Raw genomic sequence first — 144179 nt, forward strand, 5'->3', positions numbered from 1 at the left:
TATGACTAAAGTTTATATTTGAAGCACTTACTTTGTGATTTTCCATTTAATAATTAAAATGTAACTTTGTTTTAAAATAACTTTAAATATTTTATTATAACATAATTATAATGTCTACCGGATTCGAAGCTAACCGCTTTTTTATCAAGACTGATTAATACTAAAAAACTGATTACCGCCATAACCAGCCTATGACGGTCGTAAACACTGTAAAAAAAATTTAAAAAATGCCCAGACTTCCATATTCTTCTTCATCTATTATACTGCCATCATATGCTAGTTTAAATAATCACCTTAACCAGCCTATGACGGTCGCAAACCCTGTAAATACCCAGACATTCGTATTCTTCTTCATCTATGTTGAGATATCAAAAATTAATGTAAAAATAACTCTTAATTGGAGATAATCCTGATTTGTGAAAAACGTATTTGGACACACCCAAAATATTGTAATTTAGTTCAACACTTATAAAATAAAGCAACTGTATTTAACCACTTTTTAAAAAGTGGTTAAAACAAAGTTGTTTTATTTTATAAAGTTTATAAAATGTGCCACAAAGTATCTGCGAAAAACATTCAAGAAATAATTCAATCTTTAATAATTTAATTTATTGTTGGGTTATATATCCAAAATAAAACAAGTTTTTGTTGGATTGAATTCTACATTTATTTATGTATATATTAATACGTGACGCGTTTCGTCTTCTTAGGACATTATCAAACACATGTGATGGTGATGTCCTAAGAAGACAAAACGCGTCACGTATTAAGATATACATAAATAAATATAGAATTCAATCCATCAAAAACTTGTTTTATTTTGGATATATTACCCAACAATTTAATATGAAATTCTACCAATTGTCTGCAGTAACAATAAATGATTTAATTTATTTTAAGTACTGTAAATGTATGGGGGTGTGAATTCAAAATAAAAGCTTAAATAAGCTCATGACTGGAAGTAAACTTAAACATAACGCAAAACAAAGCTCGCGGTTAACTGTTTAAGCACAAATACTTACCGAACACCTGCAAGCATTCTAGTTATTAAAATATATAAACGTGTATTTGTATTCCTCCTTCCTTATTTATGGCTCATAACAAGATATCCGTCTATTGTTTTAGTGCGCTGATAACTCTGTTAATATAAACCATACACAGGTATTTGTAAATTGCAAGTCTTTGATTGCTGCGGGCCGAGGCCAGATTTGGCCTTCTTTGGACGTCCCAATCGTTATGCAAATTGGTTATAACGGAATCGAAGCGGATTGGGTATAGACAATCACTGAGCTACGGTGACCAAAATTTCCTAGAAATGGGTAAGTTCTAAATTAATAGAACTTAAATAAATTTTTGACATCTCAACATAAATGAAGAAAAATATAGGAAATTTCTTGAATGGTACTCGTATAACTTCCAAAATTTTCTGTAGCGTGGTCGTCAATCATGAGTAGAATGGTGAATGTTACACGTGTGTAAAGTGATGACTTAACCAGCCTATGACAGGTAAGCCCTGTAAATTCCCAGACTTCTATATTTTTTCTTGAATTTTTTTCACAGATACTTTGTGGCACATTTTATAAACTTTACAAAATAAAACAACTTGGTTTTAACCACTTTTTATTGGTACACATTATTTTTTATTTAATTTTTCGTCAGGGTTTATGTTTTAGAATTTAATACGTAAACCCTGATGATGACAAGGTTTTTGTCGAAACCGGTTGGATAAAGTGTACCAATAAAAAGTGGTTAAAACAAAGTATAGGAAACATTATAAACTAAAACTACTTTGTTGTTAACCACTTTATTATTAAGTACATTTTTTCTCCAACCGGTTTTGACAATAACCTTGTCATCATCAGGGTTTAACGTGTACTGATGATGACAAGGTTTTTGTCGAAACCAGTTGGAGAAAAAATGTTTCAGTAAAAAAGTGGTTAAAAACAAAGTGGTTTTATTTCATAAATTTATAAAATGTGGTACAAAGTATCTGCGAAAAAATTCAAGAAAAAATATAGAAGTGTAAGAATTTACAGGGCTTACCTGTCAAAGGCTGGTTAAGTCATCACTTTACATTCACCATTCTACTCATGATTGCCAACCACGCTACACAAATTTTGGAAGTTATACCTGTATAGTCCATCTCATGACGTTCCGTGATTGTGTTTACATTAGCTATCTATGATCTTATTAAGAAAGCTTTTATTTAACAGATACCCTTTTATTTGTATGCAAGAACATCTTGTTATGTCAAAAATGTAAATTAGCTCCTAAATGGGGAAACCCAGGTTAGTGAACAAGTATTTGGACACACTCAAAAATGTTATGAACTTCTATCAAAATGAGAAAAAATGTCATAGGTGACACCTATATATGACATAATACTGACCGATAATATCTATAATCAGTACTGATAAAATAAATAATATTAATATTGGGAAAAAAAATAGTACTGATAAAAGATTGCTTAACAAATCATTTAAAAAAAAGGATATTGCGTAATGTATATAGACAAGGAAAATCCAGTGGGGACACTTTGAATTTGTGAAAAATAATATGTACAAGAATACATATAAAAATTGTATTTAATATTAAATGTTTTTTAGGATAGAATTCAAGGCAATTGCGTGATAAATTTTTGTTTGGACGAGTTAATGCATGGCGCAAAATATTTACGTTTTTACATCGACAAAAATCATGGTCACCCCGTTAACCACCATCTCAAAAGAAATTGACCTAAAAGTATATTAGATTCATATTGTAAACATCTGGTTCAAGGACCAATCGAACGCATAAAAAGTAGTAGAATCTTGATTTTACTATCTAGATCAATGAACCGCAAGTTTAGTACTACTTTACACATCCTTTCGGTACTAGGTGCAAATTGTATTTCGATTACCACCAATCTAGGTGACGCGGAACACCCCGATAGAGGCGCATATGACAACGCAGTGCCGACAAAACGTGGCAAGACATTACCGTGCCGACAGCACTGGGTAGATATTACCGCGTTAATAAAACCGGGCAAGATATTACCGCGCCGACAAAACCAAGCAAGATATTACCGCGCTGAAAAAACAAAGCAAGATATTACTGCGCCGACAAAACCGTGCTAGACATTACCGAACCGACAGAACCGGGCAAGACATTACCTCGCCGACTGAACCGGGTAATATGTACATTACCTGACGGATAAAACCGGGCAAGATATTACCGCGCCTACAAAACCGTGCAAGATATTACCACGATGGAATTAAAAAAAAAAACCCTTTTAGAAGAAATATACAAATAAAACAATTTTATTTTCATTCTGCCCACTTGTTCACAATATTTTGTGTCTATCTAAATCTTTGTCCACAACCCCGGTTTGTCCATTTAGTAATTATTTTTATTGACATCTCAACAAAGATGAATAATAACATGTCTGGGTAATTACATGGCTTATGACCTATCATAGGCTGGTTTAAGTGATCACATTATACACGTGTTACAGTCATCATACTACCCATGATAACCACACTACTGAAATTTCTGATGTTGTGTTTACCCTTTGAATGACCTTCTTTAACGTGTGAGTTTTCAGCACCATGTAAGGTTGATTTGAGGTTCTTTTTATTTAGCAGAGACCTTTATGAAATGCATGCTCGGTTGTAAGATTCTTCCCGTATTTTTTACAAACTTAAAGATGCCCGAAAACGTATTGATTTTTAATCAACTATATTTTGGGTTTTCCGAAGCTAGTTTGTTGTAATATAAATCCATTTTTTTATTATAAATTTTCTTGGTTAGTACTACTGCATAAAAATATCATAAATATCAAACAAAAACTAAAAAATTAAAACATAATTTAGTCACTTCAATTATGAGATGATTAAAAACGATATAAATAAATACTCGAAAAAGAAATCAATTTATTGTAGTAAAGATGACGTTTGTGAAGAAGGTCAAAGGGTGAAGGACAAAACTGCAATCTGGGAAAACAAATGAAGAACAATACTATTATAAATGGCACTTGGAATTGCATCCCCGTATTCTTATTAGCTTGCTTAAGTTTTACTCTGATACTGTCCACCAGTCCTGTAAGAAAAATAAGATCTAGAATAGTATAAATAAGATCTGGATGAGAAAAATAAGATCTAAGATAGAAAAATGAGATCTAGGATATAAGACGTATCGTGTACCTATTTCACTGCATTCTTTATTCATTAACGCCATCTCTCGTACATCGGATTTAAACATCTTAGTAGTGTTCTGAATAACCTATGCATAAAATAAGTTGGCTAGCTCTATAATCCATCCTATGATGTATATATATATATATATATATATATATATATATATATATATATATATATATATATATATATATATATATATATATATATATATATATATATATATATATATATATATATATATGTCTGTGAGTGTGTATGTATTATCATAGTAAAATAAACTTACTTAGTTGTGAATAATATAACTGCATGTTTTAGAATCCCAATTTAATTTATTAAGCCTTCAAAATATAATACTTAACACGCATTTACTTAAAGGAAAACTATTTGTTCTGTACAATATACAGTATTTTAAAACTGTTATTGTAAAAAAATGAATATGTGAAATGTAACACTTACGGGACCAATTATAATAAAAAATATACAGTCACAAGGTTTTCATTAATCAAAAAATCAAAATCTAGTAAACCACTGTTTTATACTTATTTACTTTATTTGTTAATTTATTCTTTGTCATAATTCACCGAAAAAAAAATAAACGCCCTTAAGACAGAGATTCAGAACTCAATTGTCTGCGCTTGGGGCTAAACGTCTTTCCCCCACTTTAAAAAATATAAATATATTAGAAAATAATTTTAATATTTTTTCATTCCTTACCTTTCAAAAGCTCTAATTTTTTTCGAAATCATATATTTATTTCGAAGAATTTTTTTGTTGGTATTAAATCAGTGTTTTAAATAAAATCATGTAACTCAAATATTACCTGGGTTAGAAAAAGCTGCAAACCAATCTAAGAAAAGTTTACGTTTATCAGGATGTTTCGCTTTGGATGACGTGACTACTTTTTAACTCAAGTAGCCCTTCTTATTCTTAAAAGTTTCATAAATACTTTGCTCTTAGGTTCGCATCAATTACTCTTCAACAAGGAAAACATTTTATGTACATACATATACTATTGTAAAGGTAGGTCAATGAGGCTGAAATATATATTATAGAGAATTTTCGGATCGAATTTCTCAAGGATAAGCGATACGTTTAATATTAATGAAAGATTACATATTTCTATTCTGGTAAAATATCTGACCATTTACCGAATGACGTCATTACTCCGAGGAGGGAGAAGTTTGAGTTTAGCTTCATAAAATATTTTCTTGAATGTTTTTCTCAGATACTTTGTGGCACATTTTATAAACTTTATAAAATAAAACAACTTTGTTTTAAATAACTTTTTTTATTGGTACGCACATTTTTTTATCCAAACGGTTTTGACAAGAACCTTGTCATCATCAGGGTTTTAGTACATGTTAAACCCTGATAATTACAAGGTTCTTGTCGAAACCGGTTGGAGAAAAATGTACTTCTAAAAAAGTGGTCAAAAACAAAGTTGTTTAATTTTATATAGTTTATAAAATATTTTTGCTTAAATGCTCTTTATTACTAAGCAGTATAATCACCATATGTACGTATTTACCTAGGGCATAAGTTGAACCGTATTATCAATTTAGTTTCATTAAATTTTGCTTTCGAGTTTCATATTTCTTGTATCATTCCCTAGTACTTTGTATGTGTCTAAAATTTGAACTTAATCACTGTACGTAAGTCATATCATTTCTCTGGGCCAAAGATGAAGTCACGTAAGAACATCTACAGATGTATGTACATTTTTTTTGTTAATCAGACTTTCTCGTATGTTACTCAAAAAAGTTTGCTGGTCACCCTGTAGCGCGAATTCTCAATATGATTTGATGAACAGAGGGTTAAAAATGTATTATGAGATACAAAAATATTAAAAATGCAATTTTTTGAAGATAATGTTTGTAAAATTAAAATATAAGTGTAGGAAGAAAATGTGAGTTATTGTAATAAATGATAAATTGTGGTTTTAACACGTATAATATTATAGAACATAGATAGATGCAACTTATTTTTTCGTAGATACAGTCTTTACCTTAAGAATTACGAAAATAAATAAAAAAAACATATAAATTGTTTCATATTTTTATTTCTGACTTCAAATACATACATATAACATTATAATATAGTATTCCATACATACATATTAATAAAATTACCAATATACATAAATATATATTTAATATGTAGTATAATATAAACATACAAATTTATAAATAGGTAATTACTGATTATACGTATAAAAATACCAATTCACTCACTTCTTTATAAATAATAAGCACACAAAGGTTTTTTTTGCTTAAATATAATAAATCAAACAATATTCATTTTATTAAAACATGCTTAATTAATTACATATAAATATTTTAAATAAAGTCCTATTTTTTTAATCTTAATAAATATGGACAATATATATGTATATACATATATTTATATATATATATATATATATATATATATATATATATATATATATATATATATATATATATATATATATATATATATATATATATATATATATAAATATATATATAAATATATATATTTATATAAATATATATATATATATATATATATATATATATACATATATATATATATATATATATATATATATATATATATATATATATACATATATATATATATATATATATATATATATATATATACTGTATATATATATATATATATATATATATATATATATATATATATATATATATATATATATATATATATATATATATATATATATATTATATTATATATATATATATATATATATATATATATATATATATATATATATATATATATATATATATATATATACATATATATATATATATATATATATATATATATATATATATATATATATATATATATATATATATATATATATTATATATATATATATATATTTATATATATATATATATATATAAATATATAAGTTTCCACATAAAAAATATTTTTTATTAGTGAATTACTGTAATCAAATATTACGATTGACTTATAAAAATTAAAATTGAAAATGGGATAATGTTTTTGAGAAAAAGTGGCAATTTCTTCATTAAACCACTAGTATACTTTTTTTAAATGAAAACTTCAAAAACCTTAACAAAGAAACCATTAACAAACACATAAATTAAATCAAACCTCTTGTAAAAAGAATAACTGTCATAAAGTTTGTTTTATTTTTTTTTAAATATATTGCTTTGAGTTTGTTTCTATTAATTTCAAAGCTTTCACAAGGTTCAATCAATTTTTACTGTTTATTTTAAAATTAAATATTATTTTATACAATAATCCAATAAATTAATAAAATATTAAAGCACCATTTTATTCAGCAACGTAATAATTTTGTTTTATATCTGATTTGATTCTTAACAAAACATATTTGAGCAAAAACACAGGTGTTATCAGAATAGAATCATATCAATATTATGCTAAATACATCATTGAAAAAAAATAACACTAAACTTTTTTCGAATAAATAAAGCTTAAAATAAAATTGAAAAAATGGCCAAAGCAATTGGGCAAGTTTAGCAATTAAAGTTTATTTTTTGGAAGTTATTGAAAATCATCCGAGACAAAGAAAAAATACCACAACCATTTAACCTCGCAAAAAGGAATTTACTTTATATTTTATAAACTAAATAATCTAATTTTATATTATGCAAGCGTTTGCTATAAACATAATTAACTCAATATTATATTTAAACATGGATGTGATCCAAATATTTATAACTGCTTATTTTGGCTTTCTGCTATGCGAAATATAATATTACAGCTTAGAAAAATTATATTTAATACTTTTAGTAGTAATTACATAAATATAATTATTAAATAAAACATTTGATTTTTACCACTTGAGTTTATTTACGACTACTAGTTTCAAATCTCATAATAGATACAAATCAATGATAGACTAAAATGATTACACCTTGTACCATACAAAGGCCATATTATGAATTATTTAGAAAATTTGAAAATCCAAACAAACCAAACAAATCTAATAATGATTTATTGTTTTAAAATTCTTCACCTTCGCTTTCCATTTTTCCTTTATTTTCAAACTCCGCCCCCTTGACTTACCCCCCCCCCTCCCCCTAACTTACCCCTCTCCATATTTTTATAATAGTTTTTTCAATTAATTATGTTTAAGTTATTATTTAGACCTGAAGATGGAAGCTTAGTTTCCGAAACTAAAAGTAATAAATAAACTCAAGCGGTAAAAAAACAAATGTTGCATATAACAATTTTAACATGTTTTACCACAAAGTATATGCCGAAACAATAAATAAAATATTACACTTATACATTTAAAAAACTAAAAACAACATTTGTGTGTTTGTTTATTTTGTATTTCTACGTTATATCATAACAGAACAGCAAAATACACATCGTGTGAACCTAACCTATAGCAAAAAAATATTTTGATTGAAATCAAAATATACAACAACGTTGAATGGTCGTTTTATTTTTTATTTTTCAAATTCGAATGTTTTAAATAATTTCCCTAAATTATACCATTCACGTACAATATATATTATAAATATTATCAATAATAAATAAATTTCGGGAATCGGGTCAACTTGCCTTCATTACTTGACATACATTTCGGTTTTTCGACAAAAGATTAAATATTATACTGATTTAAAATGTGAGAAATAAACTTTTTTATATTTTAAGCCTAAAAGATTTAAAAAAATATTTCAATATACAGTTTGAAACAAACAACGTTATGACAGGCACCGTGGTGTAGTTGGGTAGACGCGTGACTGCGAAACTGGCGTCACGGGTTCGATTCCCACCGACCGCAAAATAATTTTTCAATACAGATTTTTTGGATATTTCTGATGATTTTTACATTTACCTTCCCTATTCTTACTATCCTACCTGCAGGCAAGCTTTTAAAAGCTCAGGTTTTGCGGGTTATTCCTTTAAAAAATCAAAAATTATAGCAATAAGCCCGCCAATGTATTGTACAAAAAGTTCAAATAAAAATTAAAAGAAAAGAAAAAGGAAATAATTTTACTTAAGATATATATATTTATTTTATTGGCCAAAAAATATTAGTCATTCGTATTTTAAAAAGAATTGTTAAAGCTCACATTGCATATAATTTTATTAAAAAGCATATGTACCATAACTTATGTTGGTCATATTTAAATTGATATAAAATTAAAATTAAAATTTACAACATTTTTCGTTTAATTATTTAAGATAAAAAAGAGTATTTTCAATGTAAAGGATGGTTTAATGAAAAGCTTAGTAACGCATATAAAAGTATTTTTTTGTAATTGCAAAAAAGATTTGTCTAATAATAAACTCTCACCGAAAAACCGAGCCATTGAACATTTTGAAATATCAGGTACAAGCGCAAAATCTATATTTTAATGTTACATAAGTACTTATTTTCGTAACTTATTTCATACTGCATACTAATTTATATTAAGCATCATCTTAATACCATTATTGATTAAACGCTATAAGTTAAGAATATAAATAATATGTTATTTTTAATCATTTCGCTTACTTAAGTAAAAAAAATATATATAATGTATTCGTTTATAAAGAAAATTATTTTACAAGTTTCTCCAAAATCTTGATATTTGATTAGCATGTCAAATATCCTAATACAAAATGGCTTGTAACATCAGATTCCCGCTTGCTTTAATTAAAATACTTAAATACTTAACTACATAAATATCATAAATAAACTGAACGTTTTATTAATATCTAGCGCACCTATTAAGCTATGATAATTATTGCAAATTTTCCCAGATTCACTTTTCCTCTAAAATTCCGGATTTCATTTCACAAAAGTATTTCACAATCGAAGATCACAACACTTTGATGTTTGTGACACCATTTTTCAGTATTCAATCCACTGTCTCTACTAGTATAACGTGTTGTCTCATATTACTGACACACTCGCATGTCCAAATTATTCCGTCACTTTAATAGAAAAACTAATGTTGTTTTGTTAGAACACAAATTTATTACACGTCTTCCAGAGCAGGAATAAAAAATTTTAAAAAATCAAATCAACTCCTATAACAAATCTTGAAAGATTCACTCCATCCCTATTTTTTTATAAATATTTTTAATATATCCATTGAATTTGAAAAAATAGTTGAATTTCTTTTGGATTTTTATGCGAAAAATCTTAAATAGTATACAAATTTGACCACGGAGAATCGCTGGAAGAAAAAACCAATTTCAATGGTACAACTAGCAACTGCTCATCTTTGGGCTAGTTCTCTGTGTGGGCCACTGGTGGCGTTGGCGGTTCCTGTCTACTTCCCAGCAATCTGAGGGCCATCCACGAGGCCAACGATTGAGCCGCAATAGCTGGCACTTGCCTTGCTGCCCTTTCCCTTTGTACCTGATACCTGTACAGCAATGCTCCGGCAACTAAGGCAGATACCACAGCGGATACGGCGACGAGAACAAACAGGGCACTGAACCCTGGAACTGGAAGGCAGATACCATAAACCACTTCTTCTCTAATCCTCCCTTGGAAGACGGTGACAGCTTCTGCCTTGTTGTCGGGACTAAAGGCTAAGTCTGCTTCCGAGATGACCTCGTATAATCCGCTGACTCCAACATCAGCGCTTCTTACTTTTCTGTCTGATACGACGATTGACCTGCGTCTTCTATGCGGTGTTTCTGAAGATTTGTTTTCAGAGCCGTGCGCCTTATATTCAGTTCTCTTGGTGTCATCTTCCATAGGAGGCATGGCATCTAAGTCGAGATTTCTCGGACCAGCTACTGCAGGAAGTGGAGCTGGCAGCGGTGATGGATTATTTTCATCGTCTTCTAAATCGACCTCACCGTCCAGCAATTCTGTTTGTTCCTCCAAGTTCCTTGGACCATGAGGAAATCTTTCTTGGCTCTCGTGCAAACTTGGTTCCTAAAAATAATATTATTAAATTAGTACGCGTATATTTGAAAAATAAACTAAAGTATGCGCAACAAAGGCTGATTATTTGTTTAGAGAAAAAGTATTGCACCTCAAATGGCTTTTGAAGCATTTCAGCAATGGCCAAATCTCCGTCTTCAAACTCATCGTATCTGTAGTCGTGATGATCGAAGGGCGCATGTGGTGATCCTTTGTTTTTGGGTGGTGGTGGTCTCTGCATGGGGCCTGGTGGGGGGTGCACCGGGCCCGGGGGCGGAGGAGGGCGCTGCGCCCCTCCGGGGGCTCTCTGCGGAGGAGACTGTTGGGGCGGGGGCGCGTGAGGTGGCACCTGTCGCTGGGTGTTACCAGGCGAACCGCTGATCAGAGCAGAATCGTCCCCATCAGACACGATATCGTCATACAGAGTATCTGTATTCAGATTCGAGTTCTCGATACTCTCGGATATGGATTGCCTGAAAAATTGATAAAATAATTTAATATACCTAACTGAGTTGATAAGCGTGTAGATAGTAAGGAACACAATCGGAATTCTTTAATGATTTTTATATCGTTCATTTCTTACAATTTGCTCTCACATTCTTTATTATTTTATTTTTTAATTGAAACATTTATTTGTCAACTATGTATATACATATAAATACATATACTATATATGTACATTCATTTAAAAATTTATAAACTTTAAAAATTCATAAACATAATTAACTTTTTTTTGCAGATACCCAACAAGCCATTATATGTGTCTTGTCGGTGGTGGCTTTAAACGCAAACCTCATCAAAAAGACAATATCATAATTTGAAAGCAAAACCATCATATATGAATTTAAAGAAATTATACAGAGGAGTTAATGTCACATTCAAAAGTGAATTCTCTGAATCATCAAGCAGAATTTTGTTTTAAATATTTAAATCCATGATGTATGAATAACTATTAATTTAAGTTAAAAACTTCCTACACAACAACATCGGTTGCAAAAAGCTCACAATACATGAGTATAAATGAAATTGACTTTTATGCAACTTAGGATATTTGTGCATACAAGTGATATGGTGTTAAATGTAAGTAATTGACAAAACTAACTTCCAGACACGGCAAGTCTTTTTTAAATACTTAAATTTACATTTACAAATATGTGAAAGACCCTCTTTGGCGGTTTTGACTCGTGAATCAATTAAAAAGAAACGTAAAACGGAATCTACTAGAACTAACGTTGGTCCATTAACCCTTCATACTATACAACAAAGCAATTTTGTAGCACAATGAAGCGTTTGCTGCCTGTAGGCGATTTCCACGCTATAAGTCACTTCTGGAATCAAAATTTATGTACAAAATGTACGCCCAAACAAAAGCTTTAATACACCTTAGCGGGAACAGGTTGTAAGATGGACACCGTATCAACAATCGATGCTTAACAGAAACTTATCTTCGTGGAAAATAATCTCCAAAGACAAAGAGCAATTCTAAGGAGGTTGTAAGTTTCTTTCGAATGCTGAATTGATAAATGCTGACGGGTGTGTAAATATTTTCTGACTACGTCATGAATTCTGTAACCTATCGTTATTCAATTTCATAGTTTTGCCTTTTATTTTCTTAACACTTTGCATTCTGTATTGAAATGAGAGAGTGAAATGAGATTTTACGTAGAATTTTGAAGTGTCTCAACTTGGGATAAAACATCTATCGTTTTTACGTTAAAGAAGATGGAAGTCTGAGCAACTCAGGGCTTGCGATCTCGAATTCGGATCACTTTATATACTTGTGTACCGATCACCATTCCGCCATTGAAAAAATATCTGATATTTTAATGATTCACGAATTCTTTATGCACACCAAGGTACCAAGGATAATGAGGAAAAAATATTTGATGTGAAATAAAAAAAAATGTGAGAAAAACAATAAATATGTTAAAATTTATGTGAGAAAAAAAAATATTTAAAATAAATTTACACTAAATTTTCCTTCTCCAAACCAATAACTGTGAGCACGTTTTTAAGCACAAATAAATGTTTTCCCCTAAAAAATAAAACTTCACTAAGACCGTTTTAGTCTACGGTCATATGGGAAGACTGTAGGTACAGCACAGATCTATATCGATTATACTGCGTAACTATCAGATAGCTGTGAAGTTAATTAATTTATAAGAATCGGAATATTATTTGATTTAGACCGAGAACCCAGTTTTGTATTTAATAAAATTAATGACATAAAATGAATCCCCTTCTTTCTCCCTTAGGAAGGAATTGATCATTGTAACCAAATTTCCTAAATGAAATTCACGTATCTCAATATGTTGGTCTACGTGTGAATAGCAAGCCTCTTCACTTGTCAAAAGAAATTGATTACTGTGACCAAGTTTCGTAAACGAAATTCACGTTTCTCAATATTTTGGCCTATATGGGAATAGCTAGCCTCTTCACTTGTCACAAGAAATTGATCATTGCGATGAAGTATCCAAAATTAAATTCGTGTATCTTAATATTTAGCGTACGTGGAACCGACCTACCCTCTTCACTCCACACAAGAAATAAATCATTGTGACCTAGTTTCTAAATAAAATTCACGTTTCTCAAAATTCTGACCTACATAGAAATAGCTAGCCTTTTTACTTTTTTTTGGATAGGAATTTCATTTATTATTTACCTTGCTGATTATGTACAAGGTTTATAGATCTTTAAGTGGATTTTTGTTTCTTCTAGCTAATTAAATATGTTTTTATTTGAATCTGTGTTGGGAACAGGAGGGATAATCTAGTGTGGGCCAATCAGGAACTTCACAGCATTTGCTCATTGCTGGGAGGAAACCACGTAGCCTCTTCACTTGTCATCAGTTGGTAGTAGTACCTATGGTGATGAGTGTCTGCATGATCCGAATCGTCCTTTCTCTCCAGCAATGATCCTTGGCCAGGAAGTTGACAGTGTTCCAGGCAGCCGTGTCTGCAGATCTCTACTTTGCACTTGATGTGGACCGAGAGGGCGTCAGGGAACTTGAATGCGTGGAAGAACGCGTACGTTATAACGGACGCTCGATCGTCAGCAGCTTTAGCCTTCAAAAACCTTAGGGGAAAGAAAAAAAAAAGATTTTTGTTAAATAATTCAAATGCCTTTATAAAATTATAAAACTTTGTTTAAACCACTCTTTTATTAATACAATATAACCTACCGGTTTCGACAAGAACCTTGTCATCATCAGGGTCTATTTTAATTAAAAAACATTGAAATACTGTCACCAAAAACTTCTACACACTCCGCATAAATCCAAAATGTTGTTATTTAAAAAATATAAAATAACATTTAGGATTTTTACGGAGTGTGTGGAAGTTTTTAGTGAGGGTATTTTAATGTTTTTTTAATTAAAGTAAACCCTGATGATTGTAAATTTGAGGTAAAATTGTTTTAATAAAAAAGTGGTTTAAACAAAGTAATATAATTTTATAAAGTTTATAATTATCTGCGGAAAACATTCAAGAAATTCAAATGCCACTTATTTATTTGAATCTATTGTGACGTGTTTCGATGCTTTCAGCATTATTATCAAACACCGTATGTAAAGCTTAGCCGAATTTTGTGAGTTATGCCCTTGGGACGTTGAAGGTAAAGAAGGAACGTAAGCTAATTCTTATTTCATGTAAATCATGGAAATAAGGGGGAAGTCATTTACCAAATAAATTGAATTTTGATTAAAAAAAATAGCATAGATTAAATCTAGATTTGACGGACTATTTTTTTCGTGAATTTATTAGCAGTTACGTTATGGTATTATTTAACTCTTTTATTTAAATTTTACTGTGTAAATACCACTATTTTTATAAATTATTAGTGACAAGTCATTCGATACATTCAATTTATACGGTAATTTGATTATGATGCTAAATTATGATTTTAAGAAACAGTTGTATTTACCAGGTAGAATTTAATTGTTTTTTTTTTTTAAACATATTACATACATGAGTCATATGTACATATAATATTCCCGATGAGTAATTTCTACTTCTCATTTTGGGACATGGATTTAGGTTAACAAAAGTGGAACACAAATAATAAAGTAACAAAAAAGATTTTTTTAAATATCCAAAACTAATACATGGCAAAATATAAAAATAATAAACAGGTATAATAAATAGGCATCAGAAGCATATGTAAAATAAATAAATGAGAAAAACGTAAGGTAAGAAGCATTTTAAAATTTCTATTTGGCTTATTTTACACTTTTTTACCTAGATATCATTTTTGGTCTAAGGACACAACCAGCTTCATCAGATAAGTCTATTATATGTCCTGCCCCGTCTGAAGCAGCACAGGACTTCACCCTCATGTCAAATTCTCCTGAAAACAAGAAAACATACAAATGTTAAATATCAACATCAGATTTTGTTGTCTGTAATAACATTTTGTTTGGTATATTTCTTATTTTTCCCTGTAAAATCCTATTTTTGTAAAAAAAAAATTAACGCAATGGCAGCGCCATCGCTTGAACTTAAAATCAATACATTTCAAAGAAATCAATGATCATGGTGGATAGTGTGCTTCTCGACAACAACTAAAATGTTGTTTACCTAAGGGCAAAGTGGAATTAAACATAAAAGAAATGTGAATGTTCTCTTTTCTTTTTTTATCTTACTTTGTGGTAAGACATGTTACAATGATTAAAGAAAACATTTGTTTTATACCACTTGAGTTTTATTGAAGACTACATGTTTCGAAAGTTAGACTTCCATCATTCAGGTCTGTAAAATAACTAAAATATAAAATATAATTTTTTTCATTAAATAAGGAACGTGGAAAGTTAGGGGGAGGGGGTTAGTCAAGGGCGGAGTTTGAAAACAAAGGAAAAATGGAAAGCAAAGGTGAAGAATTTTGAAACAATATATTTTGAAACAATATATTATTCTCCTTTCTTTCTTTTCCAATTAACTAGACTGAGGCACAGCAACGCTATGCTCTGTAATCTAGTTATAAATACAATATATGCAGCCAGCAATAACAAATAAATGATAGTTATTAATTTAAATTTAAGTATTTAATACCAGGAGGACATGATAAAACAAAGCATAATGGAATTATCGATAGAATGGTTTTATGTTCAATTCATTTATAATATATTTTATGTCCCAGTATTCTGATTTAGTTGCCGCTTGCAGCCATCAAGCAAACAAAGCTCGGGACTCTAATTGCATTTATTTCAGTTGATTGCATGGCCATCGGCTAACATATGTGCCCATCAAAAATTAATTCAATGTAACATATAAACGTATATTAACGTAGTGGACATTTAAACCCGATTGTGCTCAGATTGTATTTTTTTCAATAATTTTATACATCGATTCTGCAGTTACTTTGTGTTAAATCTATTTAACTTCAATAAAAAAAAAATATTTGGTGGGATACGGTGTTAAAAAGTAATGCGGAATGCATCGAAACACGTGTCACACTACATTTTAAGAAATAGTGGTATTTACCAAGTAAAAATTCAATTAAAAAAGGACCATGCTTCATTTTGAGAAATGAAATGGAATAATGATATGTTTGTACGAATATTTAGGAAAGTTGAAAACAATTAAATTAGAAATATCATTTATTAGTTTATTATGTCAGCATTCACTTTGTGGTAAGACTTTATGAAATTGTAAAAGATAAACACTTGTTTTTTACCACTTGAGTTCATTTTATTATAAGGACTAGTTTCGCAAGCTATCTTTACATCATCAGTTTATATTATTTTTTGACATCTCATCAAAGATGAAGAAGAATATGGAAGTCTGGGCATTTACGGGGCTGACGACCGTCATAGGCTGGTTTAAGTGATCACTTTACACACGTATAACATTCACCAATTCTACCCATTATTGACAACCACACTACTCAAATTCATCTCATCAAATTTTGTCCGTTCTCATCAGTTTATATTTAAACTTAAAGATGGAAACAAGGAAGGAAGTAGTAAAAAACATTTAACTGGTTATTATTATTAGGTTTTGTACTGACATTTCTTAGTGGAACTATATTCAATAAGATAAAACTACAGCTCTTAAGTTTTTCCCGCTTTTATTTTATTTTACTAGTGATTGGGTTTCGTCATTACCGACTTAACTAATTTTACGAAACTAAGAATTTTTAAATTATATTACTAATTGATAAAAAATATTTTATTATTATAAATTATTATACCTCTGTAATCGTTGATAGCAACCACAAGTGTTAGAGTTGATCCTAGCGGGACGATTCCACTAACAGGAGGCGCCCATGGCCCTTTCCCATGCTGAATTTCCATCCAGCAATCCACATTATCTCCTGAAACAGCCCATCAATAACATGTTATTACTATGACTTATAAAACACATTTGAAAAAATCATGAAATAGTTTGTACATTGAAGCATCGTTAACATTGTGGTATGGTAATATAACACTCTTTTTATCATTCATCGTTCACTTTGTGTAATTTAAAGTAGTATTACACAAAGTGAACGATGGATGACAAGGAGAGAATGACATTAATTAATTATTTATACACCTACATATAAATAACGTAATTTAATAATAATAAAAAAAAACCTTATCCGCACCCCAATGGTGCATAGGGCACTGTGTCATATAAACGCAGAGTTATCTTGATCGTTTACACATGAAGGAAAGGTGATCAGCCCTCCGCTTCAGGTACCAGTCCATGGTCATATTGAATAAATATTACAGTGAAAAAAAATCACTTATATTTATTTTACTGCCCCTGGGAATCGAACCCGAGACCTCCAGAACGGTAGACACCTCCGTGCTAACCATTACATTACGCAGGCGGACAATATAACCATATGAATATATATGGGTCTTCTTGTAAATTATGTAAGTTTGTTCTCAAGTCTTATTATTACAAATGCTTCTTTGTGTTAGTTGGTAGTCAGGCCAGATTTACATTGAGTCAGTAACTGATTTCATACATAAGGCAAGTCATTGCTGACTCGGTACTCTTCCACATTCATGCATCTACTCATACCATACCCGCTGATTATTCCGTCTTCCTCTGCTTCTAGTACCAACTATATTCGACTCATAAATTTGTTTTACTATTTTTTCTTCACTCATTCGATTCGCATAACCGAACCATCTCAACAAACCTTTCTTAATTTCATCAGTTATGCTTATCTCAGCCGCGCATTCTTACCTCTTATCACCATTCAAACATATTGTTTTCACACTAATATTTGTTTATTACCTGGACTGGCACCTGAAGCGTAGGACTGTTTACATTGCCTTTATAAAATAAACGATCAATTTAAGATTGCATTTTATTTGAAACGGTGTCCAACGCACCATTGAGTGTAAATAAGGGTCAGTAGTAAACGTTTAACTTAATTGAAAAGGGGTTAAACCCATTTTAGTTTTTAATTTATTTCATTATTCAATCGCTCGAAGCAAAACAAATAAAAGTTTGTGATAGACCCCCGATACAAAAAAATATTCAGCTCACAAGAAATATTACTTAAAGAACTAATCAGTAGAGCCATTTCTATCATTTTAATGATTATCGTAACTATTACAAATAAACTATAAAGTCGACCGCTCTTGCTCAATCTATCCGTTTATTGCTAAGTCCATAGTCACACGGTATCGATGGCATGCATCTTAATAGTTCAGATATAATAAATTGAGCTTAAAATTGAAAATTAAAATGCAATAAGGAGAAATTATGGTATCACGAATACCATTTCGACAATCAACCATCAACTCATATTTTTTCATTATGTCATTCTTTTTAATGGGGTATTTTCCCACATTTGAGACTTAAAACGTCTATTTTAATTTATTGTATCTTTAAAAAGGGTAAAGGTTCAATCGATTTTTTCCAAAGGCACTTTTATTTAGTGAACATTGTTCAATCATGATATCGAATTTATCTCCATATTTCTCTTTTGCAAACAGCATAATCTTGATTATGAATGAAATATATCTAACCTACCATCTCGCTGCCTCTTGCAGAGGTAAACAGAGAGAAAGAATGCCACAATTTGTTATATAAAAAAAAAACTTTTTATATACTATGATATTCATATAAAAATACTCTCATTTATCACCTACATTACTCAAAAGTAAAACATGTTTTAAATAAATACATGGAATATATTTACGTGCAGGGGGGGCTGCCAATTTTAACAAGGGGCTTGCGGGGGGGGATGTATAATTTTGTTTTAACTATCCAAAATACATAAAAATTAAAAATAAGAAAAATCTTAATATACGCATTAAATGACAAAATATAGATATGGCTTATTTTTTACCGTAGAAAATTCTTTAATTCAATAAAACAAATATTTAATATTAGTTAGAAATTTCAAAAGATAACAAAGTTTAACGTTTCATAATACATTTAGACCAACCACTGAAATTGTATTTATGTTCTGATTAAATCAGAGAATATTAATTTCTCTTAATTTAACAAGGGGCTCGCCGGCCCAAGTCAAATTTAACAAGGGGTTCGCGCGAGCCACTTCGAGCCCCCTGCAGTCCCCATTGAATAAAAATTCGACCACACATATATTCAGTAAATGCATGTATTCGTACAATGTTCATGCATCTCCTCACATTAATATTTCCAATTGAAGTATTAGTAATTGGGAGGTAAGATAAGACGCTCTAAAAATCTTATACTTATGCCTGTAAATACCATAAATCTCAGGGAAACACTTCATTTTCTTATGGAAAAAATTACCTCTGAAGTCGAGTTGTATGACGTCTAGATCTGCGATGACCATCGGCGGCTTGGAGGCAGTTTTCTCGTAATCATTAAACCACTCACACCTCAGCCTCTTGGCTTCGTCCCAAACTTCTAGCAGATCCTTATCGTACTGCACAACCACCGTGTTCTCATAGAACTGCCCGTGGAGGTCTGAAACAGATAGCGGAAGATTATAGGAGGATAAAGTGTGAGGAAGTATATTTCGGAAGATAAAATCGTAACGTTAGCCGGGTGATCATTACAGTTATGGACCACCCATTAGTAGCTGGATAGCCATCGGTAGTGAGACATCTAATTTTATCTTAATTTTTTTGACATTCCACATAGATGAGAAGAATATAAGTCTAGACAAATACTAGTACAAAAATCTGGATCATCTCCATTTGGACACACTCGAAACGTGATAAATAAATTAACTGGTCAAATTATAAGCTAAAATATTGAAATGAAAATGATATTTTCAGGTGTTTCTCATGTATGTGATTATAATCCAGGATTCGGACCTCACATACAAATTAAAAAGTTTCTGCTTAGTAAAAAGCTTCTTTACTTACGGGGCTGACGACCGTCATAGGCTGGTTTAAGTGATCACTTTACACACGTGTAACATTCACCAATTCTACCCATGACTGACAACCACACTACTCAAATTCTTAAAAGTTCTATACATATGAACCAATTTTGAAACATTGTACTTGAATTCAGAACAATGTTTCAAAATTGGCTCATAAATAATATTTAGAACTTCACTAGAGACATCAATTGGTGAGATGAAAATATGCTTTTTATTGAGCAGAAACTCTTTTATTAGTAAGTGAGGTCCGAATCCTAGATTATAATCACTTGATTATAATCATTTGATGAGATATCAAAAAATAATATGAAAAATACTTCTATAATTAAAGATAATCCAGATTTGTGAACAAGTATTTGGACACACTCAAAAGGTTGTGATATATTATGGTATATCAAATATAAATAAAGAATGTATGTAATAATCAAAACCCTGATTCGAAATGCTTCAATAATCCGAAATAGGACCGAAAAGTAAGTGGAACAATTTAACCAAATAGAAACACAGTTCAATCTGTATTCTGCCAGCGTTGTTAGTGAATTCCGAAACAGATGGACCAATGGGTGATCTTCGCGGACAAATGTCAATAAACCCATTCCGATGACCACTAGATGAAAAATGGCATCTGATTGCTCAAAATACGTGTGTAGTTACCGCTGAATCATCGACACACCTTTGTTAACGGGATTCTCATGGGATTGACACAAAATCCACTTGAAACTTTTTTTATTTTCCATTTTTTCCGGTTGGATTAATATAATATCGTCAAAGCGAATTGTACATTCCTATGACGAGATCGATAACTCTCATATTCATCAGAATTCCTTTCAATTTCTTCAAAAATGTACAACGCCAACTATGAATTTAATTTAAAATAGAAATTTGACATAGTTTAATACAATATTTACCAACACGCTGGTATTTTTTGTTAATATTAACACGTGTTCTTTAAAAAGCAACACATTCTTTCTGAGATTTTTTTGTCCGTATATGCCTATTTCAATTTCACATTTTGAATAATAAAAGTTGAAATGTGTAGCAATATACCTGGTTTAATTTCACACTTTGAATATTATGAGTTAATTGTTCTAGAAACACACCTACCTGGTTTTATCTCACAGTAGGAGTTAAGAAAACCGATAAATGAAACAATATACCCGGTTAAGTTTCTTACTCTGAATATCAGAAGTTGATATGTGTGACAATGTGCTAGATTTAATTTCTCATTTCGTATTTCAGAAGTTGATATGTGGTACAAAATACCTGATGTAATTTCAAACTTTGAATATTAGGAGTTTATTGGTGTGACAACATACCTGGTTTAATTTTGCATTTCAAATATTAGAATTTAATATGTTTGACAAAATACCTGGTATGATTACACGTTGAGTAAAAGGAGTTAGTTGGTGTAGCGACATACCTGGTTTAATTTCACACTTTGAATATTAGGAGTTAACTGGTGCAGCAACATACCTGGTTTAATTTCACAGTTTGCATATAAGGAGTTGATTGGTGTGAAAACATACCTGGTTTAATTTTACACTATGAATATTAGGAGTTAATTGGTGCAGCAACATACCTGGTTTGGTTCCACAGCGAGCATACGCTATTCTGAATGAGAAGAAGGTCTGTCCAGTAGAAGGGGGCACGTACACGCACCTCGGGTCACCGTGCTGACCTGAAGATCAACACCGAATATTTTATTAACCATCTCAACACTCTAAAATTTATGTCCATCGATAAAATTAATGTAACTTCTTCAACATTTGAGCTGGTGAAGACTTTTCGTGGAATCTCACTGTAGCTTACTTCAAATAAACGGTATTTTTTATTCACACATTTCATTTGAGACTTTACTTTATATTCATTTTATTTTTCATGGATTTTTTTATTCAAACACACATTAAAAAAATATTTTTACTCCTCACTGTTCCACTTACTTTATGTCCCCTACTTACTACTCGTTTCATCGGATATTTTTTCAAGAGGACATATTGAGATTTGAAAATTTTACAGTAACTTCTTTGTGTTCAGTCCTGAACATAATATTTTTCTCTTAACACTTACCCGCACCCAAAGGTGAATAGGGCACTGCATCGTTACTTACACGAAGGCAATGTGATAACTCTTGCGCTTCAGGGACCAGTCCAGGGTAAAATATTAATTAACGAAAATATAAAGTAAAATCACTAATATTTATTTTCAACCCCGCCCCCCTGGGAATCGAACCCGGGACCTCCAGTACGGCAGCTAAATTTGCAAACCATCACACCACGGAGGCAGACAAAACTCATGTCACTGTAAATATATACAATAAATATTTATAAAATATTTATGTTACATGTAAAATGATCTCTTCTTTTTTACAATTTTTTTGACAGACTTAACACAAGACAAATTTAAGTCTTATGCATTAAGCTTTGCAATTGCAATTTTTAAGTACATTTTTTAAGTAATTAAAAAGCAAAAGGGCTTAGTGCTAGTGAAATATAGAAACATCTGGCTAATATACCTTTTTACAGCTATAAAAATATATTATTGCGTTTTATCTTAACCGATATTGGGGTCATTAGCATAGAAAAATAGGTTTATCTGGCTATAAAGATTACATTTTACAACCTTTGCCTTTGGCTTCAGTAATTGTCAATCCATTTGACGTGTTTTGAAATCGATAATGTTAAATGCATGTCACTAAAACGCAGTAAAGGGATGTGATAAGTATCAGGAAAAAGTAATTAAAAACCTCTAGAGACATTTAACATCCATACATATATCGCTCACTCCTTTCAAGAACGTCATAAATCAAAAATCATCAATTTTCAGTTGTGCGTGTTTTCGGAATGCCCAGAAAATGTACTATATCCCAGCAAAAGCGGCATATTTTTTAACTTAATATTTACCCGCTACAGGTCAGAAAGTGCTGTTTTTGCATTTTGAAGAAAAGGTATTGTTTAGTCATTTTTTTTAAATATACTAAATATTTTTCAAATGGAGAAAAAACCTTCAGGTTTACCCTAAAAAGATCTGTTGCACAGTAAAAAGTTCAATAAGCGGCTTGATATTTATTTTTAATACATTGTATTATATTTTTAAACTTTAAAAACGTTCTTCTGAAAAATCAAGTTTTTTGATTTATGACGTTCTTGAAAGGAGTGAACGATATGGTATGCAAAATAATGAAATTACATTTTGTATTCTATGGTTATAAAATATGTTTACAATTCATTGTATTTACACAAATACCCTTAAAATCAACACAAAATATCTATGTGTTTAAACAAAAATTCCAATTTTTTTTTTTTGTTGATTATTCATTTAAGTAATAAATCAATGTGAAGATTTTTTATTGAGTTACGTGTATAAAGTGATCTCTTAAACTAGCCTATAGAAGGTCGTAATTCCTTTAAATGCTCAGGCCTCTATTTTCTTATTCGTCTACTAGTATGTTGAAATATTAATAAATATTAATTATATTAATAAATATTCATTATATTAAATCTCTTAAATAGAGCAAAATCCAGAATTTGTAATAAAAAAGTAGAACACACCGAAAATACTTTGAACATATCGTTAACATATTTACGCAAAATTTTAAACGTTTCATTAAAAACGAATAAAATTCAATGATCGTTCTTAATTAGTTATCTTATTTAAACAAGTTAATCGCATCGAATTAATATTAAGTCATAATTTTTAATGTGAACAATGAGATGATCTCATTAGTTAATGTAAAATAATTCAATGAGCTATCAAGCATTGTTTGTTTTATGACTGCACTTGAATACTCGTGTATAAATATATTAAGAAATATATAAATCATGCTTAATTAATTACTCACACAATGAAAAATGTATTGTACTCGGCTAATTAATTCACTCCAGTTTACGATTTTGATAAAACGGTTCGCACTGTCAGTTTAATGAAAAATTAAATTTATAATATTTTTGCTGGAAACAAGAGAATTGGGTAACATTATTTGGAAATAGACTAACAGCTGGAAACAGTGAGGGTCAATATCTTCAAATCGTTAGAGTCAGTTTTCTTAACTTAACGACCAATATTTGTTTCAAATAGATGGTTGTTAAGATAAAGGAAATGCAATTAAGACGGTAAAGGCACATAGGATGCAGAATACTACATATTGTGAACCAGGCAATCGCCATGAATCTCCTTTTTTAATTTTAAACACATTTTTTTAAAATTAGATTTGGGCATAAATAAACGAAAAAATGAATTGAGGAAGAAAATATAAAGAAAGGTTTAATACATTTGATTAATGAAGGTGAAATTGTACTAAATAATTGGTTTTACTATATCAGTATATAATCATACATTATTGTGATGATTGCAAAATGCAAAGTTATTTTCTACATTTACTAGTGTATGGTGTAACTTTCTTGTAAAGAGTTTATTCAGTTAAAATAAAAATGATAGGTTTTTTTGTGTTTCATCGTATGTTGCTGTGTAAAACGATACAAATATAATATTTGATATTAAAAAATCAAACTCATGTATAATACCACTTCTTGACTTTTATTTCATTACACACGACTAGATTCGAAAACCAGAGTTGTATTTATCGACAAGTGATTTCTAAAACTGACATTAATTTTTGTTTTAGTAATCAACTGTCGATGAAAACAGCCGTAGTCTTCGAAACAAGTCGTGTGTAATGAAATAAAATTCTTAAGTGGTACGATAACAAGGGTTTGATTTTTACAATAATCAATATATCACTCCACAAAGTTAATGCCGAATCAACGACAGGCGCCAATCAAAGACAGGCACCGTGGCGTAGTTGGGTAGACGCTTGACTGCGAACCTGGCGTCGCGGATTTGATTCCCACCAATTGCTAAATAAATTCAAGAAAGATTTATTTTCAATATGTCTGGGTATTTGTGATGTATTTTTTACATTTATCTTCCCTACCATTGCTATCCTAGGTGCGGGCAAGCCTCTAAAATAATAATAAAAATAATATTCAGTTAGTTACCCTTTGATGAGACGATTCCTTCGAAAGGGTGTGAAAAAGAAAGATGCACATCCATGTGATCCTTTCCGCACATGACCTCCAGGGACTGGATGACAGGCATCCCTTCTGGCCTCTCCAGAGGCCATAACTCTCCTCCGCAGGATGATATCTGGAACAACGATCATACAATAACTCAACAAGTCCTTTGAAGAAAGTTACCTCACCAAAGATGGCCGCTTTTGTCACGAGTCGATAAGGAAACTCTTAAATTTTAATGGCATATGAGACAAAGCGTACTCATAAATGAATTAAAAAGATACTTTGTTGTTATACAAATAACTGCACTTAAAGCTTTATGTGTGTATGTACATATACTTATACATATATATTTATATTAATAAACTTTCGTCTACAAATTATCTACAGATTAATTTTTGACATCTCATCAAAGATGAAGAAAAATGTGGAAGTCTGGGCATTTACGGGGCTGACGACCGTCATAAGCTGATTTGAGTGATCACTTTACACAGGTGTAACATTCACCAATTCTACCCATTATTGACAACCACACTACTCAAATTCTTGGAAGTTCTATATATACATATGTGAACCAATTTCAAAACGTTGTCCTTGAATCACTAGACTAGAGATGCCTGAATGTATGAAGAATGAAAAGAGTCTCAAAGAATTTTAAAATAAATGTTTAGTGTACTGTTAAAAGATGTAAACATATATCGCTCACTCCTTTCAAGAACGTCATAAATCAAAAATCGTCAATTTTCATGTTTTCAGAATGCCCAGAAAATGTACTATATCCCACCAAAAGAGGCATATTTTTAACTTAATATTTACCCGCTACAGGGCAGAAAATGTTGTTTTTGTTCTTTGAAGAAAATGTATTGTTTAATTGTTTTTATAAATATATTAAATATTTTTCAAATGTAGAAAAAACCTTCAGGTTTTACCTAAAAAGATCTGATGCACAGTAAAAAGTTCAATAAGTGGCTTGATATTTATTTTTAACACATTGTGTTGTATTTTTAAACTTTAAAATCGTTCTCCTGAGAAATCAAGTATTTTGATTTATGACGTTCTTGAAAGGAGTGAGCGATATATGATGTAAATTAAGTATAAATAATAGTTTATATTAGTGAAATATAAGCTTATTAAAGAAATAAATATAAAAATTATGTTAAAAATTATATTAAAAATTATAAATTATACATCTTCTCATACATACACGCCGATTAGTCCGACGCTTGACCTGACTACATTTAAGTATTTGAAATACTCATAAAGATAGTAATGATTGTGTAAAAATAATTATCATTGGTTGAACAAGAGGATGCACATGTTCCAAAACCTTCATAAATCTGTCAATGTTTATGGGTTGTTCTGCCACCCACATAATATCATAGTTAAGATACTGCTTAGAGTATGCATGTATCCTATGGTTAGAATCGATTGAAACATTGTCGACCTAACGATGTTTAACAGCATGAGGGACAAGTTAAACACAGGCATTAATGAAAGCGTTACGGGTTTAAATTGCATATTTTATTACCCCTTTCAATAAATACATGGTAAACATCAAACATATAACAAGTAAAAAAAAAATTGCATCAATAATTATGTAAAAATATAATTTCTTACATTATTTTATACTTAAATATAATATTTTCAATTTCATTTTTTTAATTCATTAAACTAATTATGAATTTGAAAAAATTATGGTTAGAGATTCAATAGTCTGCAACTTAATGTTTTTAAAACTCAGGTTACATTTAAAGTAATTATATTTTTGTTTAAAATACCGTTTTTTGTAATAAAAAAAATGTTTTCTATCGAAATAAATAAATGCTTTAAAAAAAATTAGTTATTGAAAGGTAAGGAGTTAAAAAAAGTTTTTATTAAATACATATTTTGAAAAAATCTAATTACAATAAACGAGTATATTCTTAAAAAAATCTGCATAAAAACACGGGTGGCTTCAAGCACAGCAGATCGCGGAATGAATTTTGGGATCGCGAGTACCCTTAGTACCCAAAAATACGCTTTTATATTTTTTTCAAACTTAAATAACTTTTTAGTTTTTTTTCTTTAACTTTAAACTAATAATACCATCCACTCGATTAAGTACCTATATCACACTCCTTACTTAAGTATATCACACTTGTTTCTACTCTTATATCCGCGATTTTGGCATACTAGACTGATCACCTTCATTTAATTAATGATCAAATTATTTATTGATTCGCCATTCACTTTGTGGAGTTACAAAATTTAGAAATACATAAAAATTTAAATTCAGATAAAACAATAATTAATAATATACTGTTTCAAACTACGTCACCATTATTATCAATGTTTCCTTTTACAAAAAATGTTGTTCCTAAACCCCCCTACCTATATTTATTAACCTATATATACACGTAAATATATTTTTATTCGTTAGTTTTACTTTGTACCAGAAGATGAAAACTATGGTTGTTTTCGAAACTAGTAAATAAAAATAAAACTTAATTCAGTGGATTATTTAAGTGTTTAATTTAATTTAAAAAATTAATACCACGACAATTTGATTTATATGCCAAGCTTTCCTCGGTTTGTCTTTCTTCGTTTTTATAGTTTATTCTAATTAATTTATAGTTTTTTGTAAATTTTATATTTTACTATAAATCCAAGGATTCTAATAAAAGTATTATTTGATTTAATACTTTGTAACTTTAATGAAACCTTTTATCTAGAGCTAACTTGAATATTGTGTGTTTGATTATAATATGGTTGAATAACTGTGCTTTTTATCAATCTCTAATAAGTGAAATTTTATAAAACTTATTTAAAATATCTTAAAAAATTATTTAAAATTCTGATTAGCTATTGTCAATGACCCGTAATATTTTTTACATGTCAATAAATAAATTGCAAAATATGCATTTTTTTAAAGAAAAAAATGCAATTAGATTCGTTAAGACGGCATCCAAAACAATTTTCCAATGGAGTTGTCTGAACAGCACAATAAGACAACCTCGAAATTGAAATCATCGATCGATTACGCACCATATAAATACACTCAAATACCTCCCGCCATAAATACCAACATTTTATGATTGACGCAAACTGGTGAGTCAGCCAAGAGAATATAGCTAGCTAATATATCAATATGTATTTCTTTAACACTTTTAGCACATTGGCTGAACACTGGTCGTAAAAAGATAAAAACAAAACAATATTGTGACTGAAATTTCGTAGACGTTCATTCATCGGCAAAGAATTAAACCAGTTTCCATTTTGTGTTAAGAGTTAATAAAACCTAGTGCTTGAGATATTATATTAGGTGTTACGTCATGCGAGCTGCGACCAATATGAACGATCGGACTATGCCAGGCCTGTGCAAACTGTGGCCCGTATCTTTTGAAGGATTTATGTATTTTCCTATCTTTTCTGGATATTTTTAATGTTAAAGAGAATATTTTAAAATATGAAGTGGAGATGAAGGAGATGTTTGTTTAATTATCAAAGTAAAATAAATTATTATTAAAGTAAAATAAATTTGAAATATATTTTTTTAAGAAATTCTTATTACGAAGATGTTATCGAAATGAAAGATAGAGAAGAATAAAAGAAAAAAATAGGATCAGGTCGAATCAGACGTTTGTCAATATCGTCACTTCCTTAGAGTTTCACGACCAAAGTGAAGAAGAAGACAACAACTTCTATGAACGCTTTCACAAAAAATGTTTATTTTAATTACTGTCGATATTTATTTTTTAGGACGACAAAGAATAAATAAACTCTAACACTAAGTGGGTAAAAATGTGCTCCTAAGAACAAGAGCAGGAGATAGTTGCTGACTGATATCAAGGTTCGGAAGGTGTCATATTTGAGGTATATGCTTAAAAGAGAGAAGTACAAGCTATTGCACGTAAAATCATAAAAGGCAAAATAGAAGATCGACAAGGTGTGGGCAGAAGGCAGATCTTCTGGCTCCGGAATATACGAGGGTTCAGGACCGTCGAGACGCTGTTTAGAGCTGCCCACGACAAGGACAATTACTCTCCTAGGACAAGTGATATTTGAAGTCAGGGAAACGTGATATGACACGCACAAAAAAAGAAGAACCAAGTTAACAACATAAAATTAAAACAAACATAAAAAATCATTAAATAATGTTTGACTGTTACAACATTTTGAGTGTGTCCAAATACTTCACAAAATCTGGATTATCTCCAATTACAGGAGTTATTTTCATATTATTTTTTTAAATCTCATCAATTTGACACTAACAAAAGAGTTTCTGCTTAATAATAAGCTTCTTTTCCTCTCACCAATAGATGTCTCTTATGAAGTTCTAGTGATTTAAGAATAATGTTTCAAAATTTGTTCATATACAAGTATAGAATTTCCAACAATTAGAGTAGCGTGGTTGTCAATAGAGTTGTCAATTGAATTGGTAGAATTGGTGAATGTTACACGTATGTAAAGTGATCACTTAAACCATTCTATGACGGTCGTCAGCCCCGTAAATGCCCAGACTTCCATATTCTTTGACTGTTAAATGTTTACAATACAATTTAAGGTATTGCTTTTTGGTGTTAATCAAGTATTTTAGATTATATTAATTATTTTCAGGCATAAATAATTTTAAAAGCATCCCTCCAGTCAAAAATTGATCACCCCTGGATAACGTTATCTCCTTTGTACTCGAATTTGATATGGGAGCAAATGAGAAAACGTGAATTAGATCTTCATTAGAAATAGGAGGTAGAGCAAATGGCCATATAACAAGTTGATCGAAATTGATTTTTAATTAAGTTTTTTTTGTTGCCATAAATCAAACACCGACTGGCACTTATTACTGATTATGAATGGTTATTTTTAGACGTGTACGCCATTTTACATTTGATTAAAACAATCTAGTTCTGTGCGTAATTTTATGGTGTCTGAACGTGCTATAAACAAACAAAAAGCTGCAAATATTCATATTAGCCACATGGAAACTTACATATTAAAATTATACATAAGTATGTAAATAATGTTTTCATTTTAATATTTGTGTTACATATTTTTTGTGTGGTATGAAGTTTGTGATTATAAAATATTTAATAGTTTTCCCTCTAGATCACAAAAAATACAATTTTAAGTGATTTATATGAAATAAATCACATATCATCTGACACTGGATTTAACTTGAAAAAATGCACTTAAACTAATTCAGAATAAATCTCAACCTTTTCCCATTGAAAAAAGCCATCTACATATTTCACAAATTCTCAACTCTTGGCACCACCGTCAACCAGAATTCCACATCTATCAAAATTACAACTAACATACGAAAGTAATCCATTAACAGCAATAATTTGAATAATGCAACACGGATGTTCTACAACATACATAATGGTAATCACAAATAAATAAAGTGGCCACTTAAAGCCAGCCAAATAATACGTCAAATATTAGTCGTAGATTCTCTCTTTCGTATAAAAATGATGGACGTTTCGATATAGGTTATTATTACGTTCCTATTTACTTGAAATTCACCATTCTCAAATATTTTTTTATCTACATTTTAGTTACTTATTATTATTTTCTGCCATATAGCCTTTTCAATCGAAAGAAATGAGACGGATCATCTGTTTCACCCTATCCGTAACAGTTGTTTTGACTGCTTTATTTTTTAGAAATTCAAGAGAAAACATATTTTTTAGACAAAGGCATTGATTGATTCTGAAATTTACGTTGTCGCATTACTGTACGAGTTTAGCCTTATTTAGGCGTTAACTGTGTCTCCATAATAGAATGGTACAAGTACCAGCCTGTTTGTAATGGTCTTCCTTTTCCAGCATCTACTCAGACTAATTATCAAATAGATCTTAAGATAAATCGAGCATAGCGCATAGCACACCCCGAGATGGCACTTGTCACCAGGTAGGTACCTACTGGCTACCAAATAGGTACTTATTTGCCACCTATTCAACGAATGAGTAAGTACTTGTTATATGGTAGGTTAATCAGATATTTTCAAGGCCTATGAAAGATAAATGGATAAAGGTTAAAAAAATAACCATTACGAAAATGATTCCAAACGTTCTTATTTTCCAATTTTAACTAAGGGAGTTTTAGGCTTACATGTATTGACGGAACACTGTTTAAAACCATAGGAAGATAGGGTTTCCCAGCATTGTGAGACTTTAGACATAACTACCCTAACATACAAACCAAACTGTATCATTATCAAAGCTGATGATGCTTTGTAAAGTTTGCAATGATAATGATACTAATATCGATCAAATAAAATGATAGTGATTGGACATAATATATAAATGTCTTTGAAATGTTTGAGATGTCAAATTACTCGTATACAAAAATTTAAAACAGTTATTCAGTAATTTTTGCAAGGGAGGAAAGTTTTTATCAGTCTTTAGAACTGGGTTAGAATTGCAGTGAATAGATAACTTCGTAGTTAAGATAACTTCAACATTACTTCCGGATTTCATATTTTTTAAACTAACAATAAATCAGCATTATCAGGAAAATATTGATTTGAAAATAAATAAATTTTTAGATGTTATTTATTTTATAGTTATACTACGTAGTTAACGTAATATCTTTACTGTTATTCGACTTTGATCAATTGTATACGGTGAAAATTATCAGTGATCAATTCTTATATTTTGACTTATTTAAATTGTACTTTAGAGTCAATGAAAATACAAACGAACGTTCGAAATAAAATTCACATCTGGTGAGGTTACGTTTCTATGGATGACACTAAATTAGCACTGAGACTATGTTAACATAAAATAATTGCAAGTTTTCTGTGTGTTTCTTCGCCGTCGTAGTGTAATGGTCAGCACGCTCGGCTACCGTTCTGGAGGTCCTGGGTTCGATTCCCAGGGGAGGGTCAAATAAATATAAGTGATTTTTTCACTCTCATATTTATTCAATATCACCCTGGTACTTGAAGCTGAGGGGTGATCAACTTTCCTTCGTGTGTTAACGATCAAGATAACACTGCGTTTATATAATGCAGTGCCCTATGCACCATTGGGGTGCGGATAAGGGTTTGAATGAATTTGAATGAGTTGAAAAAAGTTGCCTCGCTACCGGGTAGGTACTCGCTACCGCGCTTTGGCGTGTCCGCGTTATGGCAGCCCTGGACAGTTATCCGGCTGGCATCTGCGCGCGCAGGTTCCGCCGCTCTTTCCCGCGTCTCTGCCCGCGCTAGGAATGTCCGCGGCGTCGGTCGTAAATCGCGACGACAATTCCACGAAAAGGCGGGTGACATAGCGAGGAATCCTTAATGATAGGACGCGGAGATTAATTACTCTCCATCGCTCTAATCGAATTCTTTCCGAACGAGGGATACTTGCAGTCGCATACGTGCAGACATTGCAATATGGGGCCCCCTAGCTCTCCGGTACCGTTCCAAGAACCAAAGTCGTCAAAAAGACATAAAACGTAAGGGAAAAAATACAAAATATTGCGAGAAAACAAGTGAACATCAGCACTCCACTTCCCCCGGGAACAGATCTCGATTTGAAATAAGATTACAACCATTTTATAACCGCCTCAGATGCCTTTCTCAGCACATTCTAAAGACGCCCGTATATCATAAGAAGAAAATTTTTAAGTGTTTGTGTGGCTTTCCAACAGATGGCACGCGAAACTCGTAATATTAAATATAAAACATATATTTAATATTTTGAGATATTTAACTTCATGTTACATTGTAGAATATATTCATGTTGCTATATTTCGTTTACAAAATTAACAATTTACATTTTATAAAATTCAATGTTAAAGAAAATAAATAAATTTTTAAGAAATCGTCATATATCTGTAAATTTATCATAAACATCATATCTCTGTAGGTACATATCGCTCACTCCTTTCAAGAACGTCATAAATCAAAAATCTTGATTTTTCAGGAGAACGTTTTTAAAGTTTAAAAATATAACACAACGTATTAAAAATAAATGTCAAGCCACTTATTGAACTTTTTATAGTCTAACATATCTTTTTAGGTAAAACCTGAAGATTTTTTCTCCATTTAAAAAATATTTAGTTTATTTACTTTATGTACAATAGATAATGAACACATTGTAAACAAGGCGATTATCATAGATTTTTTTCGAAAGACATCTAAAATAAGAGTAAAAAATTCATGGATGCTACAGAAAAATAATATGATTTAAAGGCATGGCCTAGGTGACATTGTTGATGATAGAAGGACCTACAATCTGAGGACATGGAGAGCTGACCCCAATTGTCTACAGAGACGATAAGTTACGATGGAGCCAGGAAGGATATTTATAAACAAAAGATAAGTAATTCTAAGATATAGAGGAAATAAAAAAAAATACAGATTTTTTGTAATAAATAAAATTCTAAGATTTGTAGTTTTCTCACGCGGGTTCGATAATATTTTAGTAGGAGATTAATTATTGTCGAGGTATCAATTTCAGTCAGTCATAAATTTATGAAGGAAGGTACATTTCCGGTTTAACGGATTATTAACAAATGGGCTGCAGAAATCATGACTTCAGCATTATTTATCTATTTCCTTGTATAAATGATGAACACATTCCTTAACGCTCTGGAATGTAAGCAAAAGGAACAATTAATCAAAATCAAACATTGTATTAAAATTCAAACACGCTGTACTGCTTTATACTTTATACAAAAAACAAAAAAATTTATGCATAAAAACGAATATATGATATTAGAGGCATATTTTTTAATGAAAAAAAAAACATTTTTACAGACGTAAAATTCTTACTCCTCGTCTTCCTCGCTTTCATTAATTTACGTTGCCATTTACATGTTACAAATATGCTTACGAGTATATACTATATACTGATGCAAGAACTTACTATGTATGATTCAAGAAAGAACAGTAAAACGAAGTTATGAGGTTAATATAGTTTATAATAGAAGCAGAGGAAGACCAAGGAAACTTGGCATGATCAAGTAATTGATATTCTTGAAAGTGGTCTGGTCAGGAGTCGGCATAATCGTCGGAAATGTATGAAAAGATGTATGAATGTGAGAAAGGGGAGGATTGATTTGCAAAGTTAGATTAGTGTGGCGCTCTATACTCTCCGCCTACCTTTGCGGGGAACCGACTTTATGGTAAGTTAGTTATTTAGTTAGAATTTACTAACTTTAATCAGCTGTATAAGGTACAAACCTTGAACGTACATTTATAACGTTTATTTTTGGTTGTTTCATTATTTTATTCTCTAGTCACTTTGTAGTAATATATATACATCCATTTTTATTGAAGTTTTACTTGGCAAATACCACTATTTACCAAGTAAAACAAGTGGAATTAGTGGTATTTACCAAGTCATACATAAATAAAAAAAATCCCTCAAAACAATAAGTTTAACAATTTACATACATTCATATTATTTTTTGACATCTCATCAAAGATGAAGAAGAATATGGAAGTCTAGGCATTTAGGGGGCTGACGACCGTCATAGGCTGGTTTAAGTGATCACTTTACACACGTGTAACATTCACCAATTCTACCCATTATTGACAACCACACTACTCAAATTCTTGGAAGTTCTATATATATGAACCAATTTAGAAACCTTGTTCTTAAATCACTAGAACTTCACTAGAAAATAACTCCTGTAATTGGAGATAATCCAGATTTTGTGAACAAGTATTTGGACACACTCGAAATGTTGTACATACATTCATTACAAGAACTTTAGTAAATAAATAAATAGCATTTTACTCATCATGAGATACAATATTTAATGCTTCGAGTCAGGTAGGTTTTGTATATGATAAAAATCTCAACTAAGCTACAAGATTCTCGTAGCAGTGGCCACTGGTATATTAACTGTGATCTTAGCAACATTGCGAAGTAAGGCTTTTATACGCTGAGTCAACTTTTTAATGTATATTTTATAGACAAGTTCACCCGAGAAGTCAATGCTTCGGTTCAAGATGTATAAAGCATTGAGACTACTTCAAGTTTTAAATAGCTCGAATTATTATTTTTTGTCGGAAGCGTTACATTTAATACTATCGTATCACAGGTTCATCTTCTTTTTCTTCACCTTATCCATACCCAATTGTGCATGGGTAGTACATATCGCTCACTCCTTTCAAGAACGTCATAAATCAAAAATTGTCAATTTTCAGTTGTGCATGTCCAGAAAATGCCCAGAAAATGTACTTTATCCCAGCAAAAGCGGCATATTTTTTATTTAATATTTACCCGCTACTACACGGCAGAAAGTGTTGTTTTTGCATTTTGAAGAAAGGGTATTGTTTAATTGTTTTTTTTAATAAACGAAATATTTTTCAAATGGAGAAAAAACCTTTAGGTTTTACATAAAAAGATCTGTTGCACAGTAAAAAGTTCAATAAGTGACTTGCTATTTATTTTTAATACATTGAATTATATTTTCAAACTTTAACAACGTTCTGCTGAAAAATCAAGTATTTTGATTCATGACGTTCTTGAAAGGAGTGAGCGATATGTAGTACAGAGGCAGTGTTATCTTGACCTTATTTCAATGTTTATTAATTTCAATTAATTAATTTCAATGGAGTATTTTACCACATTTGCGACTTAAAATGTCTGTTTGAATCAATCTTGTAAAACGTAAAAATTTATTTGATTTTCAGAGAGTAATTTTTATTTAGTTAACGTTGTTTAGTCAAGAAATCGAATTTGTGTCTACAATTTCTATTTTGCATATAACGTTAAATGATTGTGAATTATGTTTATGTATATATATATATATATATATATATATATATATATATATATATATATATATATATATATATATATATATATATATATATATATATATATATATATATATATATATATATATATATATAAATATATATATATATATATATATATATATATATATATATATATATATATATATATATATATATATATATATATATATATATATATATATATATATATATATATATATATATATATATATATATATATATATATATATATATTATATATATATATATATAAATGTTAACGTGTGTTTATATTTATATTTAAATGGGTGTGTGTTTATTAACATTTTTTTCTTCTACTTCTACCATTACCATCACGCCGATGCATTATCACTGCTATATGACATAGCTTCCTTCATATTCATACATCTAGTCATAAATGCCTTCCGATTATGCAGATTTTTGACACCACCTGATTTTAGGTTTAAATTATTTTGATCGGACTAAGTCTGTATACATTTTATATGTTTAAATAACATACCAATAAGTATGTTATATTTATAATAAAAAAAATACCTGATATTACCACAATTGTCAATGTTTATGCCTGAAATCAGAATCTATTATAAAAGATTCCTATAGTACAGCCAAAATCAACTAACGGCTCTTATTATAAACAAACCATATTGTACAGAAGTCTTACTTATATCGTGCGGTATCCATAAGGTTTATAATATGTTTGCGAGACCTCTCTTTAACACGTCTTTCTACATTAATCGTCAGTAAATTTTGGCCAGGTTGTAAGCAATAACAGTATATGATGCTGCATAAATTTGATGGTCAAAAGGTTCATATTACTCAAAAGTCTAGTTCTTTCCCTGACTCTGGTCATAAATACGCGGTAATAGTTAGTATAAATGTAAAATAACTGTTGGATAACGGCACCATAATTCAATTGATAAACCACTTAGGATAATATACTCGTACGTTACATTTCTATACAACTGACTGAATTACGTTGTTTCGTAAAAGTTTATCTGAGGGAAATAAATTTCATCGACAAGCCTTGCAAACTCCGCGTAGACTGACTAGATCTAAAGTTTAATAATATAAAGTATGTAGAACAAAGGGTGTAAGATTTTAAAAGAGCTAATAATTGATGCTAATCGACTAGCAAATTAACTAGCAAATCACATTAGTTTTATCCTTATCATAAGTCAAACACTCCATAAAAGGTATTCAGTTATAACTTATGGACCTCAAAGCGCATGTTCAGAATATCTGTATCTTATTCCAGTCTTGTTTTAACCAACTAACTAGGCATTGCGTCGCTTTCCCGCAGGGACAGGCAGAGGGAATAGAACGCCATACAAATCTGTCTTTGGAAACAATCTTCACCTATTATTCTCCGAAATGAGTTATGGAATTTACTCATCGTGAATATCATACATATATGTAACTCATGTATGTAAAATGTTTTAAAATAAATAAATATTCCACATTCAGGTATCTTCTCATACGTACCCGATTATTCATGTTCGTACAAATTATTGTTTTAAGTAAGTTTTCCTCGTACTTTCTCCGCATCTATTATCAACCACATTCACCACATAAGTATTTTAATAATTCAATTTTTTTTCTTTGATATCCGATTGGGGGGGGGGGATAAAATATTTGTTCCTATAAATTGTTAAAATTTTGTTGAAAAAGCTTTGCGTTGCTTTAAGTTGTTCTTAAAATATTTTGTAATATCAAGGATGTCCTTTTTTAAGATTCATATATTTATAATTTTAATACTCAAATAATTGCTCATTATTCGAATGGTGATCAGCCCTCCGTTTTAGGTACCAGTCCGGGATCACATTTATTAAATATAAGAATGAAAAATCACTTACATTTATTTGACTCCCCCCCTGGGGATCTAACCCGGGACCTCCAGAATGGTAGCCGAGCGTGTTAACTATTACACCACTTAAAATATCATTTATACTTATAAAAATCTTTATCTGTGCAACAAAACAATAAAAAAGGAATATTCACCGTATTTTATCACACTCAAACAACACCAGTATCTCAGCTGTCAAAATTGAAAAAAGCGGTATCAAGTAACCACCGCTTTCAATATTGTAGTACAAAATAATCTCCACGTTAGATTATTCACTTTAACGTTAATAATAGGACTTATGTAATATATTTAAACGGAAAACCATTAGTAAATCAATGATTAATGATGTTATACTTAGCAATAAGCGGTTCGGTTTCTTGCGTTGCGCCGGAAATTTGTAATTTAAATAATCGTACAGTGGCCACTTAAACAATCCTAAGCATTGGACGAGTTTTTCATCAACCAGTCAACTATCACGAGCGAAGTTCACGAACATAACTCACCAAAGATAAATATGATGCAGAGTTTAACTGACCAGCATCGTGCGATGAACAAAACTATACCTACTGGTTATATTATCTTAAAATAAACTTTAAAAAAAATCTTTTAACGTATTTACTACGGTGAAGTTTGTCAAGGAAATGTAATTTGGCGTAGGTGATATTAAATTCACAATTTGTCCGCCTCCGTAGTGTAATGGTCAGCACGCTCGGCTACCGTTCTGGAGGTCCCGGGTTCGTTTCCCAGGGGAGTCAAAAAAATATAAGTGATTTTTTCACTGTAATATTTATTCAATATTACCCTGGACTGGTACCTGAAGCGGAGGGCTGATCACCTTTCCTTCATATGTTTACGCGTTTATATGATGCAGTACCCTATGCATCATTGGGATGCGAATAATGGTTTGAATGAATGAATAATATTAAATTCATCCTCCATTTATTATTCAGCCTTCAACAATCCTTCACTGCTGAATATAGTACTCTTCTATTTCCTTCCACTTTTTTTGGTCGCTTGCTGCTTCCAGACAATTTTTCGGGTCCATATTATGAGGTCCTGCCCATTGACATTTCAGTCTTGCAAAGCGATCCATGATATCAGCTATTTTTGTTCTGCACCTAACTTCCTTATTTCTTATCTCTTAGGCTTATACCATGAATAGATCTTTCCATGGATCACTGTGTGCATTTGAGCGTTTCTACATTTCTTTTTGTCAAGAGGCATGGTCTCTAATGCATATGTACTCACTGGTTCTATACATGAAAAATATGTTCTCCTTTTTGGACAAGTCGGAATCTCTTTATTTATCTAGTATGTGTCTAAGTTTGCCAAAAGCTGCCCAAGTCATTTCTATTCTTCTTGGAAGTTCCATCGTTTGCTTTTTTTCATCCAGTTTAACCAAGAAATATATCGTTTGCTCCTTTCAACAGCGTCATATATCAAAAATCGTCAATTTTCAGTTGTGCATGTTTTCGGAATACCCAGAAAATGTACTTTATCCCAGCAAATCGGCATATTTTAAACTTAATATTTACCCGCTACATGGCAGAAAGTGTTGTTTTTGCATTTTGAAGAAAAAGTATTGTTTAATTATTTTTTGAATATACTACATAATAATTTTTCAAATGGAGAAAAAACATTCAGGTTTTACCTAAAAAGATCCATTGCACAGTAAAAAAATCAATAAGTGGCTGATATTTATTTTTCATACATTTTATTATATTATTAAACTTTAAAAACGATTTCCTGAATTTTTTTTTTTTTTATATATGACGTTGTTGAAAGGAGTGAGCGATATACGACTGTCCAAACTTAAAACACAGTAAGGGACATTTTTTTGTATTACGTTTTTTTTGCATTTTTGGACAAAGTAGAATCTACTGAGTATCTAAAATGTCCCTTACTATGTTTTGAGTTTGGACAGCCGTATATTCATCTACTATTTCGAGATTTTTGTTGTTAAAGCGTTAAATGCTAGTACTAAAATTTATCAATTTTGAAATTTAAAAAACATAATCGGTTTATTAAGTATTTTAATAATATTATGTATTTAATATATATTATTTATTTTATTTGAGGATGGGTTCCATAGTTAAAGCATTTTGAATATAGCTCCTGATTGAGGTCACTGGTGCCTCCCATGGCACTGCGGTCCAACACAGGCGAGGTCACCGGTGCCCCCCATGGTGTTTAACGTGTTAGGGTGATGATCTTTTTGTTATAACTTTAAATGTTTGCTTTTATAATGTTCATATTCTCTTAATATAAATATATATTACTGATCATTTACTTATCAAGACTTCAATAGTCATAAAATAGTCTAGTTGAAATTAAGGTGTGTTGAGTGTATAAAGTCGATTACCTTTGCGGTTTTAATTTAAGTTTTATATGTGTTTTTTTTTTTCTAAGAAAATGGCCCAGCGAAGGCGTGTACAATGAACAGGTGGGTACAAAATTACCCAGGTACTATTTATTCCCACCGAAAGAAAATATGTTGAGACTAGTAATACACGACTTATTTTATACGCTATTTCACACGTATTAGAGGGCTTGTTTGGGAATTATTTATAATGGCAATACTTTTTTGCTTAAAATAGTAAGTACCTACTTTAAAACACTATTTTAAACCTCATTGCTTAAATGAAGACAACGCAGGAAGTTTATTATTTTTCATTACCTACTAATTTATTTTATATTTTCTATAATTATATTTTCTATGGTATTACACTTTTTTATTTATAAGTATATTTATTTACATAGGAAAATACTACATAAGTATAAAACTTAGGACAAGGCCTCAGTTACAATCAATTATTGAAATTTTAAGAGACGAAAAATTTTAACTTTTACAGAGTACATACCAATATTTCTCAAAATCTATTGTAACGTGTATTTTGATTCATTCTGCATTATTTTCAAGCAAAAATAATGCAAAATAAAAAAAAAGTGTGACAATTGATTTAAGGAAATAGTCGTACATATTTACTTTAAAATAAACACAAGACACTGACTATTCATTGAATATTCAAACAAATATGATAATAAAACGTTTGAGAATCGGCTCCACATACGACAGCAGTTAATCAACGTCTCAAATTAATTAAAAATCATCATAATTGATACGTCTAACGGTTACCGAATTCCCGGCAATAAAATATTCAAATTGACTTGATGCATTTTGTCATTAAGCCTCAGGTGGTCCGGTATGTAGGGAAATAAGCAAACATGTCTTGTTACCTGTCAACCAGTGCCGTACGGAAAGGAGGTCTTTCTGACAATGCCGCATTATTCATACAAACGTTTAGCAACAATGGTGTTTATACACCATCTCCCCATGCCTGGCGAGCTTGCATCCGCCATTCTTTCACAACAGCCATAAACCATCAACTTGCAAGAAAGCTTAATTCGTATTTACACGCAATCGTTTTATACATTAGGTGCAACTAGAAGCGTTGATGATTATAATCCAGGATTCAGATCTCATATACTAACAAAAGAGTTTATGCTCAATAAAAAGCTTCTTTTCATCTCACCAATAGATGTCTCTAGTCAAGTTCTAGTGATTCAAGAACAAATTTTCGAAACAGGTTCATATATATATGTAGAACCTCCAAGAATTTGAGTAATGTGGTTGTCAATAATGGGTAGAATTAGTGAACGTTACACGTGTATAAAGAGATCACTTAAACCAGCCTATGACGGTCGTCAGCCTCGTAAATGCCCAGACTTCCATATTTTTCTTGATCTTTGATGAGATGTCAAAAAATTATATGAAAAAGAACTCCTATAATTGGAGATAATCCAGATTTGTGAACAAGTATTTAAAATTTATTTGATTATCTATAGTTACAAAAGCAGCATGATAGTTAGCTTGTAGTATAACATTTACGTATCTCACAATATTGGCTCAAACGGTAGCCAAGCGGTGAAGTCACTCGAACAAAAATCTCTAAAACAATTGAAAAAAGTACTGTAATGATCGCAAATAAACCACTTGATTGTATGCATCCTAATTAGACGAGTAACATGCGCTCATTATGCATTCCATTCACTGAGTAGCTGCTTACTGCACCTTTTTCTACTAGCAATGGGTACCTACATACATCTCGTATTGTACTCGCAAGAGCGGTGTTATTAGTTATTGGTTATTAGCTTCTGAGAATATGAGCACGGGCGACTGTTATGGTGTTCTAGCATTATGTGCGCAGTGTTCTACCATTTTGTGCGCTGTGTTCTACCATTATGTGCGCTAAGTAGCGTGCACAGAGAATTAATTAGGGTAGGCAGTGGAGGTAGGTAGTAAGGTAAGCTAGGTACTACGTACTAGGGTAGTAAGTAGAGGTAGGTAGTAAGGTGAGCTGATTGAAGTAGGGTAGGTAGGTACTGATTGCCTTTTTATACGTCACGCGGGTAAGTCAGGATTGGCACTGTTTTTTTGCCTATATGGAAGGCACGCCCCTGTGTGCGCTGTGTTCTACCATTATGTGCGCAGTGTTCTACCATTATGTGCGCAGTGTTCTACCATTATGTGCACAGTGTTGTACCATCATGTGTACTGTATTCTACCATTACGTGCGCTTCTGCCATATGTGCGCAATGTTCTACCATTATGTGCGCAGTTTTCTACCATTATGTGCACAGTTTTCTACCACTATGTGAGCCACGTTCGAACGTAGAATGAAATACATTATTTATTTGAATGTTTGACTTGTTCACCGTTTCCCAGTGGGATATTAATTGACCATAAGATGACACTACATGAGGAAGTGACCGCAGTGACCATTTGTGCGTATGAAGACAAATAGCTAACATCTCACTCAGGGCCAGACTTGGGACGCAATTTATTTTTTCGTATTTTTAACATTTAAAAAAATTACACCCAATCAATGTATCGACGTACTTTTTTCTAAGAGCAACAAAAAAATACTAAAAACAAATATAATTTTTAGTACAAAAATTTCAAAATAACGTATAACAATTTTGTGTTTATGTTTTGTGGAATATTTCCAAATTGAAATATAAAAATAAAACAAAAATTAGATTTTTTTATTCGGCTACTTTTACTGTACAAACATATTACTAAGGTGAGAGAAAAAAAACATAATGTGAATACCCTTTTATCTAAAATTATGAAAAAATATTTTATATAAAAATCCTTTTTTACCAAGGGATTATGAAAAAACTTTGGTATTATTCCCTGCCTTAAACGAGCAAGTAGAGAAGCGACTCGCTATTAAAAAATACTCAAAAATAAATCAATTGTGTTTCGTAAAATATACAGATAGTAAAAAATATATATTTGCTGGACTAATACTGAACTGTAATACTGAATTATAACTGAACCGGTACCTGAAGCGCAGAACTGATCACATTTCATACATGTCATTACAGATCAAGATAACACTGCAGCTATATGATACATTGCCTTATGAACTATTATAGGGTGTAAGATCAGGGTTAGAAGAAGAATCATTCATTTTAACATGAAGAGTGTCATTAAAAATCTTCATTCGTTAGAGATTCCATAAAGTTTTTTTCATCTTATTTTTTAAATGTATTTTCTTCGCCATTATTCCAAGTCCGTACCTGCAGCGTGTGCAATGTGGCGCTGCAAGAAGTAATGCTCCGCCCTGGGTTCATCCGACTATACGGAGGAATGTCAACAAAGGCCATCCAACCGGAAAGCGCTTGCCGGGTCAAGTGCGCTTTTACTCGCCGTGACACCATTCCACTTTTCTTCAACGTGTAACCGCATCCTATCACCGTTGTGCTTTTAACAGATTAAAAGCTCTTAGCAAGCCTATTTGTAATTTTAAGCATTCTTTTAAAATTAATGTAGAGATATGTAGTGGGCTGTAGAGACACGGGCGATGAATGAAGATTTCTTAAAAATAAGTCATAACATAATTCGATTTTTGTTTTAAAATCAGTCACATAAATCTGTGGAAAAATACAGTGTTAATTGTAATTTTAAAAATCTTTTAAAACGGATGTAGTTCAGATATGGGCGATCGAAACAAAAACCGACCGAATAAAGACTTCTTAAAAATAAATCGTTAAAAAAATCGGTTTTTGTTTTAAACAAAAACCGATTTTTTGAATCAGAGCACAAATACAGGGTTATTTGTAATAAAAAAATGTTTTTTTTAATTACCTAAGTAACTATCACGCTGCTTCGCCGTAGTGGTAGACAGAGAGAATAGAACGCAACACAAATATGTCATTTCAAACAATCTTCAAGTATTTTACATTATTGCATCTCCTCATACTTACGCGCCGAATATTTCTACTCGTGACCATACCATATTCGAGTATTTAATTGGTAATGCCATGTTTTTATATATCTTCCCCGGCTCCTATTTACAACTACATTCAAATCATGAATTTATTTTACTACTCATTCTTCACTCATTTCTTCCATATGCCCAAACCATCTCAACACACCTTTCTTAATTTTATTCATAATGCTTTTCTGTATTTATGTGGGGGCTTCAACTGTTATAATAATTAAAAAATATTTTTTCGGAGATACTTTGTGGCACATTTTATGTACTTTATAAAATGAAACAACTTTGTTTTATCACTTTTTTATTATTAGTACACTTTAACCTACCGGTTTCGACAAGAACCTTGTCATCGTCAGGATTTATTAAATTCTAAAAGATTAAAAATATTAAAATACTCATATTCATAATCATGAGTTTTTTTAATATTTTTAATGTTTAACAATTTAATAAACCTTGCTGATGACAAGGTTATTGTCGAAACCGGCAGGTTAAAGTGTCCTTAAAATAAAAAAAATGGTTAAAACAAAGTTGTTTATTTTATAAAGTTTAAAATATTAATTTAATTTGTTACACGCGAATTGAGAATTTATTATATGATTTATTCGATAAAACATATGAACGTGAGAACAGGTAATTAAATAATATCTTAGTCATAAACATCATGTCACTAAACTCTATGGTAATAATATGCAAATTGCATCTTTAATTCATAAACTGTTTTCTCAGATGAGTTGGAATTTGAACTTGCAACCTTTGAAACATACCACTAGTCATAAGAATAATATTATACTAGCAGTAGTTACATACAATCGTCTGGCATGTACTGAAAATTATACTGTTTAATTAATCGCATAAATCTACTGTACGTTCTCTACTTACGTGATTAATTCGATCCAAAGGTTTTCGTGTGAATCGGAAAATCGTGTAAGTCGAAAATATTTTTTTTACGTACAATAATATGTACTAGTTTTAAAAGATAAACATGCATATCGCTAACTCTTTTCAAGAACGCCATATTTCAAAAATCGACAATTTTCAGTTGTACATGTTTTCGGAATGCCAAGAAAATGGACTATATCCCAGAAAGAGCGGCATATTTTTAACTTAATATTTACCCGCTACAGGGCAGAAAGTGTTGTTTTTGAATTTTGAAGAAAAGGCATTGTTTAATTGTTTTTAAAAAAAAACTAAATATTTTTCAAATGGAGATAAAAAATCTGGTTTTATCTCAAAAAATCTTTTGCATGGTAAAAAGTTCAATAAACGGCTTAATATTTATTTTTAATACATTGCATTATATTTTTAAACTTTAAAAACGTTCTCTTGAAAAATCAAGTTTTTTCGATTTATGACGTTCTTGAAAGGAGTGAGCGATATGAGAAAACAGAATAGATGTATTTTATTTCTTGTTTCGGCATTCACTTTGTGGTAAGATGATATACCGTAAAGTGGGTATACTTTGCACCATGGGTGATACTTTGCACCACCTTCTGTAAAGAAATTGTAGAGCTGGTCATCTCTGATACATGTCATTTTTCATTCTACTTTCTATTGTTTCTGATAGATGGCACTTCAATCCACTTTTTAGTTTACAGAAGTAACAGTCGGTCGCTATTGCTTCAATGCGTTTTTCCTGTCCGAACGTAAAGAAAGTTTTCTGTCTGAAAATTGTGTCCGAAAAAATCCAGTGGAATCAGTATACTGAAACTAGTTACAACAAGTGAGTGGTCTCTAAATCATAGGTAGATAGGCCCTGCTTTTCTCAAATACTGTATTTTTTAGTTACGTTGTCAAGTTTATGTAAAAATAATATTTTTTTAAGAACTGACTTGTATTGGCCACATTTGGGGTAACATTGCACCAAGTGCAAAGTATCCACAAAAGGCCATAGTTAATTAATTTGATGAAAAGTCTTAAAACGGATAATACAACTTGACATGTTTGCTAAATATCTATTGGTTTTGTGTACTTACTTAATTCCTGATGGTATATTTTTTTCAAAAATGTCAAGAACACACAAACAGCGGCCTTATGCCAGACGATACTGCAATTTTACACCGAAGAGAGTGGAGCAGTGTGTGGAGGTCATTCGAAATGGTACAATCAGTCAAAGAAAGGCTGAAGAAATTTTCAAAATCCCCAGAAGGACGATTAACTATAAGCTCAAAGGTCAGCACACAAAACCTGTGGGAAAACCTCCGATATGTGACAAGTGCGAAGAGCAATCCTTCGTAAACTGCATAGTAGACATGAGTGAGTACGGTTTCCCAGTGAGTGTTTTTAACATTCGCTACATTCTAATAGCCTATTTGGATAGATTTGGCAGAAGAGTACGAATATTAAAGAACAACGTACCAGGCTCTAAATGGATAAGATCATTTTTGCAAAGACATAAAACCTTGACTGTTGCTAAAACTAGTCAGTTGCTTAATCGGTTGCCATTAAAAGCGTATGACGATGACGTGCGCCAGAGTTTTCAACAGTTTTTGGAAGAAAACAGATTCAACCCAAAGAATTCAGTCTTAAAACGCAGGAAAACAATACCGATAGAACCAGGTTAGAGCATTGCTCACAATCCAAATGTCGAAATGAACGTTGACGAGACACAAATGCTACCTGAACCAACTACATCAATGATCCCACCTTCCACATCGAAACTTCCAGCATATCTAGCATTAACTGATTATAGTTGACACGGAAGCTTTGAGGAAGAGGGAGAAGAACAAAAACGATGACTGAAACCAGTTATCGTATTTGTTCTTCCGTTTCATTAGGACCAGTAAAAAAGAAGGTGGGAAAATATGTCGTATTTCATTATGAAGGAGAAAATTTTCCGGGACAGATTTTGGAAATAAAGAAAGACAGAGCTGTTAAATCCATGCAGGAGAGTCTCAAAACGTGGAAGTGGCCGATGAAGGATGACTTTCTTTAATATTCTTGGAAGGATGTAGCGGGTTCCATAAAAGAACCGAAAATGCAATCCAAAAGAGGTTTCTTTACCGTCCCGGAACTTGACCATATTTAGACCTAATTTAATTTTGATTCCTATTACCTATATAGTACGATATGTTTTAATATCCACCTTTTATTTTATATAACTTTAAACCTTCAGTATTGAAAAAAAAAAACATTTTTGTTAGATTTTTCAATATTTAAAAAAAAAAATTCTATCAAGTGTCTTATTTTTCCATAATTATACAATATTATAATCTGCATTTAGTGAACTGTGAGCCAAAACCCTTCATAAGGTGCAACAATACTTGTAGGATAGCCTTTACTTTGCATAAATTTGGATTCTAGTACGAAAAGTGTAGAGAAAATATCATGGTGCAAAGTTGTACTTTACCCCGGGATACTTTGCACCAAAATATAAATATAAAAAAAAATACAGGCAAAATAGATAAAAATTTAAAAACGTATCAGACATGTTACAGGTATATGTGTTATTACATTGCAATAGTTGAAACCTCAGAAAAAGTAAAAAACCTGATCTGAATAGACAATTTTTTGAAAAAATGCAGTATTTTGGTGCAATGTAAACCCACTTTACGGTACTTAAAGAAAACACTTATTTTTTACCAGTTGAGTTTATTTTTGTGACTATTTATTTAAGCTTCCATCTTCAGATCTAAATGTAAACTCAGTTTTTTTGTACATTTAGATCTGAAGATGGAAGCTTAGCTTCCAAAACTAGTCGTCACAAAAATAAACTCAAGTGGTAAAAAAAACAAATATTTTGTTTAATATATTAGATGTATATGCAATTATTTAATGAAACTTTATTATTTTTACAAGTATTATATAATCAGATACGTTTACAATTATTTATGTGTAAATACATAGTCACATTTTAGTACAAATTACTTAATTAATTATTACACAAAGTGATTAATGGATGATAAGGAGAGTGTTATTTATTATTACCAATTATTACCAAACCACAAAGTTATCAATGCTTTTCATAAACAAAATATACTTATTAATACTTAAAATTTCCAATTTTTTCATAATTATTGTAATCAACCATCCTTATCCCAAGTATTCTATCTACAGACAAGTCTTTAAAGACTCTGTGGGTTAATTCTTTCAAAACAATGTTTTTTTTGTAAATAATTAAAACATGGAAAGTATCCTGACCACGTAACTAACAAGAAAGAAATCAAAATTATGACTTAGCCCTTAATCACATCCTGTGGACAGTAATGGCGGAAGGTGGTTATAAGCCATGTGCCAATGCCGTTTCTCTTATTCTCTCTCACTATCACATCAAAACAATAATTTACGTAAACGACTTTTAGCGGATTTTTTTTTCTTAAATCGTGTAAGTACGAATTCACGTAAGTCAAAATCACGTAACTGGAGAACTTACTGTACTGAGATTTATTAGAAGCAAGTTATATTGCATTTACGGCCAACAGGTATGAGTTCCGTTTAATAGGGCCTTATTTCCATGTCATAACTTTAAGCTTACCGATTTTATTAAACGCTCAGGAATGCAGGAGTCACAAAGAATTTTATGTCCAATCAAAATCTTTTAATATGCGTATAATCACATTCTCGTTAGATGATCTTAGGAGTTAGTTCGACGTAAATCGTTTATAACCTTTTTAAAGGCGTATAAAAGTAGGCATTTTCTACAGAAAATGTTATGTAGTAATTTGAAACGGGTTGGCTTGCAAAATGGAAATTTATATCTACAACACTTTGAGTTTGTCCAAATGCGTGTTCACAAAATCTGGATTATCTCCAATTACAGGAGTTATTTCCTTTTTTTTGACATCTCATCAAAGATGAAGAAGAATATGGAAGTCTGGGCATTTACGGGGCTAACGACCGTCATAGGCTGGTTTAAGTGATCACTTTACACTCGTGTAACATTCACCAATTCTAAACATTATTGACAACCACACATATATTCGTGAGAATAATGTTTCAAAATCGGTTCATATATATATAGAACTTCCAAGAATTTGAGTAGTGTGGTTGTCAATAATGGGTAGAATTGGTGAATGTTACAGTCTATGACGGTCGTAAGCCCCGTAAATGCCCAGAATTAATTATTCTTGTTCATCTATGTTGAGATGTCAAAAAAATAATCGTTATTTTTTTCATAGACTTAACACTGGCAGAAAAATCCTTTGAGTGGTTAAAATAAAATTAAAAATAGAAAAAAAACTTTGCTCAATATTAAATTACAATCAATTATATTCCAATCATAGAGAAAGAAATTTTCATCATACATAAATGTTTAATAATAAATCCGCTCGACGGACTTAAAACTTTGACTGACGGTCGAAATATTTACATTTTAACGATTCCATATTACATGTTATTATTTTCATCGAGAATTTATGACGAGTAACGCCGGGTATGTAATGTGATTTACAATGATGATTGGATGAGGTTACGGAACATGTGTGTTACCTACCTATACGCTACCTGGGCAGGTGGGACGCAGGAGCAACTAGAGCGAGAATCGTGCGCGCTCCAACTACTCACGGCTTACCTCCGAGTACTTTACTATTATCTTTCATTACGTGTTGAATCTTACAAAAACTTTTAATTGGTGGATTAACTAAACTACCAAAGAAACTTTTATTTTTACTTCTGACATCTCAACATAGATTAAGAAGAATATAGAAGCCTAGTTTAAGTGATCACTTTACACACGGGTAACAATCACCAATTCTACTCATGATTGACAACCACACTACTCAAATTCTTGGAAGTTCCATATATATGATCCAATTATAAAACATTGTACAAGAATCACTAGAATTTACAGTAGTGATATCTATTGGTAGTTGGGAAAAGAAGCAGAGGAAGACCGAGGAAAACTTGGCACAATCAGGTATGTAAAATACTTGAAAGCGGCCGGGTCAGGAGTCGTTATAATCGTCGAGTGTGTATGAGGAGATGCATGAATGCAGAAGAGGTGAAGAATGTATGCAAAGACAGAGTGGTGTGGCGTTCGATTCTATCTGCCTACTCCTGCGGAGAAATGGCGTGATGGTTAGTTAGTTAGTGAGATGAAGAAGCCTTTTTATTGAGCAGAAACTCTTATATTTGTATGTGAGGTCCGAATCCTGGATTATAATCACATACATGAGAAACGCCAGAAAATATCCTTTTTTTTATTTTAGCTTATAATGTGACCAGATAATTTATTAACAACATTTTAAGTATGTCCAAATACTAATTCACAAAGAATCAATAGATAGCCATATTGTGTATTTAAAAAATACAAAAACTGTTGGATTAGACTTTTTTGTTAACATGTATATATTTTATTCATTTGGCAATAACTTTGTCGAATAAAATAATGATTTATTTATTTGGAAAAATAAAAAAAACTGAAATTCGGCAACTTTTTGAGTTAATTCAGGCTGAGATGTCGAACGTCCTTCTAGGACCTAGACGTATTTTCACGCTCAATTTTTTTTTAATGTACATTGGTAATTGTTTTTTTTAAACATAATTTTAAAATATTGTATTTTTTTAACTTCTTACATTTCAATAACTTTTTTTTTTCAAAGCCATATATTTATTTCGAAGAAAAACTCATTATTTCAATCCAAAAACGGTATTTTAAGTTTTTTTAAAAATCAACTACGTCAAATGTTACCTGGGTTAAAAATAAATTAAGCTACGATTAATCACAAAGTGGGCTTTAAAGCATACAGTATTACAATATTCCTATAAAAATTTAAACACTGGCATATCGCTCACTCCTTTCAAGAACTTCATAAATCAAAAATCGTAAATTTTCAGTTGTGCTGTTTTCAGAATGCCCAGAAAATGTACTATATCCCAGCAAAAGAGGCATATTTTAACTAAATATTTACCCGCTACAGGGTAGAAAGTGTTGTTTTTGCATTTCGAAGAAAAGGTATTGTTTAATTATTTTGTTGAATTTACTAAATTTTTTTCAAATGGAGAAAAAGCCTTCAGGTTTTACCTAATAAGATATGTTGCACAGTAAAAAGTTCAGTAAGTGGCATGATATTTATTTTCAATACATTATATTATATTTTTAAACTTTAAAAACGTTCTCCTGAAAAATCAAGTATTTTGATTTATGACGTTCTTGAAAGGAGTGAGCGATATGGTTACTTTTTTGAGTTTATTAGTGTGGACACGACAAGTTTTGAGGACTACGGATGTTTTCATTAACAGTTTGTATTTTCACCAGTTGATGAAATCATATTTAGTTCTTGAAACTTGTCGCGTTTTCATTAATAACCTGAAATATTGGTATGGTACAAGTGTTTTATTTTTACATTTTTATATCTTCGTTCTGTTCGAGAAAGTTAAAACCAAAGCAATGAATAGCAAAAATAATAGATATTTGTTCAAAATATATTAAGTTGAAATTGTTGGGCTATTACTCAGCACACTTATCAAGTTATTTTAATTTATTTTTCAATACTTATTTATGAATATAAAAAAAGTATGTGAAAATTCGTATATTTCATATTATTTATCTCAATGGGCTACCCGTGAATAGATTTAATTTAAAAGTGGCATTTATCGGCCCAAAGATCCGCACGATTTTAAATTAGTGTAATATTTTATGTCAATTTGCTCACTATCTTAATCAAATACTTGAGTTATTTGTTGAATAAATACTCGAGTTCCTACTTAAGTGTTTGTATAAAAGTGTGGATATAAGTGGTTTTATAAACAATTATTCGACAGCTAATTAAATCTTGAATAATTTGCTTAATAGGATTTTTCAATGATATTTCAACATGAACAAAGTATATAAAATTAAATGTTTTGAAGTCTGGGTATTTACAGGGCTTCAAACCTGTCATAGGCTGGTACAAGTACATAAAAGAAACAGTGACGGAAATATCTTCTACTTCTTCTTACCTTTATCACCACAAAATTGTCCATAGGTCTAGGTCATTTACAGGGCTTACGATCTTTCCAAAAGTTCTTTAAGATATGTATTATGGACATATGGAGCGAATAGATAGAGATAAAATGACCAAGAAAGTATATTTGGGCAAATGTGAACGGGAGAACAGAACGGGACAGATAAAAAAACTTCACTCCCAGATAAATTAAAACCTAAAATCTGATGATGTCAAAAGTCTATGTAATCGGAGGGCATGTTTTAATAAATGTATGGATATGAAGGAAGCTACGAGTGTACGTCAGGACAGATGAGTGTGGCGTTCCATCCTGTTATCCTACCCCTGCAGAGAAACGACATGATGGCAGTAGAAGAATTAATAATTAATTAATCGCTCAATTAAATTAATAATCAAAGTAATTATTTATGTGAGGAAGTTCTTACAATAAATTCAAATATCATTTCAACCTTTTTTTAAAACTATCTAAAACGTCTTTTTTTATAAAAAATATTAATTTGTTTGCTTGTCAAATGCAAACGTAGGTTGACTGCAATAAATAAAGAAGTAGAATAAATTAAAACAATGTGATATGAAGCTTCCTGAAATAGTTTATTATCACAATGTTATTTGTCTCTGGTGGCAAAATGGTGGTAAAATGAGGCAATTTAGAATTTTTACTCACATTTATCAGCGTACCTGCGTGTTGAAAAATTTATAGCATTGTCTCGATGATTTATAAGTCTATAGTTACTTATTCCAAATAAGGATGGCCACACAAATAGTGCTTTTATAGGCAAAAAGTATATATCTTCAGAAAAATATGTTTTTCTTTTAAAGTTTGCGCGCTTATCCATGCGTTGAGTTGTGCATGAAACAAATGCTTGTATTTTGTATCAACCTGAGCATTACATTAGTTATATATAACAGTTGTCTCTAAGTAGACGAAGTATCTATTGTTTTTCATAAGAATATAATGGAAGTCTGAGTATTCCAGAGCTTACGATCTGGCATTTGGCTGGCTTAAGTGATTACTTTACATTTATTGGAATGTTTTTCGCAGATACTTTGTGGCACATTTTATAAACTTTATAATATAATACAAATTTGTTTTTAACCACTTTTACAGCGGTTTATTTTTTCACCAACCGGTTTCGACAAGAACCTTGTCATCATCAGGGTTAAACATGTACTAATTCTAAAACATCAACATATTCATAGTTAGGTTCTTTATTTTACTTTTTACTTTTTTTATTAATTTTTAAGTCAAACACAGATTTTTTGAGTCTATTAAGTTGTATTTTATTGAAAAAATACATAAAAACTAGTATTGTGACAATTGTTTTCCCTAGTTATTATGGTATTTCTAAACGAATGGGAAGATTAAATGGACTGACGGTCCTTTATGTAGCTATACAATTCATAAATTCTAAACGCTTGCATGATGCGTTATTGATGAACTAATAATTTTTAATACAATTATACATATCTACATATGTAAATAAATTTTTCAAAATAATATTACCAACAATTGCATTTAGATCCAAAACATTAATTCTATCACAAATTGCCATGTCAATAGATTCTTCCTTTCCCAGAAAAATAAATATAAACGTTCGTACCTACATCCCCCATTAACTATTGTTGACTCCCATAAATTATTACTGAACATGTTAAAACTATCACTTAAGTACCTAGAATTGTAAAGTTACATAAGGACCGTCAGTCCATTTAATCTTCACATTCGTTTGAAAATGTCATAACTAGGCGAAATAATTGCCTCAATACTAATTTTAATGCGTTTTTTTTTTAACTTAGTGGACTCAAAAAATCTGTGTTTGATTTAAAATTAATACATAAATAAAAAGAGTTCTATAAATTAACAACGCTAAATATATAAATAATGAATTTTTTGTGTTTCAGTCTTGTTTATTTTTTTACTATTGTCGTAAATATGTTTTTAAAATATTTATTTATAATTTTTACTTTATTTTCACTTTCCGCTTTTGTTTTATATACGTATCTTATTTATTTCCTTTTAAAATTTTGTTATTTTTGCATATACGTTGTTAAATTGTGTCGGGTTGTGGTCCCGTGGTTAGTGTCGCGCACTCTTAAGTCAGAGATTCTCGGTTCGAACCCACTCTACCACAATTTAATACATATTTCTAATAATGAGCCGCTTAGGCTGACAGAATGTTCCTATAATGGAAATTACTCGTCGATAATATTATTTATGTTTGCCTTATGTATTTAATATGTTTTTTTTATATAAAAATAATAAATAATCTTTAAAGAATGTATTGTGAGATGATAGGTTAGATTTTTAAAAAAGTGACTTACCAAAAATATGAGAAAAGCGAGACACGTTCCAGTCAGGTATTTCCTGAAAAATATTCCCGGACCCCTGTCTGCCATTTTTATTCTCGCTCGTCTCATGATGTAGCCAGGGTTGTCTTGACCCTGAAAATAATGAAAAATAAAAAATAAATTAAACAAGGTCTTAAAACAAATATTAAATAATAATAATAATAAAACCCTTATCTGCACCCCAATGGTGCATAGGGCACTGCTTCATATAAACGCAGTGTCATCTCGATCGTTTACACACAAAGGAAAGGTGATCAGCCCTCCGTTTAAGGTACGAGTCCAGGGTAATATTGAATAAATATTAGAGTGAAAAATCACTAATATTTATTTGACCCCCCCCCCCTGGGAATCAAACCCGGGACCTCCAGAACGGTAGCCGAGCGTGCTGACCATTACACTACGGAGGCGGACAAAAAATAAATATTACATGTGATTTTTCACTCTCATATTTATATGATATAACTAAAAAAAATAGTGTAATGCAGGTTTATAGCCGTTTTTTATGTATTTAAAGATCAAGATTGTTAAAGTTGATGTGAACGATACTTTTTAGAAGGGTAATCATTTTTTCATGTATGTCATGTTTTTATTTAAAATTATTAAAGAAAATACAAATTTTTGTTTACCACTTGAGTTTATTGATGACGACTAGTTTCGGAAGCTAAGCTTCCATAATTCCGGTCAAAATGTTAACATTTAGACCTGAAGATGGAAGCTTAGCTTCCGAAAGTAGTTGTCATAAATACACTGAAGTGGTAAAAAAACAAGTGTTTTCTTAATAATTTCAACATGTCTTACCACAAAGTAAATGCCGAAACATTACATATTTTTGTTTTTCACACTGTTTAAAATAAAATAATCTTTATGGCGCACTTTTTGTGATTTATTAAAAAATTACTCGAAAAAATTAAGTAAATTTTGTTATTCTTATAGAACGGTTAAACAAAATTACAAGCATGAAATTGGAAGTAGGAGCAGAGAAAAGGCAAAAAAACATGGCCTTATTAAATATTTCAAAAACTTGAAAGTGGTTTTCAAAGGAAGAGTTATGTGGAGTTATTTTCTCTCCGCCTATCCTTCAAGGATTTTACTAGTGATTTATTCGTGATTTTACACTGTAATATTTATTAAATATTACCCTGGATTGGTTCCTGAAGCGCAAGAGTGATCACCTTGCCTTCGTATAAGTAATGATCAAGATAACACTGCGTCAAATCGATGCAGTGCCCTATGCACCATTGGGTGCTGATAAGGGTTATAAAAATAAAAATAAATATCCTTCAAGGAAGCGGCGTGATGGTAAATTAGTAAGTCAGTTTTTTTCTTCTTCTTCTTCTTACCCTTATTCGCACTGAGTGCCGGATAGGGTACATAAGCAGTGTTATCTTAATTCTCTAATACACTAAAGAAAGATGATCAGTCCTGCTATTCAGATACCAGTCCAGGGTAATACAAAATAATTATTATGGTGAAAAATCAATTATATTTATTTTAACCCTCCTAAGAATTGAACCCGGTGCCTTCAATGTAGTAACGCGTTGACAACTACACTAAAGGAACGGACCATCGTGACCAAAAGACCATGGGATTGATTTCATATTTATTAAAAAAAACGTGTATTCATATTATTACTATTTTTAAAATGCTTTTATAAAGAAATTTTATTTATTTAAAAAATATATACCTATGTATTTTTTAATATAATTATTTTTTATATAAGGATGACCCGCAAAACCTCTATTAGAGGCCTGTTGAAACCTCTAATCTAGCAAAAATGATTTTAAAATCACCAAAATGTTGGATAGAAAGCCAAAAGAATTATCTTTGTTTTGGGAGGTATGTGATCATGATGGAGGTCTTTGCAGGTGATATTCTGCATTTCTTTTGTACAACTACGTAAAATACGTAAGCATACAATAAAATAGACATTAATATGCTTTACATTTTTTCTTTCCTATGTCTAATATAAAATCAAATAAAAACATAATAATTCCGTTGAGGTACTAATTTGCATAAGGTTTTATTGTTTCAAATTATCAATTCTAGCCATTTATATCTTAAGACCTCAAACTAGTAGTCTGCAAAGTCTTATTCAACTAAATTTTTACAAATGAAAATACGTATTAAAACTGTCTATTAAATTTCTTACACTTTAATCCAATACAGCCAATTATGCTCGCTTACTTTAGAGAATTTTCTGCTTTTACCTAATGGTTACCCATTTTATACAGCCTTCTTGTGTTAGTCAACATTCTTCTCACTGCTATGCGCCGCGTCATTCATTTCTAAAAGGTTTTCTCATGCTTCTTATAAAGGTTAACGTGCGTTTACCGCGAATTTAGAAAATTTAACGCTCGAGTTCCATAGCAATCTTTCATGCTGAAATTTTAAAATATAAATAAAACAACCTCACAAAGATTAAAGGAAACACGTCAATGTACGTTTTCTAAAAGAAAAATGTGTATATCACAATTATTTAATGTAATTAACAATAGTGGTTTGACTTTGTGAGGAATGAAGAGATAAGGAGTAGGATGCAGCAAATCTTGGTCACAACTGTCGTCAAGAAAAGCCGATTCAGTTGGCTTGGCCATGTACTCCGCATGCCTATTGAGACCCTTAATCAAGATTGCCTCTTTTATAAGGCATCAGGCTCGCGCCGCCCAGGACGACCACTTCTGACAATTCCTCGGCAGTTCTCGTCAGAACTTCGGGACGCGGGTCTGACTTGAGAGGACGCAAGGGGCACCCGACAGAAAAGCCTGGAGACAGTTTGTTGACTCTATATGCTCCACCTAGGGAGCGGATATGGTTTAATATATAATAATCAACAATATAGTTTCAATTGTAGTATGTTATAACGCATGTAAATGCTTTTTAAAATATTTATTAGGTGCCTGAGAAAATCTCTTTTTGCCTATTATGTACAAAGATTTACATATAACATATTTAGTTTGTATTTCGTAAAAAGAATACTGATTGTATGTATAAGTCAATAAATTACTTAGGTTGATTCCTAAAAACAATACAATAGATTTAATGTATTCAATATCTTTACGATATTTTTTTTTTTTTTTTTTTTTATATTATTTTTTGACATCTCATCAAAGATGAAGAAGAATATGGAAGTCTGGGCATTTACGGGGCTTACGACCGTCATAGGCTGGTTTAAGTGATCACTTTACACACGTGTAACATTCACCAATTCTACCCATTATTGACAACCACACTACTCAAATTCTTGGAAGTTCTATATATATGAACCAATTTAGAAACTTTGTTCTTGAATCACTAGAACTTCACTAGAGACATCTATTGGTGAGATGTAAAGAAGCTTTTTTTTTATTAAGCAGAAACTCTTATATTAGTATGTGAGATCCAAATCCTGGATTATAATCACACACATGAGAAACGCCAGAAAATACCATTTTCATTTTTATTATTTTTATTACGCCAGAAAATACCATTTTCATTTTTATTATCTTTACGATACGCGTCTTTTTTCCGCACCATTGCGCTAACCCTGTGGCAAAAATATTTAATGCGAGACAGAGAGAGGGAACGCGCTAATGAAAAAGTACATCAGTTCCGTCTTAAAAGCACCTATTATGGCGAAAAAAAATGTGTTTACATAATTCTGTACAAAAAATATGATTTTTTCTACAGAATTTACTCAAAAAATAACTCGAGAGTAGGGTGGTTAACTCGCAAAATTTGTATCAATTTTTGTATTTCATTATTTAGGTTTTATAATTCTTGAAATGCTGGTAAATTTTGACATGATGTGCTTCTGATTCACTATATAGTCACTAAACAAACTTCTGTATCAACGCCAGTTAATATTTAAAAAAATAAAAACTGGTTCTTATTTAATTATATTAACTTTTAAACAAATATTTTTTATTGCAATCGTAAATTCACATTGGTTTATAATATACTGTTAAATTTGGTTGTAATATAAAATTGAATTTCTTACAAATCAAAGATGTATGAATTTTATGGCGAGTTTATTACGAAAATATCGTATGATTTGATAGCATGTAACATTTCACACACATGTTCCATTCACTCATTCATTCATGCATTGTATGAGGTGTCGGAAAGCGATAAGATAAACATCGAATTTGCTAAATCCGTACATTAAATCGTAATAAATAACTGGTTTATTGTTGTTTAATGTCTAATGTTTGTAGAGGAGTAGGTACAAATATACAGTTTCAAATGGCCCATTCAGGAAAATTATTATTAGTATCCAAAGCCATTAACGACACGCACTAAGAGATAAAGGCATAAGTCAATGTTCGCTTATGTAAATATTGCGATAAAATAGAGCTGAAGAATTTTTAAGGAAGCCATCAATATTTTTCCAATAATCGATGAGAAAATGAAACACTTCTATATACTTAGTGATTCAATACATTAAAAAGTGTGTAATTTTCTCATCAAGGTATTATTGATTAAATATCAGAATGAAAAAACACTTTTTTTACCCCCCTGGAAAACAAACCCAAACCCCCAGCATAGTAGTCAAATTAGTAGTCACGGTTGTGCTAATTATTACATTTTTTTTATCTTTGGATCACTTATATTTATACTTCTTAATTAACAATTTATCTTTCACCATTTCCATCTCTTTTGTCATAACAATATATTGACTTCTCCGGAAATCAAATTAGTTGAACTTGATAACCATTAAGCTGAGGAAGTCGACGAAAAAGTACTGAAGAAAAAAATTATAATTTAAAAAAAGTATAAATCGTACTCTTTAAAGTTCTTTGCTCACTCTGTGCGGAAGACCTGCTGAAACGCAGTGAGATAAAAATAATAACATTTTATGTGTCCGGCCCGAAGTACCGTTCCTGATTCGGAACACACCTTCCATTTCGTTCATCGGCCACGTGGGGATTTTAACGGCCGTGAGTTATTTTGTCGTCGGATATTTATTCAACACATATTTCACATGATAAATATTGGGGAACGGCACGTAAAAGGTTAATAACTATTTTTCGTGTTTGTTTTTTGCTATTTATTTTCTAACGGCAATTTAATTTACGGATTACTTTGAAATTTTAACACGGTAAAATATTAATGTTTAAAATCTTTAAAAAAGACAAAATATTTATTTTATTGGATGAGTACCTTAAATAGTATTATCATATAACAGAAACTCATAAACTAACCGTCTCCTGTAGGGGTAGACAGAAAGAATAGAAAGCCACACCAGTCTTGAAAACAATCTTCGCCTCTTCCTCTTTTCAACATATCTTCTCCTCATACATACACATCGATTATTCTGACTCCTGCCCTGACTACTTTGAATTATTTTTAATTCTTAATGTTTAAGTTTTTTCGGTCTTTCACTGCTCCTATTCGCAACTACATTCACTTCATAAATTTTAAATCTCCTTAAGGCGAGATTCTTCCTCCTTATTCGATAGCCCACATCTTTACCTAGGTAATATTTCAGGTATTTTGTGTATTAAAAGCATTGTTAGCTCTTGTTACATTATGTTGTTACCATTATTGTTTAAAGTGGTATTACACAAAGTGAAAGATAAGGAGAGTGTTAATATTTAAGGTGATAGAATTTTTTCTCGAAACACCGTTCTTTAGATATATATTGGAATTAGGAAAAAAACAATTTAAAACTCCTTCCCTTTCAATCAATCTTTCCTTTCCAGAACCATAAATTTATTTTAAATAAAAACTTCTTTTATCAATACAAAAACACTGTTTCAAGCAAAAAATGCAGTTACGTTAAATGTTTTTTTAGATGGGAATTGCATTTATTATTTACCTTGCTTATTATGTACAAGGTTTACAGATCATTTAATGGATTTTTATTTCTTCTAGCTAATTAAATATGTTTTTATTTGAATCTGTGTTGGGAACAGGAGGTATAATCTAGTGTGGACCAAACAGGAACTCCTCAGCATTTGCTCATTGCTGGGAGGAAACTACGTAAAACTCCTCAGGAGAAGGCGGACTGTTGACTGTCATCAACAGACCTTTCGTTCCACTAGAAAAAGGTTCGGCATTTTGTGTCGTGCTTTGGTTTATGTTACCAACGTCTTTCACTATCTTTTTATTTAAAAAAAAAACGGTAAATGGTACCTGAGTTTAAAATAAATTAAGTTGTGGGCAATTTACTATCCCGCCTTAAGAATCGATGTACTTGTTCTAGTAACCCACTGCAAATGCATATGATTTCATTTGCAAAACAATAAATAAATTGCATAGCTGCTTGTCTTACGGGTGGCGGGAATCGAACCCATGGTCTCACGATTATAAATAAATTACATTGGCTATGCATTCAGTAGTGTAAAATCGTTCCCTGTGTTCACTGTTTAGTCTTCCCAGCATTCGATGTCAAAGATCACGAGAAATTTCTCATGGTGGTACCACCTTCAGTATCCATCTCACCATAAAAAGTATCAGTCATATTTTTGACCCGGTAACGAAATACATAATTTATTACTGATAGCTTTTTTACAGCCATTTAATAATGATTCATCAGCAAAAAATACGGATGTTCTACATGAATTAATATTATTTACATTTCAACATACAAAAGGAAGAATATGTAAACTTTATAAAATAAAACAACTTTGTTTTAACCACTTTTTATTGGTACACTTTTTCCAACCGGTTTCGACAAGAACCTTGTCATCATCAGGGTTTATGTACTAATTCTAAAACATTGAATACTCATAGTAAGGTTATAGTTAATTACCCTTCCCTTACGATGCCAAAACTTCCACGCACTCCGTACACCATATGAAAAAGTGATTTTAAAAAATGTTATTGAAAAGTACAGGAATTTTAAAACCTTACTATGAGTATTTCAATGTTTTAGAATTAGTACGTAAGCCCTGATGATGACAAGTTTCTTGTCGAAACCAGTTGGAAAAAATGTACCAATAAAAAGTGGTTAAAACAAAGTTGTTTTTATTAAAAAGGAGCTTTATCTACAGATAAAAGTTGCAATTGGAGCATCTCATAAATAGACAATTTTTGTGAATACGGGCTATAGTAATATTTTACATTGATTGCAATCGCTTGATTTAATAAATCCCGACTTTAATTGGATCGCGATGTTTATGAACATAGACTACCAACGGTAACTGTTTCCAATATCGTATTACATTCAGAAAATTAAGTTGTAAAACTTAGATTTTAATGTAAAAATAAAACAACATTTTAAGTGTGTCCAATTACTTGTTCACAAAATCTGGATTATTTCCAATTGCAGGAGTTATTTTCACAAATATTATGAAAATAACTCCTGTTATTGGAGATAATCCAGATTTTGTGAACAAGTATTTAGACACACTAAATTTTCTAAATGAATTATCTGGTCAAATTATAAGCCTAAATAATATAAATGAAAATGATATTTTCTGGCGTTTCTCGTGTGTGTGATTACAATCCAGAATTCGGACCTCACATACAAATAAAAGAGTTTCTGCTGAATAAAAAGCTTCTTTTAATCTCACCAGTATATATGACTCTAGTGAAGTTCTAGTGATTCAAGAAAAATGTTTCAAAATTGGTTCATATATATAGAACTTCCAAGAATTTGAGTATTGTGGTTGTCAATAATGGGTAGAGTTGGTGAATGTTACACGTGTGTAAAGTGATCACTGAAACCAGCCTATGACGGTCATCAGCCCCGTAAATACTCAGACTTCTATATTCTTCTTCATCTTTGATGAGATGTCAAAAAATAATATTAAAATAAAACACTTAAGTATACAGCTTAAGGTGGAGACTGACCAGAGCATTTTGTCGTAACGTAACACTTTACGATGTGAGCATTCAAGCACTCAGAAATGCTCCGGTCAGTCTCCACCTTAAGACAATTTATTAATCAATATACTACTAATTTCAAGATCTACAGATGATCTCTCAAACAGATGAAAATATAAAAATGTTTTATTTATTCAACTGTTGAATGACAGGTTGTTCCAAGGTAGGCACCGTGGCGTAGCTCGAAAGACTCTCGACTGTGAATCTGGGGTCACGGATTCGATTCGTGGTCATTGGAAATATTTATTTTTGTTGGTGTGGGTGTTTTTGATGTATTTTTCATATCTTTCTTCCCTATTCCTACTTTCCTTTGGACTTTGAAGTTTATTCCTTAAAAATACCATTGTTTTATAGGAAAGTAATGTTTAAATCTTGGCATTCCCAGAACATGAACATGACATTGGCTAAATTAAATTATCACTTTGTTTTTTATTTATTGTTTCGGCATTAACTTTGTGGTAAGACATGTTACAATGATTAAAGAAAACACTTGTTTTTTACCACTTGAGTTTTATTATAGACTACATGTTTCAGAAGTTAAACTTCCATCATTCAGGTCTGTATAATAACTAAAATATAAAATTGTTCTATAAATAAGGAATCCTTATTTATAGAACAATTTTATATTTTATATTTTAGTTATTATACAGACCTGAATGATGGAAGTTTAACTTCTGAAACATGTAGTCTATAATAAAACTCAAGTGGTAAAAAACAAGTGTTTTCTTTAATCATTATCACTTTGTTCACTGTGGAATATTCACCATGAGAATCCATAATGATATGTCAAAGTGTAAAAATACCTAACTCATTAGTGAAGGAACTCAGATTTGTGAACAAGAATTTGGAGTCACCCAAAATGTTGTGAATAAAAAAATGCGTCAAATTATAAGCGTTATAAAAATTGATAATCATGTTTGTAATCACCCGTTGATGAAAAAATCTCCAGTTTTCGAAACTTGTCGTATGTAATGAAAAAAACACAATAAGTGGTTTTATATTCTACAAGTAAGAGACCGAGTAAGAAATACCGACATCCGGAGCATGTGTAAGACAGAGGATATCGTGAGGTGACAACAACGAAGGCGATACTGGAATGAACATATAAACAGAATGTCAGAAGACAGACTTTCACGCGTATGCGACATGCGGAGGCACAAACAGATCCCTAGGATCTACAAAAAGAAGATGAAGAAGAAGATACTATACAAGTGCTTAGTTTTAAAAATAATATTGATCGTTGATAGGCCCCATGCCTCGAAAAAGCATTATATAAATCACCTCGAATGTTATCTTTTTTGTGGTTGCTCGAAAAGCTTTTATAATTGTTCAGATAATAATTATCGTCCATTTTTGAAGCCTAGTTTTGGTCGCATGCACATTTTCACGATCGTGTAATTGGATTAAGTTTCGATAGCGGGCGTATTTGAGCTACGTACTACGCGGTCTAGATAAATAAATAATCAACGTCGGTAGAGTAGAGAAGGAAGAATTCCTAGAAAAACTGTGTAATAATATTTCATATCAGATCCATGCCGCAAAAGAAATTTCTTTTGGTAGGTGCTTCTTGTAAATACGTATATTTCATGGATTTTCCCGCCTCCGTGGCGTAGCGGTTATCTTATCTGACTACCATGCACGACGTCCCAGATTCGATTCTATGGCGGATCGATAATAAATTAATGATCAATATTTGGTGCTTAAATCATTTGAACCTTACCCATACTAAAACACCAACGAACTAACTGACTAACCATCACACCGCTTCCCTTAATAATAATAAAACTTAAAAGTGGTCTTAAACAAGTGTTTTATATTTATTTTTAAACTACGAGTATCGTGTGTTTTAATTCATGAATAATGATTGGGAGACACCAAAAATGTTGTGTATTGAAAATGATTTATTTCAATCCATGATAAAGTTTAATCTTATTCTAATAAAAATCGTCTTACTGATAGTGTTGACTGATAATTGTGCACATACAAGTAAAATAAGAGAAAATATGACGTTAATCATCAGGTATTGGACGACAATTGTTATTTTTTTATGGAATACAGTAATTCCACAAAGATAAGAATAAAACGATGACTGAAGTATATTTTTTCTGTTTTATTTAGATAACTGTTTAAAATCAACATCTACAAAATAAACACTACCTTATCAAGAAAAAGTGTCCTATGTACATTTACATAGGTATGCGTATTTATTTTGGCGCGCGTTAAAAAAACGAATAAACAACTTTGTGATGACACTGCGTATAATCTGATAATCACGACTCGCAGTCCAATAATCATTGAACTATAAAGTATAATATCGCATTGTTACAAGATAAGATCGGCAGAGAACTATAATAACTAGTGAACAGTTATATAATGACGGAGCACTCAAAATCACGATTTAATGGCTAAGAAAGTATAATAATTAAATAAATTTGTACCAAATTTATTATTACAGACATCGAGATATAGTAAGTACTCGTATATTTATTTGACCTCTATCGTCATCTAAATAGTACATAGGGCATCGCAATAAATTAACTATTAACTATACTGATTATTTTGCCATCATAAAAGTAATAATTATACGAATGTAAGGTAATCAGGCCTACATTTTAAATTTTTGATCTAGAAGCATAATGTATATAAAAGAATTTAAATTATGTGTTATATATGAAGGAGTGTAAGATGAAAAATATTGATTAAATATTGATTAAATATAGGAAAAAAGAACGGGGGAGAGTTGATTGGTAAGAAAGTAAGAATATATGAAATATCTAAAGCACTTGGGGTTGCACATACGTATTTGTACAAGCTTCGTAAGTTAGATATTTGCTGATATGTAAATGTCCCTTCAGGGAACTTCTTATTCTTAACTTTTTTGGTACGATAATATAACATCTCTCTTTATCATTCATTGTTCATTTTGTGTAATTCCACTTAAAAACACTACTTCATGACTACCAGTTTTGGAATAATTATTCCATCATCAGGTCAAATGTAGACTATTGATCTAAGAGAGTGAACGATTAATGATAAGGATCGTGTTAAAAAAAAAACAATATTTTTACTGTATCATATCGCCTTTTCAAAGCGCCTCTTAGTACGTAAAATAATTTGAGAAGAATCTTACAAACATTTTATAAAGATTTCTGATCAAATATAAAAATAAAACGTACTGAACTCAACCATAGATATTGCCTAGAACTCGCATGGGAAAGAAGATATCAATTGAAGGATAAATACAACACCCAAAATTTTAATAATTTGGTTCTAATCATGGGTAGAATGGAGAAGGTTACACGTGTACAAAGTGATCATTTAAACCAGCATACGACTGGTGGTAACTCCTGTAAATACCCAGACTGCTTTATTCCACTCCATCTATATAAGGAAGTCAATATAATTCAAATAAATTTATTTTCATCCATAAATAGCGCCGTTTTAATCATAAACTAATTAATTAATCGAAGCAATATATGAGTAAATAATTAAATAATCACGTCGTTTAATTTTTTTATTAATTAATCAATCGAACTTCTTTAAGCAGTGGAAATGTGTTGAAAATTGATTTCTCACGCCTAGCGGAAATGGAAATATACCAGTATTTTAATCACATTAGATTCTCACATTTCAAAAGACACCTAACTTGTCACATATTTCTCAAAACACTAAGTAGGCATATTAAAACCTTTGACACTCCTTAGTTCCTTAATAATTATTTTTACACAGGTAGCACTCAGTGATTTATATAATTATATATAAACATATAAGCCTCACATTAGTTTCGTATAACAATATCGTAGCGTGATGAGATTTAAGATTTTTAACCAAAGATTATTTAAATTTGTACCTTTATCGATTTTTTAGAAATTGTTTTCGTTTTCGAAGCTTGATAAATAAAAATAAAGATAGTCAGTGCTTCATTTTAAATCCAACAGAACTTACACTTGATTACTATTTTCAAAGTCGGTTAAAGCAAGTTATCAGGTTGTAATAAATTTATTAGATTATGAAGTGCAAATGTAAACTATACTTGAAGGAACTTGTTTCAGAAATGATAAACATCCTACAAATGAGCATTTCTAAGCTTTCTCTAGGTGTGAGAAAGTTGCACTCAGTAATTACTAAGGAAAGCATATAGATAATGAAACGGAATGTGACCAATCAACCCCCCCGTTATTCGGTCTGTATTTATAAGATTTACGAGCTATTTGCTGAAAGCTTTCGAAAATTGTACCATGTAAGTGTTTCACGCCATTCTCAACTTCTATACGAATGCATCGATGAGTCACTTGAATAAGGAAAAAAATCATCACTTTTAGACCATGTATGCCAGATTTGAATAAAGGCAATCGAGATATATTATTTCTGAAAAAACAAATATAATTAAAAATTTACAATAAGACAATTTGTTTTTCGCAAGAATAATAGTTTTCATGTTACCTATTTAAACCTATAACTTATTAAGCATAATTTTATTCACTTATTTTACAAAACGATTATAATAACGATATATTGTACATACCGTTATGAAATAAGTGCCTAAGGAAAATAACTGACTAAAGTTTACACTATGCTTATGGTTTAAAAAATAATCCGAAATTGATTCGGCAGTCGCTTTGTGGATTTATCCATTTTTAATTTTAGCAGGAAAATACGACTATTTCTTGAAATCTAATTTGACACGTATTTCGATGCATTCCGCATCATTTCGGTGTTTGAAAATGATGCAAAATGAATCGAAACAGGTGCCACGTTAGATTTTAAGAAACAGTAGTAACCAACTAAAATTAAATTAAAACAAATCATTTCTTTCATTCACTGATTCGGCAGTCACTTTGTGGTTTCATCTAACCATTTACATATATGTTTTACTTGTCAAATACCATCGTATTGAATCCATGCTTGAAAATGATGTGGAATGCATCAAAACACGTGTTACAACACTGTAAAATTTCAATAAAAATAAAATCACAATTACATTTGCTGAAATCCCAAGAAATTGTTAATATTATAAATTGATTAATGTGATTCGTTTTGTACTACTATTACTTTAATCACGCTGGTTCCCCGCAGGGGTAGGCAAGGGTTGTACATGTATATTTAAACAAATATCATTATTATTATGATTTTTTTTTAAAAAAAGATAGCTGTGCGGTAATCGTCCAAACTTACAAAATACGGGATTACAATTCAACTCCCACGGCAAATCAATAGCCAATTCATCATTTTGAATATACTGTTATTTAAGGCACAACAACGTTTAAAGAAAATTAAAATCTCACATTACGTTCCGTTAGGTAATAATTACTTAAGTGGAGGGAATCGGATAATACATTGAAAAGATTTTTTTATGACCGTGAACAAATTGATTGTAAATTACAACTGTTAATTAAGGCATACATTATTACACACCTATACTGGTAATGCTAGCACACATACAGTTTAGGTTTGTCTATGAATATCTACGCTCATCTATGATTCACGTACTAGATTTATTTGAGATAATGTGGTGTTAATGCATCTGACAGATCTGCAATACTAGAAAATGCAGAGAATCGCCTGTAGAGACCTCTGTAAATATGTCTAGCAATCAGGGCTGTGGAGTCGGATTCGGAGTTGGAGTCGGAGTCGCGGTGTTTTAGCTGGAGTCGGAGTCGGAGTAGGAGTCGTAAAAAATGAGCAACTCCGACTACTTTTTCGTTCGAATTTAAAATACTTTTTTTATCATTAAAATTAATGTGTTTTTTGCACAAATATTAGTCTTGCAGGCGCAAGTCGCGTTGATATGTTGAATCACCGAGATCCATTTCATGCATAAAGTCAACGAAAATGTTATAACAAAAAAATGGCCATATGCAAAGGTAGGAAACAATCTGATAAAATTGAGCTTTTTTGAGTCGGAGTCGTGGAGTCGTAGAGTCGGAGTCGTGTTTTTTTCTACCAAGTCCACAGCCCTGCTAGCAATACCTCCTACCATTCCTTGGCTTCCTGACCTCCGTTATTTATTTTTAGTTAGTTGTTTTTACGTTATTGTTATTAAACTTAAAATACCTAGTTTTTCCTTTGTAACTATATTAATCATTGTATTTTATAAATACAATGATAAAAAAAATATCAATTTAATATTCGCAAAAGGCTACTTTTGAGTTTATCAACGTAAAAACGACTACTTTTGAGAAGTATAGATGTTCTTGAAACATAACTTTCTTACTTTTGTAACTATGTGTAATAGAATAATTAAAATTAAATATAAGTACACAAGTTTTTAATGAATAAGAATTAATCGTAATGTAAAAATAGTTAAGCATCAGATGCACTTTGTATATAACGGCTGTTACAATCAGCGTTTAATTTTACCCTCAAGGCACATTATATGAGAGTGTAAAGCAATATTAATTTTATTTACAACATTTTTAATGTGTCCAAAACTTGTTCACAAATTCTAGATTATCTCCAATTACAGTTATTTTCATATTGTCCCCGTAAATGCCCAGACTTTCATATTCAACATCATCTTTGATGAGATGTCAAAAAAATAATATTAATTTTATTGTTTAATTTTATGGAATATCCGGAATTATTCAAAATAGCCCGTCACTTGACGAGTGAAAAAATACGAAAACTAATGTTGTCCATGATAAAAGTATCTACAACATGAAAACGAGGAAGGTTGACCGTAATAGTTTACATAGACGATATGTAAGGACGTATCCAGGAAGAAGAAGATTATATATGTGTGTGTGCGTGTGTATAAATATATAAATCAAAGAAAGAAGGTGGAAAATCAACCATTATTGTTCTTAAATAGCACATATCTAGGCCTCGATCATAGACGCTACATCAACGTAGCGCAGATCAATTTAAATTTACTTAATTCAATAAAATAAAAAAACACCTATTTTTCTGGTAAAAATCATTTCCTTCCAACACAGAAGGACCGGTTTCAAAATACCAAAGTCGTAAGAAATAAAAGTCAAGAAGTAAATTTATCTTCACTACATAGCTAATTCGTTTGCAACAGCAGGCTAGATAAGAGAAAATATAAATTAATTCAAATGTATATACTACAAATTAAAATATTCAAATGGCACCATTCATATAATTTATGTTCAAGTTCAATGAATTTCACACGATCTTCGATGAATCAGAATTCGAAATGAGTCACCTTTGATGGAATACAAATATTCCGTCAAAATATGACCAATTAGTAAAAAAATACATTACTACGGCGTGGGAAATCTGCATATTTGTATTCTTTTTTACTCAGGTTCAGCAAACTAACACCCATTTTACTCCACTCACACATGTATTTATTGTACATTCATGGAGAATTTCTTGTCTGCTGATCAGGTGTCCTACATTCTGTAGTGCCACGCGATAACAACACAGTTCAAAGGAAGCCAAAAGGCGCTCAGTAAAAAAATATAACTTAAATTCTTAGCCAAAAAACACGGAATAAATAAATAAAAAGTACGTTTTTATTTGGTGGTCATAATTTTGCCAGCTCAACATACAATCGTTTGGTACCTGTATTTCAGACGTTGAACTAGATCCAACCGATACGAAATATATATACAGTAAGAGAATAGTGTAAAAAGGGTAGTTTTATTTTATTATTTAAAATTAATGTGTATTGTTGTGTAGATGCTTTTTTACTATGTCAGTGCACTGAATGTTTATTCTCATATTATAATGTAATGACCGTTATTGCTATTCACATTACAAAGCCAAGGTTTCTGACAATGATCTTGACCATAATTGTCGTTTTTAATTATCAAGGTATTTTTTTATAGATTAAATAGAAAATATAATATATTGATAATCTTGAATTGCCTGTAAACATTTGAAATATTTCAAAGTAATACTGCGTCCTGGTTAATATTAAATGTTATTGACATCTCAACAAAAAATAATAAGAATATGGAAGTTTGGGTACTTACAGGACTTACGACCTGTAATAGGCTGTTTAAGTGATCACTTTACATACGCGTAATATTCACTACTGTACCCTAGAGGTGTTCATAGTATATCAGTCACAGGTACAAATACTATGAGACGTCAAGAGATCATTATATCATGATACTTGTATGGAGCTGTAATACGTACTAGCCACTAGCCATTAGTCAAATCTCACAAATCCATTTCAAACGAATATAACCAGCGATAACATTGTCACTCATAAAACATAAAACTAATTTTAGCTTATCAATCATTTGCCGGTCAGTCGTTTTGTATTGTATATTGTAAAGCTATCTCTTTCTTAGTCTATTGGATTATTAGATCCAAATGATAAAAAGAGACGATGTCAGTCATGGCGTGTTAAATATTACTCGGCTCAGGACTCACCGAGTTCGGAAATACGCGGAGATACGAAATATCACAGATATTTCGATATTAAATGATTTAGTGCACAGTACAAGATACGAGGAGCATGAACCAGAGTGATTAGCAGACTAGTATCTGGTAACAGGTAGCGTATCCAAGTATCTTGACATGGTGATATCGGTAATAGCGATATCGCTAAGTAGCAGTCTAAACACACCACTACTCTACCCTTGATATGACAACCACACTACTCATTTTTTTTGAAAATCATACATATCGCTCACTCCTTTCAAGAACGTCATAAATCAAAAAACTTGATTTTACAGGATAACGTTTTTAAAGTTTAAAAATATAATACAATGTATTGAAAATAAATATCAAGCCACTTATTGAAATTTTTTACTGTCCGACAGATCTTTTGAGGTAAAACCTGAAGGTTTTTTCTCCATTTGAAAAATATAAGGTATATTTAAAAAAATAATTAAACAAAACCTTTTCTTCAAAATGCAAAAACAACACTTTCTGCCCTGTAGCGGGTAAATATTAAGTTCAAAAAATGCCTCTTTTGCTGGGATATAGTACATTTTCTGGTCATTCTGAAAACATGCATAACTGAAAATTTACGATTTTTGATTTATGAAGTTCTTGAAAGGAGTGAGAGATATGCCATTGTTTAAATTTTTATAGGAATATTGTAATACTGTATGCTTTAAAGCCCACTTTGTGATGCTTTAAAGTACATTTTCTGGGTATTCCGAAAACATGCACAACTGAAAATTGATGATTTTTTTATTTATGACGTTCTTGAAAGGAGTGAGCGATATGTATATGATCCATCTTATAACGCTCCGTAATTGAGTTCATACCAGCCATCTTTGTTTAGTTTAAGAAAGCTTTCATTTAGAAGAGATTATTTAATTTGTATGCAAGATCCTAACCCGGATTATTTAACATGTTGGGAAACGCCTAAAAACCCGGTTTTTAAAATATTTTTTATGCAGCTTTTACTTTGATCAGTTATTTTATGTGTTAATTTTAAATCGAACACAGATTTTTTGAGTCTACCAAGATGTATCTTATTAACAAAAGCACATAAAAATTAATATTGTGATAATTGTTTCGCCTTGTTATGTCATTATCAAACGAATGTGAAGATCGAATGGATTGACGGTCCTTATGTAGCTATACAATTCTAAGTGACAGTTTTAAAATGAGTAGCAATAATTTATTTTTATTCACAACATTTTAAGTGTGTCCAAATACTCGTTCACAAATCTGGGTCTCTCCACTTAGGAGTTATTTTTTACATTTTTGACTTTGTCAACTGAAGTATTTGATAATTTATTTGCTGTGAAAATATTTTACTAACTAACTAACTAACTAACCATCACGCGCGATTAGAGCGCCATACCACTCTGTCCTTGCAAACATTCTTCGCCTCTTCCACGTTCATGCATCTCCTCATACATACCCGCCGATTGTTACGACTCCTAACCTGACCACTTTCAAGTATTTGGCATACCTGATCGTGCCATGTTTTTCTCGGTCTTCCTCTGCTTCTTTCCCACTAACATTCGCCTCATAAATTTGTTTTACCGTTCTTTTCTCACTCATTCGTTCTACATGTCCAAACCATCTCAACACACCTTTCCTAATTTTATCGATAATGCTCATCTCAGCTTTGCATTCCTTTCTTAAATTTTATTGAAAATATAAATTTAAGAGAGGAAGCCAGTTTTCCACTTTCTTGCACTTCCTCAACATAATCAATTAGATTGAAATCAAATATGTCGTAGCACATCCTAATATCTACAGCGTGTGAACCATTACGATAAGGTAGCCTAGAAAGCATTTTATCAATATAAATTTTATAAAATAAACATTAAGTTAAATCCATGGGAAAAATTTGCAAAACCGTTCTGTTGATGTCAGTAACGACAAAACCCGGTTAGTTTAAACCCGGTCAAATAAAATAAAAGTGAAAAAAGGTATTAAATTCTTGTCTTATTATATAAAATGCAGTTCCACCAATAAATATCAGTGGAAAACCTTATTTTCTTCATTTATCCGTTTAAATGCTGAAAATCGACTCTAGCATGATTTGCCGTCGATATACAGACGAAATGGTGCGAAATGCATCGAAACACGTATTACAATAGGTTTTAATAAATAGAGGTATTAACGAAGTAAAACTTAAATTAAATTCAACTCATTTTTAGTGAAAAAAAAAACATTTATATGTAAAAACCTATTGTTTTCGTTATAAGGATAATGTCTACTAAATTTGAAATGGACAATTTAAAAAAAGGCTTTATATCAATCTCAGCACTAAAACGGTGCATTTTTATTATTTCGTTTACCGCTTATTTCGAGAAAAAGCGTGCTAACGCATTTATTCGAATTAACGAGTTTTTCCCGTGATCTTCAATTATATTTCAAGAGCAGACGTAAATCCAGGTTAATGATCGGCGATCCTTCGAGGCGAAACGAACGCACAACGCACGCGCTTGCTATTATTTATGTATGCATATTATCGTAATATGTAATATGTAACATTCACACGCAATCTGGGGAGCTCGCGGTGCAGACATAACCTCGATACGGCGTAAAGCACCGCTTATTCCGAAACAAGAACAAATATTCGAGACGTCAACAACACTTTTATACAATTTTTGAGTTCTGATCAAAGGTGAACAAGAATATGGAAGTCTGGCCATTTAAGGGACCGTCATAGGCTGATTATTGAAGAACCCATTATTGAGAACCTCACTACTCAAATTCTCGGAAGTTCTATATATATGAACCAATTTTGAAACATTGTTCTTGAATCACTAGAACTTCACTAATGTTATAATGTTTCAAAATTGGTTCATACATTTAGAACTTCCAAGAATTTGAGTTGTGAGGTTGTCAATAATGGGTAGAATTGGTGAATGTTACACGTGTGTAAAGTGATCGCTCAAACCAGCCTATGACGGTCGTCAGCCCCGTAAATGCCCAGACTTCCATATTCTTCTTCATCTTTGATGAGATGTCAAAAAATAATATGAAAAATACTCCTGTAATTGGAGATAATCCAGATTTGTGAACAAGTATTTGGAAACACTCAAAATGTTGCGAATTTTGAGTGTTTCCAAATACTGGGTTTTCTCCATCCGGGAGTGATTTATTAAATTTTTTGACATCTCATCATAGATGAAGAAGAACTTAACCATTACATACCCTGTAAATACCCAGACTTTCTTATTCTTCTATGGTAAGGTCGTCTTTGCGGAAAAAACTCAGATTTTTTAACAAGTATTTGGGCACACTCAAAAACTTAGGAATAAATATAACTGGTCATAGTGCAAATTTTATACGAAAAACATTCAAGAAATAGGTATATATCAAAGTATAAGTTGCATATGTTATTAAAAAACATGTTTTTAGGCGTATTGCAGTATGTAAAAATAATCTGGGGCTCGGATTTTGCAAATATCCAAAAAAAAGGGGACTCTTCTTAATATGAGCTTTCTCAATCCAACATAGATGGTTGTTGTGAACTCATATGTACTGTGTAGTAAGATTTATCATATACTTAGGAGTACCAAAAAATTGAATAGTGTGGTTGTCAATTATTTGTAGAATTGGTGAATTTCGCACGTGTGTAAAGTAATTACTTAACCTGCCACATAGGTCATAAACCCCATAAATACCCAGATTTACATATTCTTATAAATGCCAAAAAAACGTTTAAATAACTTCTTAGTGGAGATAATCCAGATTTATTAATAAGTATTTAGACACGCCCAAAATGTTTTAGATACAAATAACTTCTACAAGTGGAACAAAATCAAACTTTGAAAAAAAAATTGACCTACTCAATTTTTTTTTCGTAAATAAAATAATTGTTGTACATATTCAACTCAAGTTAATAATAATATCAATTAATATGTAGGTAGCATTTAATTTAAAAGAACCAAATTACACGAAAAACAATTTAACATAAATTTTAATTCCAATAATAAAACGACGGACTAATCGTAAATTGTAAGCACAAGCGACCGCGGTACTATACCATTAAAGCATTATACGATTAAAAATATTATATTTATGTTTAGAAGATATAGACGTAACTAAATTCATTTCGAGTCTAAACCATCTTGGCTAGCGAATAAATAATGAAATACTTAGTTTTATATACATTAATTTTATAGTCATTACGTAGAGAATTGAGAAAAGTTTAAGATGCCAGTACGCCAGAAACCGATTCGGATAAAAAGGACCAATGATCTTGATCGAGAAATAATACTGTGTAGAGCAAAATTCTTGATTATTTTTAGTAAATTGGAAGAAAATAATCTGTCAAAGAATATATGTTTTGTGTAAATGATTCATTTTATAACTCTTAATATTTTATCCCAGCATATTTTCTACCCATTTTTATTTCTTGATTTGAAACAAAAATACTGAAAAGATTGTAAAGATTAAAATCATAATATGGTATATAAAAATAAAAATAAAATTATTTTGCATGTATTTTAAACATTTTCTCAGGTCAGTTCAATTGCCGAGTACATTTTTATAAATTAAGTTTATTTAAAAAACATTGTAAATACATATTTATACATGGAATAACATGCTGAGACAGTATGTATTCATATTATGAGAACGTCTGTAGTTCTCGAAACTAGTCGTGTTTACATGAATAAACTAAAAAATTGTAATGTATACGAGATCATAACTTTTGTTCATGAGAATTTGATTTAAAATCAATCTGTATTTCTTGAATATATCGTAAATTGGATTACGTCTGAATTCAGAGACAGAATTGACCTGAATATAATAACAATTAAAGGAACTTAAATATTTTGCTCCTACGTATTTAATATGAACTGCTTTTTCAATAATTCATATGTTAAAGAAATCTTCGAAAATCACTAGAGTAATGTTTTCATATGTTCCGAAAATTAAGAGAATAGTGAAGAATTTGTGCAAGTTTATGCTAATCGAGAACGGAGCACGTTCCAACATAACTAGTTATGTAAATGAAGAGTTTTCTCTTTGGGCCGTGACATTTTTTAAGACCCCGGTTGACAATTGAACTACATAACTGAATTTTACTAAACATTCCAAAAAAAATCAAAGTAGATTTAATATGAGTATTTTGTCATAATATCGAGGTAGTTTTACAATTCATTTATAGAAATTAAAATTCCCACCCAGCGCACAAAAATAATAAAAAATGTTAATTTACAATCGCGTCAAATTATTAGAGAAAAAAAAATATTATTTCATATAGGTAGGAACAAAATCAATTATGACTAAATAAGCGCACAATGAAAAATATGTGTTAAAAAGGGTGAATGAAAAACTAAACAGGCCTTAGTTTAGATTTTTTCACTTTTTGGTGAACAGAACTTTCAGTAAGTACAGTAAAACAATAAGTTTCTAGTTTTTCCACTTTTAATTTATCCAACCAGTGACCGGGTTTCATCATTTAAGACGTCTTCTGTTACATATAAAAGGCAGGGGTTGAGAGTTGTTTTTTTTCTGACTCAATTTAAATTGAATACGTTTAACTCGGTCACTGATCCAATAAATTAAATAATATAATAAAGAAACTAAACGCATCAAGGTTTCTGCTAATAAGAAACCTTACTAATTTTAACCATGGATATCGCATACTTAAGATCTTTGCAGTTGAACCATAAATATAGCTTCCCAAGTTTGAGTAGAATTGTGATTCATGGATAAAATGATGAATGTTAAACAGTGTATAAACTGATCATTTAAATCAGCCAATGACAGATTTTTTGGCTAGTCTGACGATGTCGGTAATCACAAAATCTAGTCACAGGTCAAATAAAATATATGTGGAAAAAACTATATAGTTTTTATTTAAATGTATATAAATAAAGTTTGTTTTAATATATATGTTTTTATCATATTTGTATATGTTGTTATATACAAATATGGTTTTTTCTATTTTTAATTTCATATTTTTCAGGATTTAATACTACTTATATAAAAATATTAGCAGTTAAAAAATTCAAATAATTTCGATGTAAAACAAATGATTGCATGTTCATGTCAATTCCAAGAGAGGAACCCTCTTCCAAATTATTACAGGTACATTATATATGCAAGACGGTAATAAAAGTAGCGGAAATTTAATTTCTCAAATTCTTTATTCATAATTTAAATGTGGGCGAATTCATCAATCTCCCTCCGCGATGCTCCGATTATTTTTTGTCGTCGTTTTGGCGAACTGACCGTTAAGTTTTGGGCGAGTGCGGTGGAGTAATGGCGATTGCGGCTCGCAGTCGGTCGGCTGAAACAGCGCCGCGGGCGCACACACGCCGCCACCGGAGGAATGTTCTCACGCATCAAGCCGGGCTGGAGCCCGCCACTTACTGCCAGATCCATGACCAACGAGTAAAAAACCCCAATCAATAGTATAAATGTTATGCCGGAATTAGATGGGCCAGCTTACGCCTTTTTGCGCGGTTGCAACCGTCTAATTTTCCCCGTTTACAACCCGGGCATAGAAAATTACGGCACTCATTAAAAAAATATGTAATATCTTATTTATTTATATAATTCATTTTGGGTTTTTTGTGTGTGTGCCTATTAGCTGGCGTAAGTTTGATTCGTTTTGTAGTAACTGGTGAAACGGGTGTACTATGGCAAAAGGGCAATTAAGCGTGTAACGTGGCATTATGGAATGCTATGGGATACCGGTATACTTATTTAGAACGCCTTCTTCGGGGGTAATTCATTTTTATGTCTGCCACTTTATGCAGACAGGCGAAAATTCACCTGTCGCGGATTAAAGGTACAATATTTTTTTTAAAATAAATCATAAAATGATATCTTTCAACAGTCTGACACGCTTTAAGTTATTTTAAATGAATCGGTAATTATAATTATATTTTATACAGCTATCAACAAAATTCGCATGAAGTGTTAAAAGGGCGCACGCAAGTAATTTGTTTGTCAAAAATCGCATTAAAGAGTCTTATAATGGTAAAAAAGAAAAATCAATCTTGATTTTTATATGAACTTACATCACAAGAATGAGTTATCGCATGTTTTAGTAAATATATATATTTATATATATATATATATATATGTATATATATATATATATATATATATATATATATATATATATATATATGTATATATATATATATATATATATATATATATATATATATATATATATATATATATATATATATATATATATATATATATATATATTTATTTATATATATGTATATATATATATATATATATATATATATATATATATATATATATATATATATATATATATATATATATATATATATATATATATATATATATATATATATATATATATATATATATATATTAGTCGCTCTTCATATGATATTTGCTGGTGTTAGTAAATAAAATTTAAATTATCGCCTTATTCTCATAAAAAACCTACACTTGGGTCGCTTTATTCTCAACTCTTTACGAGATCCTTTTTTTACCTTCCATATTTTCATAAATTTAAAGTATTACAACTATTTGTTCATTAATACCGAGATGAGTTATAATTTGGATATTTTTTGTTTATAACCTACCTATGTACAAAGACTGTCTATCCATTTATTTCAAATAATTGTATTAATCCCCTAATGTACCAGCATTATGTACAGTAAGTTTAATAAATGAATAAATAAAAAGTTTACTGCTGTTTTGTAAAAAGGGTTATATTGGTTTCATTTATCCATATTTTAATAAACAGTACTTAAGTTTATATTACTTTTAACTAATAATTAAGAAATGAAAATAATTTAATGATGAATATCGTTTACTAACATTAAAAACACGTATTTTTACAAACGCATAAATCACATTACAATAAAAAAATCATTTGTTTAAGTGATCTGACGATTACTTTGTGGAAATATCAATGTTATTTTAATTAAACTTTTACTTGGTAAAATAAGAAACACCCCTCCTCATCTTTCAACGTCTCAAGGAAACAACTCAAAACTTTTTTGAAATTTTTGAAAAAAAAATTGAAAATGATACGGAATGCATCAAAACACGTGTCATTAGATATCAAGAATTAGTGGTATTTACCAAGTAAAACTTTTATTTAAAACAATAAACAAAATATTGAGTGTGTGAGTCCAAATACTTGTTCACACATCAGGATTATCTCCGAATATGAGTTTTTTTACGTTGTTTTTGATATCCCAGCATAGATGAAGTAATACCCAGTCTTCCATATTCTTCTTAAAAATAATATATTTGAACATAAAAATCGGTACAAAATTATACGAGTATACACAACACCCTACTCCTGTTATAATGCAATACAAGTGGCGTTGTAGCTTTTACAGTAAATACCTTTAAAATAATAATGTCAAGCTTTGTGTCTGAATCACTAAGGCACATTCTTGAAAAAAAAACTGGTTGTGTGTTCCTACCAATACATTTATACTACGTACAGATATTGTCCCTAGGTACAGCTAATGTACTACCCATATGGGGTACATCTTCTTCCAACTTTCCCGTTATTGTTAAGCATTCCAATCCCTCTACATGTACTTATAACATATTTAATTTTTAATAATTGTTCAATTTAATTTCTTACAAAAAGTCATCAAAGCTTTGATATTGGTATATCAAATTATAGTAAATCAATCGTTTTTTCAAAGTATCCCTATTTTTAAATATTTTCACTAAAAACATACAAATTTTGACGATATATTTAAAACATATTTTTTTTGTTTCTACAATTGCATTGCATTGCAAATATTATAATCATATTATTAAAAAAATGTTGCATAATAATCATTTTGTATTAAAAAATATATTAATAATAATAAATATACTAAAAATTATATTTAAAATATTTGAATTTTCACCAGTTTATTACAATGTGTCATAAAACAATAGTTTTTAAATTAATTCTTAAGTTAAAATCGTATTCCGCATTCACATAAACTTAAGAATAAATTCCATATTATTTTGTTAAATTAAATAGTAAAATGGTATCTATCCATTTCTGAAGAAGACAAGGCATTGAAATAGTACAAATAATACGTTTATTTTAGTCATTTCATGTAATGTGCGACAAAATATCAGATAAATACTTTCAAAATATGTAATGTCATTAAAAAAATCGACATCTCAACAAAGATGAAGAAGAATTAGAAAGCCTAGATATTTAGAAGGCTTTTAACTTGTAATAGGCTGGTTATTTGATTTCATTATATTTTATTGGAAAACATAAGATTACATTACGTATGACATAATTCCTAAAACAGTGATATGGGTTAAAAGTCATGATTTTAATTGATTTTTTCAATAATAAAACTAAAGCATTGTGCAGCCGGTCCCTTATAATGGATTAAATTTGTTTATTTAGTCCCGACATTGAGAGTAATGTACCTGTAAACATAGGTTTTAATACAAATTTCTGTTTACTGTCGAACGACTTAGTAGGACGCTAAGGTATTACGGCAATAGTTCCGATTATCGTCTTAATCTTAAGGTGTTATATGTGTGAAGAAAAAAATACATCCGTTGGATGCAGCTAGTATTGATCAATTTATAATCCCTTATAAAAATAAATAGTTGAGATAGGATATTACTAAAACCATTCTTAACTCCACGAAATACTTAAAAAGTAATTAATTCCCGAAAATGTAGCTTATTTCTCTGAGATATAAATATTTCTTATTCTTGTAATATTGTTTTCAAGAATAATAAATATTAATAAACTTATAATTTTTTCTTCGAAGACTAACTTGTAACTTCTCAAAAAGAACTTAAAGTAATTCTTTAACACTTATTTGGTTAATTCTGAAAAAATACAACCAAAACAGATATTCCTGACTCCTTTACAGGATTCGAAGTTCAAGTTTTTTTTAATAGTTTTACGTATAAAAATAATATTCATATGAAAAGGCTACGTTTTGCGTTCTCATGATATGATATTCATGTGATCAATGTTAGGGATACAATACGTAAAAAAAGCGATATTAGGAAACTTTACCGTAAACCTCAGTCCTATAGTTGGAACGGAATTTGATTATATGTTGGGGTATCTTGAGAGCTGTGATGAGAAGTCGATTTATCGGTACTGTACTAAGCGATGAACGGCGCCGCCAGCTTTGCTCCAAAATACCTGATTTTTTGTCTGAAGTTTTCCGTTCCTAGCACTTATGTTAATCATTACAATTTCACCAAATCATTATGTGAAGGTACTTAAAAAGGGAGCCTGCTTTCATACTTATATTTTTTTTACATAATTTGATAATCATACACGATCTCCCCTATATGTAAAGATAAACTATAAAACAATGTACAATGTAAATTTCTTAGAAATAAACGTATCAATTTCGCCACAGTATGAGGAAAATTTAGATTCGTTCAGCGGTTAAAAATTAAATTGAAATAGCAACAAATGAAATAAACCTAGTTTTGAGTGGTTCGTAGAATAGATAAAATGATTTTTTATGGTTTAATCGGTTTCAAATCCAGGAATTCCTACATCTCACAGTAATATACAAGTTATATCGCTCACTCCTTTCAACAACGTCATGTATCAAAAAACTTGATTTTTCAGGAGGTCGTTTTTAATGTTTAAAAATATAATACAATGTATTAAAAATAAATATCAACCCACTTATTGAACTTTTTACTGTGCAACAGATCTTTTTAGGTAAAATCTGAATATTTTTTCTCCATTTGTTTAAACAATACCTTTTAACCAAAATGCAAAAACAACACTTTCTGCCCTGTAGCGGGTGTAAGTTAAAAATATGCAAGTAAGTTTAAATGTATATTTGGTTTAAAATATGCCGCTCTTGCTGGGATAAAGTACATTTTCTGGGCATTCCGAAAACATGCACAACTGAAAATTGACGATTTTTGATATGTGACGTTGTTGAAAGGAATGAGCGATTTGTGAACAACGAGTCCTAAAATATGTAGTAGTAATTCACAATGATTTACCCGTAAACGCATTACTTTTACCCTGAATATGCATCATTTATTTAAATAATCTCAGAAAATCATTAAGTAAATTTAAAAGTCAGATTTTTTAAAAATGTAACATCGCAGTGCCAGTTAAATATTGTTGTAATATCATGCGCTTTCTTCAGGCTGCAATATTATTTCAACGCACGGTAAATATCGAAACTCGCAATAAACGAGATTGAATGTGAATTCTCACAAATTAACCGTTTATATAATATACATATGAATGTTACAAATTTAATAGTTTTGTATATATATTCGAGTGTCTTATTTAAGATTACATATATTTTAAATGGCAAAATCTTTTTAGTAATAATAGTAGGAAAAAACACATTTTTATCTTAGAAAAATAATATGAACCAATTTTATGAAAACAAATATTTCATATTCCTGAATTTTGGAATTTATAAAATCCATTCTTCCAAGAATTTGAGTAATGTGGTTATCAATAATGGGTAGAATTGGTGAATGTTACACGTGTGTAAAGTAATCACTTAAACCAGTCTATGACGGTCGTCAGCCCCGTAAATGCCCAGACTTCCATATTCTTATTCACCTTTGATGAGATGTCAAAAAATAATGTGAAAAATAACTCCTATAATTTGAGATAATCCAGATTTGTGAATAAGCATTTGGACACACCAAAAATGTTGTACACTCGGATTTACGTTTAAATTTATGTAGAAAGTTTTTTTTATTGGGTACACATTCAAAAGAAAACATTACGTCGTCATCTTGGATCGCCACTGATTAAAAATTAATGTAATATACGCCAAATTTTATCACATATATAATACATGCAAATTTCACCACAAACACAAAAATAATGCCTCTTCGCCGATTACATTAATTTGTATTGAATATTTCGCTAACAAAAATCGTATTTTCTTATCAGGAATGCTTTGCGGATGCCCGTAAAATTGGAGGAGACGGCTTTTAAACAAAATTCAATGGCGTAGTTTGTAAAATTATCAAATTTAACACATTCGGGTATCTTAATGGTGTAACATCAAGGCTGTTATTTGTCAGGCCTTCTTGAGTTATAAATTGACTCCCCGTTAAAAGAAATAAAGCTGTATATATAATATAAACAAATTTTTAATTTTATTTTAGAAACTTTTTATTTTATCGTCATTTAAAGTATCTAGGGTGTTTAAATTATTTTTTTTCTTTGTATGTAGTTAATAAAAGAAACTAATATACATATTTTTAAAAAATCTAATCAACATATATTACTTCTTTATCTTATATGATACATAAAGCTGGGTATTTATACCATCGACTTTTTATATTATATTGACAACGTTTATTTTATCGTTATTACGAGTATGTAGGGTGCTTGATTTTTTTTTCTTACGTACGTAGTTAAAAAAAATTTAAAGTATTAAACATTTAAAACTTTGAAAAACAGAACATATTATTTCTCTCTATAGTATAATGAATAAAATATTTATATTATATTCTCATTTATCGTCGATTCGATACATTTCGAGTGTCTTTATGATTTTTTTTTCTCGTAGTTCGATCTATCTAAAAAAAAGAAATGATTAATGAAATATTCCACTCTTTCATATATAAGTCGATTCTATAATATATATAACATTAAAACACATTTATAAGAAATATCACTTTTTGAGCATTTTAATGTTAGCACGACTAGTCTTGAGGACATCTATTATTCTTTAAAAAATGTCGTTTAAAAAAGTTGCATTTTTATAAATAAATCGTCATATTATTCCACAATGTAAAAGAAAAATTAATGGCTAATATATTCCTTCTATTCTCTTAATCGTTTTTCTTTATCGACCATTATTTTGTAACGAAAATATAAAAATTTAAACAAAAACATAAGCAAACATTTTATTTACCCTTAATTTAGCCTCTTTTGCCTCTATTATAAATATATACTTTATGCATATATATTTGTCCGCCTCCGTAGTGTAATGGTCAGCACGCTCGGCTACCGTTCTGGAGGTCCCGGGTTCGATTCCCTGGGGGGTTTAATAAATATAAGTGATTTTTTCACTCTAATATTTATTCAATATTACACTGGACTGGTACCTGAAGTGGAGGGCTGATCACCTTTCATTCATGTGTAAACGATCGAGATAACACTGCGTTTATATGAAGCAGTGCCCTATGCACCATTGGGGTGCGGTAAGGGTTTTATTATTATTATTATATGCATAAAAGCCTTCGAGCTTACACGCATCAATAAACCATGTCACTTCAATTTTCTCACTTCGTGAAAACTACATGTAATTATTTACAATAACAATAAAGATAACCTTTTCGTATGAACTGTAAACAAAATTATACTCAAGATTGTGTACATAAGTTTATGATATTTGTATTCATATAGGTAGTATGCATTGGTACAAGTGTTTCAGTATTATTGATACATAATAACACGCATGAGCATTACCTCTGTGGTTATCTCGAGCCACATTAACCGGTAATACCTAACGACCTGTAGCGTCTAAGCATCACATCAAATTGCCATCCTGACGAAAGCACTATTTGCGCAGACACAGACGCAGAACCAAACCGTACAATGATTGATCCACATTTCCCATTTCAGGTTCAAAATAGTATGCGTCAAATAAACCAGACGAGATGTTGTACCTGTTGTGCTTAGGACCGAGAATTCCAGTGCTGAATTGGTGTGAATAATTAAATTGGTTCAATCAACTTAGTAAAACATGAAGCAACATGAGATTTATGATAAACGTATGAGTTCCATAATTTTGGGTACAGTGGTTGTCGATGGTGAATGTTACACGTGTTCACATGTTACACATGTTTGGATTTTGCATAAATGGGTCTCTGCTAAATAAAAGCTTTCTCAACCTGACATAGATGGCTGTTGTGGAGTTATATGTATTGTGTCATGAGATTAATCATATATCTAGGAGTTACCCAAAATCCGGGTAGTGTGATTGTCAATCATGGGTAGAGTAGTGAATGTTACACGTGTGTAAAGTGATCACTTAACCACCTTATGATAGGTCATAAGCTCTGTAAATATCCAGAGTTCATGTTCTTCTAGGTTAAAATTTCAACATGTAAAAAAAACATATTCGTTTTTCTACAATCTTTTACTGTCCACTTGATTCCTCATATAACCCACCAAATTCTGCCGAAAATTATTTATAGCCCACCAAGATTCCTCCATCGCCCAGAGGTGGACGATATTGCCTAGCTTGAAAACTTTTGATCTAGACCAGTGGTCGGCAACCTTTTGAGAGACTGGGTAATTTTCAAAATTAAATTTTGAAAATTTCACTTGATAAGTGGGTAAAAGTACGTTTAATAATTACAATTATTTTTTTAAGTGAAAAACCATATTTTCTTATAATAAAATATATACATGTGTGTGAAAATACAAATTTATTTTGTAAAACAAACATTTATGAAAAATATGCTTTTATTCGTGGCTCCCTTGGTTTTGAATTTTCCAAGAAGATTTTTCAACTTTTGGGGAACTTCACTTAAATAGAGGAATCGAGATTTACTACATAAATAATTTTATTAAAAAAACATAGCATCATCATGTTTTCTTGGTGGGTAATTTAAAATGTCATAGTGGGTAATTCAATTACCCCCGGGTAGTATGTTGCCGACCACTGATCTAGACCCACGTGACAAAAACCAACAGAGAACTTGTAACTGGTAATATATTGGGTGTAAATATCCACCTTATATCTCTTTTGTATGAAGTTTTCAGTACAAGATCAAATATTATCGGAATTCGCAAATACGGATATTTGACTAATGCATTGCAGTTAGTTAAAATTATCTCACAACCTAATTCGGATCTTATTCCAATTCTTCCGCAAGCACGCGGCTATTCTTAATAGGCATTATGCTCAGTAATTAAAGCACAAAGCTCTTTTTATACATCATTCCATGACAAATTACTCAAATTGATAAACAGTCAGAGTCTGAAAACCAACTGGACTGTGAAGGAAGTACTATTTTTTGCAACTAGCATTAGTTCCGCGTGTTTTGTGCGTGATGCGTGATTCTATGCACGAAACGTGCAATAATGAATCAATTTGCCTTCATTTTCCAAATTTTGAAAGATTGCAATTTCATTGTATCCCATATTATCATCTGATATGATGGAAAGTAGCGAGTTTAATACACTTTTTTTACCGGTATACATCGTTGGAAAAATCTGAGATTAATGAATTTATCTAGGAATAATTTAAAGGAAAACTTCTTAGGTCTCAACCATCAATTATAAATTTATTTTGTTTAATATCTTTATAAATATATGTACAAACATGCACATACATGCACCCATATATTTATTTATTTTATTTTACTTGTATGTCTTCTTCCTACAAGCTTTTCCGTAACCGATTTTTCATAGAAAACTGCATCTTATCGATACAGTGCCATCTAAACCTTTTATTACACGAGGACAAGATAATTTGTCCTGTGCTTCAGGACCAGAAAACAAAGTAGAGGACAATATGAAATCAATATTAGTGTACAAATCGCATAAACATACTCGTATTTTTTTTGAGCTCCTTGGAAATTAAATTCTTTTTGCTCTGAAATATTTAAAGTAGGAAAAAAAATTATTTTGAATATTAAAATCGATAAATACCGTTTAATTTATAATTTATAATTTAAAAAAAACACTCTCTTCCGTAAGCGAGTGAGACATTCCTGAACACATATGCAAAATTAATGATATAAATTTTTATTGAACATATAGTAGCACTGAAAATATGTAACGTAATTGTCACATACAAGTTTCGAAAAATTAAGGTATTTGGTTATTTTTGTGGATAGAACTGTTAATAATACACTCGTAAAAACATAACGTAAATTCCTAGACTTTTTCATATTATAATATCACTTATTCATAAAATCTTGATAAAAAAAAACCCTTTCAGGGTTAAATCCAGTATATTTGTACAAACGTACACTATTTTTTATCTTGATTGCTTCCTCAAATTATTCCTAAGATAAAAAAAAAACGAAAAGGTTAAAAGTTTACTTAAAAGTTATATGAAAAAATGAAAAATCATTCTTTACATCCCACCAATAGATGTCTCTAGTGAAGTTCTAGTGATTCATGAACAAGGTTTCTAAATTGGTTCATATATATAGAACTTCCAAGAATTTGAGTAGTGTGGTTGTCAATAATGGGTAGAATTGGTGAATGTTACACGTGTGTAAAGTGATCACTTAAACCAGCCTATGACGGTCGTAAGCCCCGTAAATGCCCAGACTTCCATATTCTTCTTCATCTTTGATGAGATGTCAAAAAATAAAAAATGTAATAAAATAAAAAAAATAATAAATAAATAAAAATAAAAAAATTAAATAATAAAAAATGAAAACATTAAGACTTGAATTTATTAATTTGGATGTTAAGCGTACGTGACAATTATTTTAATTAAATGTCCTTTTGGATGCCTCAAACCAGAATTTTCTTATTTGAATGATACATTGCCTTAGATGTTTTAAGATAATGATCGAATGGGTAGTATAGATCTGAATCAGCGATAAGAAATGATGATTTGCCGTCAAGAAGATGACATAATGAAGTTTAAGAGAGATTGATGAGAATGCGCGAGAAGTAAACTTTGCGTAATTAGCAATTAGGAAGCTAGTATAAAAAGTACGATAGAAGATAAAGAATTGCAGTCGAGAAATTAATAGATTGTTCAATTATTTATGTCTGCATTGAAGGGTGGTTCTGGTGCCACTTGTTTAAAAATATTGATTTTAGTGCGTTTGTGGTTTAGAAAGAAATGGAGTATACTTTATAGTTATCAATCAATCAAACCCTTATCCACACCCAATGGTGCATAAGGCACCGTATTATATAAACGCAGTGTTATCTTGATCGTTAACACACGAAGGAAAGGTGATCAACCCTCCGCTTCAGGTACAAGTCCAGGGTAATATTGAATAAATATTAGAGTGAAAAAATAACTTTTATTTATTTGACTTCCTGAATATCGAACCCGGGACCTCCACAACGGTAGCCGAGCGTACTGACCAGTACACTGTGGAGGCTGACACTTAATTAAATTAAATTTATATCAATCATAAATCAATATGAGAGTGTAAAACAAAAATTATTTTATCATATTATGAAACCGTCGTTATTATTTTAAAATAGCCCGTCATTTAACGAGAGGAAAAGAACGAAAACTAATAAACATAAAATACTAATATACCATACATATAAAGTTCAATATTGTTAATACGTAATCATATTTAGTTAAATTGTGTTGTTATTGAGTTTTTTTCGTAAAATTTAATGAAAAATAAACGACAGGACAGATGAATCCACGCGCAACTTATGTCATATATTATAAAAGTAATCGTTTTCAAGTAATACATGAGGACGTTCTTCCCAACATTAATTATTGTACTTATACTCGTATTTAAAAAGGGGGTGTTTAAAGAGAATTAAGTGCATTTCATGAAGCCAATATAAAGTTTACATGATGCTTTTAATAAGTCCTTAAACTTGAATTTTAAAATAGAAATCAATATGTATCGGAGTGAGGTCGATTTTTGAACTTCTAACGGAATGCAACGGAATAAAGACCACAGAACTACAATCGGCCTCTTATATTATAACAGAAAATGAAAATTTAATACAAAATTAAAAGTTTTGTATGCTAAAATACGCAAATAAAACTATGATTGATATCATCACTTCCATGTTTCTAAGAAATAAAAATCAATGAACTACAAACTCTTATATTATAACAAAATTTAATGTTTTACATGCCAAAATACGCAACTAAAATTATGATTGCAGTTATCACTTACATCATTTTTCTAAGAAATAAAGACTACTGAACTTCAAACGGACTTCTTTTAAAAAAGTAACAAAATTTTAAATTTACAAATGTCGGAATGCTGTACTAAAACTATGATTGCAATCATTATTTACATTTTTAAAAGGAATAAAGACCACTGGACTAAAATAATAAATAATAATATAATAAAAACCTTATCCGCACCCCAATGGTGCATAGGGCACTGTGTCATATTAACGCAGTCTTATCTTGATCGTTTACACATGAAGGAAAGGTGATCAGCCCTTCGCTTCAGGTACCAGTCCATGGTAATGTTGAATAAATATTACAGTGAAAAAATCACTTATGTTTTTGTTTTACCCCCCTTGGGAATCGAACCTGGGACCTCCAGAACGGTAGCCGAGCGTGCTGACCATTGCACTACGGAGGCGGACAAAATAGACTATTATATTATAACAACAAATTCTCAAGTTTTACATACCAAAATACGCGAGTGAAATTATGATTGCAATCATTGCTAAAAATTTTTAGTTAAGTTCTTTTAATCTAAATATTTCAATGATATATGTTATTTTCTTAAACAAGACTGTATTTATTAAAATGTTAGCGCCATATGGGGATATGAAGAGTGAACCTCTGATTTCATATCCGCTATTTGACATCAATCGAGAATCCGTCTAATGACCACTAGTTATAATCATCAGAATAAGACAGATCATTAAAAACAATAATTGTATGTGAAAGTGCGAGATCTTTTTAAAAGTTACACTTTACCATATGTACTGTTTGCCCAAATAAATTAAATTCAAAATTCCATTACTCTGATGCGTATTTTACTTTCAACTATCCGTATGGGAAAGAAAGACAAAAGAAAGCACACATTTGTAGTTTGTTTAATTTCAAAATCCTTGTGAGCAATGACATTAAAAAGTAATGAGACAACAATGTATTTGAAAACATAAAAAAATTATAGTAGCTGTTAAGAAGCACGCTCTCTGCCATAAATTATTTTTTCTATATTTTGCACGTGTTGATGTTATGCTTAATTAATGCCGTTGCCATTTTGTTTTAAAAGTAATAATTAAATAAACATTCACTATTCTACCTATTTTCGAATATACATAGATATGAAAGTCTGGGCATTCCCGTAAATGCCCAGACTTCCATATCCTTCTTCATCTATGTTGAGATGTCAAAAATAACATAAAAATAACTCCTTATTGGAAATAAAACAGATTTGGGAAAAAGTATTTGGACACACTCAAAATGTTGTAAATAAATTAACTGGTCAAATTATAAACTAAAAAATAATAAAAATGAAAATAATATTTTCTAGCGTTTCTCATGTATGTGATTATAATCTAGCGTTCGGACCTCACATAACAATAAAAGAGTTTCTGCTCAATAAAAAGCTTCTTTTCATTTTACCATTAGATGTCTCCAGCGAAATTCTAGTGATCCAAGAAAAATGTTTCGAAATTAGATCATACATATAGAACTTCCGAGAATTTGAGTAGTGTGGTTGGGTCAATCATGGGTAGAATTGGTGAATGTTACGTGTGTAAAGTGATCACTTAAACCAGCCAATAACGGTAGTAAGCCCTGTAAATGCCCAGACTTCCATGTCCTTCTTTATCTATGTTGATATGTCAAAAAATAATATGTGTATCATATTATACATATGGAGAACTTTTCGAAGTTTGAGAAATCAATCATAGGTAAAATTGTGAATGGTTACACCTTTTAAAGTTTAAAGTGATTATTTAAAAAAAAAATAACCCGCAAAGCCTCTATTTAAGATGCTTGTTTGCAGGTAGGATAGTAAGGATAGGGAAGGTAAATGTGAAAAATACATCACAAACACCCAGACCAATTGAAAATAAATCTTTCTTAAATTCATTTTGCAATCCGCGGGAATCGAACCCGCGATGCCAGTTTCGCAGTTAAGTGTCTACCTAACTACGCCACGGTGCCTGTCTGATGATTTAAACCTTAATTTAATTTAATTTAACCAATAGTGTTTGCCACCTCTGTCGCAGGTATATCCGCCACCGTCCGTACGATATATTACGTCGGACTTGCAAATTGATTGGTTCTTCTTCAGGAATCAATTTCGTTGAGTCGGTTAGCAAGAGGCACAATTATTTGGGCTACTTACCGCTCACATGTGAGAGTCTATCATCTCGAGTTATCTGCTCGGATAGCGGAAATAACGTGGTAATGAATAATGCAGGTAATATTTCCCGTAATACAGTGAAACGAAAGTCAGAATATTCATCTTCAAGGGAACCGTTATTGGGGCTTCAGACCTGAGAGGCTCATGTCTCACATGAGGGGTCTATAAACAAACTCACTTACCTCCACATTTTTATTTATTTATTTAGCGTTTAATTTGTAGAACTCCATTATAATTTATGTTTATATTTTTAAATCAAACACAGATTTTTTGATTCTACAAAGTTGTATTTTATTTGAAAAACAAATAAAAATTTTGTATTGTGACAATTGTTTCGCCTTGTTGTTTAAAAATGCCATAACTAAGAGAAACAAACTGACTTTTCTTTGAACAAACAAAAGCATAGAAACGATGATGAACTCCCAATTTTCCCACTTTCAACATAATGTACATGCAGAATCGGGTTGCGTTTATATTTTACATATAAAATCGAAGCGACGGCTTTGTTCCAGAAAAATTATGATTTTAAATTTATGACAGTATAAAAAATGTTAATTTAAATAAAAAAATTAAAAAACCGAACTATTTTTGATTTGGGCGCATATTGAAAAAAAAAATATTGTTCCCATTTATAAATTTTAATTCTTACTCTTTTAATTAAAAAATCCACGCAGAAAAAGTATTTACTTTTGCATGCCTGGATTCGAGTTACATCTGGCCCCAGATTTCTTGCATGATTATGTACGATAGCAAACATGTCTAAGCTTATTATAAAGATAAATGCAAATGTTGTAGTAAAAACGAAAATATGGAGATAGTTGAGTTTGCATCTAGCCCCGCGCATATGTGGCTCGTCTGAAGCTAATTAGGCGTTTGTTACAATTCACAATTATGTGTGTTACTTACTGTCCGCGATTCATACGCTGAATGATGTTAAATATAATAAAATAATGCATGATAATTCACCTTTTTGTTGCTTGGCTCTGTACAGCATAACGGTCAGTGCGATCGTGTTCCAAAGAAATCAACAATACGGTTCCCTGAATACATCGTAGTTGTAAAATTATTATTGGGTAAGGAAATCATAATCAACAGATGTTCAAACGTTAAGCTCCTATCACGAAATAAAACAGCTGCTATCAAATATATAAATATATATATATATATATATATATATATATATATATATATATATATATATATATATATATATATATATATATATATATATATATATATATATATATAAATATATATATATATATATACATACATATTGTATATATATATATATATGTATATATATAAATATATGTACATATATATATATATATATATTTATATATATATATATATATATATATATATATATATATATATATATATATATATATATATATATATATATATATATATATATATATATATATATATATATATATATATATATATATATATATATATATATATATTATATATATATATATATATATATATATATATATATATATATATATATATATATATATATATATATATATATATATATATATATATATGTATATATATATATATATATGTATATACATATACAATATATATATATCAGGGGTACCGAAAAAAAATCCATTATTTTTATTTGAGACATATTTTTATCATAAATTTCGCATAAGACTTTTTACATTGCAAAATATATTCTCCTCTATTATCTTTGACTATCTGTCATCTCTCGGATAGTTTTTCGATCCTTTTTTTGTAGAAACTTGCTTGTTTGGACTTGAAATGTAAATCTAAATGATTTTCGACGTCTTACAAATTTATAATTTTTTTCCAGTAATGATTGCTCCATTAACTTAAAGAGGTAAAGATCTGAAGGAACAAGGTCTGGAGAGTATGTGGGATGCTGTAAGACATTAAAATATAGATCGGAAATTTTTTCGCGGGTCGTTTTGGCCCTTTCTATCTTGAAGAGAAGCAGGTTGATGGTTAGTTAATTAATTAAAATTAAACTAACAAGCGTTTACGCTGAAAATTTTCAAAAGATTGCCAATGAAGGTTGCTCTACATAATAAATCTGTAAATCTGGAAAACGTGTTAATTCTATTTGTTTCTTTAAATACTCTTGTTAATAAAATAAATAATAAAACCCTTATCCGCACCCCAGTGGTGCATAGGGCACTGTGTCATATAAACGCAGTGTTATCTTGATCGTTTACACATGAAGGAAAGGTGATCAGCCCTCCGCTTCAGGTACCAGTCCATGAAAATATTGAATAAATATTACAGTGAAAAAATCACTTATATTTATTATACCCCCCTTGGGAATCGAACCCGAGACCTCCAGAACGGTAGCCGAGCGTGCTGACCATTACACTACGGAGGCGGTGTTAATTATTTAAATTCAAGAAGTGATATGGGGTGTATATTAATATGAACAGGTATTAATATATGGGTCGTTTTAAATTCACTATCGAAACGCCTGCGCTTCTTGCACTACTTCCATAATAATGTAACAACACATCAAAATTATGTTAAGTGGGCTTGTTTAATAAATTCAAATCTATGTAGATTCATTCATCCATCGTATGAATTGAAACATAAGAGAGAGAGGAAGCTTTGCCATATATCTAATGTATCACAAAAACGTACTTGTTTTTTTTTCTACATGTATCCATTGCCACCAGTTTCTGCGGCTCATTCTAGTTAAATGCAAAAGAAATATTTCAAACAAAACACCTATATTTCAAATATGCTCAATTTCACAATTCTTGTGAAGTTGTCTTATGAAATAATAACATTGACAATGATAAGTGTCGCAGCTGTCAAGGTGCACGCAGTCCACCATAAGCAATATTAATTATTACGTTCAATAGATGGTACTGCCATTTCAGTTAAACACATTTTTTTAAACATCTAATAGATGACTAACTTTAGGAGATTAAAGATATAAAGAAACGAATATTCATAATATTATTTATAAAGATAAATATAATATGTTAAATAAATATTTGAATATAATGTTGAGTTAAAATACTTAAGACTATAATAATCCCTTGCCGCACCCCAATGGTGCATAGAGCACTGCTTTATATAAACGGAGTGTTATCTCGATCGATTACAGATGAAGGAAAGGTGATCAGCCCTCCACTTCAGGTACCAGTCCAGTGTAATATTGAATAAATATTGGAGTGAAAAAATCACTTATATTTATTAAACCCCCCTGGGAATCGAACCCGGGACCTCCAGAACGGTAGGCGAGCATGCTGACCATTACACTACGGGGCGGACGAAAGACTAAAGGGATTTAAGAATATTAACTAAGAAACACTTGCATATAAGTATTCATATTAATAAGATTTTTAGTTTAATGTTTAGTAATGACATTTTTTGTTTAAACTGCATTTTTTATTATTAAATTATAATTAATAATAAAAATTATTAAGCATAATGGTTATTCCACATATATTTTATTTGACCAGTGATCGGGTTTTGTTGTTACCGACATCACCAGACTGATGATGTTGGCAAACGACGGAACCCGGTCATGGTTCAAATAAAATATGTGTGTAAAAAACTACATAGTGTTTTTTTATATTATATTTTTTATTATTATTAAATAATATATCCTAATTTTGAACGCAAGAAAAATGTTGTATGAACCTGAATTTAATCAACTTTAATATATTTTTTAATGTTTACTTTGTATGAATTCACATGCTATGAAAAAAGTTGGCCGAGTTGTTAAATAATTGGAATTCGTAATTTTAATTTCATACCTGGGACTATCATTGTTGCAAATGGGCATTCAGGTAATTGAAAAAATGCCAAACTAATTAACGACCGGAAGTAGTAAGTTTTCAGTTAAAATTTAAAAGGTTTAAAATTAAATTTAACAAAACGGTCCTCAGCGTTTACACTAAAGGTTGAGTGAATTTATCAGACTTGGAATTAATTATTCAATTACTGTTTAACTTCTACTTTTACGGCCTTTGTATAAACTATATGTTTATCATACTACTCGATTATATACAATGTACTATACATATATTGTCCGCCTTCGTAGTGTAATGGTCAGCACACTCGGCTACCGTTCTGGAGGTCCCGGGTTCGATTCCCAAGGGGGGTAAAATAAACATAAGTGATTTTTTTTTACTCCAATATTTATTCAATATTACCATGGACTGGTACCTGAAGCGGAGGGCTGATTACCTTTCTTCATGTGTAAACGATCAAAATAACACTGGGTTTATATAACACAGTGCCTTTTGCACCATTGGGGTGTGGATAAGTTTTTTATTTTTATTATTAATATACATATATAAAATTACTTGTATTTCAGGAACATATTAAAAATTTACCGCAATAATTCGAATATAATATTCGTACCAATCGGATTCAACTTACTATTTATATATATATATATATATATATATATATATATATATATATATATATATATATATATATATATATATATATATATATATATATATATATATATATATATATATATATATATATATATATATATATATATATATATATATATATATATATATATATATATATATATATATTTATAGATATATTTATATATATATATATATATATATATATATATATATATATATATCGTTTAACTGTACACAGGCTTATTACGAGGGTTATTAAGTTAATGTACAAATAAATACGTGGATAATATACAAAAATTAAATGAAAAAATGAAACGTTTAAAAAAATTCATGAAAAATATTTTAACATACCTGCAGTTCTAATGTAGGTTGATCAGTATGAAGACAACTCGATCGTAAGGATGTCCATATAATGCTTGCCGCTTAACTCCAAGGAAAACTGATATTCAAAATGTATACAACACCACTATTTTTTTAAACTTGATTCAATCACTGTCGGTAGTGTTTTAGGTTTATCAAAAATGTAACACTCATTATGATGTTATTTCGTTATTCGTCTTCGGTGTGACTCGTTCTCTTTGGGTGTAGATGGCAGGATGTGGTGCGCGCTTAATGATCCGCGATCTGTAATGATAATTTCAAATATTTTGTAATGTTACTTAATAGGCCAAAATTTGATGAATACATTTTTTTTTTTAAATCTGTCGAAGATATTCTTGGCTTAGAATAATATTATAAAAATTACACAATTTATTTCACTAAAAATAGTTACGAAATGATAATAAAATAAAATATCACAAAAATAATTATAAGTAAGTTAGATAAAAGTAAGGAAGAAAAATATTTTTTTATGAAAATTACAGGTATCTTTGATATTAGTTCAAGTTAAATAAAAGTTAAATAAAATAAAAAGAATATGAAAATAAATCTAAAATCATGTTTAAAAAAATTATAACTAAATTCGTTTAAATTTTAATTAAAATGTGGTTCATTTTATCCTACGCTGCATCTAATAATACATAGTGCACCAATGTTGACTCAATATTCATTATATGAATGGGAGATGATGCAGATAAGTGGATATACAAGTGACGTGAGTGAAGGAACTTTAAAAGATGGGCATTACCGTTATATGAATAAGGAAATGCTAGAGAAATTCTAGTTAGGTAGGTACTATTAATTTAAACGGTCAAAATACCAGCAATGGCCAGTGCGCTCGAAATTGCATACCTGTACTCGAGTAAGCTTTTAAATGTTGGACAAGCTACTTTGTTAATAAAATTTCAATGGTTATCACACTAAACCGTTTCTTTTTTTCTTTATAGGTGGTAGAAGAACTTACTGTTCATATGTCGCTCACTCCTTTCAAGAACGTCATAAATCAAAAATCGTCAATTTTCAGTTGTGCATGTTTTCGGAATGTCCAGAAAATGTACTATATCCCAGCAAAAGAGGCATATTTTTAACTTAATATTTACCCGCTACAGGGTAGATGGTGTAGTTTTTGCATTTTGAAGAAAAAATATTGTTTAATTATTTTTTGAAATATACTTAATGTTTTTCAAATGGAGAAAAAACCATCAGGTTAAACCTAAAAAGATCTGTTGCACAGTTAAAAGTTCAATGAGTAGCTTAATATTTATTTTTAATCAATTATATTTCATTTTTAAACTTTAAAAACGTTCTCCCGAAAAATCAAGTTTTTTGATTTATGGCGTTCTTGAAAGGAGTGAGCGATGTGTTAAATATCATTAAAGTTATACGAAATAAGTTCTGATCACAGAAAACAAATACAGTTTACAACAAAACTCCAAAAAGAGCTTTGGGTATTCATTCATTTTAGACCATTAGACATGATACCCAGAAGTGGCAATTTGAGCACTGGCAGTTATTTTTTTTGTGATAATAATTAAATTTCAATATTTAATATTCCCAGGAGAGCAGAAGTTGAAAGAGGGCCAATCGCCGAATCGTTTTCGGTACCACATCGCATTACGGTAAGAATTACGTGACGTGTATCGCGGTATTAATGTCCGTAACTTTATAGTGGTCATGAGCAACCCATCAGCACCGCGAGTAATGACGTCTACGCGCCAATAACAATAACAATATTACCTTCCCATATTATATTACATCATATTATATTGATTCTTCTAGCCACGAAGGAGAATTACCCATCATTTATTAACCATTTCGTGGGTAATGTTATCAAATTTGGGCAATGGTTTTACAGCATCCAATCTGTAATGTTTATCATCTCTTTGTTATAATGAAACCACCTCTACTCAACTCGATGTGGTTAGCACATTTGGGTCCCATGCTAGAAGCCCCGGTCGATTCCCGTCTGACTGAATATCTAAATAAATATTGGACTATTTTTATTAGGTTCAATCTATATGATAAAACTTTTTATTTATCAATTGTAGGGAAGTGTGAAATATTATTGGTATTTGACCTGCATTATAAATGCTGCATTGGTATACGATGGACTTATTATAACTCAAATAATATTAAAGGTCTTTTTAATTTTATTTAATGTAGTTATTTTAACATAAATTAAAATTTTCCAACTACTGGTTTTTTGTCACTTTATATTCAATTGTAGGGAAGTGTTCAATTGTATTCAATTGTAGGGATGTGTGAAATATTATTGGTATTTGACCTGCATTATAAATGCTGCATTGGTATACGATGGACTTATTATAACTCAAATAATATTAAAGGTCTTTTTAATTTTATTTAATGAAGTTATTTTAACATAAATTAAAATTTTCTAACTACTGGTTTTTTGTCACTTTATAACTCTAGTTTACACAGAAATATTTAAATGTTAAAAAATCTGTCCTTCTGTTAAATCATGTTAATTATTTTTAATTAATCACAAATTTTAAATGTTCACGATTGTCAAATAAAACAATAAATCCTAACAATAAAATTAAAGCTATAAACAAACTAAAGTTCTCTTTAATACTATTGTTTTTTTAAATTTAATATTTATCAGTATTCAACCCGTGAGTTTTGATTTGACGGCATTGTTAATAGTCAGTAAACAAAGTGTTTTTAATGAAAATAAGAAAAACACATCACAAAATACTCAAAGAAACCGAAAAAACATTATTATTTTTGCTTTCATAAAATTTACACTGTCATTTTTCCATACAATCTAAACTTGTGGGTAACTGTGCTAGTTCTAAATAATTAACTCGACCAATAGTAAGTTTTTTTTATCATATAAAACGAATATGTTAAATAAACTGGTTTATTCACTATAGCGAATATTAAACGTACAATATATTATATCTACATACCAACGGAGCACATGTTACCTCAACACATGGATAATAAACACAATAAGCGATACGCATACATCATTTCATCTAGCAATTTTGGACCATTATCCACGACACAGGCTAATAATTTACTGAAAGAAAGTCTTGAAGGAATGTCTTTAGCATTTGAAATATTTAATAATTGCTACTAAACAAATTGTATTTACAAGTTCATTTTCCTTATCAGTATTTATTTTAATTTTTTTTTTGTTATTTTTATGCATAATCGTAAAATATTAATTGAACAATGACTTACTACAATTTGATATTTTTCAAACATTTCATTGACTGATTCGGTGAGTACTTTATGGTAATCTATCTATTTGATTTATTTTTTATTTTATTTTAAAGGGAAAATAACAAATACGTTTAGACATATAGAAAGTACAGGTTAGAGAAAAAAACGAACAATGAGACTGAATGATTCAGAAACAATTTTCCACTAAAAGCACAAAAAGAATTATAATAGTCAGAAAAAAAAATTGATAAGTATAGATAGATTAGAATAAGTAGAATATTAAGTAGAGATTAGTTAATTATAAAAGTTTTTTTAATATGAAATAATAGTAGGATTAAAGATATCAGCATGGCTGCACACATGTTTACTATAGAAATTGCAAGCCCTAAAGATAAAGCTGTTTTTCAGATAATTAGTCCTGGGGGTGGTCAAATAGAAGGTGGTCTGTAATCTTGTTCTGTTGGGAACAATATAGCCTAGAGAGCTGGTTAATTCGGGACAATACTCGTATAACTAATAATTTGTAAACATCGTTATATAGCTCTGGATACATCCCTTAATTTTGTGTGTACAACGTAATATAATATATACGCAGAAAAGCAATACCTGTCCTAACTTACCCGCGTGACATATAAAAACGCAACCTGTACCTACCCTACCTTACTAAGTAGTACCAGCTCATCTTCCTACCTACCTCTACTGCCTACACTAGTAACTAGTACCTAGCATACCCTATTACCTACCTCTACTGCCTACCCTAATTAATTAACTGTAAATTATTTGTTTTTTAATAACCGGGTGTGTTTAACTTGATGTAAATGTTCTATTAAAATCCAAATATTGTAAAAAAATCTAATATCAAATAATGAAATCACAATTTTTTGGTTGATTCATCCGGGTAGTGGGCAAATGCGCTAAAAACAAACCCACTGCACTACAAAGTATGACGGCTATACTGTTACCTATTAATTTTATGAAAAATGTTTTGTGTGTACGTAATAACTGAAGACCATGACAATTAATCTCATTTCTGTATATGAAGTAATGCAAATATGCGAAGTAAGTTGCTTCTTGCCATTCGAAGCGTCACTAATGTAATACACAGTATATGGAACACTAACTGCTTATTAATATGATATTAACATTGAAGGTGCTTTCTTACTTACTGATTGCCTACGGATACTCGTACCGAGGTTCATTCTATCGGAGTAACTGCTCTTTTTAACAGAATGCGTTATACTGATCTCAATTGATAATAAATACCTACTCTTTTGAAGGTATTAGAATTAAAGGTATACATAGCACTACCACGTAAAATAAACACGCATGGACTTTAAACAATACATTAATTACTGGTTAGTTTCAGGGGCGTGCGATGACGATGCTTTCAGAAGAGATGCTGATAAAAAATAATCAGTTTTTTTGAAAAAAAATCTGAGTATTCTGGGAAAAAATTGTTTGAAGAATTCAAGTTAAGGTTCTATTCTTTAACTGGCGGACAACGTTAATTTTTTAATTTTTTAACGAGTTACAGGCTGTACAAAACAAACAAATTTCGGTTTAAAATTTAAATTTTATCGTTCAATTATTCGCTAAAAAGTAAATAAACTCTTTGTTATTTTTCTTTTCTTATAAGATTCAACTGGTCTGGGCAGTCTGGGCAGACTTCCATATTCTTCTTCATCTTCGATGAGGTGTCAAAAAATAATATGAAAATAAGTCCTGTAATTGGAGATAATCCAGATTTTGTGAACAAGTATTTGGACACACTCAAAATGTTGAAAACATTGAAATTGAAATGTAACAGCAGCTTTCTAGCAGCAAGAGATATAAAAATAAATTATAAGTTGTCCGTAATTAAATGACTTAGCATGATCTTTGCAAATTAACATGACGATTTAAATATAAAACTAAACACCTGCCTAAGATCCCTATTTTGAGTATATTAATATAAACACGTCTAGTTTCGAAAACTACAAATGATCTTATCAACATGTCAAAAAACAAACTTTATTTAGTTTTTTATTCTTAAATGTTGATAATAATAAGCTCAAAAGGTGGTCTTACACAATTGTTTAACTTTTATATATAAATAAATTATATTATATGTTTTTTCGTTTCAATAATTTTTCTTTATGGACCGATTTATATTAAAATTTGGGTCACAATATGCAGTCGATACCCATGTTATACGCAATGCATCAAGTATACCGATTCGGTGAAATTAAACGATTCCAGCACACGTGTCAAAGACAATAAGTCCCGTAAAATTATGCAAATACTGTTTTCCAAGCAAATAAAAGCATCCTACTTTAATATACTGGTAGCAAAGCAGTCAATAACAGAATAACGTCCTGCTACAAATGACTGCAATATTCAACGATGAAATTTCAGTAAGATTTTCCGAAATCAAAATTTTATATAAATAACTAACTCGTAAGGGGAGCATATCCAAAATTTGTGAACAAAAATTTGAAGGCACTCAAAATATTTGATCGAACTTGACGGCTGATCTTAGATACGGTATCAACAAAATGCATGGACTTTATATAACATGAGTAAGCTCTATGGAAGTGAAGCATGGAGTTGGCAAAAAAGGATGAAAGTAGACTAAATGCAGTCGAATATGCGTCAAAACTATGTATAAAAGATTTTTTTTTTAATTAAACACTGAATGTATCACTTGATGAGTTTTTTTGTATATTGACTAGTTTCGAAAACTTACAGATGTTTTCATCTTCTGGTAAAAATTAAAATAACGAACACAAAATATATTTAAGGGTATTTATAGGTCAATAAATAAAGGGAAGGGGGGGGGTTAAGGAACAAGATTTATTGTAAAAGGAAACATTGATAATAATGGTGACGTATTTTGAAACAGTATATTATTAATTAACGTTTTATCTGAATTGAAATTTTTATGTCATTCCACAAAGTTAATACCGAATCGATAAATAATATGTATGATAGATATTCGAATGGTGATTTAAGGAAATAATGCAAGGCTGAGATAAGCATTATTGACCAAATTAAGAAAGGCGTGTTGAGATAGTTTGAGTATGTGAATGGAATAAGTTAAGAAAGATCAATAAATCAAAATTTTGAGGCAAATGTGGTTGGTAATAGAAGCAGAGAAAGGCCGAAGAAAACTTCAGTAAGAGAAGCATCATCAAGTATTTCAAATACTTAAAAGTGGTAAGGTCAAGAGTCCGAATAATCGGCGAGTATATATGAGGAGATGCATGAATGTGGAAGAGGGATAGATTTTTTGTAAATATAATTTCATATAAACCTTTTCAATTATCCCATTTATCGAAAACGACATGATTTTTAAACTATATAAAATAAAACAACTTTGTTTTGACCATTTTTTATAGGAACACTTTATCCAACCGGTTTTGACAAGAACCTTGTCATCATCGGGGCTTATGTACTAAATACACAAATTTGTTTAATTTTATAAAGTTTATAAAATGTGCCACAAAGTATCTGCGAAAAACATTCAAGAAATGACATTATTTTTATTGTGGTGATTTTTGACATTCCTACAGATCTTAATCAGATCAATCACCAATTCAGGGTATTGTAGTATTATATTTTCAAAACATTATGTGCAAATTTTTTCTGAAGAAACAGTGTGTACATCGTCAACGATAAATAAACCAATCTCTATTATGCATTCTTGAACCGACTATTTCTAGAGCAAATGCTTAATATGCCAAAAACCAGTATTTATCTGAATATTTAAACAGCTATTTTAGTAATTATTCAAAACTTTTGATAATCATCGTAACTTTAAATTTTGTCAAAGGAATAAATTGGATTCAAACAAATTAGCAGTGAAAACATACGTTAGATTTAAGTTTTGAACTGACATTTCTTAGTGGAACTGCATTTTATACAATAAAATAACAACTGTGTAATTTTTTCCACATGAATTTTATTTGACAGCCAATCGGGGCACGTCGTAGCCGACAAGTATGATGATGTCGGTTACGATGAAACCCGATTGCTGGTCAAATAAAATTCATGTGGAAAAAAATACATAGTTGTTATTTTATTCTATAAAACAAACGTTTTTTGTTGTAACTAGATTTTAATGGAGTTAAAATTTTGAGACTGGTAACTAATAAATTATCGCGGCACTTCACTGCAGGGGTAGGTAGAGAGAATAGAACGCCACACTAGTCTGTGTTTGCAAGCATTCTTCGTCTAACCTACATTCATGCATCTCAACATATATACCCGCCGATTATTTCGACTACCCACCTGACCACTTTCAAGTATTTGAAATACTTGAGCATGCCAAGTTTTCCTCGGTTTATCGTTGTTTCTATTACCAACCAGATCGTCTCATAGATTTGTTTTACCTTTCTTTCCTACCTCATTCGTTCCATGTGCCTAAACCATCCCATCACACCTTTTGTTTTATTTTATCATTATTATGCAGTGTTTTTTTTATTTATTATTAATTAAGATATATTTTAACATATCTTTTCGATTTGTTAATGAAACAGACAGGCACCGTGGTGTAGATAGGAAGACGCTCAACTGCGAAACTGGCATCACGGGTTCGATTCCCGCTAATTACAAATTAAATTCTAGAAAGATTTATTTCCAATTGGTCTGGGTAATTGTGATGTGTTTTTCACATTACTTTCCCTATCCTCAGTGTCATTCATAGGGAATTAATTAGGATAGGCAATAGAGGTAGGTAGTAAGGTAAGCTGGTACTACTAAGTAAGGTAGGGTAGCACTAGTTGCATTTTTATATGTCACGTGGGTAAGTTAAAATACGAACTGCTTTTCTGCCTATATGGAATGCACGCCCCTGCCTATCCTAATTATCCTACCTGCAGACAAGCTTTTATAAGTAGAGGTTTTGTGGGTTTAGTCGTCCACAAAAATGTAAACAAGGATTGTATCCTAAGCTTCTGATGAAACAATCATACTATAACTTATAAGCGCAGCTTCTCAAAGAACATGCAAAATCCGCCAGCATTAAGTGAGCCGGACATTAGCGTTTTTCGCTGGGTATTTTTTTCAGCAAGCTACGGTAAAGAACCGTAGAACAGATACAGTCGGACAGAGAATCAGGTATCGCAATACTAATAATGTGTAATTTATGATCGGTGCACCATGCCGATTGCTCAGTTTGAAGAGTCTGTGTGGCAAATTAATTATCGCGAACGCGAGACGAAGCCTCTTTCTGACGCTAACAGTTGGTATGTAATTATACCCCGTGATTCATTACGCAGAATACACACCGCTCGTTTTTTTTTTCAAACGCCGATAACCATAAAATGAAATAATGGCTATTTAAAATACAGTGATTATGAAAAAACAATAATAATAAATCCCAAACGGAGAAGCCCGACAAAGAATGGAGCATGTCGCAATCAGAATTTTAGACAGGATATTGCTATTATTATTTGTATCAAGGATCTACTGGTATGTTTTATAAGTGGCCGAACACACACGTTTTTTTTCGCTTGAAAAATCTTAGCGTTCCTCATTTTCGTCCGTACCAAATTCTTCAGTTTGTGATGACAACGATTACGAAGGGTAGAAAAATAATGGAAATTAGTTTGGACATTAATTGAAAATTCCTTAACAAGATGAAATAATAATATTGTAATACAATAGAATTACTGTTTCTTTATTTTTTAAATAAAATAAACATTTATTTAGACTCAAATTAATGTTTGAATCAAATATTAATTGTGGAAGGAATAGAAATACTGTCACAGCAACATTTAATAATTGATCAAGTGTAAACTTCATAAGAATTTCATTCGAAATATAAGAGAATGACGAACAAATGATTGAATAAATGGTGTTTTCCGTTTTTCAAATAAAATTTAATAAATAACAGCATAAAACATGCTTTAATAGAAAAAGGATATGAAACAAATTTTGAAGTACTAAAAACCTAAAGCGATAGAATATTTTGACTTGCTAATATTTGAGAATAAACAAGGTATCCACGTTATGTGAATATTATTAAAAATATTAAAGAATATCCAGTAATATTCAGTAAATGAAATTTTCCTTCAAATTAATAAAATGTGTTTAGCAAAAACCATGCTTTAATAGAACGAGGAGAGGGAATAGATTTTATAGTACTAAAAACCTTAAGAGATAGAATACAAGAATATTTCGATAACATTTAAGAATGAATCGGGTGTCAGCGTTTTGAGAATATCATTTTAAATATTTAAGAATGGCCACCAATCTTTAATGCATAGTGTTTTCCGTTTACTAATAAAATGTTTTTTTCAGAGTACTATCAAAACATAACTAAGAGAGAGAACAGATTTTATATTATATTATTTATATATTTATATTTTATTATTGTATTAAAACTTAATAGAATATCTTGACTCTATAACATTTAAGAATGGACCATGTATCAACGTTTTAAGAATATCATTACAAATATTAAAGAATGGCCACCAATCTTCACGAAATAATGTTTTCGTTTAATTCAGCATTAAGCATAATATTACTAGGAGAGGGAACAGATTTTACTAACCCAAAGGGATGAAAAAACATGTCGGAATATTGAAAACAATACATGGCACCTTATCACTCTAGATAACAAACCCAACAGCACTTTTATAACGCACATTTTTATAATGAAAACAGTATGCCCCAAGCAACAATGTGTTAAATCATTCGATCCCATTATACTGTGTGGGTCAACACATTTCGTTCACACGTCGTTCTTTTGCGAAGGATATTCATACCGTTCTTCGATCGATTTTCTATAAGTGAAAAAACTATCGTGTAGCCCAGCTATTGAGTTACAAGCGTAGAAAAAGTTTTATTCGTTCGTGTGTCTTCACATTTTCATATTTACATTCTTGGTTAATTAAACATTAGGCTACCATGCAAGATATTTCGGGTTCGAGTGTTGACATATGCGAAAAAATTCGATTTACTTCTTTTGCATTTTTTTTATTAGAAAAATGTAAAATCTACTGAAGACTTTATTTATTCTATAAAGACGAACTAATCAATGTTGAAAACAGGGCTTATTTAAATTTTTCAAATATCTTTTTAATCCAATTTTTCTTAAAATCTATAGTGATAAGTGTTTCGATGCATTCCGCATCATTATCAAACTGTTAATTAAATAATAATGCAGAATGCGTCATAACACATGACAATGAATTTTGAAAAATAGAAAAATTTGTATTAACTGTGATAGATACAACCACAAAATGACTGCCGGATAAATAAATAAATTTATTAAAAATAAGTTTTTACAGGTATGTAAATAAAACTGTGTTTGTCATTGAGTGATAGAAAAGGTTTAAGCATGTAAAAATTCACAGATGAATTAATCAATTCAATTATTAAATATCTAAAAAATTTACAATGGAAAATTATTGTACCTAATATTATTAGTTTACATTAAAGTACGAAAAAATGTTTTTATTTTCTTTCAAATTTTGTCAAATTCCGTTCTTAAGATGTACCATATGTTATAAATATAATTCGCTTTACACAAAGTAGATAGTGTACATTATATTGTGAAATTAACGGATTTGTAGATAGAACGCAGAGATAAACTACTCGGTATTAACATTATCTTAAATACTTCAGGAATTGCAAAAAAATCACATTACCGTAGGTTAAGCCTCAGCGTTGGTTTTTTTGGAATCAATGTTTCATCCCCATTTTAAAAAGTCTCGTCCAGTCGCAGGGCACTTGTACAAAATTGCCGGAAACTCGGCACAGGGAGCTTTAAATCTCGTCACATTTTTACTCGGTGGCAGATTTTACAAGTAATCATCAGTCGTAATTTCTACTTGTGTTGACTTTTATGGTATTGCAGATCTTACGGTTAGTAGTGGAGATTAATTTCCAGTTTTTAAATATAAGTTTAGATGCTTTTTACTGGCTTTCTTACTTTGTCTGCAGCCATAATGCAATAGTAAGCGCGTTTAACTACCGTGATAAAGTTCTTGAGTTCAATTCCCGGGGGTTGCAATTAAGTATTATAAGATATTTCAATTTAAACATTTTTAATATCACGCTGAACTGATAACCGGTGCTCACGACTGACAAAATAGAGCAATGATTTTATGCAATGCACCATTAGGTACAAAGAAGAATATCGAGAAATCTTTTTATTTTTAAGAAATGTATTTAATCAGGATTTTTTATTTGAATTCATGCAACTCTAGTATTTATATATAGATACGTCAATTAATATAAAGTATAATAACCTTATATTAATTGACAAAATCCTCTCATCGAAATATAAATATAACTTTTCATACTTTGATTAACATGTTTAACATTTTAACAACCATATTTGAAACATTAATACCTATATTTGAAACCAATACTGTTCATCATATCATCCCTTCATTGGATTCTCTTACTTTCCCCCTTAACTCATCACCTTTTTTACCAATTATAAGTATCATTAATACACGATATTCATATTGCAAGTTGCAAAAACATTTTTAAAATTCAATAAATTATATAAACTTTGACCACTATAGCGAGAATTTTTTGATTGAAACGTTTTTGACATTGCAAAAGGACATGTTTTACCATATAACTCTTTTTGTCAAATACTTTTAGTCTTCTTTTACAAAACAATTAAAAAATATTTTCAAAAGTTAAAATTGTACAAATTTCCAATAAATAACATGTTTTTAATTAATTTATTTACCGATGAATAAATTATTATAACAGATTTTTAAAATAAATTTAAGAAATCTATTTTATTATTTTTAACAGAGACCCATCAGCCCATCTGATGTGGTTTGTCAGTGGAGTTATATAAATTTATGTTTAACTTGTCATAGTGTTCTAAAAAGTAAAGGGGTGTGTTGAATTGAATCAGAAATATTATTTAAATATTTACAAATACGAATCTTTATCAATTTAAGAAAAAACTTGTGTTTTTTTCTTGCTTTCGGATTATTTTTTTTTATATCTCAATAATAAATTGAAACTAAAATCTGTGCTGAGAAACGTGACCTAACTGTGATGGTTTAGCGAGAACTACCGCGTCCGTGTCAGCAGTGAAACCAGATCACTACTCCTACCGGTAAAGTCCTATCAATACATCCATACTCTTACTTCTCTTCTGGGATTTCATATCGAATTCCTTTTACAGAGAAAAAAAAATTGGTCAAAATATCCATGGATATTTTACTACTTTGTTTTATAAAAAAATTCTTTTATTTAATTTTTTTTTAATAAAAAATATCTTTTTTTAGCAGAGAGAATAGAAAGCCAATACGTATTTCAAATGCTTGAACGAGGTCGTATCAGGAGTTTGATGATCGGCGGGAATCTATGAAGAGATGCATAAATGTAGAAGATAAGATGATTTGCAAAGACATAATGGTGTGGCGTTCTATTCTCTATGCCTACCGCTGCGGGAAGTAGAGTGATTTTTAGTTAGTTTTTTAGTTAGTAGGCTTTATATGATGACCTGTGTTATCTTGAACTCTCACGAGAGGTGGTATCAAGCGTGATAAAGAGAGGTAAGGACATAGGTACCACAAACCAAGCTAGGACACAAAATACTGAACCCTCTTCTAGCGGAACGGAAGGGCTGTTGACGACAGTTAATAGTCCGGCTCCTCCTGAGGAGTTTTACGTGGTTTCTTTCCAGCAATGAGTAAATGCTGAGAAGTTTCTGATTGGATCACTAGATTATCCCTCCATTACCCAACACAGATCAAAATAAAACATGCTTTTAATCATAAGAAACAAAAATCCACTTAATGATCTACAAAATTTATATATAATAATTAAGGTCAATAATAAATTCAACTCCCAAAAATTAAAAACACACTAACGAATACTTTTTTTTGAAGTACACTCTTTTCTTGTTTTTAAAATAAAAAAAACCTTCTTTATGACCGTTTTTGAGTCAATGAATGTAAACAAACCAGTTTTGAGAACTATGGAGGTTTTCGTCAACAGTTGAAAATAAAAATATTTTTAATATTATTTTAAATTTTTATTATGCTCATAATTTCAACGGTGATTTTACTAACAACATTTCCAAAATATTCAGATCTTTACTGCCATTTCGTATATTTGAATTATTCTTTGCGATTTAGTTGTATCAATTCAATTCTTCCCTGAAGCATCTAAACAATTTGGTGTCATTTTATTAGCAACATTAAATCGCGTACTGATGAAAACTGTACCGACCGCCTGATGAAAATTATCTGTCGATTAATTACAAACCGTTTGCGAATTCACATGGGACCGAATGTAATAAATTGTGGCCTTGTTTAGATGTTTTTATTTATCAATTACTGGATACAAGAAGAAAGTGTGTGTTGTAAAAAGTAGTGAACGCTAGATAATCAATTTAAAAACGTTAAACATTGAAAACGGAATATAGATATAAAACTTGCTTGATAATCTTTAGAAAATTAATGTTTAATGGTGAATCGAATTTAAAGTGGTTACCGGCGAGATTAGAAATCGTAGAACTGTTATATTTCCAGTAAACGTTATTCGTCGCTCCAGTCACAGTGGAGTGTGGCGTGTTCGTGTATTACTTGCATTTTGCATATTAGACAATATGTGTTCTGTTAATCTGGGTGTTCTAAATACGATGAACTGATAAGAAAGTCGGATTTACTTTCTTCCGTACGTTTCTAGATCGCTTTGTGGAAAATTTGCATTTGAAATTAAATGTATGTAATGATATCTGGTCTTATTCTCGGCAATTTAACCGTAAATATTGTATGCAACTATCGATTACTTTACTATGGTTTATGGCGTAGCACAGTTCAAGAGTAGTATTAAACATGATTGCTTATGACCAGGTCAATAGGAATATGAGTGTTTTATTATTATTATTAATGTGTATTTAATAAAACATTATTAATATCTTAAAATAGACAAATAAGTCGTTCAAATGGAAATATGAAAGACTTGATATTTATATGGCTTATAACCGATTATTGACTGGATTAAAGATCACTTTATGCAATCCAAAATATTCACATTTCTTTTCAAAAAATTGTACAAACATTTAAAAAAAAAGTTAAAACAGTTTTTTTATAATCATTTTGTTTTCATCAATTCATTCGGCAGTCACTTTGTGGTTAAATTTATTCATTTTTAATTTAGTTTTAATTGGTAAACTTAGTACCACTATTTCTTAAAATCTATTGCGGCAAGTGTATTGATGCATTCCGCATCATTTTCAACATGCGGTTTTTGAAAATAATGCGAAATGCATCGAAACATGTGTGGCAATACGTTTTAAGAAAGTTTTTTTTTAAATACCAATAATTGAAAAAAAAACAAAATTTACATACATTTAAAAGCACATTTTAAAGATCCATAGTGATAAAAATGAATACGCACATGCTTTTTTCCCCTTAAATTTCAGTTCAATAAAATTTAAAAAAGAAATTGAAAAATTCATTTTTGTATTCATAAGTGAAAGTACCTACATATGTACATAGATCACATGTAAAATATTTGGGCATCGATTCCATTCGGAAGTAAACGCATTAACTACGTAGTGTAAATAATTTTAAATTTAATTTTATTAATACGAAACAACCATTCAATGAATTACGCATCAGTATTATCATCATATACTTAATGATAATACTGATGCAAACACTGTTTCAAAATGCAGTTAGAAATAAAAGTCCAGAAATATTTTTTAAACGCATCTGTACTTCAATTGATTTTTTTTAAATTTTTGTAAAATTTTGTTTGTGATATCTACAGTTGAAAATTGTTTTAATGAAATTAATTTTAATTTAAAGGGTACCAGAAATCCTGCATTACTGCAAGTTAACCTTTTTCTGAATTATTGTGTTACTAGAAAACGCCTCAAAATGTCGGTTAAACCAGCCGATGATAAGTTTCAAGCCTTATGAATGCTCTGATTTTCATATGAATATCTCAATAGATTTTTTTAATCTAAGAAATCAATAAAACCTTGATATAAATAAGTTACGCAAAACACTACGCAATTCGCTCGTTATCGACACCCGGGATATGTTTTGAAATTAGAAGAAAGGATTTTATTTTACGGAATGTATATGTAATATCTGTCCGTTTACGTAGTGTAATTGTCGACACGCTCGGTTACCGTACTAGAGATCTCGGGTTTGATTCCCAAGGAGGGTTCAAATAAAAGTGCTTCTTTCACTCTAATATTTATTCAATATAACCCTGGACTGGTAACTGAAGCGAAGTACTGATCACCTTCCCTTAATGTATTAACGATCAAGATAACATTGCGTTTATATGAAGCAGTGCCTTATGCACCGTCGAGTGCGCATAAGGTTTTGAAGAAGATATATTGATCAATCTCATGACACGGTACATATGAGTTCACAGCAGCCATCTATGTTGGATTTAGAAAAGCATTTATCAAACAGAAATCATTTTACAACATTTTGAGTGTTTCCAAATACTTGTTTACAAATCTGGATTATCTCCAATTATAGGAATTATTTTCATATTATTTTTGGCATCTCATCAAAAATAAAGAAGAATAAGGAAGTCTGGGCATTTACGAGGCTGACGACCGTCATAGGCTCACCAATAGATGTCTCTAGTGAAGTTCTTGTGATTCAAGAACAATGTTTTGAAATTGGTTCATATATATAGAACTTCCAAGAATTTCAGTTGTGTGGTTGTCAATAATAGGTAGAATTGGTGAACGTTACAAGTGATCACTTAAACTAGCCTATGACGGTCGTCAGCCCCGTAGATGCCCAGACTTCCAAATTCTTCTTCATCTTTGATGAGATGTCAAAAATAATGAGAAATTCTTTTTTTGTGATTAAAAAAAAACTAACTAACCATCACGCTACTTCTCCGCTGGGGTAGGCAGAGAGAATAGAACGCTACACCACTCTCTAAACATTCTTCGCCTCTTCCACGTTCATGCATCCCCTCATACATACCCGCCGATTATTATTATTATTCTTTATTTGTGATTTTTTTTGAAAATGGTTTATGCAGTATTCTGAATTAAGAGCGAGATTTTCTGGAATTAATTTGTAAAGTGGAGCGCGTTCGGAAATGATTTAAATCCATCGTTTCGGTGATCGCTAAATATTTGGCAACACAAGTCTATTACGTCCCGTTATGTACGTGATACCATGAAAGAATAAACACCCATTACGAAGCTCACTTCAGATCAATCATCATCCACTCACTTCTTGTATTCTCTTGTAACCTGTTACACGTGAATATCGCAGTTTATTCGGCCAAACAACATTCTTCAATGCTACCATTTCTTGAGCAGAAATGTCGGATACGGTTTATCGATCTCGTTTGTGCGAGTGTCTTGTCCTTACGCCGCGTATATTGATACAGACACCGAAATCCATCTTGTCTAACGCACTCGGTCGTGGATCAAACCTGAGTATGCTAAAAACATCATTAATTGAATCGGCATTTTGAAACAATAGAAATTCGTAAAAATATAAATAATATTTAACATTACAAAATTTCCGTACAACTGCATTTTACATAATAGAATAACAAATATATAGTTTTTTTCCATATAAATTTAATTTAAACAGCGACTGGGTTTCGTCGTAACCGACATCATCAGACTGGACTGGACATCTGACTAGCACCAATCTGATGTTGTCGGTTTCCACGAAACCCGGTCGCAGGTCAAAAAAATTATATGGAAAATACGATGTAGTTGTTATTTTATTCTATATTAATAATAATAACAAATAATTAACAATATGACAATGACTAAAGTCTCCCTCTATTGTCAATATTTCTACTTATAAGAAAAATAAAAATAAAAGCGAAAAAACAAACAAAAAAAACAGTAAATAAGAATAAGATATAAAATATATAAGAATAAATATATACATATAACCCTTATCCGCACCCCAATGGTGCATAGGGCACTGCTTCATATAAACGCAGTGTTATCTTGATCGTTTACATATGAAGGAAAGGTGATCAGCCCTCCGCTTCAGGACCAGTCCAGGGTATTATTAAATAAATATTAGAGTGAAAAAATCACTTATATTTATTTGACCCCCCCCGGGAATCGAACCCGGGTCTCCAGAACGGTAGCCGAGCGTGCTGACCATTACACTACGGAGGCGGACAGAATAAATATATAATATAATAAATATAAAAATAAATAAGAATAAGATACAAGGACACAAATCTTAAATTTAGGCTAAGCTTCACATACGGTGTTTGAAAATGGTGCGGGATGCATCTAAACACGTCACAATAAATTTTAAGAACTAGTGGTAAAACTTACATTAAAAACGTGAAAATTTGTTAAAATGTATAAAAACTAGGGAGAAAAATCAGTTCCAGATACTTAAAATCTAGATTTTCTGATCAAAAAAAATCGTATTGTGATCCCACGATTAGTGTCACTGAGTCTAAATAAAAAATTCCGGGTTCGAACCTACCCTACTAAGAGACTTGATTCCGATCTGATATATAACGGGTCGCTTTATGTATACAGTATAAATACTTCTTTGAAATAATAAAATTAACCTAAGGCTGTTTGATATTTCAACGTAGATCAAGAAAAATATGTATATATAGGCTGTTATATATCAAAAATGTAAAAATAACTCGAACTAAACTTATGTTTAGAAAATTCAGATTTGTGAACAAGTAATATATTTGAACAAATTCAAAGTATTGTGAAAAATTAGGCAGGTTATGTTTATAAAAATCATTATATTTTATTTTATAAATATCGTCTTTAAGGCAAAGTCATTTGTCGAAAAATACTATATATTAATCATCTTAATATTTTAAACGACACTTACTGTCATTATTTAATTATAATAAGATAAATTGGTGCAAAAAGATGCTTGTTAAGTTTATCGATTGTAATATACGTTATGCAGTCTAAATTCTTAGGTAATAATAGTTTCAGTTATAACGGATGCACCCTTAAAGTAGTATTTCAAGAAAATGGCGCTATTTACATTATCCAAATTCATTATTATTATTATAATTATTGTATACAAAATCATTATTTTTTTACTAAGTAAGAAAGTTAGATTTATTTTTTATACCTCAAAGATTAACTTAGTAAATTCTTTGTTTATAATATGTTATATTATTTTTTGTTTGTAAATAATAACTTTACAATAAAATCGTTGCTTAAATTTCAATATTTGACAAATTCATAGAAAAAAATAACTGCTCGCTGAATTGATTCCGGAGCTTTTTGATCTTTAGTTGAATACTCTAAACTAACTCCAATAAGAACGTTCAGCTAAAAATCGCAAAAATAATAATCCTAATAGAATTTTACTATATTATACTCTTCAATTATATGAACACTTAAACTAAATAAAATTTGTGTACTATGACACATTGAAAGAAAAAAAAATTTGATACAACGTGTCAAAAATAGCTTAAAGTATTATGGGTACTTAAATTGATACTGTCATAATATTTCACTCCCCTTCCTTCTAACAACATTCATTAATTTAAATTACGTTCAAAATTCTTTTCAATCACTAACAGTTTTTAATTATGTAAAGTTAAGTGCTGACGGAAATAAATCGGTTTACTGAAAATACGGAATATTTATGTGAAATTATTTTAAAAATAAAAATTAAACCATTTAGTAAGACTACTTTCTCAATATAAAATCGACTAGTTTTGAGAACTACAGTTATTCTCCTTAATAAGCGGAAATCCTAGTTTTATTTGTATTTTCACCTATTTATAGGAACATTTAAGGTTCTCGAAAGGGTTTACATTTATAAATTCATAAGGAGGCATTTCCCGTGTTTTTTTTATGTGAAAATGCGGATGTAATGAAAGGACATCTTCTGATGACTAGAGATAGATCTACCGCATAATTAGTTCAAACTATTGTAAAAATAGTGGTACCGCGTTTGGCTGCTGTGCTGAAGTTCTTGGATTCAATTCAAAATGAATATTAGTAATTTTTTGTTCTAGTATTTTTTTATATAACTTTGAATCGGTACTTGAAACTCAGAACTGATAATTTTTCCTTCTCGTAATAAATTATCAAAATTATATTACCTTAGTGCAAAGCAACGCTCTATGCAGTAATGGATGCGGATAAGGGTAAGCAAAAACCCTTCAAAAGAAAAACTCTTTAAAATTGCGAAACGGGGTGTCTTTTTTTATCATTATATGAGTATAATAATAATTTATCTGAGACATATCAAATCAAGTGGTAGTATTTAGGTCACCTAATACTTTGTTTTTTATCGTCATCCAAATTGTCTACAAAGAAACACAAAATAAATAATAGCAGAACGATAAATCAGCCGTAAAAACGGTCCCTAAATATTCATAAAATGCCTACACTACTATCCTAGTTGAATATTTGAACAACCAGTTTTAAATCCGTCTAAATTATAATCTAGTTAAACTAATCGTTAATCCGCCACAAAAAAATAAAATGTAGCACAGCGGTGGTCCGAAGTTTTAGGCAAAAGCTCCGAGAAGTACTTCTGTACTAATGGATATCAAAGCTCCTTTAGCCTGAAAAATCTGAAAAAAATCTGTCTGATTTTTTTCTGAGAAAGAAGGGGAAAGTGCGTCTCGTGTCATTATCAGTAGGCGAAAAGATGAATCTACCGGAAGCTAAGTAAAACCTGTGGCCGTTCCACATGGACCAAATTTGCTCGGCGCACAATTGTAGCATTCCGCGGGCGCACCACAAACGGCGCCTAAGTGGGTCACAGCATCGGGGTTCAAATCCGACGGCGGCGGCGGCGGTGGTCAAGAAACATGTTACATATGAATGGGCGCACTCTCAACAAGCGTCACATACCTCAGTTTAGATCCAAAAGAAAATTAACACAACTCGGGAAAGTTCATTCAACACGCGCGAATTTTTGAAAATTTTTTTTTCACGTGTTGCGGAGGTAAGAGGGTCGCGCTTTCCGGATGGGCCGCTGTCACACGTGCACCATGGGCGACTGGTGGGCTACTACTGAATACTAGTACCGGGCCACCGCATGAGAGTCTCCCCCCCCTCCGGCGGAGCCTCCTTCCCCCGCCACCCCCCGGAGGAGGCCCGTTAGTTTGGAACCTGCCAGCTTGTCTGCCCCTCTCTAGACGGAACCGTATCACGGACGAAACTACAAAATCGCAACCCGAATCGATCTCAAATCGCGGGCGTACAGCACCCGATCCGAACGCCGATCGTTCGCGTCAATAAAGTTTATGTAATTATTTTTACGAGAGGCATCAACGTCATACGGCGGCGGAGCAGACACCCATGACCCGGCTCCGAAAACGATCAATAAAATATTCGCTCATTATTTTCAACAACCTTAAAAAAATACCTTATCATCTCGGGGAACTTAAATCAATCAAGAGAAAATCAAATATTTTTATTTAATCTCATCTAATGATGTACCTTTGTATCGAGTAATACAAATGTGAGCGTAGTAAAAGTTAGCGTAGAAACGCGCTCATTACTGGTGAGTGAGAGACTACAATAAGAAGTAAATTGTTTTATTTATAGATTTGACGTTTAATTTGTAGAACTCTGATTCAACTAATGCATTGAATCTGTCTGAATTTTTAAATAAATATTCGTTTAAAATTCCATAACTAGGCGAAACAATTGTCACAAAATTGATTTTTATGTGTTTTCAACAATAAAATACAACTTAGTAGACTCAAAAATTCAGTGTTTGATTTGAGATTTAATACATAAATTATTTTGTTTTATATTTTTTGATATCTCAATACTAATAAACGTGAGGGTATTTCCAAAGCTTATGACCTGTCGTAAGCTGATTAAGTGATGACTTTATACGCGTGTAACATACACCATTCTACCCATGATTGACAACCACACTACTCAAATTTTTGGAACTCCTACAAATATTATCAATCTCATGACACAGTACGTGTGAGTTTACTGGGGCCATCTGTGGTTAGATTTGAAAGATTTTATAAAGCAGAGACCCTTTTTTGAAAACTTGCAAAATCTTATTGTAATATTTCCCATTTAACCATTTTGCTTGAAAATTAATTTTATGTAATTCTTCTCCAATTCTGCATAAAACCCACGAGAAAGATATCTACAAACATGTAAGGTATTTTAACAGAGACAAAACAGCTTTTTAAACGAAGCTTATCGGCTGTCCAAATTCAAAACAAAGTAAGGGACATTTTTTTTGTAGTACGTTTTTTTTTGCATTTTTGGACGTAGTAGATTCTACTTACTCCAAAAGTGCAAAAAAAACGTACTACAAAAAAATGTCCCTTACTGTGTTTTAAGTTTGGACAGCCGTTATATAGATGTCGGTTACTCATAGCGCTATTTTGTTACTTAGTGTGGTTATAAGTAATGACGATTACTTTTATAACATATGACTAAACCTGAAAGTGCATTCCATAGCCCTATAATTTTTTTTCATTAAATTTGGGAGAGAAAACACAATTACAATAAATAATTAAATAAGTAAAAGTATAGAACTTTATAAGAATACTTGAATCCAATATATATATATATATATATATATATATATATATATATATATATATATATATATATATATATATATATATATATATATATATATATATATATATATATATATATATATATAAATATATATATATATATATATATATATATATATATATATATATATATATATATATATATATATATATATATATATATATATATATATATATATATATATATATATATATATATATATATATATATATATATATATATATATATATATATATATATATATATATATATATATATATATATATATATATATATATATATATATATATATATATATATATATATATATATATATATATATATATATATATATATATATATATATATATATATATATATATATATATATATATATATATATATATATATATATATATGATTATCTCCAATTACAGGAGTTATTTTCAAATTATTTTTTGACATCTCATAAAAGGGTTTTTGCTCAATAAAAAGCTTCTTTCATCTCACCAATGTTTCTAGTGAAGTTCTAGAGATTCAATAATAATGTTTCAAATTTGGTTCTTATACATAGAATTTCCAAGAATTTGAGTAGTTTGGTTGTCAATAATGGGTAGAATACGCTACTTTATGTGTCAGTTTGCATCTGTAACTACGGTTGTTAAGTTGACTTTTATATTTATTTATTATTTTCTTTTATATTTTATATTTACACTATAATTTTAGTTATTTTATTAACATTGATTTGATTGTGTCCAAAACCTTGTTAAAAAAATGTGGGTTCTCTACTTAGGATTTATATTGACATTTCAACATAGATGAAGAAGATAATATATGATCTGAATATATAATTTGATTAGGTTTTCTAATCAAGTGTATGTGTGAAATGCGCAAATTAAGCGAAAATGCAAGAAAAATCTTTACTTTTAACGTTTTAATTAAGCGTACGATGAAAACTGTTAAACTTCCGTACGAATTCTCCTCGGTATTTTAGGTCATAATTTAAATTTAAAATACCATTTTGTGATGAACGTCAGCCCAAGTCAGAGATTGCTTCAAAATAATTTGTATGTTAAATGTGTTCCATTAACGCTATTAACAATAAAATACAGAGTCATACATATACATAGGTATTTTAACGTTTTTTCAAGAGTACCTACATGAAACTCACCAGAAAAGGGTCCATAATTAATTAAGTATCTACGAAGATTTTGGTGCTCTTAAAGAGATAAGGATAGGCCAGGGGTCGGTAATGTGTAGCTCGCAAGCCACATGTGGCTCTTTAAGCAATTTATATAGCTCTTTTTTTGTCAAATTCAAAATTAAATTTTAACATTTTTTAAATTATTTTGTGCATAAAAGAAATGTGAACATTTAAATTAGTGCTTGAGTTTTATTTTGTCTTCTTTACTTAAAAAATAAATAAAAAAATGCATAATAAAATACGTAAATCATTGAATGTTAAAAGGTTACTTGAAATGTTTTTTTAGAACACATATACGTTCTAATAAAACTTTTCATTTCAATAGAAAAAGGCGTTTGGGCTGATTTATACATCTTTGATAATTGCATAAATCTGCGCAAAAAAAATATGTCTGATTAAAAATCTGTTACCCAAAAAATACTTGAAGGTTCCTTCAAAACATCGATAAATTCTAATTAATGATTATGAAGTAAAAATGGCTTCTCAAAAATTTCCAAACCGTTTTTGTACTCATGTTTGATTTTTTTGGTCCTAGAGGTTGCCGATCCCTGGGATCGATCGAGGTGTAGACCTATAGAAAAATGCTGAAGGAATCCTGGAGAAAACATATCTCGAATGACAAGGTACTTCAAGGTGCCTTCTTTCTAGAACATAGAACTAGGCCCCTACTAGCGAATATATAATATATAAAATAAGTGCAATACTCAGATATTTCAGGAGTAAAAAAATATCCTTTTATGTGTAAGGATTATCACTGTTATTCATGAAATTATTCTGAATTTTTCAAATTTCGTTTTGCTGATATTACATGACCTCGTTATTAACTTTTTTCTTTTAATTTTCAAATACAAGGACATCGAACAACCTATCAACGTTCAACTGTAAAATTTAGACTTAACTTCACATACGGTGTATTAAAACGGAATGCATCAAAACACGTGTCACAATATATTTTAAGAAATAGTGGTATATACCAAGTGAAACTTACATAAAAATATTATAAATGAACCCTGAATTGACAAACTACCGTTTGCAAAATGTTACTTACGATTAAACATATTATAAGAAAGTTAAAACTTAACGCTTTGATCAATCCGGAACAATTCCTAATACACATTTCTTTATAATCTGTAATGAATTTACAAGTCAGTGGTTATTAAAAATACAAAATCTGAAACCATAACAGTTTATTCTTATAATTGATGTTGTAAAAAGTACCGTACTTTGCTGTAAGTGTGTGTTGTTATCACAAACGCACACCTTGATGAAAACTTTGAAATAAATTATTTAATTAACCAAAATTTAAACAAAAACATATTTTTTTAGATATAAGTTTCTTCTGTGGCAATAAAAGATACTATAACTGCACCCAATGGCACAGAATCAAAGTGATGCAATGTAAATTTGATTATTTTTTATATGAAGGCAAGGTGATAAATCCTGCGCTTCAGGTGGCAATCCAGGATAATATTGAATAAATATAAGAGTAAAAAATATTCTTTTCCATGGTAGCCGTATATATTATACTCACATGATAATATATTATTTTAAGCAGCGAGAGGATGGGGAAGGCAACGGAAGAAAAGTTATGCGCATGTGAGGAAAATGAAACCATTCAGACCTCCCCATATTGCACTGCATAGCCAACCTTTGTGTAGACGACATCTAGGCAGACCACAGAGAATCAAAGAGAAATACTCACAACGAAGAACCTAATCCCTCTAAAAAAAGAATATTGTTTTAATATATATATATATATATATATATATATATATATATATATATATATATATATATATATATATATATATATATATATATATATATATATATATATATATATATATATATATATATATATATATATATATATATATATATATATATATATATATATATATATATATATATATATATATATATATATATATATATATATATATATATATATATATATATATATATTTATTTATATATATATATATATATATATATATATATATATATATATATATATTTATATATATATATATATATATATATATATATATATATATATATATATATATATATATATATATATATATATATATATATATGGTGGATATTGTTGGTATCTCAATTTGAGTTGAAGCATCTTTAATTGCTATACGAATGAAGATGGAAAACTGAACAACGTGAACATTTACAATCAAAAAAGGTATGTAACATTTTGAGCTAATTGCTTCACGGAATCACGTTTACAGAATTTTATCTTGTTGTTTTTGAGGAATGGCACTGGTAGCGAAAGAGTTAATTGTTTAATTCGTTCAAATTACGCAAACTGTAATGAAATAACCACTTACATACATAATGCTGGAGATGAATATGCGCAAAGAGAGATAAGCAGCGCGTGCCCTGCGCATAATATTCTGTTTCTATTATACTTTATTCACCTATCTGCCTACATTACAGATAACGATAACTTCTAACCTTTTGTTTTTCATAGTATCATAGCAAAAAGCATTAAGTTAGTTGTTTACAGACTAAAAAATATTTTTTATATACATATAGAATCTGTTATTCAATGCATATTTTTACGTTTTTTGTGTCCGCCTTTGTAGTGTATCGGTAAGCGCGTTCGGCTGCCATTCTGCAGATCTCGAGATCAATTTCCAGAGTTGGAAAATAAATAAGGATGTTTCTTTAATCTCAAATTTATTTAATATCACCCTAGACTGTACAAGAGATGCAGGATTGATCACCATATCTGTGTGCAATTACTAACTGTCATTATAACACTGCGTCAATAGGATGCGGTGCCCTATGTACCACCGAAAAGAAGCAGGGGTGAGAAAAAGAAGAAGAAATATGATTTAACACAAGATTCAGCAAGACAAGTTTTTACTGTCGATTTATTTAACATTCATGTTTTATTTCAATAAAACTTTTTTTCTTACAAAGTTCTTACATACATATTTGAGAATATTTTTTTTTATTCATTTAATATATTTACATTATTATTTATAACATAATACATTTGAATCATTTATACATATGGAGAACTTTTATTTTTTGATTCGCTGTGCCTCTCCATAAAAGAGTCTGTGCTCTTGTGCTTGGAAAGGGACTTACACTCGTGGTTTAATGTTATATAATTAATGATATAATAGTTTTTTTTATATATATTTTTTTAAGATTTAAATGTATAGAGCTTTAATTTTTTTCTTAAGGATTTTTATATCATGTAATTTTTTTATTAAAATATAGATGTTTATGTTTAAGACATCACTATGACATATTGATGTTCATAATAATACTGTATTATATACATATTTCATCATCATAGATATTTCATCATCATAGTTGATGCTTCAATGGAACACGAAGAATGGATGTAATACTGAGATACAACAGTTGACCTGTAACCTGCTACCGTCCAACATACAACTATCGACTTCTTCCTCCCTGGTAACGTGTCCTAGACTAGTGGTCGTCAAACCGCGGCTCGCGAGCCGCATGCGGCTTTTGGCCCCTCGAGTGCGGTTCAACCAAAAATATAAGCGATAATTTTTTCGAATTACCTTAGTTACGTAACGTTTTTTTTCATAACTGATATCCTGTGCTAATTTGAACTTTACACACCACAGTTGGTCAATCAGACCTGAAAAAGGAAAAATAATGATTTATAAAACCTTGAGTTGTATTCCTGAATCAAATGATTAACACAATTATAAGAACAGAAAATGCTAGTTTTTTTCTTTCTTATTGTTTCTACATATTCACGCGAACATTCTTTTTGATCAAAAAAACATTATCAAGAGTAGAATAAGGTGTCTTATAATGGATGAGAAACTAAAATCGTCTGTAAAATAAATAATAAAAAAAAACTACATGCAAGCCTCACAGTCTTCTCATGGAGATGCAGTGCTATAGATCACACTAAGGGTAAGATATCAAACGTTCAAATTCAGGACGCAACCGGGCGCACTATACTTAATGTATCGGAATTTGCCTTATGTAATTTTAAAATACATATTGAAAATAAAAATACAATTTTTTTTTAACTTACAATAACTCTTACCTTTTAAAACCATGTATTTAATATATTTTGAAGAAAAACTTTTCAGTATAAAAACTGTGTATTAAGTTAAAAATTCAATTGCGTAAAATGTAACCTAGGTTTACAGAAAATTGAGTTGCGATTTATCACGTATTGGACCATTTGTGTTTTCCAGTCATTGTCATGATTTAATATTATAAATACTTCAGTTATAATTTACTCGTTATCAATATACGAGTATACTATCAATATTAGGCATTAAAGGATGTCATTATATAAAAACTTAATATATAAAGCATATTCAAATACAGTGGAACCTCTCATAACGAGGAAAATTTTTTCCAGAATATCACTCGTTAAGCGAAACACAGACTAATGCTTTGGCGCGGGAGTTCCGGCTCACAAGCGAATGTCGTGAAAAAGGGACTTGCCCTTTCTCTGTAACTCGTCATGCGAAATATCGTTCGTTTAGGGGGCAACTTTTTCACTATTTGTTTTTCTCGCTATGCGAATTACTTGTTATGAGAGGTTTCACTGTAAGTTAATAAACAGTGTAGCTAAAGTTATAAGTTGAAATTGCTCACTCAAAACAAAGATCAATCGTTCTACTGCAGATAAACTAATGAGATTGCTAACCACTGTCCTAGACAATGTATTTTTTCATCATTGCAAAAAAAAGATGCTACAATAGTTCCCGTAAGAGAACGTCCAAGTAATAGATAATCATCATAATTCTTATGATGTTCTTGCTTTGTTTTATCCTAGAATTATCATCAATTATGGTCATAAAATATTTAAAGAAATGTTTAACCCTCTCCTATATTAAATATAAGATAATAAAAATAGTTTGATTAAAAATGACGTCAAATTATTCATAATTCATCATAAAATATTCATCTAAAAAAAAATTTTCTAGTGTATTTGTATAATGTATACTTGCTTGATCACTCAAATATTTTTACGAAAAATCACTGTAAGAGGAACACTCGTACCATATATTTAGGAAATTTCCGCCTTTAAAATTTGTTTATTCCTAATATCATTATCACTTGTTCAATATTATTCACATTCATCGGACTTTTTTCATATTAAAATAAAGAAAAACATTTTTAAATTCTCTTTTTCATTTATTGTTTGCGTTCGTCATAAAGTGGTATTACTCAAAGTGAACGATGAATGATAAGGATAATGTTATTTTACCATATCACAAAGGTTACAATGCTTTGTATATACAAAATACATTTTGTTTTTAATTTACTTATAATTTATCGACACGTCAAACGCCAATACTAAAATGTATCAATTATCAAATTCACACAAAAACTTTTCTGTAATTTAAGAATTTTAACTATTTGATGTATTTGGTTCATTTATTTTTTATTTGACTATGGGTTTCAAAGTTAAAGCATTTTGAATAAAGCTCTTGATTGAGGTCACTGGTGCCGCCCATGGCACTGTGGTCCTACACAAGTGAGGTCACCGGTGCACCCCATGACATTAAACGTGTTAACATGATAACAAAAATGTTTCAATGCCATATCATGCTCCCTCAAATAAAAATTTGCCTCAAGTAAGGACTTTCTGAAATTTCTTAATAATAAATACCTAAATAAAATATATTTTATTCCCTCAAATATGGATAAGCCTTAAAGGAGGTCCTTGTGAAAAACTTTAATAAATAAAAATATTTGTGTTTGTATTATTTACACAAATATTTCAATTTCATACTATTTCTGTAAGCTTAAGCGGCTCATTATTAGAAATAGGTATCAAATTGTATAAGAGTGGGTTTGAACCGAGAAACTCTGACTTAAGAGTCCACGACACTAACCACGGGACCACAACCCGACACTTGAATGTAAATATCTTAAAAAATTAATATTTTTCTTTTATGGCTAATTACCTTTATAAATTCCATATTACAATTTTTTTTATTATTTGTTTTTTAAGAAATATAAACGAGAGGGTTAAAGAATTATTATAGTCATAAAATATATAAATAAATGTATAAAATATTTTTTTATATAGTTATATTGATAGTCCACTATGTATTTCCAATATAGATCCCAATATTTTAGTACTAAGAATTACTATTATTAACATGTTACGTGATCGGTATCCTCAATTACTTGGGTGGTCCTCGTAGAAAAATATAATGTTTTTCAACTACCTAGGTAGGCTAAATAACACTCTGCTATATATCGGTAGTGTAAAGGCAAAGGGGTATATCTGTCTCAGACCAAATTTTGCAGGAGAGCAAAAACAAACTTGTAAAATTAAATAACCGCCTCCTTAGTGTAATGTCCGCCTCCTTAGTGTAATTGTCAGATTCCCAAGGGGGGTAAAATAAATATTAGTGATTTTTTCACTTTTATATTTATTCAATATTACCCTGGACTGGTACCTGAAGCGGAAGGCTGATCACCTTTACTTCATGCGTAAACGATCAAGATTACACTGCGTTTATGTGACGCAGTGCCCTATGCACCATTGGGGTGCGGATGAGGGTTTTATTATTATTATTAAAATTAAAAAACTAATTTGTTTTACGTATTTTTATATGCACATATCTTAATAAAACTAAATAAGTATTGCAACTACAGGTATATTCTTTTGCCAGATTATGGAATGCACTATTTTAGACATTTTGTGGAACAAACTTAGAAAATGTAAAATTTGACAGATATACCCCTTAGCCATTACACTATTTATATACGTACCTACAATCTACTTTATACATCGCGATATTAGTTAGTTACTTCCCTCGCATATGTAAGTAAATGAAATAATACAAATATACGAGGTAAGGGTGCTAATAAACTAAGTAGTTTTTTTCACATTTATTTTATTTGACCAGCAACCGAGTTTCGTCGTAACCGACATCATGAAACTGGTCTGAAAAAACTACGTAGTTGTTATTTTATTCTATAAGATGTAGTTCCACCAAGAAATGTCATTACAAAACTTAAATTTTGTTTGAAGCTCACAATGGTTACAATTTTAAAATAATTTATGAATTGTACATTTGAAAGGATTGTGTATTGGAGTTAAAAATAACAATTTGTCTTTTTGTACCTATTTATGCTGACAATACTGTGTTTCTTGCCTATAGCAGAGAAGACCTGCAGGCGCTGGTGTCAAAGGTGAACAATGTATGTAAGGAAAGTGTTGAATGTTGAAAAATCTAATTTACTGATGTTTTATTATTTTTTATCTATATAATAAAATGTTTTATCTAAAGATATCATGTGGCAAAGTTTTTTCTAACCTTCTTTATTAATTAGTTTTTCAAATCCCGTATGCAAAATTCGTTATTTACATACTTTCTTCTTCTAACCCTTATCCGCACCCAATGGTGCATAGGGCACTGCATCATATTGACGCAGTGTTATCTTAATCGTTACTTACACGAAGGCAAGGTGATCACTCCTGCGCTTCAGGGACCAGTCCAGGGTAGTATCAAATAAATATTAGAGCGTAAAATTACTAATATTTAGTATCACCCCCCCTGGGAATCAAACCCGGGACCTCCATCACGGTAGCTAAACATGCTTACCATTACACAGCCCTTTATTTACATACCTACCAATCCAATTTTATATTTATTTTTTTTATTTATTTTTTTATTCGGGAATTGTACAGCTTACATATACTACTACTACTACTACTACTACCATCACGCAGTTTCCCCGCAGGGGTAGGCAGAGAGTATGGAACGCCACACTCTTCTGTCCTGACATACACTCCTCGCCTCCTTCACATCCATACATCTAGTCATACATGCCCTCCGATTACGCAGACTTTTGACACCGCCAGATTTTAGGTTCTGATTGATCTGATCGTGCCAAGTCTTTTTCGGTCGTCCACGTTCTGTTTTCCCTCTCACATTCGCCACATATATTTTCTTAGTCATTCTCTCGCTATCCATTCGCTTCACATGTCCATACCACCGCAAAGAACTCTTCTTAATCTTTTCAATTATTCCTTACATATAAAAAATGATATAAAACAATAGTTACATTAACAATAATAAACATTACATTAAATTGACAAAAAAAAGATACGTTAAAAAAATCCAAATAAACAATTCAACAGCTTTTTTTGCTGTTATTTGTAGAAATAATCACGATTGTTGGTGCCCTTACCTCAGTTGCTATAAAGATCGCAGATAAGAATAACAAAAGCGTAATTTTGGCCATCCAGTTAAAATAAAATTAACAAATAATCTTAAATTGGGCAATTTCAAATTACGTATTCATATAAGGATCGGTCATTGGTAGCGCAAACGGATCGATGGTTTCCGGGTTTTAAGATCATGACTACAGTTGCCAACCTCTCCCAGTTAATAAGATTATTTATTTTTAGTAATTTCTTAATTTTTAATATCAATTTAATATCAAAACCTTATTTTCTTTTTAAATTTCCCTTGCAGATACTTCAAAAATTGATATCACAATAATATTAGTAGATAAAGGTAGAATATAAAGATCCGTTTGAGACTGAAATTATAATCCCGTATCAAGTTTCTTTAAATTCGTATGGCAGAGAAAATATGACGAAATCAACGAACGGTTAAGAACGAAAACCTTTCATATACTACGTTTTCATAAGGTTTAAAATAATTTTGGATAATTTATTATATATGACTCTATTTTATCCTACTAAAAAAATAATCTCTAAATTTGAGACTTAATGTAAAAAGAAAAAAATGTTTATACGAGTATATTTAAGACTCACATGCCCAAACTATTACACACTTCTTTATTTTATCAACAATGCTTACATGTATCTCAGACTTGCATTATTTTCTGATTTCACCAGTCGAACATCTATTATCATTTTGACGGTATTCAGTCGACTTTCATTTATCATTATCCTTACTATCCTACCTGCAAGCAAGCCTCTAAAAGTAGAGGCTTTGTGGGTTATTAATTTTTTTCTAATTTGTGGTAAAATCTATCCATTTTTCATTTAAGTTTTACTTCAATTTTACTTAGTAAGAACTTTCTTTTTTCTGTTTTGTTATTTTTATAATCACATACTAATCACTGTTTATTTAATGAATTATAAAATTAATTAAGTCGTTGGTGCTATCCACGCCTCCGCGCGTTTTTTCTTGCTATCGTGGTACAATTTATTTTTATTAATTATCCCTTCGTATTCCGATTGGCCGGCAGAGTCCGTCCGACTCGACTTAACCTTCCCCTCCCGGTGATATGTATTTACTACAGCTTGACTTTAAAAGTGAGAATATCAATATAAATTATAATAGGTACGGGCTCATAATTTGTGTATTACGTCTTACATAAAAGTATTATATTATTAAGTCATTTATTTGCAGCGACGGAAATAAATAAATTATTAAAAAAAATCGGGGATAAAATCACCAATACACAAATGTTTCTTAGAGTATGCGTGCTTGCTGCACTTAACGTTCATGTGCACGCGGCCTTATACTGTTTCCGACGATCTCATTTTAGCAGCGCACGAGTCGTCGTTCAGGATGGTCGTGTCGCAGCGCTAGCTACGGCAGCAATTGTGATGTATTTTTTTCTCTCTCTTTTTAGGTATTTATCAGAGCTAACATTATAAAATTGATGCATTTTAACTTTAACTATGCTCAATAAATGCAACATTCAGGAACATTTACATTTTTCCCGTTTTTAAATCACTTTTCCGTTTGGTGTACAAAATACATATTTTTTATGGTGCACAAGTTTTTAGCACCGTTAGGGAAGGGTTAAAAAACCGTGTGAGAATCCGACGATGGACTCAGCCACCTGGTGTCCGATATGAATGGGGCCTGTACGAGTGGCTGAGGCGGTTTTTTGCCGTCGAACATTACCTTGAATCGCCGAAATAATCAGTCAAATAGCTAGCCGATTTTTTTCACCGCACTTCGACAGTCATACCGGCTTGTACTCAGTTCACGATTAACTAAACGCAAATGTTCGCTCGGCATACGATTATGGGAAAAGATTTTTGATGAGATATTTTTAAAATGAGTGATAAAAACAGTTATTGGTAGGAATTCGACTCTAGTAAGTGAATCTAGTAAGAAATCAAAAGATTTATGGAATTATTACTACAACTAACTCACATGATTATTCTAGAATCACTGGTTTACTATATCAGTAGGATGAAAAATCCATTGCCTGATAGAATCTTCTTCTTCCTGGCTACATCTCAGCTTATTGTCTATGTAGATTGCTGGGATCAGCTCTCTTCGTCCTCATGTTGAAATCATGAAAGCATCTTTGGCGCTGGAATGTTCACTTGGTCATCCCATTCTAGGCATGTGTTTAAGGGATGAGTGGGCGTTCGGATTACAGAGGTGTTCAGGTTCGGATTAAAGAGGCTGTATATTAACGTAGCGGGTATGTGCTTATATCATCACTTAAACGTACACCCTGTAAATACCCAAACTTCCTTATTCTTCTTTATCTATACACTCAGACCTCGCTTTGCGTCGTTTCATTTTGCGTTTTTCGTCGTTACTGAATTAAGACTAATTTTCGCTATCTTTGATGTTAACATGATTTATAATGAAAAATAGGAATTCACTTTGCGTCGTTTCAATTTGCGTCGCGATATTTTTGAAAGTATCTACAATGCAAAGTGAGGTCTAAGTATTATATATACGACTATTCAGCTTTATCTCCCATTTCCTTCATAGCATGGTAATATTTTTTTCCCAAATTTTGTGACCATTTTTTCGTGACATTCGGCTTAGGTATTTTTTAATTTCCGAAAAATTGTTGAATGGCCGATATATTCGGGAGTTGCGCGCGCACCCAATAATTATAATAGATACATATAACTCGAGACGCGGCTCGTTGCATAAGGCCATGATTTGCAAAGTACTGGAATAGATAAATCAGCCGTACCCGATAAAGCGCTTCCACCGCCGCGGGCGTCGCGGTCGGTCGCCGCGCAGCCCAGTGGACATGCCCACACGTGCACTGGGGTTACTACACACCGCCTTCTTCTTCTTCTTCTTGCCCTTATCCATTTTATCAATGCGAAAATATATTGATCAGTTATTCCCTTTAAATAACGGTCAAAGGATTATTCAATACTTATATTCTTCGTCTTTTTCTTGCTCTTAATGTATACCTTTTGTATACAGCGCACTGTATTTTATCAATGCGGAATTATATTGATCAGTCTTCCACTTTAAATATCGATTAAAGGGTTATTCAATACACATATTCCTCTTCTTTTTCTTCTTCTTCTTCTTCTTGTCCTTAATGTATAACTCCTATATACAGTGCATTGCATTTCATCAATGCAGACATATGTTGATCAGTCCTGCGCTTCAATATCGTTTTAAGGGTTATTGAAAACACATATTTTTCTTCACCTTCTTCTTCTTCTTCTTCTACTTCATGCCCTTAATGTATACCTGCTGTATACAGTACATTGCATTTTATCAATGCGGAAATATGTATATTAATCAGTTCTGTGCTTCAAATATCGATCAAAGGGTTATTCAATACACATATTTTTCTTCTTCTTAAGCATTGCGCATTGCTCAGCCTTCTTCTTCTTCTATATCTTTCCATTTTTTTCGGCCAGTTGCTGCAATTTTTACCCCCCACAGCGGCTATGTCGTCGGACCATCTTTTTTTAGGTGTTCCAACACCTCTTTTATTCCGTGCAAACGTGCAAATTTATTTTTTACAAACAAATTAATGAGGCCATTGAAGTTGGTAAATGAAGCAGAGGAATACCGAGGAAAATTTGTCTTTTTCAAGTATCTGAAATGGTTGAAAGTAGTTAGGTCAGGGGTCGAAACAATCGGCCAGAATGTATGAATGTGGAAGAAGCGATGGTTGTGTGCAAATACAGACTGGTGTGGCGTCGTATTCTCTCTGCCTACCCCTGCGGAGAAGCAGCGTGTTGGTTAGTGATTTAGTTTTAGTTAGTTAAAAATAAAATTTACTCCAAATTATATTTATACGAATAAGAAAAATGTTACTATAGTCCTATAAATTAATAATATATTTTTATTATGATAAAGAAAACTAAGTACGGCTACATGCCCTTTTTTGCACCCAATGGTATATAGGGCACTGCATCAAATTTATGAAATGTTAATCAAATTGTTTATTCTATAAAGGTAAGGTGAACAGTTCAGCGCCTCTGCCAACAGTCAAGGGTAATATTATGTTATACATATAATATATCAGAGTAAAAAAACCGCTTATAATGGTCTATTGTTAGCTACCGTTCTGGAGGTCCCGGGTTCGATTCCCAAGGGGAGTAAAATAAAAATAAGTGATTTTTTCACTGTCATATTTATTCAATATTACCCTGGACTGGTACCTGAAGCGGAATGCTGATCACCTTTCCTTCATGTGTAAACGATCAAGATAACACTGCGTTTATATGACGCAGTGCCCTATGCGCCATTGGGGTGCGGATAAGGGTTTTATTATTATTATTATTATATTTATTTTGACCACCCTAGGAATCGAACCCGGTACCTTCACCATGGTTTCTAAAGATGACTACTACACTATGGAGGCGGACAAATACTCACATACATATTTTTTTGATGATGTTTTTTCCAAACTCCCTTAGTTATCAAAAACTGTATTCGAATGATCCAAACTGAAGTTGACATTTTTTGGATGTTTCCAAATCATTGTTCAAAAATCTAGGTTTCTTCACTTATTAAGGAGTTATTTTTACATTACATGATGAAGGGATTATGACCTGTCATAGGGCTGTGACAGGTCGAAAGCCTTGTAAATATCCATGCCTCCATATTTTTCTTCATCTACATTGAGATGTCAAAATTCAAACTGTATTTAAATTTCGTGGATAATTTTTCATCCACACACTTTTCTTTTTTTTATAAATTTTATTTTTTCTATAATTTTTCACAACGTAGAAAAGTAACAGTTTGGTTCGTTAAAAAATAAATTAAGAATCATCTATACACGTTTTCGATATGAAATATGTTTGAAATATATGATGATGTTGAAAATTAATAATTTTATTAGTTAAAAAATAAATTAATAAAATTCTCCACTGGGCTTATTATCTAAGCAAAGAGGCCCGATAAAATTTAGGGGCAACTTATCTTATAAATATTAGACGACTGGTCTAAGTAAAGGGAGAAGAAATGAATTAGAAGGCTCCGAATAAAAATGCTTCTACACAAATATCTGTCATATATTAGCGACGAGTATTTGAAATGCCCTTTCGAACATGTCGCAGTAATGTTTCGAAATTTTGATAGACTGGAATATAATATCGTTACTATATTAAATAGTTCCAGTATGATCTATGGTAGCTAATGTTTTAGTTAATAAAAAATATGCATATTAATTAATTAATTAATTAATAAATACCTAATACGGATTTCAAGCGGCTTCAATAAAAGCATATTTATTATTCTTTTTCTAAATACTAGGTATCAAAAGAAAAAGAATATTAACACCAATATTAATTTGCTCTCCCATAGGATTTTGTTATATATTTATTTGTCTTCTAACTATTTTTCAACATATACACATATTTATATATATATATATATATATATATATATATATATATATATATATATATATATATATATATATATATATATATATATATATATATATATATATATATATATAAATCACTGATATCTGCCTAAATAATCATTGTAGAATTCCTTTAATTGATTTCATTAAATATATTTGCATCCTGTGGATGTTAATATCAATAATAAGCAAAGGCAAATTAAGAGCATTTGCAAGAATCTGACAGTTGATGCTGCCCTTTCATTAATAAATGCGTGTTTAGTATCTAGAGTCGATTGTTGTAACAGTACATACACGGATCTACCAAACAACAACATGACTCGACTGAAATAAGTGTTAAACACAGCAGCGAAACTAATTTTTGGAATTTCTAAATTCAGTCACATCACCCCACTACTACACAAACTACACTGGTTACGTTTTCCCGAAAAGGTTGAGTATAAACTCTGTCTATTCATGTATAAATCAATAGGTAATATGGTTCCAGAGTAAAAGACCTGTGTATTTCAGATGAATTGGTTTAAAGACGTCTCATGCTCCGATCGGCTGCAACAACTGCTAAACTGCTAAACGGGTAAAGTGATCTTAGCAGCTTGCAACTAGTGCACTAAATTTGAGAAACGTACATTTTTTGTTGCGGACTGATGGCATGGGATGGTTTTCCATCTGTAGTCAGAAATATTAAAAATGAGATGATTTTTAGAAAAAAATATCTGTTTTTTGTAAATTATTTCCAAAATCTCTATTTCTTTAATCAAATCACAGTGAAACACCCTTGAGGTAGTATTTTATAAAAATAACAATAAAAAAATATTATTTTCAAAAAAAGGAGACCGAATTTGATTGTCTTTTATGCTAACCTGTGAGTAATCCCACCTTCAATATTACACCTATATAAAATGATCACTTAAACCATCTAATGACAGATTGTAAACCCTATAAATGCCCAGACTTCCATTTTATTATTCATATTTATTGAGACATAAACCATTAAGATATCACTGAAATATAAAGATGTAAATAAATAAATTGTTTTTTTTTCCAAAAATACATTTCTTTAGAATTATTTACTGTGCATAACATCTCTCCAGCGCATCGAAGTAGTAAAATACAGCACGAAACAGTATTCAAATTAACATAGCAAACGCTGAAAAATACACGAAAATCTCACATCTCACAAGACCGACATTAAACGATATCAAGTTTTTACAAATGTAACTGAATAATCTACAAGACACGCGATTCTCTTTCAAAACATACGGCAATCAAGTAATTAAACAATGCAATTATTAAAATCCATGTAAAAAGCAGTAAGCACACTTAAGTTTTTGTACCAACAAATTATAAAATAACAATACGACATAAAACCTTAATAGTTTGTTCGTCAAATCGTTTCCACAAATAGGTTACAAAAAACGTAAAGAGACTCTCTCATTTCTTAATTAAAACATTAAATTATGTTAGTTGGTATACTCATAATTAACTCTTGATATATTTAGACATATCATCGTGCTAAAAAAACGGTCCATTCTTTAAAATAATGTAAAGAGTATTGTTTATGAAATATTTAAACAATGGGTTGGAGATTGTTATCTTCGTGCAAAATTTGATTTAGATCAATGTACAAAAAATGTGACAGGGATATCAGTGAATCTAGTGAAATGTTTTCTGAATTTATCAAATTTTACATGAACTTTAAATTACCGTCAACCATCTTATAACATCTAGAAATCCAAACATGAAATGATTCAACTTGGTATTTAACTAAACAAAATTGTAATCTGTGACGATACTGAACTATTGCGTAGATTTAAATTGAATGCTATATTTTAAAAGAATTAAAAAATATGTATTGCATATCCTTCATAAAAATCCCATCCTCAGCCAATGGTACATAGGGCACTGTATTATTTAGGATATTCATAGGTGACGTTAAATAATAAATCATTTAAATAAATCACTTACATTTATGTTGACGTCCCTGAAATTTGAACCCGATACCTCCAGCATGGCAGCCAAACGCTCTAACCACAACGTAACGGAGACGGAACAGTTAAAGAATAGTTGACTTTGTCGTTACATATATATATATATATATATATATATATATATATATATATATATATATATATATATATATATATATATATATATATATATACATTTTATTCGTTTATTCGTTTGCACCTACTTATGCAACTTTGTATACCTGTATTCAATTTATCTTTCCAAATACTTATGTATTTTTTGCTGTTCTTCGGCTATTAATGAACGTCAGAATCCATTTTTTATATAAAATGAGATGAAGAGTCCCGAGCCAGGATGCTTAATAGTATTTGAATTTTAAATTCCAACTATATCAATTTAACGTACGATAAAATCAGCATGTTACACATACGCGAGATCGGTACAAAATCCTCGTGGAATGTCATCTAATTATAATGGACTGAGGGCCGGAAATTGCAAATCATCGATACCGGGAACTGCACCAATATTTCATGCAGAAGCTTTTCGTTGTAATGGCCACCGAATTCTCTAAATGCTTTTCTTTTCCGAGAACTCACTGCCTCTTATTAAGTAGTAAAAATACGTGGGCATACACAGAACTTACCCAATAAAACCGCAGGAGGAATTTGCAGATCTGGGGGGTAAAATTGATGCTTCCCATGATCACAAGCAAACGTTTTCAAACTTTATAAAATAAAACAACCTTGTTTCAACCACTTTTATTGGTACACTTTTTCCATTTTTTAATTTCATTTTTTCAAAATAAAATAAAGTTTTTAAAATATACCACACAGTATCTGCGAAAAACATTCAAATGTTTTTAGTTGCTATTTTAATTTATTTTTACCTCGTACCATATTTATTTGACAAAATTAATTTATTGTTTTATAAAAATTAATAATTTTTTTACATCACGTTATCAAAAATTCAATCCATAGGGATTCAAATTATTCTGTAAAATAAATGTTTATTTTGTCAAATAAATATACCCAAATATATCAAATAGTTAATAACCACTTAATGGTTTTTTTCACACTGATCAAACATGTGTAAAATAGACAAAAATGTATGTGAAAAAAACTTTGATTTTATATCATTTTTCCGACAAAATAAATTTAAATTAAATTTTATTAAGTTTGTATTATAATTGTAAATGCATATAAGTTATGATAAGGATTTAAAATAGGATTTTATATCAATTTTAGTATCGAAATGGATTGATTTTTGTAAATTTATTTAAGTAATATATTTGTGAATCTAAAACAGTTCTACTTCTTCTACTGCATATTCATATGGTTTATATGATATTCTTTAGTTTTTCTCGGTTTACATTTCCTTCCACTTTGAGTTTTCGATGTCAAATTATCAAATATACTAGGAGCTAGAGATACGCAATTCCTAACTAAAAATGTGCACTGGTGGCGTAATGAGCTTTAATCGGCTTTTTTGGGAATCGAACAGAAAAGTTACACTGGATGTGCCTCAATCTGATGATGTCAGTAAGTCAGTGTTTCAAGCACATGTTTGGCATCATCTTTTTTCCTAATATTTTTGACATTTCATCAAAAATGAAGAAGAATATGGAAGTCTGGGCATTTATAGGGTGACGACCATCATAGGCTATTCACCAATTCTACCTATCATTGACAGCGACACTACTCAAATTCTTGGATGTTCTATATATGTATATACGATCCAATTTCGAAACATTATTCTTGAATCACTAGAACTTCACTAGAGACAGAAAAAAGACAGACTGGTGAGATGAAAAGAAGCTTTTTATTGAAAGGAAACTCATTCAATTGTATTTGAAGCCTAAAACCTAATAATTACATACATGAGAAACGCCAGAAAACATCATTTTCAGTTTTTTTTTTAGCTTATAATTTGACCAGTTAATTTATTTACACCATTTTGAGTGTATTCAAATACTTGTTTACAAATCTGGATTATCTCCAATTATAGGAGTTATTTTTCATGTTATTTTTTTTACATCTCAACATAGATGAAGAAGAATATGGAAGTCGGGGCATTTACGGGGCTTATGACCGTCATAGGCTGGTTTAAAAGATCATTTTACACACTTAAACCAGCCTTTGACCCGTAAACGCCCAGACTTCCATATTCTTCTTCATCTTTTATGACATGTCAAAAAATAAAGAAGATAGATATTTGAGCCTCCCTGGACTTATACTCGTTCATTTTATACACTTGTATAACTGTCACCATCCTGCTCTTTATTTAATACTTATTTAATTTATTTTTAACGATGAACCATATATATATATATATATATATATATATATATATATATATATATATATATATATATATATATATATATACAATATATATATATATATATATATATATATATATATATATATATATATATATATATATATATATATATATATATATATATAGTATATATATATATTTGCACTACTGTTGGATTCCATTCAAATATTACTTGTAGTATTTATAGATGCGAAATTTTGACTTAGGATGAGATCAGTTAAAAATTTGTGAAGTATACAGTTTTTTTTAATTAAGCATAAGCGAGATTCATTCAAAATAAGTTCATTTTTATGTGATCACTTTACACGCTTATACCCTTATGATGGTCGCAAGCCCCGTAAATGCCCAGACTTCCATATTCTTCTTCATCTATGTTGAGATGTAAAAAAAAAATCCTGCTATGATTTCATCTACTCATTGTTTCATCGCTAGTGCCGGCCTCACGCGAAGTCCAAGTAAGTATGTGTTCAAGACGTCACGAATTGTTGTACATACGTATAATATAATCAACTCGTGGCAGGTACGTCTAATCTTTGGGCTGTCATAAATCATTCTGGAAAGAGAAATATGAACGTGCAATGTAGTACGGAGCAGGTGGCAAGCGATCAAGTGGACCTACTTGATACAAAATGGCCATTTACCAATTTCCTACAATGCATTTACTGCATGACCGATATGTAACTTAATGATGGCAGCGTGCTTTGCTTTCCTCAAGAAATTGCTAGGAATCTTAATTCTCCTACTCACGATATCGGAATTTTCACTGTAAATTTTCACTGAAATTTTCACTGTAATTAAATTTGATCAACGGATTTGCGATGCTAAGTGATGGGGCAAGCAAACACGGCTGCAGCCATTTCAGGATGCTTGAAAAATGCTATATGGAAAAATCCTGAGATGAAGATCGACAGCATGACGTATGGAATCGAAAGTAGAGCGGACACCGTTGGCTTTGGCACAAAAAACGCGCTTAGAGTGTCTGAAATGAAGACTCTAAGATGCATATCAGACAAGAGTCTTCGAGATAGAATAAGAAACGCCAGGATCAGAAAAATATGCGAGATCGGAGATGTCGTTAGGTGGGGAAGGTAATGAAGGAGACAATGGTATGCGCATGTGAGGAGTATTGAACCATCCAGACTCCCCCACATCGCACTGTACGGCCAACCCCATGGTAGACGACTCCCGGTAGACCGCCATAGAGATGGATCGATAGCTGGGAATCGACATCGCAGAAGGCTAATCCGTCTTAAAGACATGCCACAAAGCCTAAGAAGAAGAAGTTTTCATCAGTCGTTCTCTGCTTCTTATAAATTCGTTTCAGTATTATTTCTTCACACATTCGTTCCACATATCCAAACCATCTCAACACACCTTTCTTAGTTTTATCCATGATTCCATATTGACATCTCAACATAGAACAAGAATATGGAAGTCTATGTACTTACAAGGCTTATGACCATTCATAGTCTGGTTGAGTGATCACTTTACACACATGCAACATTCATCCTTCTACCGATTAAATTCACAAAGTGAATGCCGAAATAATAAATTGAGGAATTAAAATAAACTTTCGTTTTTTTTACTTTGATTTATCTATGTGTAGATCGACATGCGATCCCTCAGATAAATGATAGGCAAAACGATGTATGTTAAACGTTTGAATAGTGAAATGAGGAAAGAATGCGAGTCTTAGATTGAAGATAAACAATATTTTCATTTTGGATTCTCTCCACTAAGGGTTTTTTTTAATTCATGGGTAGAAGGATGAAGTTGCATGTGTGTAAAGTGATAACTTAACGAGACTATGACAGGCCTTTAGCCCTATAAATACCCAGGCATCCATATTCTTCTTCATCAATGTTGAGATGAGAAAATGTAATTATAGTTAAAATTATGAAAGGTGTGTTGAAATGGTTCAGACATGTGGAACGAATGTGTGAAGAAAGAACACTGAAATGAATATATAAGAAGCAGAGGAAGACCGATAAAAAACTCAGATAAGTCAATAACTTAAATGTGGTCAAGTCGGTAGTTAGAAAAATTGGCTTAGAATAGTAAGAATAAATATATATAGTCGTATATAAAATAACCAGGTTACTTAGAAATTAAGCTGTTTGACTATGTTTTTTTTTAAAACAATGACACAGTTTTAGGATCGGTAAAGAATTAATCTTAATTTGACCAAATGTCAGATCATATCGGTACAATGCTAGACAAAACTTTTTAATGAAAATTCTTACCATAATGCGATAGTTGAATTTAGAGCATTTTTCGTTGAAACTGTTGTAAAAAAATCAAAATGCATGCATCGTTTCCGGTTTAAATTAACGCACATACACGCAAAACACGTTGCAGTCCAGTATTAAACCGGAAAAATTACTTTTTTTGTCTTTCATACAGGAAATTTAAAGATTGAATTGATAATATTTTCATTGATTAATTCGGCAGTCACTTTGTGGTAGTATGTATTTTTTTAAAGGAATAATTCGCAATGCCTAAACTTTTAAAGACTTGTCTGAAGGTAGGATAGTAAGGATAGGGAAGGTAAATGTGAAAAATACATCACAAACACCGAGACCAATTGGAAATAAATATTTCCTGAATCTATTTTGTAATTGGCGGGAATCGGACCCGCGACGCCATTTTTGTCAAAGTATGCTTTATCGTCAGGACAGATGAGTGTGGTGTTCCATCCTCTCTGCCTACCCCGGTGGAGAAACGGCCTTATGGTAGTAGTAGTAGTATTATATATATATATATATATATATATATATATATATATATATATATATATATATATATATATATATATATATATATATATATATATATATATATATATATATATAGGTACATACATTTTTGACATTATATCATTTCTGCAGATATACCCCTCATCCGAATGCATCTTGGGTAGACATATACTCAATAGGCGTTGATTTTCCATACTATAAAATTTCAATCATCTTAATACACCCGTCATTATGAGAAATTAAAATACCGTAATTGTTTTTCTCTTTTATAAGAAAAAAGACCGTTACTCCCATTTATACCAAAAACTCGACAAAAAATCCGGTCATATTCATTAGCTAATTGGATTTTTAAATTTCAACGCACGCAATCTAGAAACATAAATTTATGATCATTATTACTTATATTAAATACACGTGTATCTATACCTTAACTTCGTCATGTTATATTTTATGACTTATTATATATGTACTCGTGTATAAATATATAGGTTGTCCCATAATCTTACGTATTCCTTTTAAGGAGCTTTTTCTGTTAGGCCAGCTTTTTAAATGCAAAATGAATTTTTTTATAGAATAACCCGCAAAACCCTTACTTTTTAAGAAGCTTATGCAGGTAGAATAGTAAAAATAGGGAAGGTAAATGTGAAAATTACATCACAAATACTTAGACCAATTGAAAATACATTTTGTTACATAAGAGAAAAGAGAGATATAACATAAACAGAGAGGTACAATTTGTCTAAGTAATCTTATCATTATGTTTTGTGACTATTTACGCTATTTTTGCATTTAATGATAATAATAATAGTAATTTTAGTTAAAACATTTTGAGTGTGTCCAAATATTGTTCACGAAATTTGTATTATCTCCAATTACAGGATTTATTTACATTTTTTTGACATCCCATCAAAGATGAAGAAGAATTTGGAAGTCTGGGCATTTACGGGGCTGACAACCGTCATAGGCTTTGATGAGATGTCGAGAGAGAAAAAAGTTTAAAAATTTAAAAATATATATAATTTTAGATAATTTGTACATCATCATTTTCGTCAATTATTACCGCAAAGGTGTTTTGCTGGGATTTAATTAGGGAAAAAGGAGATAGTGGAAACGATATAGCAAAAAAAATACGTTTTTAGTTTGTTTTCTAAAGATCATTTCACTCTCAGGTCTCCTGTGATTGTTTGATTACTAAGAAGTTTCACTTCCATCGCATATACGTTACTGCACGCCTTAGTTATTTTATTTTATTTTGTAAGTAATCAATTATAACTGTAACTTGATACTTTATTTATCTCATTGAAATACAATATGGCGATAAAAAGGTTTCCCTTGTTTTTATTTAATCGCAAAACATGTAATTTTTTAATTGTCTCGAAAATATTTCTTGAGACATGAATCAAGTCATAATCACCTACTTAGAGTCCGTTACAGAAAAGTGGGCACATTTGACTACTACTGTGAAGTATGTATGTAGGCGCGTACATATGTATGAGTGCGCATGCTCTAGTCATAAACGAGGCGCCAAAGTGTCTATTGGTAACAGCGTCGTATGGAGTCGTAGCGCGTGGAAACTTGTTAGCTAAAACTGAGATGAGACTAAAACTGATATGGAGACTAAAACTGATATGAGAGCTAAAACTAAGATGAATACAAAAAGTGATATGAGAGTTAAAACTTAGATGAACACTAAAACTGATATAAAGACTAAAACTGATAAGAGGGCTAAAATTGGGATCAAGACTTAAACTGATATGAGGGCTAAAACTAGTGATATGAGAGTTAAAACTTAGATGAAGACTAAAACTGATATGAAGGCTAAAACTGAAATGAAGAATAAAATTGATACGAGGTCTAAACCTGAGATAATATATGTGGGCTACATAAATCTGATATGAAGACTGAAACTGTTATGAGCGCTTAAACTGAGATGAAGGCGAGGTAGCTAAAATCATCTTTTACAACAATTTGAGTGTGTCCAAATACTTGTTCACATATCTGGGTTTCTCCACTAAGGAGTTATTAATATTTTTGACATCCTGACATAGATGATTCTTTATCTATGTCGAGATAATTTTTGAAAATATATAGTTTTGTTTATTCTCAAAATCAAAACTATTTGAAGTATTGAAATTTTCACTTACAATTTAATATTATTATTTATTTTATACGCTATGTATGATTATGTATGTACGCTGCGTTCATACGTTAAATCATATATAGAAAGCAAAATAAATATTATTTATTATTATCTCATCAAAAATGAAGAAGAATATGAAAGTCTGGGCATTTACGGGGCTGGTTTAAGTGATTACTTTACACACGTGTAACATTCACCAATTCTACCCATTATTGACAACCACACTACTCAAGTTCTATATTTATGAACCAATTCAGAAACATTGTTATTGAATTACTAGAACTTCACTAGAGACATCTATCGGTGAGATGAAAAGAAGCTTTTTATTGAGCAGAAACTCTTATTTCAGTATGTGAGGTCCGAATCCTGGATTATAATGACATACATGAGAAACGCCAAAAAATATCATTTTTATTATTTAAGTCCAAATACTTGTTCACAAATCTGGATTATCTTCAATTATAGGAGTTAATATTTTATATTATTTGTTTGACATCTCATCAAAGAATCATCTTTGAATCAGATTTGTGAACAAGTATTTGGATACACTCAAAATGTTGTAAGGAAAATATGTAAATAATAATAATCAATTGTAAGTGAACATACAACTTGATTTTGAGAATCTAAACTACACATTCTCTTTTTTTTTACTCTAATATTTATTCAATATTACACTGGACTGGTACCTGAAGTGGAGGGCTGATCACCTTTCCTTCATGTGTAAACGATAGAGATAACACTGCGTTTATATGAAGCAGTGCCCTATGCACCATTGGGGTGCGGTAAGGGTTTTATTATTATTATTATATACATTCTCAAAATTCCATATTAAATACGCCTATGCTTACGAAAGTAGAGCGAGGGATAAGGTCGCGTAAAGAAATAATGATCGACAAATGAAATATGATATATTTCATTTTTAAATGTGTTGTATTTCGTATTTCAATTTGTTTTATTTCATATTTACATGTATGTGTGTATTTCATAGATACATTGCGTCCATCTGAGGGTTAAATCAATAAATTAAAAATGGACGCATGGACTGGTAATGGATTATCAACGGACATCACGTTTGTTAATATGGCAGAGGTACGGGAATCACACGCTCCGCACTAATACAGTGTGACAGCGAGCTTTCAATAATATTTTATCAGCTTATTAGTATGCAAGGAATTCCTGATTAATTGCGTTTTTGGAGAAATCTTCCTTGCGGGGTACCAATACGTTTCTTTGTCTGAATGTAAGCTACATGACCAGCAATAACTCACAAATACGGATAAATAAATCCTCATCCGAGATATTTAAGTAAATTTTGCAAAAAGTAACTAGGATTAATTCTCTGGGATCATTTTAAATGAATTTACATATAAATTCTGCTAAAACGTTACAGAAATACGAATTTTTGTTTTACTATTTTTTTGTAAATAAAATGCAATACGAATTTTGTCCGCCTCCGTAGTGTAATGGTCAGCACGCTCGGCTACCGTTCTGGAGGTCCCGGGTTCGATTCCCAAGGGTGGTAAAATAAATATAAGTGATTTTTTCACTGTAATATTTATTCAATATTACCATGGACTGGTACCTGAAGCGGGAGGCTGATCACCTTTCCTTCATGTGTAAACGATCAAGATAACACTGCGTTAATATGATACAGTGCCCTATGCACCATTGGGGTGCGGATAAGGGTTTTATTATTATATTATATTATAAAATGCATTGTATGGTATGGTAATATAACATTCTCCTGCTTATTCATCGTTCACTTACCTTACTACCTAGCTATACTGCCTACCCTAGTAAGTAATACCAGCTTACCTACTACCTACATCTACTGCCTACCGTACGAAGTAGGACCAGCTTACCTTACTACCTACTTATACTGCCTACCCTAGTAAGTAATGCCAGCTTACCTACTACCTACATCTATTGCCTACCGTAGGAAGTAGGACCAGCTTACCTTACTGCCTAAATGTACTGCCTACCCTAATTAATTCTCTGTGCACGACTCTGCTTACGAATAAGTAGTGTTAAACACAGATATTATAGAATAATATCAATTTACACCTCTTCTCATCAGATTCTGTAGGTCGGTTAGCGTGCTTACGCGCGTATACAATAATGTTAATCGAATCATATTTCAAATCCAACATTCAAAACCTGAGAGCCGAAATGAGATATGTCAGTTATAAAATTTAAATATTTTTCAAAATCTTTTTTGGCATCTAGTGTTTCTGCCTAGAATGTTCACAAATGAATTACATAAAATTATGGTAAGTTTTAACATCAAGAGTAAATCCACTTACAATGAGGAATATTTTATATAATTCATAAATTTGAACCTTAGGTAAGGGTTATGATAAGCCATAGCTAGATTTCAGAGACACTTGGATGTGAGGTAATTCAAGAGTAGATTCAAGATTGATTTTATTAAATGTAGGAGATTTTATTAATTAATTCGGCAGTCACTTTGTGGAAACATTTATTTATTTTTTAATTAACGTTTACTAAGTAACTACCACTTTTTCTTTAAATCTATAATGGCGCGTGTTTCATTTATTTCAAAATAATGCGGAATGCATTGAAACACGTGTCACAATAGATTTTTTTAGATAGCGGTAGTTACCAAATAAAACTAAAATTAAAAATGCTATAGTTTTCTTTGATTTATAATTTCATGGCTTGGACATTTTAACTAACTAACTAACTGACTATTAATCACCCGAAGGGGTAGGCAAAGAGGGTAAAATGCCATACTACCGAGAATTAGATAATAGATATCGCTTACTCTTTTCAACAACGTCATATATCAAAAATCGTAAATTTACAATTGTGCATGTTTTCGAAATGCCCAAAAAATGTACTATATCCCAGCAAAAGCAGCATATTTTTAACTTGATATTTACCCACTACAGGGTAGAACTATTGTTTTTGCACTTTTAAGAAAAGGTATTGTTTTTTATTTTTTTTTAATATGCTAAATATTTTTCAAATTATATAAATTATATTTTTTTAAATCTAGTTTTTTGATTTTTGACGTTCTTGAAAGGAGTGAGCGATATATGTCCTTCGAAGCTACAAAAAATTTATACACACGTATG

General features: G+C 30.7%; 1 protein-coding gene across 1 annotated transcript; it reads right to left on the reverse strand.

The window, feature by feature from the left end:
* Window positions 1-10283: 10283 nt before the first annotated feature.
* LOC148302108 (uncharacterized) lies at window positions 10284-115541 on the reverse strand. The gene is made up of 11 exons (XM_088272155.1): window positions 115404-115541; window positions 95396-95668; window positions 54477-54596; window positions 25383-25530; window positions 21968-22066; window positions 19788-19964; window positions 17254-17376; window positions 15303-15411; window positions 13930-14142; window positions 11180-11540; window positions 10284-11079 (listed from the first exon to the last, which is right to left on the reverse strand). The coding sequence occupies exons 3-11, from the start codon at window positions 54570-54572 to the stop codon at window positions 10420-10422; spliced, it is 1986 nt and encodes a 661-aa protein (XP_088128281.1). The 5' UTR covers window positions 54573-54596; window positions 95396-95668; window positions 115404-115541; the 3' UTR covers window positions 10284-10419.
* Between the last annotated feature and the right edge of the window lie 28638 nt (window positions 115542-144179).

This window comes from Brachycentrus maculatus, unplaced genomic scaffold (assembly GCF_059751285.1).
Source record: "Brachycentrus maculatus isolate JH-2025_06_01 unplaced genomic scaffold, ASM5975128v1 h1tg000477l, whole genome shotgun sequence".
Classification (NCBI taxonomy): Eukaryota; Metazoa; Arthropoda; class Insecta; order Trichoptera; family Brachycentridae; genus Brachycentrus; species Brachycentrus maculatus.

Bases quoted from the DNA above. Each gene is read 5' to 3' on its own strand.
- LOC148302108 (XM_088272155.1), bottom strand. From the start codon at position 54,572: ATGAGACGAGCGAGAATAAAAATGGCAGACAGGGGTCCGGGAATATTT. The intron at 25,531-54,476 runs GTAAGTCACTTT...TCGTTGTTCCAG, and splicing joins TCGCTTTTCTCATATTTTTG to ATATCATCCTGCGGAGGAGA. The intron at 14,143-15,302 runs GTAAAAAAGTGT...CTTTCCCCTAAG, and splicing joins AGACCAAAAATGATATCTAG to GTTTTTGAAGGCTAAAGCTG.